At 43.0% G+C, this 140,345-nt stretch overlaps 3 protein-coding genes across 6 annotated transcripts; 2 read left to right on the top strand and 1 right to left on the bottom strand.

Annotated features, from left to right (window-relative positions):
• Positions 1–25,676: 25,676 nt before the first annotated feature.
• LOC106571234 (melanocortin-2 receptor accessory protein 2A) lies at positions 25,677–37,273 on the top strand. Its single transcript, XM_014144024.2, has 4 exons — positions 25,677–25,962; positions 26,134–26,293; positions 31,147–31,246; positions 35,813–37,273. The coding sequence occupies exons 2-4, from the start codon at positions 26,167–26,169 to the stop codon at positions 36,270–36,272; spliced, it is 687 nt and encodes a 228-aa protein (XP_013999499.1). The 5' UTR covers positions 25,677–25,962; positions 26,134–26,166; the 3' UTR covers positions 36,273–37,273.
• Positions 37,274–61,247: 23,974 nt separating this feature from the next.
• Positions 61,248–106,487, top strand: LOC106571166 (beta/gamma crystallin domain-containing protein 1). 3 transcript variants are annotated; one of them, XM_045695593.1, is made up of 24 exons: positions 62,317–62,582; positions 65,983–66,058; positions 66,675–68,170; positions 68,535–70,452; positions 70,627–72,585; positions 73,413–73,583; positions 74,123–74,161; positions 75,237–75,355; positions 81,150–81,309; positions 84,574–84,713; positions 87,885–88,011; positions 89,091–89,126; positions 89,534–89,685; positions 90,102–90,228; positions 90,984–91,129; positions 93,817–93,943; positions 94,308–94,337; positions 94,456–94,568; positions 94,802–94,934; positions 97,910–98,049; positions 102,832–102,955; positions 103,296–103,451; positions 105,074–105,233; positions 105,963–106,487. In XM_045695593.1, exons 2-24 carry the CDS (start codon positions 66,008–66,010, stop codon positions 106,049–106,051), a joined length of 7,713 nt encoding a protein of 2,570 aa, XP_045551549.1. In that variant the 5' UTR covers positions 62,317–62,582; positions 65,983–66,007; the 3' UTR covers positions 106,052–106,487. The 3 variants fall into 3 exon arrangements, with proteins under 3 accessions (XP_013999394.2, XP_045551549.1, XP_013999393.2); XM_014143918.2 differs by having other exon boundaries at positions 68,535–72,585; XM_014143919.2 differs by lacking the exons at positions 62,317–62,582; positions 65,983–66,058 and adding an exon at positions 61,248–61,551 and having other exon boundaries at positions 68,535–72,585.
• A 103-nt stretch (positions 106,488–106,590) lies between these two features.
• On the bottom strand, positions 106,591–119,578 carry LOC106571168 (reticulon-4-interacting protein 1 homolog, mitochondrial). 2 transcript variants are annotated; one of them, XM_014143920.2, is made up of 9 exons: positions 118,914–119,576; positions 118,596–118,747; positions 117,840–117,908; positions 116,812–116,936; positions 116,270–116,318; positions 115,963–116,099; positions 114,928–115,111; positions 108,295–108,387; positions 106,591–107,139 (listed from the first exon to the last, which is right to left on the bottom strand). In XM_014143920.2, exons 1-9 carry the CDS (start codon positions 119,209–119,211, stop codon positions 106,933–106,935), a joined length of 1,314 nt encoding a protein of 437 aa, XP_013999395.1. In that variant the 5' UTR covers positions 119,212–119,576; the 3' UTR covers positions 106,591–106,932. The 2 variants fall into 2 exon arrangements, with proteins under 2 accessions (XP_013999395.1, XP_045551550.1); XM_045695594.1 differs by lacking the exon at positions 108,295–108,387 and having other exon boundaries at positions 118,914–119,578.
• Between the last annotated feature and the right edge of the window lie 20,767 nt (positions 119,579–140,345).

Consider the following 140,345-nt stretch of genomic DNA (forward strand, 5'->3'; position numbering starts at 1 on the left):
TATTTGGAGAGGCATTTTATCTAGGGGTTGACTAGCTACTAAAACACAAATAAAACTCAACATAAGATAACTCAACATAGTAGGACAGGCTCACCAATGGCTCATATACAGTACGGCCACACAGAGATTTTTGTGCCTGAAATTTACGGATTGAACCATTGGTTTTTCAATGGGAGTCATTCGTTGCCGAGCGATGGACAATGATCTTCATTGTTCATCAGACAAATGCACATTGTCTGAAAAAAGGTTAAGATGAGCTGAACTTCTGTCGGACAAAAAAAATGAAATGAAGTGCATTTCATGTTTTCATACGTCCATCCATTCATCCATTCAACCGTCAGCATGCCTGTGTGTGTGTGTGTGTGTGTGTGCAATGATCCAACAGCTTGGCTGGCTGTTTGTTTTCACCCTCTCAGTATTCAGAGATGCTGGTGGGAGAGTGAACTCCATCTGTTTCCTTCAAACACACAGATAGACAGAGACAGGAGCAAAACCTCCTGCCAAGCACTCTCACACTTCAAATGCAGAAACCAAGGGAAAATATGGAAATGTAGGCTACAACACACTTATTCCATTGTATTTTATGATACATTTCATATTGATGTTGTCATTCACCGTGAGCTTGAGGCAATCCCTCCCCCTGCAAAGCATTCTCACTCTCAAATGTAAAAATGCTCCAATGAAGGTATATTTTCCTTTTACATTATTTTATGTTTCGGAAGAGTACATTGAAGCTACCGGTCTACCGCTGGTTAACCACGTAAAGCCCACGCTAAAGAGAGATGGACAGTTTTTCTATTCCTGCCGCCCTGTGAACACATGTACAGTAAGTCAGTACAAAGAGAAAGGCGTTGAACTGACCTAATTTCCATCCTAAGAACAAGGCTACACGACTAATGGGGCACACTACATTAATCAATTAGGCTGCAATGTTTCGCCGGTATTTTCTTCTCTTACCTCTAATGTATTCAGCGTCATCTCTCCCTTATCTCTCCACCTGGCCCTCTTCATTATATCCCCATTATCTCTCCACAGCTTCCCTCTGCATAATCTCTCCATTATTTGCCATTATCTCTCTGCGTCACTCTCTCCATAATCTCGCCAACCCGCCCCTCTGCATAATCTCTCCATTATCTCTCCACCCCATCCATCTCCATTATCTCTCCACCCCATCCATTATCTCTCCACACCACACCTCCTCATTATCTCTCTACCCCACAACTCCTCATTATCTCTTCACCCGTCCCTTCACCTAGTCCCTCCAGTAGCAAAAAATGGCGCCGATAGAGAGGGCAGCTGAACTTCTAGCCCATAGGCAACTTTGAAGTATTTTTTTTATCTTACATGATTAGGTCAGAATTGTTTTTGTGTTATGCAGACCGTATGCAGACCGTATTACCTCCCAAGAGAATTATCTTCGGTTATAGTTTCAGCCGTGTATATTCCCACTCAAGCTGATACCACGACTGTCCTCAAATAACTTCACTGAACTTAATGTTAAGTGGAAACCACATATCCGGAGGCTGCATTTATTGTAGCTGGGGATTTTAACAAAGCAAATTTGAGGAAAACTCTACTGAAGTTCTACTAACACATTGACTGAAGTACATGCGCTGCTAAAAACGACCACTGCTACTCCAACTTCCGGGATGCCTACAAGGCCCTCCCCTGCCCTCCCTTCAGCAAATCTGATCATTACATTTACATTTACGTAATTTAGCAGACACTCTAATCCAGAGCGACTTACAAATTGGTGCATTCACCTTATGATATCCAGTGGAACAACCACTTTACAATAGTGCATCTAAATCTTATTTTTTTGGGGGGGGGTTAGAAGGATTACTTTATCCTATCCCAGGTATTGACTCCATTTTGCTCCTCCCTTCCTATAGACAGAAACTCTAACAGGAAGTACCCCTGCTAAGGACTACTCAATGCTGGTCTGACCAATCGAAATCCACACTATGTTTTGATCACACGGACTGGGATATGTTCCAGGTAGCCTAAGAGAATAAAACTGACGAATAACCTGATACGTGACTGAGTTTATCAGGAAGTGTATAGGAGATGTTGTAGCTACTGTGACTATGAAAACCTACCCAAACTAGAAACCATGGATAAATGGCAGCAGTCAACAAAACTGAAAGTGCGAACCAGCCAATTTAAACATGGCAAGTTGACTGGGAATATGGCAGAATACAAACAGTGTAGTTATTCCCTCCGTAAGACAATCAAACAGGCAAAATGTCAGTATAGAGACAAAGTGGAGTCGCAATTCAACGCAATTCCCTAGCCACATCCTCAGGGCCAGACCAGCTGGCTGGTGTGTTTACGGACATATTCAATCTCTCTCTATCCCAGTCTGCTGTCCCCACATGCTTCAAGATGGCCAGCATTGTTCCTGTACCCAAGAAAGCAAAGGTAACTGAACTAAATTACTATCGCCCTGTAGCACTCACTTCTGTCATCATGAAGTGAGAGACTAGTCAAGGATCATTTGACCACTACCTAACCTGACACCTTAGACCCACTTCAATTTGCTTACTGCCCCAATAGATCCACAGACGATGCAATCGCCATCGCACTGCACACTGCCCTATCCCATCTGGACAAGAGGAATCCCTATGTAAGAATGCTGTTCATTGACTAAAGCTCAGGATTCAACACCAGAGTATGCGCCAAGCTTATCATTAAGCTTGAGGCCCTGGGTCTGAACTCCCCCCCATGCAACTGAGTCCTGGACTTCCTGACGGACCGCCCACCGATGGTTAAGGTAGGAAACAACACCTCCACTTCACTGATCCTCAACACCGGGGCCCCACAAGGGTGCATGCTCAGCTTCCTCCTGTACTCCCTGTTTACCCATGACTGTGTGGCCACGCACGCCTCCAACTCAATCATCAAGTTTGCAGACGACACAACAGTAGTAGGCTTGATTACCAACAATGATGAGACACCCTACAGGGAGGAGGTGAGGGATCTGGGAGTGTGGTGCCAGAAAAATAACCTCTCATTTAAAGTCAACAAAACAAAGGAGTTGATCGTGGACTTCAGGAAAAAGCAGAGGGAGCACCTCCCTATCTACATCGATGGGATCGCATTGGAGAAGGTGGAAAGCTTCAAGTTCCTCGGCGTAAACATCACTGACAAACTGAAATGGTCCTCCCACACAGACAGTGTGGTGAAGAAGGCGCAACATCGCCTTTTCAACCTCAGGAGGCTGAATAAATTTGTCTTGGCACCTAAGACACTCACAAACTTTTACAGATGCACAATTGAGAGCATCCTGTCCTGCTGTATCACCGCCTGGTATGGCAACTGCACCGCCTGCAACCGCAGGGCTCTCCAGAGGGTGGTGCAGTCTGCCCAGCGCATCACCGGGGGCAAACTACCTGCCCTCCAGGACACCTACAGCACCCAATGTCACAGGAAGGCCAAAAAGATCATGCAGGACAACATCCACCCGAGCCACTGCCTGTTCACCCCTCTATTATCCAGAAGGCGATGTCAGTACAGGTGCATCAAAGCTGGGACCAAGAGACTGAAAATCAGCTTCTATCCCAAGGCCATCAGACTGTTAAATAGCCATCACTAGCACATTAGAGGCTGCTGCCTATATACATAGACTTGAAATAATAATGTGTACATATTTTGCATTACTCATCTCATACAGTATGTATATACTATATTCTATTCTACTGTGCCTTAGTCTATGCCACTCTGACATTGCTCGTCCATATATTTATATATTCTTAATTTCATTCCTTTACTTAGATTCGTGTGTATTGTGTGTATTGTTGCGAAAAAAATTTTTATATTACTTATTAGATATTACTGCACTGTCGGAGCTAGAAACACAAGCATTTTGCTACACCCGCAATAACATCTGCTAAACACATGTATGTGACCAATAAAATTGTATTTTATTTGGTCTCTCCACACCTGCCCCTCTCCATTGTCCTTTCATTGTCTCTCCAGCCCACCCATCTCCATTATATCTCCATTATCTCTCCACCACGCCCTGCTACATCATCTCTCCATTATTGCTCCACCTCACCCCTCTGTATTTTCCCTTCATTATCTCTCCAGTCTGCCCTCCATTATCTCTCCACCTGCCAATCTGCATATTCGTCCCATTATCTCTCCACCTGCCCCTCTCTATTAACCCTCCATTATCTCTTCACTGTGTCCCTCTGCATAATATCCCCATTATCTCTCTGTTATATCTCCACCCTGACTCTCTCCATTATCGGTCAATTATGACTATATTATCTCTCCACCCCTCCCTCTACATAATATCCCATTATTAATCTATTATCGCAACACCCCACCCCTCTCAGTTAGATCTCCATTATCTCTCCACCCACCCTTCCTCATTATATCTCCAGTCATTCTCACAATTTCCTTTCATTTCCTCGACAAAAATACAATTATTAATTCATTCAATCAATAATTTGATCTTTAATTTATTCTCTCACTCCTTTTCCTCCACTTGGCTCTCATTTTCTAATCTCTCCTCCCTCTTTCTTCACAACCCTCCCTACTGTCCCTTTCTTCTCTAGATTAGGCATATCTCCTTCTCGCCTTCCCTCCCCCTCTCTCTCTCTCTCTCTTTCTCTCCCTGTTTCTCTCCCACCCCTCTCTCCCCTTCTCTCTCTCTATATATATACCGCTCAAAAAAATAAAGGGAACACTTAAACAACACAATGTAACTCCAAGTCAATCACACTTCTGTGAAATCAAACTGTCCACTTAGGATGCAACACTGATTGACAATAAATTTCACATGCTGTTGTGCAAATGGAATAGACAACAGGTGGAAATTATAGGCAATTAGCAAGACACACCCAATAAAGGAGTGGTTCTGCAGGTGGTGACCACAGACCACTTCTCAGTTCCTATGCTTCCTGGCTGATGTTTTGGTCCCTTTTGAATGCTGGCGGTGCTTTCACTCTAGTGGTAGCATGAGACGGAGTCTACAACCCACACAAGTGGCTCAGGTAGTGCAGCTCATCCAGGATGGCACATCAATGCGAGCTGTGGCAAGAAGGTTTGCTGTGTCTGTCAGCGTAGTGTCCAGAGCATGGAGGCGCTACCAGGAGACAGGCCAGTACATCAGGAGATGTGGAGGAGGCCGTAGGAGGGCAACAACCCAGCAGCAGGACCGCTACCTCCGCCTTTGTGCAAGGAGGAGCACTGCCAGAGCCCTGCAAAATGACCTCCAGCAGGCCACAAATGTGCATGTGTCTGCTCAAACGGTCAGAAACAGACTCCATGAGGGTGGTATGAGGGCCCGACGTCCACAGGTGGGGGTTGTGCATACAGCCCAACACCGTGCAGGACGTTTGGCATTTGCCAGAGAACACCAAGATTGGCAAATTCGCCACTGGTGCCCTGTGCTCTTCACAGATGAAAGCAGGTTCACACTGAGCACGTGACAGACGTGACAGAGTCTGGAGACGCCGTGGAGAACATTCTGCTGCCTGCAACATCCTCCAGCATGACCGGTTTGGCGGTGGGTCTGTCATGGTGTGGGGTGGCATTTCTTTGGGGGGCCGCACAGCCCTCCATGTGCTCGCCAGAGGTAGCCTGACTGCCATTAGGTACCGAGATAAGATCCTCAGACCCCTTGTGAGACCATATGCTGGTGCGGTTGGCCCTGGGTTCCTCCTAATGCAAGACAATGCTAGACCTCATGTGGCTGGAGTGTATCAGCAGTTCCTGCAAGAGGAAGGCATTGATGCTATGGACTGGCCCGCCCGTTCCCCAGACCTGAATCCAATTGAGCACATCTGGGACATCATGTCTCGCTCCATCCACCAACGCCACATTGCACCACAGACTGTCCAGGAGTTGGCGGATGCTTTAGTCCAGGTCTGGGAGGAGATCCCTCAGGAGACCATCCGCCACCTCATCAGGAGCATGCCCAGGCGTTGTAGTGAGGTCATACAGGCACGTGGAGGCCACACACACTACTGAGCCTCATTTTGACTTGTTTTAAGGACATTACATCAAAGTTGGATCAGCCTGTAGTGTGGTTTTCCACTTTAATTTTGAGTGTGACTCCAAATCCAGACCTCCATGGGTTGATAAATTGGATTTCCATAGATTATTTTTGTGTGATTTTGTTGTCAGCACATTCAACTATGTAAAGAAAAAAGTATTTAATAAGATTATTTCATTTATTCAGATCTAGGATGTGTTATTAAAGTGTTCCCTTTATTTTTGGAGCAGTGTATATATATCCCTTTTCCAGCTCTCTAATGAATAATGAATTTTTGGTGTATCTCATGTCCTGTACACCTCCCTCCCTGTCTCCTCTTTCTCTTTCCATTTCTTCTCTCTCTCCCTGTCTCCTCACTCTCTCTCCCTGTCTCCTCGCTCTCTCTCCCTGTCTCCTCGCTCTCTCTCCCCCTGTCTCCTCTCTCTCTCTCCCTGTCTCCTCTCTCTCTGCCACCCTCCATCCACCCTTTCTCCTTATCACCCATGTACAGGAAAAGGAGTAGTCCATCACTTTCTCCCTCTTTCTCCACCCTACCCTCTGTTTCCTCTCTCATGCTCTCCACCACCTGTCTGCCACCGTCCAGTCTCCTTTTGTCATGGGTGTTTTAGGGATTAGACCAAAACGCAGCAGGAACGTGTAAACTCATCTTCTTATTTTATTTAAAGAAGGAAAACAAAAGAAACACGTATACAAAAACAACAAACGACACTAAACAGTCCCGTCAGGTGCACGAACACAAAACAGGAAATAACTACCCACAAATCCCATAGAAAAACACCCCTCTTAAATAGGACCTTCAATTAGAAGCAGCGAGGAGCAGCTGCTTCCAATTGAAGGTCAACCCAATAAACACCACATAGAAATAGACATACTAGAACTAACATAGAAATAGACTAACATAGAACATAGCCCAACAAACCCCAAAACACTCTAAACAAACACCCCCTGCCAAGCCCTGACCAAACTACAATAACAAACAACCTCTTTTACTGGTCAGGACGTGACACCTTTTCTCCTTATCAACTGCGTAAAGGAAAAGGAGTCTCTTGCGCTCTCCCTCTTTCTCTCCCCTCCCCTCTGTCTCGTTTTCTCCCACTATCGGGTTGATTTGTTGTTCCATGTTTCCCCGGTCAAAGTCAGAAAAGTCATGGAGGAACACAGTATACAGTGGATGCATCCCAAAAAGGCACCTTATTCCCTGCGTAGTGCACTAATTTTGGCCAGAGCCATATGGTCCCTGGTCAAAAGTAGTGCACTATATCAGGAACAGGGCGCCATTTGGGATGCAGACAGCGTGTGTCTAAGTGAAGATCAGAGAGGGAGACCAAGAGCAGTCATAATGATGTCAGCCGTCATCAATAGCACAACAACAGTGTTACGGTGTGTTAAGGGGAAAAGGCTTGTTGTGACCTCCGATTCCATTTGTCCTCAGTTCGTTCCACCTATACGCTCAGTACACTGTACTCAGTAAAAAGGGGACTGATCACCCACCGTAGTTGTTCGTGGCAGGTAAATCAAATCAAACTTTATTTGTCACATGCGCCGAATAGTGTAGACCTTACCGTGAACTGCTTACTTACAAGCCCTTAACCAACAGTGCAGTTCAAGAAGAGTTAAGAAAATATTTACCAAATAAACTGAAGTAAAAAATAATAAAAAGTAACACAATAAAATAACAATAACGAGACTATATACAGGGAGTACCGGTACCGATTCAGTGTGCGGGGGTACAGGTTAGAGGTCATTTGTACATGTATGTAGGGGTGAAGTGACTATGCATAGATAATAAACAGCGAGTAGCAGCATTGTATAAAACAGATGGAGGTGGGGTGTCAATGTAAATAGTCCGGTAGCCAATTGATGAATTTTTCAGCAGTCTTACGGCATGGGGGTAGAAGCTGTTAAGGAGCCTTTTGGTCCTAGACTTGGCGCTCCGGGACCGCTTGCCATGCGGTAGCAGAGAAAACTGTCTATGACTTGGGTGACTGGAGTCTCTGACAATTTTATGGGCTTTCCTCTGACACCGCCTATTATATAAGTCCTCGATAGCAAGAAGCTTGGCCCCAGTGATGTACTGGGCTGTACGCACTACCCTCTGTAGCGCGTTACGGTCAGATGCCGAGCAGTTGCCATACCAGGCGGTGATGCAACAGGTCAGGATCCTCTCGATGGTGCAGCTGTAGATGTCACGCCCTGATCTGTTTCACCTGTCTTTGTGATTGTCTCCACCCACCTCCAGGTGTCTCCTGTTTTCCCCATTAGTCCCCGGTGTATTTATCCCTGTGTTTCCTGTCTCTCTGTGCCAGTTCGTCTTGTTTTGCCAAGTCAACCAGTGTTTCTCCTAGCTCCTATTTTTCTAAGTCTCTGTTTTTTTCCTAGCCGTCCTGGTTTTGACCCTTGCCTGTCCTGATGATGTATCCGCCTGCCTGACCACTCTGCCTGTCCTGACCTCGAGCCTGCCTATTGCCTGGTACTGTTTGGTCTCTGACCTGGTTTATGAACTCTCGCTTGTCCCCGACCTGCCTTTTGCCTACCTCTTTTGGTATTATAAATATCAGAGCTCAACCATCTGCCTGCGATGTCTGCATTTGGGTCTCGCCTTGTGCCCTTATAGTAGAACTTTTTGAGGATCTGGGGACCCATACCAAATCTTTTCAGTCACCTGAGGGGGAAAAGGTCTTGTCATACCCTCTTCACGACTGTCTTGGAGTGTTTGGACCATGATAGATCATTGGTGATGTGGACACCAAGGAACTTGAAACTCTCGACCCGCTCCACTACAGCCCCGTTGATGTTAATGGGGGCCTGTTCGGCCCACCTTTTCCTGTAGTCCACGATCAGCTCCTTTGTCTTGATCACATTGAGGGAGATGTGTTGTCCTAGCACCACACTGCCAGTTCTCTAACCTCCTATAGGCTGTCTCATCACTGTCGGTGATCAGGCCTACCACTGTTGTGTCGTCAGCAAACTTAATGATGGTGTTGGAGTCATGTTTGGCCATGCAGTCGTGGGTGAACAGGGAGTACAGGAGGGGACTAAGCACACACCCCTGAGGGGCCCCCGTGTTGAGGATCAGTGTGGCAGACGTGTTGTTGTTTTCTACCCTTACCACCTACGGGCGGCCCGTCAGGAAGTCCAGGATCTTGTTTAGTCCCAGGGTCCTTAGCTTAGTGATGAGCTTCGTGGGCACTGTGGTGTTGAACGCTGAGCTGTAGTCAATGAACAGCATTCTCACATAGGTGTTCCTTTTGTCCAGGTGGGATAGGGCAGTGTGGAGTGCGATTGAGATTGCATCATCTGTGGATCTGTTGGGGTGGTATGTGAATTGGAGTTTGTCTAGGGTATCCGGGAGGATGCTGTTGATGTGAGCCATGGCCAGCCTTTCAAAGCACTTCATGGCTACTGACATGAGTGCTACGGGGTGGTAAATCATTTAGGCAGGTTACCTTTGCTTCCTTGGGCACAGGGACTATGGTGGTCTGTTTGAAACATGTAGGTATTACAGACTCAGTCAGGGAGAGGTTGAAAATGTAAGTAAAGACACATCCTGGTAATCCATCTGGCCCCGCAGCTTTGTGAATGTTGACCTGTTTAAAGGTCTTGCTCACATCGGCTACTGAGAGCGTTATCACACAGTTATCCAGAACAGCTGGTGCTCTCGTGCATGCTTCAGTGTTGCTTGCCTCGATGCATGCATAAAAGGCATTTAGCTCGTCTGGTAGTGTCGCGTCACTGGGCAGCTCGCGTCTGGGTTTCCCTTTGTAGTCCGTAACAGTTTTTAAGCCCTGCCACATCCGACAAGCGTCAGAGCCGGTGTAGCAGGATTCAATATTAATCCTGTATTGACGCTTTGCTTGTTTTATGGTTCATCTGAGGGCATAGCAGGATTTCTTATAGGTGTCCAGATTAATGTCCCGCTCCTTGAAAGCAGCAGCTCTAGCCTTTAGCTCAATGCAGATGTTGCCTGTAATCCATGGCTTCTGGTTGGGATATGTACGTACGGTCACTGTGGAGACGACGTCGTCAATGTACTTATTGATGAAGCAGATGACTGATGTGGTATACTCCTCAATGCTATTGGATGAATCCAGGAACATATTCCAGTCTGTGCTAGCAAAACAGTCCTGTAGCGTAGCATCCGCTCCATCTGACTACTTCCGTATTGAGAGAGTCACTGGTACTTCCTGCTTTAGGTTTCTGCTCTTGTAAGCAGGAATCAGGAGGATAGAATTATGGTTAGATTTGCCAAATTGGGGGCGAGGGAGAGCTTTGTATGCATCTCTGTGTGTGGAGTAAAGGTGGTCTAGAGTTGTTTTTTCCTCTGGTTGCACATGTGACATGCTGGTAAAAATGTAGTAAAACTGATTTAAGTTTGCCTGAATTAAAGTCCCCAGCCACTAGGAGCGCCGCTTCTGGGTAAGCATTTTCTTGTTTGCTTATGGCCTTATAGAGTTGGTTGAGTGCGCTCTCAGTGCCAGCATCGGTCTGTGGTGGTAAATAGACGGCTACGAATAATATAGATGAGAACTCTCTTGGTAGATAGTGTGGTCTACAGCTTATCATAAGATACTCTAACTCAGGCGAGCAATACCTCAAGACTTCTTTAATATTAGGCATCGTGCACCAGCTGTTATTGACAAAAAGACACACACCCACACCCCTCGTCTTACCAGACGTAGCTTCTCTATTCTGCCAGTGCATTGAAAATCCCTCCAGCTCTATATAGGTCACCTAGCGGATAAGAGGGCTGGGCCAATAACAGAAAGGTTGCTCTCCTGCAACAAGGTGAAATTAAGATCCTACATCTGTAGGTGGCATTTTTATTTTTGTCACGACTTCGGCCGAAGTTGATGCCTCTCCTTGTTCGGGTGGTGTTCGGCGGTCGACGTCACCGGTCTTCTAGCCATCGTCGATCCATTTGTCATTTTCCATTTGTTTTGTCTTGTTTTCCCACACACCTGGTTTTCATTTCCCAATTACTGGTCATGTATTTAACCCTCTGATTCCCCCATGTCTTTGTGTGTGATTGTTATTTGTTCAGGTCGGTATGTTCCGGCTGGTTTGTACCGGGTGCTGTTTATCTCCCATGCTTTGTGGCAACCGTTCTTTTTGCACTTTGTAAATTGTTTACTTTGCTGTCGAGTAAAGTACGTTGTTTCACTCATCTCTGCTCTCCTGCGCCTGACTTTATACACCAGCTACACCCACCAACCTGACACTTTTATCCTCTGTAGATCTAGGATCAATCTGGTTAAAGCACGTCAGCTCTATTGAACAAGAGGCTCTGTCCTCACATGGTGCCCAATTATCTAATTTTACACAAGTCAGAGATGACTTCAATAGCAAGAAAGGTGTTCGGTGAATTACTCTGATACAGTGTGCGATTGGAGTGCGATGCTCATAAATTAAGAATAAAGATCACTGCAACTCAAACTAGACAAATGAAAGGGCTGTTAATCCAAAAGGAAAAACAAACACCTTTGATTCACTTGTTGAGCTGTCAAGGAGGAAATACCATCTCCAGTACAGAAAGAAAAATCGAATAATAATACAATTATAAATAAATTACGCAGGAGGCATCGGTGAATATAGCTAACAGAATCAATGAATAGCTCATTAGCCCTCTTTGGGTTACTTTGAGGCACAATAAAATGTTTCAGTCCCCCAGTTGTGTCGTGCCTAAGCCCAGAGCGACACAATAGGTGAACCACACTCTGAATTCTGAAATAGCCAGTAATGTTTAAAGGGGAAATCTGGGATTGTGGTAAACAGCTGAGGGATGGGGCCGGGGAAATGTAACCACTCTCAAATTCATAGACGGAGCTATACATCCATGAGATCAAAATGATCGTTTTAAGAATGTTTTGAACCTATACAGCGTTTATAAGGTTACCAACAATGGAGTAAAATATAGTTCTGATGGGGGGTTCTGATGGGTTAAGACAGTTGAAATTTGCTCATGAGGCATTTATAAGTTCTGTTCTTTAATAATCAATGGCTGCATGTCATTCATTTAGATCCCTGATTGCTCCTTTAAATATGCAGTACTTTCAAATAGGGTAGAACCAACAGGTCATATTATGCTAATTAGGTGTTTTGTACTGAACTACAGTTGCATCACTGAATTTTAATTGAAATGTGGTGTAACTCAGGATATGTGCCAAATGGCACCCTATTCCCTATTTAGTGCACCACATTTTAACGAGGAGCCAATAGAACTCTGGTTAAAAAGTAGTGCGCTATGTACAGAATAGGGTGCTATTTGGGACGAAGCCTATGTCGGTTCAGGCCAAATGTAAACCTAGTTCCTATCTGCATGGGTGAGTCACGAGAGTTCTGCTGCAGTAGCTAGAGCCCATTATGCCTTTCTGGGTGGTGGAGATGCATGAGTGGTAGCATGCCTGAGACTAAGGCTATATCTATGTAAATATATGGACACCGTAGCCTGGTTCCAGATCTGTTTGTGCAGTGTAGCCAAGTCCTATTTGGCCGGCGTCGTGCCAAACAGACCGTTGGCAAGACAGCACAAACAGGTCTAGGACAAGGTTATGTGAGTTGTTCTTTGTCTATGGAAAGGATTATAGATTCATATCTGGAGGTAAACTAGAAATAGTAAATTCTTAAATGTTGGGGATTTCATGTCTTCTTATGATCTTGACAATATTTTACACTACTCAAATTGTTAATAGAATACTTTTCAGTTAAACCATTACTCGCTCACAAGGCCACATCACAAGGCCACATCACAAGGCCACATGGGGATGGTGATGAGAAGAGACTGTATCCTTCTATTTGAAGGACTGTCAACTGCCTTTGAGCACTACAGAAGACAATGGCCTAGTTCTATAGCAGGCCTACAAAGCCTCAGTATAAAGATCACAGGCATGTCCTTTGTAAGTCATTGGTATTCCCTGTCTTTCGTACGAGGAGTGCACAGCATGTAAACTAGCGTACAACCGTTTACATGAGTATTTAGCTCTCTGAGTAAATCCACAGAATGAGAAAACTATGTGATAGTCATGATTCTGAGTTGGAACGAATGTGGGGGCTAATTCGTTCATATTTTTTTGTTACATAAAATAATGCACGTGCTGCAACACCGACAAGCCAACAGTGTTCATTCCCGACATGAGAAGGGCCAGAGGCATTTATGATCTGGACAAATATGCTTGTTGAGTGTAGCAACCTTTGATAATGCCTAAAATGCATTAGGAGACAGAACATTTTGTTAGGACCGGCTGGGTAGATGGATTGATGGGTAGATGGACGGATTAATTCATTTGTGAATGTTTATTCTCCTTCCAGAGCAAATTATTTCCAAAGTTCCCCTCACACATGTAGAGCATGGGGATGTATGAAACTGACTCCCCAGCCTGAAGTGTCCCCACTTCCATTGCCAAATTGCTAGCTTTTCGGTGGCACCGACACGTGTGCTAGCAAAGGCAGAGGTCCTGGGTTGGTGCCTCGGTAAGAGACAAATCAGGAGGAAGCAGTATTCGCTAAGCAAGCAGCATAACGTCCACTACACACACACATAGGCTACACTGTAAAACAAATTCTAGTTGTTTAAAATTATTTTTATTAAGTAACTGGTTCCACAGCCTCTTTTCAATTTACTCAACTTTTCAGTCAAAGTGTTACCTGAACTTAATATTTTTAGTTGTCCCAAACTTAGGTCCAACTTTAGAAAACGGGAAGAATTTGGCCTGCTCTAGCAACAACCCTAGCAACGATCCTAGCAACAGACACTAATAGCTTCTTGAATCTCATTGTGATGCAGGGAGGGACACTTTTAGGCAGGGGGACACTATTTGGCATGACATGTCCACACTTGGGAACATAAGCAACCATTTGAATTTAAACGGGTTCTCTGGCACAAAATGTGTATCAGCCAATTCAAATCATTGATTTACTTAAACGTGACAGAACACTAAATTGTAGCTGGTCGCGTCAGATAACATGATCTTATAATCTCCACCCGGCACAGCCAGAAGAGAACTGGCCACCCCTCATAGCCTGGTTCCTCTCTAGGTTTCTTCCTAGGTTCTGGCCTTTCTAGGGAGTTTTTCCTAGCCACCGTGCTTCTACACCTGCATTGCTTGCTGTTTGGGGTTTTAGGCTGGGTTTCTGTACAGAACTTTGAGATATCAGCTGATGTAAGAAGGGCATTATAAATAAATTTGATGACACACATTAGCCTTATGCTAACCTCAACAGGTGGCACTGATTATATCCTGGCACAAATTCTTCATCAGCCTATCAAAGATTGTTGACTTTAAATTCACAAATCAATGGCATTTCTAAAAATTGGTCAACCATGGCCACTAGAGGGATATTTTAAACCTACAAATTTGTTCCGTTGGTCTGTAACAAAAGGTTGCGCGCCAATATTGCACTGATGCATCCTTGACTAGGCTACCAGCTACTACTAACGTCAGACAAAGTTTTTACGTTTTCCCATATGTGACAAAAAAAGTTTTGGGTTTACATGTTTCACACACATTCATGAGATTTTATGGAAAAAATATATGTGGTCCTTACAACATGTACGTTTCTCGTACTTCATTAAAAAAAATCAATTTAGAGCTTTATCGATTTGTCAAAATGCAGTCGGGTAGGCTGTCGTTACCATCATCATCACGTCTAGGTGGTACACAATGCTAAAGCGGTTGAATTGAAATCGATAGTGCACTTTAACCAAGGGACTAAAATGTAATTGGTGTGTCATGAACCAAGCGATTTTGAGTTAAAATCCTAGGTAAGGACATGTTGAATAATATTTACAGTATAAATCAACATCCACATGTCAATGTATGCAGTGGCAATTTTAGCATGTAAATCTTGGTGGAGCAAAAAAAATTTAATGTGGGATGCATGCCAGCAAAGCCACTACACAAGTTACACAACACAACACTAAACAATACATGAATTGCACTATAACGGTAACAAACGGGGACCACAAACTGTTAGGACCTACATAAAGCTGTCCCAACAGCAGTCCCAATACCTTACCACTGCTACACCTGGCTATCAGCAGAGCCTTGTCTTTCAGCGAAACAGTTCATTCAGCCTCATTTACTGCCTTTTTAAAAAACATGGCTGATATGGCTGACTTGCTTAAACAAATGTGATTTCTACTGACAATTGAGATGTACAAACTATGGCATAAGGGGATGACAAGCGGATAAGAGACAATCCGGAATTTTGATTAAGACATTAATGAGCGAGCTAGGACGGACGTGGTCAATATAACTATTTGTTCAGCACTTTTGAAATGTACAGCAACAAAATTCAGAACATGGACCGTTCTTACAGTGTTCTCCCTGTACACCACGTCAGAACCGGAGCATAAATAAAGGGGGCATATAAGCAGACAATGAAAGCTCTTACAATATTCGATGACTACATTTCTCAAAAACAGGTTACAGGCTACATGTGCACCGCAAAGACAGAACAGTAGGCAAAATTTAGAGGTGAAAATAGACCAAATTATTACGGTGAGGCACATGGGCTACTAACAGCTTACGACACAACATACACTTAGTATTACTTTCTTAGCTACAGTATACATATCTCCCTGGCATATTACATCATTTATGCAGCAACATACAATACATTTTTGGACTCACCTTGTTGTGCTGTGCTCACTTGAACAGGAAGGTGGTGCGACGGTCCTTCATTGGCAAATTTTGTCATCAAACATTGTCATCAAAGTCTGGCATTCTCTGGATTTATGGTGCTTTCAAGACAACAGGGAACACTGAAAAAAAAGGTTGAATCATGATGACATCAGTGATCTTCAGGTCGTAGCTCTAGAAAGAGACTTGAGTTCCGAATTTACAATTCCGAGTTGGATGAAAGTTAAAAAAAAGTATTTTCCCGGTCGTAGCTCATTTTTCCCGAGTTCCCAGTTGTCTTGAACTCACTAAAGTCAGATTTTTCAGTTCCGAGTTAACAGTTGTTTTGAGCGCAGCATAAATCATGCTTCATTGACAGCATAGCCAATGTTGAATGTTTATCATTTTAAACTAAGAAAAGATACCCTTAATCTTAGACTTGGGACCACACAGCCACTCCACTGAATAGCAGGCTAGTGATTGCTTTGCAATGCTTGCAGTTAGCCTGATTCCGTCCATACCACTCATTGTGGAATTTGCAATTTCCAACTTGTGTAATGTTTACGTCCAATGGCCCATGAGCACCGATACATTTTATCTATAATTTCTCTTCATAGGATTAAAAATGATTTTCCAGTATATTGTCGACTTGATTCATGATGATGACTGCTTGCTAAGATTTTGAAAGTATGATGTTGACATTATCCATCCAATCAAAGCTACTGTGGTTATAATGTGATTTGACATAATTTTCTCTGTGGCCAATGACCTTGAGCCTTCATGGATGGGCACTTTTAATATAACTCCATGGCAGCACCCAAGGGGCTTGAATTTTCTAGCTCTACCCTTAGACTTGCCAATGACGTAGTGTCCCCATGTGTGACAGAACACTGAGCCAATCACAGCGCAACGCTCCGCATTTTCTGCTGGCTTGCCCCACCACCACAGAAAGCACTGAGCTAGGTTGAAACACCTGCATTTTGGAGCTGCCTTACTCAAGAAAACAAAAAAGAGACCATGTTTGTATGCAGTTTTATTAACTCAATGATATAAATATATAATATAAACTGATATGTGACATGTATTCATGCCAAAATAACAAGCAAAACAGGAAAGCCCCGCTCCAAAAATTATCTACAAATGTGGGGCTCAATACAGCCCCACCTGCCCTGAATGACAGGTCGCCACTGAATGCATGTCAAATATGTAAGTTGAAAACATTTAGTGAAGACGCCCAAATAATAATTTCTAGTTGAATGAACAAATGAGACAAATTGAGCAAACATAATTTTAAATTGACTGAATTTTTCTTAAGTTGGAGCAAAGTTTGTGCCAACTAAAACATTTAAGTTCAGTGAATACTTTCATCGAAAGTTTAGTAAACTAAAAAGGCAGTGGAACCAGTTACTTAATAATTAGTTGAAACAACTACAACATTTGAGAATATCTTGTTCATGGTGCTATAAATAAATGATTCCATAGATCAATGGAGCAGAAAATGAATAGTACAATTTAATCAAATGTCTCTTATGTTTTCATGTACCATAGACCACCTCTAGCGGTCCACATCAATGACCACTGATGCACTTCTGATAGACCATTGGATCTTGCCTTTAGAAGCAAGTAGGAATTTCATTGGATGGAGTACACCAATTGTTCCTTCATGAGGTAGGCTAGATAGGAACGATAAAAAAAAGAGGCTCCTTGATTGATTGTTGGCTGGAGGTTTTTGACGCAGCTGCGTCCGTCTGTAATCTTTCTCCTGACGAAATAAAGTGTGCGCCTGTTCACAATTCTCTGTTCTCCTGCATCTGACTTCACCACAAGTACGCACACGCCCGACACTTGCTCAGCTGTTTGACAGAAACAGTGGCGAGATGCCCACTTTGTTATTGTTTGAACTGCAGATTGCCCGAGTATAAATTTGTATAAATATTAGATGTGAAACCACTGATAGCCTTGCAATTTATATTTGACTTGGTTAGGGCTAATATATTTTTCGCTATATATTTTCATTATATATCATCTAATCTGCCTCCCCCATTATTTTAAAATCAATATGGCAAGTTGTTATTTCAACTTTTTACATCACTCACCAACAAGGAAAAGTGTAAAGTGCGCAAAAACAGCCACAAAACATCAATGTTTAACAATTCAAACAAGCTTCGTGAAAATAACACGGAAATAACGAACGCCAGCCTAGCGCGTTACAAAACACGTAACACACAAAGAGATGAGGGGAAACAGCGGAATAAATACATGCAGTGTGATTGGGAAACGTAAACCAGGTGTGTAAAACAAGACAATACAAATGGATAAATGAAAAATGGAGCGGCGATGGCTAGAAAGCCGGTGACGTCGACCGCCGAATGCCGCCCGAACAAGGAGAGGAGCCGACTTCGGCGGAAGTCGTGACAGCAAGGTTATGTATTATATATAGTCAACTAAAACTGAAACTAAAATAAAAACTAAAATTGAAAAAACAATTTAATAAACTGAAATAAAATAAATTTATTAAAAACTAAAACTATACTAAAATTATTACCTTTGACTGCAAAACTAATTAAAATAAAAACCATCATAAATTATGTTTATTTAAAAAATATATATTCTACTTTGGGCAAAAATCAATTGGGGTTTCAAAGCTTTTTTTCGAATGGGGTTTTCAAACTCTGGCGGGTAAATTCTGCCAGTAGATGGCGATGTTTCAAATAGTCCTAACTAGAGCATCACTATTGCTACCTATCATTAGCTAACAGGGAAGAAATCAGTTGGCGATGCTCGAGTAAGCGCCAGAGCCGGTCCTGACCTCCCTGGGGCCCTAAGAAAAATTCTGCTAAGCGGCCCTCCTACCTGACCCGTGAGCCATGTAAACCATGTGCCATTGCCACACAGTCACACCTGATACCCCAGTGCTCCCACTACAATCCTTTAAAACTGTTTGCTCCATCTGTCGGTCTAAGAATAAGTAGACCTATACAGAACAAAATGAGGTATAAAAAAAAACAATATTTATTGAATACAATATTTTCTATAAAATCTTAAGATAAGTGAATATTAACATGAACATAAATAAGAAATTGTAGAAAATACAAAATGTAGAAAATAATAAAATATAACACTGAGCTTTGGCTCTGCTGCCTGCTAATTAGTCCAGTCCTTACAATATTATACAATTAGCTTTGTCTATTCAATGTAAACATAAGCCTATAGGCTATGGCTGCAGCTATATGTCTCAAAATAGTCAAATATAACCTATACAGCTGTGTGATTAGCTTTGGCTATACAATGTAAACATACGCCTATAGACTATGGCTGTAGCTATATGTCTCAAAATAGTCAAATAAAACCTATACAGCTGTGTGATTAACTTTGGTTCTCTCTACAGCCTGGGCATTTTCAGCATCAGCATGGGCACCAGTCTATCTGGACTGTCTGGAAGAAATTGAGAAAGTATGTCACAGTTAGTTAAGCAGTCATTTACACAAATGCACTTCTGCCATACAATCTTAAATGTTACTAAGTGTGTAAACATTTGAATGTATGAATTAATATCTTACCGTCAAAATATTCGTCTTCTGCACTTTCTTGAGGAAAAATCATCACAATGATATCATCATAGGACGTGTTTCCCCACGTCATGATTTATACTCATCATGGCGAGACCACTCAAACATTCCTGTGACATGGACGACCTCAGGTAGCTTTTGATGAGCTTTCATTTTGAAAAGCTCATCTCTGCTGATGTTACTGGTAGGGTGACTACAATTCGGATAGAGTTCCTCCAAGTTTTTCTCACAGCGAAAGGAAAGCAGCTCAAAGGCAGTCATCTTATCTGATGGCAGATCAGGTAAATTCTGAATCTCGTGTACCAGATCCATTCCACTGACGCCACAGTCATCTCTGAAGGTTAGAGAGTGTTTTCAACTTCCATGCAGTGATCCTTTAAAGATTCACTGGACATCTGAGAGGCAGTGCTGAAGTTCAGCAGTACTCCATATTTCGTTTTCACCTGGTTGAGTGTTTCAAATCTCTCATCCATGGATGTCACAGCAGAGTCGACCACAATGTTGAAGTAGTTGACTTCAAGGTTTTTCAGTGCATCAGTCAATGGTTCATCAAGAACCTCATAGCTCAAAAGACTCTTGCTGTTTCTCAGTCTCTTCTCTTTCAGAACAGCCTCCACATTAATTTCTTTACAAATGCTTTTGGCTGTTGTCTGGGCCTCAAAGCATCCAGTTTCCCGGTGTGTAGTGAGGGAGGCCTTTGCATTTGAGATTAAATTCACTGTGATATCCAACTACATTGAGGCGGATTGGAGGAGCATGTTCACCTTGTTTGTCATTGTCAGGATCTCACACCATACGACACAGAAAATCAAGCAGCGTTAGGACCCAACTTCCTCTGCAAGTGCTTGTGCCTCTACTTTGGCCACAGGATCGTTGATTATCTGTCTGGCTTCCAGTAATGCCTCTCGGACCTCAGAAGCCTGATACCTGATTGCATGAACACTTTGGAGCCTACTCTCCCACCTTGTGTCACTCCATAACTTCACGGTTATGTTCACTTGTTTCTTCAAAACACTCCATCTTTGTATGCCAGCTGAAAATAAGGGGAAGAGCTTTTGCACATGCCCAAAAAACCCAACTGCATCTTTTGAAGATTTGGCAGCATCTGCAATGACAAGGTTTAGAGTATGTGCTCCACATGGGACGAACACAGCTCTGGGATTTTTTTTTAAGCAGTCTGGCTTGTACTCCTTGGTGCTTGCCCTTCATGTTGGCCCCATTGTCATATGCTTTCCCTCTGCAATCTTCAAATGGAATCTTCAGCTTGTTCAGCTTATCTAAGATGACAGTGGACAGATTCAAGGCTGCTGTAACCTCAACATTCACAAAGCCGAGGAAGTGCTCCTTGATCTCTGGCTTTCCCTTTAAAGCCACGCTTCTCAGAATAATGGACATTTGCTCCTGGTCCAAGATAATGGAGAAGAACTTTGAGTCTCTTACTTGAGTCACTATTGCTTCCAGAATCTTGTCACTCACAATCTGTATCAGCTCATTCTGTTTGCTCTTCCCAAGGTAATGAACATGTGTCTCTCCATCTTTAATTTTGCTGAGATGATTTTCCATAACGGGGTCAAATTCTGCCAGTAATTCAAACTCTTTTAAGAAGTTTCCATTATCTGGTTGGATGAGTTTGTCTGATGAACCCCTGAATGCTAGGTTTCTTTCAGCCAGAGACCGGGTAATACTTATTAAACGTGTAAGGACATCCCACCAACTCTTTCTTCAGCCTCCAAAATTGTCATTTGTATCTGGTCAAGAGTCTTTCCCCGACTTAGGCGCAGATCAAGTTCTCTCCACTTAATCATATTGTTTGTGTGTTCAGGACTACCCTCATGGTGTTTCAGAATGGCGGTGATATTTGACCAGTCATTCATGCCTTCCTTTATTATTTTGTAGTCTTTTGTAGAAAAGAGCTTACAGCAAAAACAATACACAGCGTTGTTTTTGATTGGATATGAAAGCCAGCTCCTGAAAGCCAGCTCCTGTCTCTATAATAAGCCTGAATGGAAACCTCTTCTAGACTTGTCTTTAGGGTAAGAAAAATCCAGTCCTAGTTTTAATGGACCTCTGCTCACTGACTCAGTCCTCATAAAGTCTGTTAAGACTGGGGGCCAATCTGCTGGGTCATTTGGTGGAGCAGCAACTGTTCTATTAGGGTCTGAGCTGCTTGTATCTGATGCTGGCTCTACACCTCTGGTTGTGCTAGTACTGGCTGAGGCTGCCTGTACTTCACCTGGGTCTGTGTTAGTACTTGCTGAAGACGGTTGTATTGGGTCTGTGTTAGTATTTGCTGAAGCCAGCTGTACTGGGTCTGTGTTAGTACTTGCTGAAGCTGGATGTGGATCAACTGAGTCTGTGCTTGTACTGGATGATGATCCAGCATCTCCTCTACTGAAGCATAGCACCTGTAAATTATAGATAACAATATTATTCTTAATTTGTTCAGCTGCATCAGGCCCATTCAAACTGGCTCCCCCAGGCATATGAACGCATGTTCACGCACGACGCGGTTATCTTTTCCAAGCTGCAGTTATAAACAAGGTTGCCTGTTGGCGTTTATCAAACGTAATAAATAGTTGTATTCACTCTCACTTTTGTCAGGCACAAAGTCACAGAACACAGCCCTGGAAATGGCTGGCAAGCAAGACACAGACAGACCAAGAGATGCACTGCCCAGCTAGGTTAGCAAAACAGACAGACTACAGAGAGATGCACTGCAAGCTAGCACATCAACTTAACGTTACTGTTATTTGCTGACATCGAACTTGGAGAGGAGAGAACACAAGTTTACCTGATCGCTGTTCCCACAATTTACTCTCATGTGTTTTTTTGGTTCTCTTTTCGTGACCAGAAGGATAGTTCCGCTTCATCCTCTCATCCAAGTTGTAAACACTGACACCCACTTTGACACGAGAGGGAGGCAGGGCCCTTGCGTAATTTGCGGGGCCGCCCAGCTCTGGTAAGCGTGAACTCAACCAACCTCAAAGTTAATCTGAACAGCACCCACAAAGAATCATACAAACAAATTTCAGTATAAAGACAAAGTAAGACAGCCACCAGCTATTAGTAACTGCACATCAACGGCAATGTTAGGACAACCAGCTTTATGCCTCGATCACACCGACAGTGTTTTTGAGCTAAATGGTACGCAGCATCATCTGAATAAACACAGCAAAAAAAGAAACGTCCTCTCACTGTCAACTGCATTTATTTTCAGCAAACTTAACATGTGTAAATATGTGTACCAACATAACAAGATTCAACAACTGAGACATAAACTGAACAAGTTCCACAGACATGTGACTAACAGAAATGGAATAATGTGTCCCTGAACAAAGGGGGGGGGGGGGGGGTCAAAATCAAAAGTAGCAGTCAGTATCTGGTGTGGCACCAGCTGCATTAAGTACTGCAGTGCATCTCCTCCTCATGGACTGCACCAGATTTGCCAGTTCTTGCTGTGAGATGTTACCACACTCTTCCACCAAGGTACCTGCAAGTTCCCGGACATTTCTGTGGGGAATGGCCCTAGCCCTCACCCTCCGATCCAACAGGTCCCAGCCGTGCTCAATGGGATTGAGATCCGGGCTCTTCGCTGGCCATGGCAGAACACTGACAATCCTGTCTTGCAGCAAATCACGCACAGAACGAGCAGTATGGCTGGTGGCATTGTCACGCTGCAGGCACTACGATACATTAAGGACAGGAATGTGATTCTCCAGTCAGGAAAAATCTCACTTGAAACATAGGCAGCCAATATCAGAGTCTTAAAGGATATGCAAATTGTGTTGCACCTCAATTTAGCAAGGAACACAGCCGCCAGAGGAAGAGATTCCATGATGAGACCTCTGAAGAGGCGACAACTCAGGACAGTGCAGCAACGGTGTTTCAGAACACAGTGTTTTTTACTGCTATGGACAACATCATAAGTGACTTGGACACTAGGTTCCACACCACTGCAAAAATTGAAGAATCATTTTCTGCTGTTCTGAAAGTTGGGCAGATTAGTGAGGATAAAGTCCCTTCTGTGTGCCAACCAGTGATCATGAAGTATTCCAGAGATCTTACACCTGAGTTTCAAAAGGAAGTAAGACACCTGAGTTTCACTGTATATGCTGCCACTTTCCCCCCCTAACTTGTCCCCTCTTGGTCTCCTGAATGCAATTTGTAAGATGCAGCTGCAAAGCATTTTTGGAAAAGTGTGCATTGCTTTACATATATTTTGCACACTGCCTGTGACTGTTGCTGGTGGCGAGAGAGCTTTCAGTAAGCTAAAACGGATAAAAAACTATTTGAGGTCCACTATGTCCCAGGACAGGCTTTGTAGTCTTGCCATGCTGCCCATTGAAAGTCAGTTAGCTAGAAAGCTGGACTTCAAAGACTTGATCAGTGACTTTGCTAGCAAGAAGGCTCGGCGCTAGGCTCTTGGTGAGTAAGGCTGAGCAAGGGCCAGTGATAACTGTTAAATGCCATGGCTATGGATATTGGATCACTACACACATGATGTCCACAGGCTGAGAACAAGACTGAGAACAGACTGAGAACAAGATATATCTCAAAGTAATGGCTGGATTGCCATAAAATGTGTTATGCACAATCAAGACCCCAAGTGGAAGAAACCTATTGATTTGATGACCACTTGACCTTTCCCCTAGCGCCACCATCAGGCCTTTTCATTTCCATGTTGTTTTCCATTTTCCATTTCCACTTTTCCAGCTGCTGATTTTCTAGTTGGTATGTATACTTAGTTCAAACATCTGCTGCTGATTTTATTATTTGGTTTGTTATATCATGCTATAGATGATAATGTTCATTTATTTTAATTGAAGAGGTTAATGTATATTTAAGTTATATTTATTTTAAGTTATTCATGAATGCTAAGAGAATTTTCCATTCAAGAATTGTACCATTAAAATTACATGTAGACTGTGAAAGATGGCCTTTAGCACATTTCTTATAGAGGGTATCATTCTTGCATTAAATAGTGAATTCCACTGTATGCAGAATGTTGCATGCATGTCTGCCCAGTGTTACATTTTCACAGCTCACTGTCAGTAAATATCGTACAGTAAATATTGGACTACAAGAGAGTTACAAGCCTGCAAAGATAGAGTTATTTAAAGCTTTGGATGGTCGATTGGGTTCTGGAGGTGTGTGGTTACAGCAATTGGGCAGGGTAGGTGTGGCCTGTGGTGGTGGGGCCCAATATGATATATTTTCATGGGGCCCAAAATCCCTGGAGTTGTCACGACTTCCGCCGAAGTCGGCTCCCCTCCTTGTTCGGGCGGCGTTCGGCGGTCGACATTACCGGCCTTCTAGCCATCGCCACTCCATTTTTCATTGTTCCATTTGTTTTGTCTTGTTCCCCGCATACCTGGTTTATATTCCCTAATCACACTGCATATATATATTCCTCTGTTCCCCCCATGTCTTTGTGTGGAATTGTTTTGTTTTGTGTTTGTTGTATCGCGCCAGTCTGGTTTTTCACCCTGGGCATTGCCTGTTCCCTATTTGGGGAATTACTGGTGAACCTTATTGTTATATTATTGATGTAATTTTGCGCTTGTCACTTTTGTTGGTTGGCTTGAGTTGTAGCTGTTTGCGCCCATCTGTTTGTTGCTCTTGGCTAATAAAGTTGCCTGATCACCTATTCTCTGCTCTCCTGCACTTGACTCGAATGACCAGCAGCGAAAACCCTGACAGGAGTGCCCCTGCCGACGATTATCCTTTTAAATCCAAGTCACATTAAGATTGATTTATAATTGGAACATAACCAAACCTCATCACCTTATATCTTACCCCCCTGTGGCAGGAAGTGACATCCCCAAAAACACCAACTATACGCCTAAAACACTTAAATGTCTCCTAGCCTCCCACACATAGGCTCCTGTCTGTCCCTAACACTACAACTACATCTGAATCTGAAACTAAATCATATAAAATTGGAATATAAATTATTTTATAAAACTCTAATAAATAAAAACTATTACAAAATCACAAAACTATAATAACCTTACAGCTGAAGGATGGGTCTGTAGAAATGTAAGCACTCTCAAGTTCATGATATGGTATCAACATTATAGTTTTAACCGTGTTGTGAGGCTATAGTGTTTGTTTACAACCATATTTTTTACAAACAAAGGAGTAAAACAAGCTTATATTTTGGGTTCTGGTGGTGTTAGACAGTTGAACCAATCTCATGAGGCATGTGTATGTTATATTCTTCAAGAATCAATGGCTATGTAAGGTTAATTTAATTTCAGTCCCAAAATTGATGTATCAATCACAGATTGCCCCTTTATGAGGCCTAACATATTTTTTACAATATTCCTACATTACTGCCTTTACCCATTCACTAGATTTTTGACGACAATGTCTCCCTTCGCTCATCCAATCCAATTCAATACCCAAAACAGACCAGTATGAATATATTATCTTAGGTTGCGTCAGACGGTATCCCACCCGCGCTGCTGCTTATCCAACCGCAGTGAACCCTCGTGCGGAGGCTACTTGATACTGCGCTTTGCAGGCTTCTATAGTAGCAGTGTGATGCATAGCCTAGGTGTGATGTCCAGTTGATGCACAGGCTTGAAAATAACGCAGCTGAGTTTGTGTCTATTTGTGGTGGTTTTTCTACTTTTCTCTTATCTTGAATTCGCTTTTGACGCTCCGTGTCTCGGAATTTGTTCACGACTGAATTACCGTTTCCAAGAGTGGATGCTGGATAAATGTGTTGGAGCATTTGTAGGATTTCTAAATTCGGAATGAAATGCAGGTAGGCTATTGTAAAAAAAAAAACGTGAACATTTTACTTCAATTGGAAACTTTTCATCTGTTCTTATATTTCTGGAAAATGTTTATGGTTCGGTTTTCATACAGATGCCCTGGTGTAAGTCGGTTGTTCAGCATGCCAATACTTTTGCTGTTATTTTTTATCTTCTCTTAGGTCTGGTAAACCCAGTGACACAGTCCATTTGAGATGTCCGAAATCCATAATTATAATCAAAGTCGACCCAGCAGCACACGTGGCAGTGATTATGTGTGGCAGTATGAATATTATGATGATGACGAGCCCGTGTCTTTCGAGGGTCTCAAGGCTCATCGATGTGAGTGACATCTTATTTTACTAAACGCCTGCCCTGGCCTCTTAATGAAACGCTAGACAAGTCAATTGATTGAGTGTGTGTGCGTGTGTACATGACATTTTGTCGGCGTGAATTTGTCGCTGTGCGTGTGTGTCTGCGCGCGTGCATGTTTGTTTACACTCCCACCACGTCTATCCTCTATTTTAATTGGGTTTCTATAATTGCATCAGGCAGCTGCTTCCCTGATTGTAATGCTCCTTTTTCCCCCCAAATCAGTGGGACCCCACTGGGCACAAACTGGTTCAATCAACCTTGTTTCAACATCATTTGTCAACATATTGTGATGTGGAATCTATGTGGAAAATACAGTGGATTTGCAAAAAGTCATCAACTGTTGTTTTGAGTGAAAATTCAACCACAGGATTATGTCATTATGGTAACCAATTTTCAACCAACCTCATAAAATATGTTGAATTTGTACCTTTGAAGCAACATCAGATACTCTATGCAATATCTGCTATAAGAAAAAATAATAAACTGGGTGGTTCGAGCCCTGAATGCTAATTGGCTGACAGCCGTGGTATATCAGACCGTATAACAAGGGTATGACAACATTTATTTTTACTGCTCTAATTACATTGGTAACCAGTTTATAATAGCAATAAGGCACCTCGGGGGTTTGTGGTATATGGCCAATATACCACGGCTAAGGGCAGTGTCCAGGCACTCCGCGATGCGTCGTGTATAAGAACAGCCCTTAGCCGTGGTATATTGGCCATATACCACAACCCCTCGTGCCTTATTGCTTAATTATAAGCTGGGCAGAACCTCCTACTGGAGAGTTGAGCCATCTACAGCTATCCCTTTGATCTTCCATCCAGGGTTTTAACCAAGCCCAGCTTAGATATTTTTCACTGAGTATTACCAATGTGAGAATGATTTGAGAAATCTACACCTAATAGATTCACTGTTGCGATCAAAGTCATTCCAAAGGGTAAGTTTAACAGAGCAAATTAAATGTTACAATACTTCAATCATATAAACTCAGCAAAAAAGGAAACGTCCCTTTTTCAGGACCCTGTCTTTCAAAGATAATTTGTTTCCCATGCTTGTTCAATGAACCATAAACAATTAATGAACATGCACCTGTGGAACGGTTGTTAAAACGCTTACAGACGGTAGCCAATTAAGGTCACAGTTATGAATACTTAGGACACTAAAGAGGCCTTTCTACTGACTCTGAAAAACACCAAAAGAAAGATGCCCAGGGTCCCTGCTCATCTGTGTGAACGTGCCTTAGGTATGCTGCAAGGAGGCATGAGGACTGCAGATGTGGCCAGGGCAATAAATTGCCATGTCCGTACTGTGAGACGCCTAAGACAGCGCTACAGGGAGACAGGACGGACAGCTGATCATGGCAGACCACGTGTCACAACACCTGCACAGGATTGGTACATCCGAACATCACACCTGCGGGACAGGTACAGGATGGCAACAACAACTGCCTGAGTTACACCAGGAACGCACAATCCCTCCATCAGTGCTCAGACTGTCCACAATAGGCTGAGAGAGGCTGGACTGAGGGCTTGTAGGCCTGTTGTAAGGCAGGTCCTCACCAGACATCACCGGCAACAACGTCACCTATGGGCACAAACCCACCGTCGCTGGACCAGACAGGACTGGCAAAAAGTGCTCTTCACTGATGAGTCGCGTTTTTGTCTCACCAGGGGTGATGTTCGGATTCGCATTTATCGTCAAAGAAATGAGCGTTACACCGAGGCCTGTACTCTGGAGCAGGATCGATTTGGAGGTGGAGGGTCCGTCATGGTCTGGGGCAGTATGTCACAGCATCATCGGACTGAGCTTGTTGTCATTGCAGGCAATCTCAACGCTGTGCGTTACAGGGAAGACATCTTCCTCCCTCATGTGGTACCCTTCCTGCAGGCTCATCCTGACATGACCCACCCAGCATGACATTGCCACCAGCCATACTGCTTGTTCTGTGCATGATTTCCTGCAAGACTGGAATGTCAGTGTTCTGCCATGGCCAGCGAAGAGCCCGGATCTCAATCCCATTGTGCACGTCTGGAACCTGTTGGATCGGAGGGTGAGGGCTAGGGCCATTCCCCCCAGAAATGTCCGAGAACATGCAAATGCCTGGGTGGAAGATTGGGGTAACATCTCACAGCAAGAACTGGCAAGTCTGGTGCCCATGAGGAGGAGATGCACTGCAGTACTTAATGCAGCTGGTGGCCACACCAGATACTGACTGTCACTTTGATTTTGACCCCCCCCCCTTTGTTCAGGGACACATTATTCTATTTTTGTTAGTCACATGTCTGTGGAACTTGTTCAGTTTGTTTCAGTTGTTGAATCTTGTTATGTTCATACAAATATTTACACATGTTAAGTTTGCTGAATATAAACGCAGTTGATAGTGAGAGGACGTTTCTTTTTTTGCTGAGTTTATATTCAATTCTGTTATTTAGGACTAAAGCATTTAGGAAGTCATCAACAGCTATTGTTTAAATTCATCCCGGGATAAAAAAAATATATAGCCAAACCCTATAGGCCTAGATTTACAGTGCCTTGCAAAAGTACTCACCCCCCCCTTGGCGTTTTAACTATTTTGTTGCATTACAACCTGTAATTGAAATGGATTTTTATTTGGATTTTATGTAATGGACATACACAAATAGTCCAAATTTGTGAAGCGAAAATAATTACTTGTTTCTAAAAATAACAAACGTGAAAGTGGTGCGTGCATGTTTATTCACCCCCTTTGCTGTGAAGCCCCTAAATAAGATCTGGTGCAACCAACTACCTTCAGAAGTCACATAATTAGTTAGATTGCACACTGGTAGACTTTATTTAAGTATCACATGATCTCAGTATATATAAACCTGTTCTGAAAGAGCCCAGAGTCTGCAACATCACTAAGCAAGGGGCACCACCAAGCAAGTGGCACTATGAAGACCAAGGAGCTCTCCAAACAGGTCAGGGACAAAGTTATGGAGAAGTACAGATCAGGGTTGAGTTATAAAAAATAAATCAGAAACTTTGAACATCCCACAGAGCACCATTAAATCCATTATAAAAAAAATGTGAACTAATATGACACCACAACTAACCTGCCAAGAGAGTGCCGCCCACTAAAACTTGCAGACCAGGCAAGGAGGGCATTAATGTCACGGTTGTCGTATGGATTGGACCAAAATGTAGTGGGAATATGTATACTCATCTTCTTTTTATTTGAAGAAGGAGAAACAACTAAATACGTATACAAACAATGACGAAACAGTCCTGTCAGGTGCAACAAACACTAAACAAGGAACAACTACCCACAAATCCCATAGAAAAACACCCCTCTTAAATAGGACCTTCAATTAGAAGCAACGAGGAGCAGCTGCTTCCAATTGAAGGGCCACCCAATAAACATCACATAGAAATGGACATACTAGAACTAACATAGAAAAAGACTAACAAAGAACATAGCCCAACAAACCCCAAAACACTAAACAAACACCCCTCTTAAATATGAACATAGCCCAACAAACCCCGAAACACTCTAAACAAACACCCCCTGCCACGTCCTGACCAAACTACAATAACAAATAACCCCTTATACTGGTCAGGACGTGACAATTAATCAGAGAGGCAACAAAGAGACCAAAGATAACCCTGAAGGAGCTGCAAAGCACAACCGCGAAGATTGGAGTATCTGTCCATAGGACCACTTTAAGCCATACACTCCACAGAGCTGGGAATTATGGAAGAGTGGCCGGAAAAAAATAAGCAAACATGTTTGGTGTTCTCCAAAAGGTATGTGGGAGACTGCCCAAACATATGGAGATGGTACTCTGGTCAGATGAGACAAAAATGTAGCTTTTTGGCCATCAAAGAAAACGCTATATCTGGCGCAAACCCAACACCTCTCATCACCCCGAGAATACCATCCCCACAGTGAAGCATGGTGGTGGCAGCATGCTGTGGGGATATTTTTCATCGGCAGGGACTGGGAAACTGGTCAGAATTGAAGGAATGATGGATGGTGCTAAATACAGGCAAATTCTTGAGGGGAAACCTGTTTCAGTCTTCCAGAGATTTGAGACTGGGACAGAGGTTCACCTTCCAGCAGGACAATGACCGTAAGCATACTGCTAAAGCAAAACTCGAGTGGTTTAAGGGGAAACATTTAAATGACTTGGAATGGCCTAGTCAAAGCCCAGACCTCAATCCAATTGAGAATCTGTGGTATGAATTAAAGATTGCAGTACATCAGCGGAACCCATCCAACTTGAAGGAGCTGGAGCAGTTTTGCCTTGAAGAATTGGCAAAAATCCCAGTGGCTAGATGTGCCAAGCTTATAGAGACATACCCCAAGAGACTTGCAGCTATAATTGCTGGAAAAATGTGGTGGGGGGGGTGAAAAGTTATGCACGCTCAAGTTTTCAGTTTTTTTGTCTTTATTCTTGTTTGTTTTACAAGAAAAAATATTTTGCATCTTCAAAGTGGTGGGCATGTTGTGTAAATCAAATGATACAAACCCCACAAAAATCAATTTTAATTCCAGGTTGTAAGGCAACAAAATAGGAAAAATGCCAAGGTGGGTGAATACTTTCGCAAGCCGCTGTATATAAAATGGAATCGGCAAGTTAATAATACATATGTTGCATTCACTTCTCCATCGTATCCAAAAATCTCACCAAAACAATCTTACTGTATTTAAAGAGAGGGAATAAGAGAAACCTGAAAGACAGAGGGAGAGATGGAGATGATGTAACGTCTTCCAACGCAGTGTGCTTGTTTTACAACTTAATGACTATTTACTGACCGGAACTGGACCATAATCCCTTGTTGATCTGATGTTGCAGACTCCATCGTCATCGGCTTCTGGGTGGGACTAGCCGTGTTCGTCGTCTTCATGTTCTTCGTCCTCACCCTGCTGACCAAGACAGGAGCCCCGCACCAAGAGTGAGTTGAAAACAGCCCCTCTTTCCCCCCCTAAACCGTGCAATCTGTCTACCCCATCTACGTTCTGCTTTTCCCCTGAAACCCTCTACCCCTTACCTCTCCCCCCTTTGCTGGGAGCCCTTCCAGCACCATGGACAGCCCCAGAAACTATCATTGCGGTTTCAAGGCCTTTTTCTCAATTGTCTCAGTCTGTCCCCTCCTTGCCACCTCTCCGTTATCTGCACTAATCTAAAATAATTGAGCAGGTGAAAGCCAGCCTAATGATGAGCTTCCACCATATTGTTTTCGCCTGCCAAGTCTTTTCTAATCAGTGCAAATGAAGGAGAAGACCCGAGGAGAGAACATATTTTTAGACAATTGAGACAGAGCCAAAGACCGATTCCCTCCTTGTTGATACCCAACCGTCTTACCTACCGCATTGCAGAACAACTGTGGATAACTTTTAGCTTTTTGGTTAATATGCCATCAGCAGGATTTCCATTAGTAGATAATAAATAAGAAAGAGAGGTATATGTCAAGGAGAAATAAGGAGCTTTATTTTCATCTGTTTATATTCATTTGTCTCTGCATCAATCCATTAAGTCTCACCTCTCGAGGCTGTTTCATGGCACTTTAGAGGCAGATGGCTTTGCTCTGGAGTGGAAACACACTAACACTAGAGCTTCCATTAACACAAAACGCTGGTGACACACTGGTGTGGAGGTAAGTCTCAATGGAAAAAGCACCAATTGTGTTGCTCACTCCCATATGGTTATTGGCAAGACAGCACAAACAGATCTGGGACCAGGTTAGGAAAGGCTACCTTTGGGAAAAAAAACATCCAGTAATCACCCAGTGAATATAATCTGTTCTCTCCGTAATGTGATAAATCATCAACCTGTTAAGATTATTTCTGAATCACACGATCTAATAAAGGATTCAATCAAATATTGGATTATAAGACATTCACAAGAGCTATATTGCTGTCCTTGAAAGTAATATAAATTCATTGACACGTATTGCTCCTTCTACTTTGTCCCTTCCCACTGGGCAACTGTTGAATCAACGTTGTTTCCACGTCATTGCAACCTCAAAAAATCTATGTGATGACGTTGAATCAATGTGGAAAAATGATTGGATTTGCAAAAAGTCTAAAAGTAAGGTCATTTTGTATTTTTTTTCACCCAACTTTTAACCTAAATACAACGACATGGTGACATTTTTGTTGTTGATTTCACGTTAAATTGACGTTAGTTGACAACTCAACCAAATGTAAATCTAGACTTGAACTGACGTCTGTGCCCAGTGGGTTCTCTCCTCTTCATCTTGCTCACATCCTCGCCACTTAACTTCTCTGCTCTTTCATCGACTTCTCTCTGCCCTTTCCTTTCCATCCATCCTCATAATCTTTCCTAAAGTCCTATTAAATTGAATTTCTCGCCACCCCTACCTTCTTCTACTAACCCTTCACCTCTTTAACTAACCTCCCCTCTTCTCTCTTATCCTCTCCTCTCTTTCTAACCCCCTCTTCTCTTCTCTCCTTTTATCCTCTCTCTTCCCTCCTCTCTAACCCCCCCCACTCTAACCGCCTCTGTGAGAGAGCTGGCCATTACTCTAACACTTAAAAGGCTTAAAATCGGACTGAGAATGCCCTGTTCAAAATTACTTTATTTATTTAAAACTGCAGTAGCAGAGCAAGTTAAACATACAAAACTGGCAGCTAAAACTGATATGGCTCACCGTAGTTAAAAGTAGTTCTGAATACACAGGACATGGTGTTATAAATCCTTTGTGCCAATAGTTGATTGTGAGCACTAACTTAACTTGCTTGATGTTGTTGAGATGGGGATAAGTGGGCACCTTCCATCTTAAATGTTTTGTTGATGAGTCCACAGCATTTCCAGAAGGCTCAACAGTGAATTCTGGTATCCCAGAACCAGCCCCCTCTATACCTGCTCAATCTCCCTCCCGCTCACTTTGAGGCCCATCTGGGTTATTTTCTCTTCAGCCAGAGCCACTGGCTACCCCTTTCAGCAGCCTCTGAAGTTGCCTTGATGGTTTCACATAAGGCTTGGCAGTGGATCCCAAGGTCCTTCAGCAACCTGGTAGTAGATGTTGCCACAAATCCACAACACCCAACGTCCACTGGGCAAACTTGCTTTCCAGCCTCCCTGCTCTGTATCCACTGCAAGTTCAGCCTCTTCCTCTCGTATGCCTCGTCCACCTTATCCTCCCAAGGCACTGTTAACTCCACAAAGTAGAGAGCGCACAAAGAGTTGGACCATAGTAGACCATAGTACCAGGTTTGGTCTTAGGTTGGTAACAGCTGTTGTATCTCAGATGGAACTGAGGCATTGGCCCACATCCGTCAGCATTTTCCATTCAAGGGCCGCATTCAGCTTTCCAGCCTCTGTCCTTGGAGAGAGATTTCTCTGTTTTTGTTCTCTGTGGACAAATGCTTTTTGTTGCGTAGGGTCAGGTGTTCTGGGAGGCAAGGCATTGATGGTTGTTCACTGGGGTTCAAAGCTTCAGCTTGGCAGGATGGATGGACGTGTCAATGCTCTTGAGGCCTCTGATGGTCTGCATTAGAACCTGGGCATGGTCTGTGTCCTTGAGACTTGCATCATACCATCTTCACCTGGGCTTGGTCTGTGTCCTTGAGGCTTGCATCATACCATCTTCACCTGGGCTCGGTCTGTGTCCTTGAGGCTTGCATCATACCGTCGTCACCTGGGCTTGGTCTGTGTCCTTGAGGCTTGCATCATACCGTCGTCACCTGGGCTTGGTCTGTGTCCTTGCGGCTTGCATCATACAATACTTCCAAGGGTTTTTATGGGCTGCTCTGTTGGTATTGGCTCATCATCGATGAAGAAACCTTTTGTCAGACAGTTTACCTTTGGTGATGTACATGCTTCTTGACGTTATCTTGAAGTTATCCAAGCAGGCACCTGGTGCATGCTGCAGTTGTGGTCATGGTTGTCATGTATGCTCAGATGGGTGGTAGACGCACTCCGGACTTCAATCGCTCACTACCCACTTTGATGTTTTCATTATCACCTCCATAGCCATGGTAAAAGCCAGTAGAGAGATGGTGCAACCTGCCAGTAAGCCAATTTCCATGCACTGCCATGTGTTGGTGAATTCTGGTGTTCTGAAGAGTCGCAGGTCTTGGAAGTATGCCTTGACAAGGGTTGTGATGGACTATGGAACCTTGAAGAAATCGAATGTTGCCCAGAGGAGATTGTGTGGAACTGAGCCGAATGCAGTGGTGAGGTCAAGAAATATGGTGTGGAGATCTCTCTTCTCTCTCATGGCAGACTGAATTTGCTTCCAGATCATGCATGCATGCTCCAGACATTCGGAGAACAAGCCTGGAATTCCTGCTTTTTTTCATTGGTTTGTATCAACCAGTTTGTTAAAATTATGCAGGTAATGTTATTTGATATAATTAAAGTCTATCTGCTAATTTCATAGCTGATCTATTCTTTCTTTCCAGATAGCTTGACATCCTTTGAGCTGTGGCGCAAAATAAGTTTTACCCTCTACATTTAGGAGGCAGAATTGGCTGATATCTGAGGACTCCTTTTCTTAAGGGATCAGTACTCCTGCTCTCTGCCAAGCGTTTGGTATGACTTGCATCTCCTATGCCACTCACATTAGCCTCCACAGACGTCAGGTGCACTCTTGTATAGCCTGTACGAGACCCCGTTAGGCCAGAGCATCATCAGCCTCAGGGCCAATCTTACTGCGTCCGCAACCTCGTTCCATTTCAGAGGCCATCCATCTGATGTTCCAGCTGTTCGATCGGATATCTGATGGAATAACAGTCTGCTCATGCGAATTCTCATCAGTGTGTTTTTTCCAGGTGACCCTCCAGCTCTTGCTTTTAGAGTTCTGCTTTTTTCCTTGGTGAAAAGCGCTTTGATGAATTTGAAAGGGATAATTAATTGAACCCACCTGGTGTCCCAGGTCTAAATCAGTCCCTGATTAGAGGGCAACAATGAATAAACGCAGTGGAACTGGCTTCGAGGTCCAGAGTTTAGTTTGAGGGCTCTAGGCAGCTTCACCTTAGGTTTAAACCCACTTTTTCTTTCTTGCTGGATGGGCTCAATACACTCCACATTTGATGTTTATGTGCATGAGTTAACCTGCTCAGAGACAGGGGTACTGATATTCTGAAAACTTTGGTTTTGCTCGAGTCACTGAACATTCGACTGACCTAAATGACTTCTCAAGAAGTACTGATCAATGCGAGGCCCCTGTTCTCCCTCCTCCAAGCACATTCTACTGACACAAACATTCTGGCACACCTACTTTAAGATGGCAGGTGACCCAATTACTGAGCTGAAACCCCTGTTTCAATTGCCGACTTCCATTAACTGGACCAATAGAAAGAGTTGACAATGAACACATGACTGCAATTGGTTGAATATTATGGGAAAGATCTAGTTATTGGAACGTTTGGCTCTATAAATACTTGGAATAAATACACTTTAAAATGAAGGTCTCTATTGAAGGCCTCTCTTTCACACTCTCCCTCTCTCCTCTCCTTGTAACATCTCGCTCTCTATTCTCCCTCCCCAACAGAAACCCGGAGCCGTGCGAGAAGCGCCACCGGCTGGGGAACTGCGTCGTGGACATCCGCTGCCCCCAGGGGGACTCCCTGGCCGACGAGGACAAGGCCTTCTCGCGCCCCCTTCTGGACGAATCACGCTCCCTCTTCTACATCAGCAAGGAGAAGCAGGGGAGAGGGGGAGCAGGGGGTGGATGTGGGCCACATAGGGTCCGCGGGAGGTTGGGAGGACGCAGCTCCTTCGGGTTGGAGGAGATGGGGGAGGCGGGGGATGCCAGCGAGCGGGGAGACGGCGGTATCGACCTCCAGGGACTTCCGGAGGAGGGAAAGTCACAGAGGGAACACAGCTTCCTGTCGCACCACTTCGACATTCCCAACTTTGTGAACTCGGAGCACAGCTCAATGATGGGAGAGGATGATCTGCTGCTCTGTGAGCCGCCCGTCCTCCTGGACAGCCACCACGTCATCAGCTGAGGCCCCACCCCTCCACATACATCTGTGACATCATTATTGGAGATATGTTACCGTAGCTGCAGATGAATGGCAATACTTGAGTTCCAAATGGCCTCTGCTCATTTCTTTTATAGGAGTGTGGACTAACAGTTACTGTAAAGTGACACTGACCACACCCATGACTACCAGGGTTGTGTTCATTAGGGCATGCAACCGAAAACACTTTGCAACATAAAAACGAACATTTGTGTTTCTTATTGGACAATTCCAGTTAGTCCCGCCCTGTTTCAGTCCGTTTTCCTGTGTTTGGTGCCTCATGAACATGACCTAGCTCTTTTCCATCTGGCTATTGGCTGAAAATATTCTCTACAAACCACCATCAGCCCCTGGTGAACCATACTTGTTAGTTTGTACTAATAGGTTGACAATGTTTTTTGCAAGGGAGAATATTCAGAAGTGGAAACTGCAGTCTCTTTTTTAAATTTTACCTTTATTTAAGTAGGCAAGTCAGTTAAGAACAAATTCTTATTTACAATGATTGCCTAGGAACAGTGGGCCTTGTTCAGGGGCAGAACAACAGATTTGTACATTGTCAGCTCGGGGATTCAATCTAGCAACCTTCAGGTTACTAGCCCAACACTCTGACCACTAGGCTACCCACCGCCCCGAACCATCATGAACCATTACTCTATCTTAATAGCTAACTCATGAATTCATTTTATAAGTATGGGCTGGATGACACTACACTGGAGAGATGAGATGCCTCTTTATGAGAAACCATCTCATAAAGATTGAATGAAAAAGCAGAGAGGGGGTTGGAGAAGAGGGAGCGAGAGAGAGAGAGAGAGAGACTGTGTGGAATACATATTGATGAACACTAGTCTTCCGTTGCCCTTGTCGTATCTCGACTGAGAAATTTTCCAGACAGAAACCTCATCAGACACTAAAGAAACAGGTTCTAAATGTATAAATGCATGTATAAATACTGTTAATGTATAGATGATTATACAGGTAATATAAACCTTCAGACATGAGTCTCTGAGTTTCTTTTGTTTACAGGTATATTACACTAGCATAGCATAAACAGCTAATAAAAGTCTTAGGCCAGCTTCAGAACCTGCAGCTGCATCTAATCTAATCTTTGTTTGCTTTAATTCATCTTTATGAAAGAACAGAAAAAACAAACCTTTCATAATACAAACACATTAGTCAATAACAAGATGACAATAAAATATACAAGGAGATTGTCTCATTGTGAGTTAGAGGAGATGACTCATCCTGCATTCATCTTGCAAAGACTAGCCTGCATCCCAAATGTCACCCTATTCTCTTTAGTGCACAACTTTTGACCAGGGCCCCATGGGCTCTGGTCAAACATTGCGCACTAAATAGTGATTGGTTGCAATTTGGGACACATACAAAGAGGTGTGTGGCGAATACAAGTGAGCCGATCAGCATTAGATGTCAATTAATGCATTCAAACTAGGAGACTTAATGCTGACAAACAAGGGAGGGAGGGAGGTAGGTACAAACACTAAACCTGCCATCTACACTCTTAGAAATAAAGGTGCTATCTAGAACCTTAAACGGTTCTTCGGCTCTCCCCATAAGAGAACCCATTGAAGAACCCTAGTTGGTTCCAGGTAGAACCCTTTTGGTTCTATATACACTACATGACCAAAAGTATGCTCATTGAACATCTGATTCCAAAATGATGTGCATTAATGTGCAGTTGGTCCCCGCCTTTGCTGCTATAACAGCCTCCACTCTTCTGGGAAGGCTTTCCACTAGATGTTGGAACATTGCTGTGGGGACTTGCTTCCATTCAGCCACAAGCATTAGTGAGGTCGGGCGCTGATGTTGGGTGATTAGGCCTGGCTCGCAGTCGTTGATCCAAATCATCCCAAAGGTGTTCGATGGGGTTGAGGTCAGGGCTCTGTGCAGGCCAGTCAAGCTTTATGCACATAGTTGGCACTATGCATTGAGGCAGGTAGCGTTCTCCTGGCATCTGCCAAACCCAGATTCGTCTGTCAGACTGTCAGATGGTAAAGCGTGATTCATCACTCCAGAGAACGCGTTTCCACTGCTCCAGAGTCCAATGGCGGCAAGCTTTACATCACTACAGCCGGCGTTTGGCATTGCGCATGGTGATCTTAGGCATGTGTGCGGCTGCTCGGCAAAGGAAACCCATTTCATGAAGCTCCCGACAAACAGTTCTTGTGCTGACGTTGCTTCCAGAGGCAGTTTGGAACTCAGTAGTAAGTGTTGCACCCGAGGACAGATGATTTTTACGCGCTACAAGCTTTAGCACTCGGCGTTCCCGTTCTGTAAGCTTGTGTGAACTACCACTTCGCGGTTGAGATGTTGTTGCTCCTAGCTGTTTCCACTTTACAATAACAGCACTTACGGTTGACCGGGACAGCTCAAGCAGGAAAGAAATTTGACGAACTGACTATGATGGTGCCACGTTGAAAGTCACTGAGCTCTTCAATACGGGCCATTCTACTGCCAATGTTTGTCTACGGAGATTGCATGGCTGTGTGCTCGATTTTATACACCTGTCAGCAACAGATGAGACTGAAATAACCAAATTCACTAATTTGAAGAGGTGTCCACATACTTACAGTTGAAGTCGGAAGTTTACATACTCCTTAGCCAAATACATTTTAAACTCAGTTTTTCACAATTCCTGACATTTAATCCTAGTAAAAATTCCCTCTTAGGTCAGTTAGGATCACCACTTCATTTTAAGAATTTGAAATGTCAGAATAATAGTAGAGAGAATTACTCATTTCAGCTTTGTTTTCTTTCATCACATTCCCAGTGAGTCAGAAGTTTACATACACTCAATTAGTATTTGGTAGCATTGCCTTTAAATTGTTTAACTTGGGTCAAATGTTTCGGGCAGCCTTCCACAAGCTTCCCACAATAAGTTTGGTGAATTTTGTTCCATTCCTCCTGACAGAGCTGGTATAACTGAGTCAGGTTTGTAGGCCTCCTTGCTCGCACACGCTTTTTCAGTTCTGCCCACACATTTTCTATAGGATTGACGTCAGCGCTTTGTGATGGCCTCTCCAATACCTTGACTTTGTTGTCCTTAAGCCATTTTGCCACAACTTTGGAAGTATGCTTAGGGTCATTGTCCATTTGGACAACAAACATAACGATGGTCATTATGGCCAAACAGTTCTATTTTTGTTTCATCAGACCAGAGGACATTTCTCCAAAAAGTACGATCTTTGTCCCCATGTGCAGTTGCAAACCGTAGTCTGGCTTTTATTTTTAATTTTTTTGAATATTTTATTTTTGCATTTTCCAATTAAGAACATTCAAAACAAAAGTGAAAATATGTTAGACAACAAAGGACAAAGTGACGGTAACAGACGAGCGTAATAAAAAATAAAAATTATATATACGGGCATACATAATACATAAAAAACATACATGATACATAAATCATAATAAAATAAATATTAATAATAATAATGAGACATTGATTAATATGGTCACCTGCTGTAAGCTACATATTATACATTACGTGTGAAACATTATATAAGAATTATATAGAGATTCAATCAATGTGGTGTGGGGGGAGATTCTCCATATAGTCAATAAAAGGTTGCCAAATTCTGTAAAATGTCTTTAACTTATTCCTCAAGCAGTAAGTGATTTTCTCCAGTGGGATACAACTATTAACTTCCGATAGCCACATTGCCACTGGTAGGGGGGAATCCGATTTCCATTTCAAGGCAATACATTTCTTGGCAATCGCTAGCAATATTTCTGTTAGCTTTATAGTATGACTTTGCCTAAGATTGGTGTTAGTATAGTTACCCAGTAGGCAGACCTCGGGGTCTAAAGGGAATGCAACCCCGTGGATTGAGGATATGGTATCGCATACCCCCTGCCAGAAACCATGTAGTTTTGAACACTGCCAAGTGGAATGGAGGAATGTTCCTTCATCTGAGCCACATCTAAAACATAGGGAGGAGATATCAGGATTGAACTTGTGCAGTCTAGATGGGGTGATATAGAGCTGATGGAGGAAATTAAACTGGATCAATCTGTATCTGGAGTTCAATGTGGATGTAACACCATCCCTGCATAGGTCACTCCATAGGCCCTCATCAAGATCAATACCCAGATCTTTTTCCCATCTAAGTCGGGGTTTATCTAGCTCAGGCAGTGTTAGTACTGACATTAGAGCATCGTAAACACGGGAAATGGTCTTGAGTAGTGGTTGGTCTGCATGGCAGAATTGTTCAATAGGTGACATCTTAGGTAGGTTCCATTGTCCCTTGAGAGTCACCCTAATAAAGTCTCGTAGTTGTAGGTAGCTAAAGAAGTCCCTGTTAGACAAGTGGTATTTCTGTTTCAGCTGTTCAAAAGACATAAGAACTCCCTCCTCATAACAGTGTTCCAGAAGAGTGATCCCCTTATCAGACCATGGTCTAAAGTTACTATTCTGGAAAAACATAGGGATCAATCTATTGTTCCATAAAGGGGTTTTAGGGGAGAGAAATCCCCCTCGTCCGAACAGCTCATGCAGTTTACACCATGCCAGGACAGAATGTATGATTAAAGGGTTGTCTGTGATGGTTTTTATAGATTTTCTGTCCCATTTGTAAAACAATTCTGCCCCCGTGTCATCATTCATCTCAAGCTTTTCAATGTTCAACCATGAGGGGGAGGGACCATTGTCAAACCTCTGAGCCAGAAACCTAGACTGAGCAGCCCAGTAGTACATTCTAAAATTGGGGAGGTTTAAGCCCCCTTGACCGTAATCCAGGGTCAGTTTGTCCAGGCTAACCCTCAGGGTTTTGCCATGCCAGATAAACCGTCTGGTCAGCTTGTCAAGAGAGGAAAAGAATGCTGCGGGCACAGGGATAGGGAGAGATTGAAACAAATATAGAAATCTGGGCAGGATATTCATTTTAATCACATTGATTCTACCCAGTAGGGTGAGAGGCAAGTCCATCCACCTACACAGGTCACCCTCCACCTTCTGCAACAAGCCGGCCAGATTGAGTTTATAGAGGTTGTTCAGGTTACCATCCACCATTATGCCCAAATATGTGAAGCCCAGAGGCGACCATCGAAAAGGAAACTTGTGCTTGATGGTATGATCGTCAAAGACAGACAGCGGTAAGATTTCGCTTTTATCGAAGTTAACCTTATATCCAGAGAAAGAGCTATAACACTGTAGTAGGATCTGCAAGTGAGAGAGGGAGTGTTCTGGGTTTGTTAGAAATAAGATAAGGTCGTCCGCAAAGAGTGATAGTTTATGGGTATGGGGGCCCACCTCAAAGCCATGTATGTCAGGGCACGATCTAATAGCCTCAGCCAACGGTTCGATGGCGAGGGCAAAGAGGTGGGGGCTAATTGGGCAACCTTGTCTGTTCCCCCTATAGAGAGGGAAAGAGGAGGAAGTAATCCCATTGGTAGCAATCCTAGCTTTAGGAGATTTGTAGAGTGATTTTATCAAATTTACAAAAACGGTACCTAAACCAAACTTTTCCAAGACGCGAAAGAGGTATGGCCATTCAACCCTATCAAAGGCCTTTTCAGCGTCGAGGGAGACTGCGACACTAGGTATTTTGTTTTTGTTAGCAAGGTGAATTATATCAAAGAACCTTCTGAGATTATTGGAGGACAGTCTATTAATTATGAAGCCAGTCTGATCTGGGTTGACCAACAGGGGAAGACATGACTCCAGTCTCTTAGATAGCATCTTGGTGACCAGTTTACAATCTGTGTTAAGGAGAGAGATTGGTCTATAGGAGGCGCACTTTAGCGGGTTTTTCCCTTTCTTGTGGATTACAGTAATCACTGCTTGAGAGAAAGACTCTGGAAAGCAGTTGTCTTCCCCGGCTTTTTAAGTACCTCCATGAGGTAGGGGACCAACAGCTCCCTAAATTCTTTATAGAACTCTGGAGGGAAGCCATCCTCCCCAGGAGATTTATTAGAAGGTAAGGATTTAATGGCTTCCACCAATTCAGGAACAGAGAAGTTTTCACTCAGGCGCTCTCTGTCTTCCTCTGACAGGCATGGGAGGTTGAGAGAGGAGAGAAAGGAGTCGATCTCCGACAGATCATCGCTTGATTGGGAAGTGTAGAGGTCTTCATAGTATTTCTTAAAGGTATTATTAATTTCGGTAGGGTTGAAAGATATCTCATTAGTAAGGGTTTCTATAGCATTAATTGTCCTCTTACTTTCCTCTGCTTTCAGTTGCCATGCCAGTACTTTGTGAGCTTTCTCTCCAAGCTCGTAATAACGCTGTTTTGATTTAGTGATGGCCCTCTCAGCTTGATATGTGTTCAGAATATTATATTTCAGTTTTTTATTTACCAAAAGCCTATATAGATCTTTAGTCGGGCCTCTTTGGTAGGTTTTCTCCAGCTCAGAGATTTCAGATTCAAGGACATTCAGTTCCGCACCGTATTTTCTCTTCAACCCTTTAGTATAGGAAATGATCTGTCCCCTCAGATAGGCTTTCAATGTGTCCCAAAGAATGAAACTGTCAGGAGCGGAGGGTTTGTTTGTCAAAGTAAAAATATTGATCTGCTCTTTGATAAATGCACAAAATTCTGGTTGCTTTAGGAGTGTAGGATTTAGTCTCCATCTATATGCTCCGTTTACCTTGTTAGGAATGGAGATTGATAATACCAGAGGAGAATGGTCGCTAAGCAATCTGGGGAGATACTCGATATCTAACACTCTATGAAACAGTTGGGTCGATAGTAAAAAGTTATCTATGCGTGTGTGTGTCTTGTGTGGGTGTGAATAAAAAGAGTAGTCCCTATCCTGTGGGTGCAATTGTCTCCAGATGTCTAGTAAATTAAGATCTTTCATGAATGACATGGTGAGCTTGGCGGCTTTGGTAAGAAGGGAGGGTTTATCCGAGGACCTATCAAGGACTGTATCTAAACAAAAATTTAGATCTCCTCCAACCAGTAGCCATCCTGGTGGTGCTTGAGCGACCTGAAGGAAGACATTCTGTATAAACATATGGTCATCGAAGTTAGGAGCATAAATATTCAGCAGGGTCCAAGACTCTGAAAACATATGCCCCTGCACCAAAACAAACCTGCCCGAGGGATCAGAGATGGTGTTGTTGACGCAGAAGGGGATGTGTCTACTTATCAAAATTGCAGTTCCTCTTGCTTTGGAGTTAAAAGAGGATGCAAAAACTTGTCCTACCCATTCCCTCTTCAATTTCTTGTGTTCGCTGGCTGTAAGATGTGTTTCTTGTAGAAACACAATATCGGCCTTTAATTTCTTAAGGTATGTATAGACTCTTTTCCTTTTAATCGGGCTGTTAAGGCCTTTTACGTTGAATGTGACATATTTTAGTGGATTAAGCATAGGTTGGGTTTGAAATATGTAACCGAATGGAAATCTCTCATATGTAAATAGTCAGGAAATGTTTCAACTTTGGTTTGAACACAGAAGTGACCTATGTGCCTCTTTAAGGAAGGAAACAACAATAAACATGGAAAAAAAGGGGAAAAAAAACCCACCCACCCCGATTGTCAGACTAAAACAACAATCCCAACAATCAAACATGAATACACTTGTAGAGATACGTTGCTGCTCGCTTTCCACCTTACTCTTACTAGCTAAACCTTGGCGTAAACTAAAACCTGCGAGCTCTCTAAATTGAAAACAAACGTTGTGAATAGGCATTTATGGCTGAATAATTACTGCCCACGGTAAGGGCTGCTTGAGTCTCTTTTCGGGAGAGGAGAAACATAAATGGGGGGGAAGCAGTGGGCCTAAACCCACTTATTGCTTCGTCCAGTGGATATTGACTAAACCAAAATATAGTCTCCTGTAAATGTAATAGAAATCACCCCGGGGAAAAACGTTTAGTTGAAAATGTACAAATCAATTATAGCGACCGGATAGCGGGGTAGACGGATCCGATATCAGCAGATCAGTCCAGATAAGAGAAAACAAACAGATTGGATCTTATCCCCCAGAGAGACCGTTTTTCAGTCGCGGTTCGGTTCTTTGAGAAAAGTGAATACTTCTCCCGGTGTGTTGAAGATATGGCATCGGCCTTTGTACTGAACTTTCATCCGCGCAGGGTGGATGAGGTAGCCGGTGATGTTCTTCTCCTTCAGTGCTTTGGCGGCAGGTCTGAACTGCTTGCGACGTCTGGCGAGATCGGCACTCATATCCGGGAAAAGGCTGACCCTCTTGCCATCGAAGGTGATGTCCCCTTTGGCTCTTGCGAGTTGCAGTATCTTCTCTCTGTCTTGGAAACGGAGGAACCTGACCAGAACGGCACGTGGGGGCTCCTCTGGCCGGGGTTTCGGCGCTGATGTTCTGTGGGCGCGTTCGATTTCCAGCGGCTTGGTGAAGTTTATTATGCCTAGGACATCCGGGATCCATTGAGTGAAGAAGCGGACCGGGTCACGGCCCTCGCTGTCCTCTTTCAATCCCACCACACGGATATTACTGCGTCTGCTCTGGTTCTCCATCTGGTCTACTTTGTTTTTGAGGTAGGCATTATCCTTCTGCAGTTCTATCAGAACCTGGTCATGTCGAGCGACGGTGTCCTCAACTGTGCTAATGCGCATCTCGGCCTCAGTCGTTCTCAGAAGGAGATCATTCATGGAGGATTTCAGGTCGTCGATGGAAGAATGGAGTTCAGCCGATTTCTTGTCAATTTTCATAGAAAGACCTTTGTTACCATCCTGAATTTCCCGGAGGAGAGTAGCCAGCATGTCTTGCGAGGCTGCCGAGAGCAATAGTCTGGAACCGTCGTCTGAGATATGAGGGCTAATGCTAAACTTGCTAGCTGTGGCGTTATCGTTGTCTTGGGATTCAACAACGTTTTGGTCGTCCTTCTTGCCTCTCGGTCGGAGGTCCATGGCTCTTTGGGAAGGTAAGTATTTGACAATTTATCAGCCGATGTTAGAATATTGTTTCAACGTTGTTATTTAGGTAATAATAGGATAAATTTCAAGAGCTCGGTTTGTCAACGTCTGTTCAGCTCCGCGGCATCACGTGTCTGTAGTCTGGCTTTTTATGGCGGTTTTGGAGCAGTGGTTTCTTCCTTGCTGAGCGGCCTTTTAGGTTATATCGATATAGGACTCGTTTTACTGTGGATATATAGATACTTTTGTACCTGTTTCCTCCAGCATCTTCACAAGGTCCTTTGCTGTTGTTCTGGGATTGATTTGCACTTTTTGCACCAAAGTACATTCATCTTTAGGAGACAGAACGCGTCTCCTTCCTGAGCGGTATGACGGTTGCGTGGTCCCATGGTGTTTATACTTGCGTACTATTGTTTGTACAGATGAACATGGTACCTTCAGGCGTTTGGAAATTGCTCCCAAGGATGAACCAGACTTGTGGAGGTCTACAATTTTTTTTCTGAGATCTTGGCTGACTTCTTTTGATTTTTCCATGATGTCAAGCAAAGAGGCACTGAGTTTGAAGGTAGGCCTTGAAATACATCCACAGGTACACCTCCAATTTACCCAAAATGATGTCAATTAGCCAAACAGAAGCTTCTAAAGCCATGACATCATTTTCTGGAATTTTACAGGCTGTTTAAAAGGCACCGTCAACTTACTGTATGGAAACTTCTGACCCAGGGGAATTGTGATACAGTGAATTTTAAGTGAAATAATCTGTAAACAATTGTTGGAAAAAGTACTTGTGTCATGCACAAAGTAGATGTCCTAACCAACTTGCCAAAACTATAGTTTGTTAACAAGAAATTTATGGGGTGGTTGAAAAACGAGTTTTAATGACTCCAACCTAAGTGTATGTAAACTTCCGACTTCAACTGTATGTAAATATATAGTGTACATGGAAGCAAAAGGGTTCTCCTATGGAAAATCATTTTGGAACCTTTTTTCTAAGAGTGGACCGTTGTCCCTTGACAAATTTAATGTTCGCAAAAACAGGACTCAGTTCTGCTTTATGGAGGACAGGTATCACTAGTTTTGAGGGAAATTTGTTTTCATCATTTTCTTTCTTTCTCTCGCTCTCTCTTTCTCACACACTCTGTAACACTCTCTCTCTCACACACACACTCTAAAACTCTCTTTCTCTAAGTCCTGTAGGGTGTTCTAGAGTAGCTAACATTTCTGAGACCATTGGTGATGCATCAGAGCCCCACCTGTTTTGAGCCTCATCTGTTATATTTTTTATTTGTTGACTGTTTTTGCTTTCTTGAGTAAGGCAGCTCCAAAATGCAGGTCTTTCAGCCTAGCTCAGTGCTTTTTGAGGTGGTAGGGCAGCCAGCGGAAAATACAGAGCATAGGGGTTGGTAATGTTCTCTAGTTGAGCTGTGATTGGCTCAGTGTTCCCATCACTCATGGGGACACTACGTTACCACAAATCTACTGGGAGATAATACATTTTTTCTCCTTGGGTGCTGCCATTGAGTTACATTAGAAGTGCCCATCCAAGAAGGCTCAAGGTCATTGGCCACAGATAAAATTACGTCAAATCACATATCTACTGTAGCTTTGATTGGACTGATCATGTCAATATCATAATTTCAAATCGTAGCTAGCAAGCAGTCATCATTATGAGTCAAGTCGACAATCTACTGGCAAATCCTTTTCAATCCTTGTCATATGAAGAGAAATGATAGATAAAATGTATCTGTGTGCCTCGGCAATTGGACATAAACATTACACAAGAAGTGGGAAATGCAAATTCAACAGTGAGTGCTGAGGCACAACTGCAGCCTCGGGTTCAATCCTAGGCTGTGTCACAGCCAGCTGTGACCGGGAGACCCATGGGGTGACGCACAATTGTCCCAGCTTCATCCGGGTTAGAGGAGGGTTTGGCCGGACTTGTCTGGTCGTGCTCTAGCAACTCCTTGTGGCGGGCCGGGCTCCTGCAAACTGACTTCGGTCATCTGTTCGACGGTGTTTCCTCTGACACATTGGTGCGACTGGCATCCGGGTTAAGCGGGCAATATGTCAAGAAGCAGTGCGGCTTGGCTCTCGACCTTCGCAGAGGCCGTAGGGGAGTTGCGGTGATGAGACAAGATCGTAACTTATGGCCAATGGCGTTGCACGTCAATGTTTATCCTTATTAATACATTTAAAAATTACCCCCTTTTTTCTCCGCAATTCGTGATATCTAATTGGTTATATTTGAATACATTGGCCATGTTATCAATCCAGCATGACTTATGCCGCGTTCAACACAACTGGAAACTCGGAACTGGGAAATCTCAGACTTCAGTGAGTTCAAGACAACTGGGAACTCTGAAAAAAACTAGCTCAGACTGGGAAAATACAGAAAATAATTTTGAACGGTCATCCAATTCGGAATTCCAAATCGCAAACTCTGGCCTCTTTTTAGAGCCCACAAGAAGGACCGCCGCGCCACCTTCCTGTTCAAGTGAGCACAGCACAACAAGGTGAGTCCAACAATGTCTTGTATACTGCTGCATAAATTATGTATTACGCCAGGGAGATATGTATACTGCAGCCAATAAAGTAATACTAAGTGTATGTTGTGTAGTAAGCTGTTAGTAGCCCATGTGCCTCACCCTAATAATTTGGTCCCTTTCCCCGTTCATAACTTAGCCTACTGTTCTGACTTGATGGTGCACATGTAGCCTATAGCCTATTTTAGAGAAATGTCATCATTGAATATTGTAAGAGCTTTCATTGTCTGCTTATATGCCCCCTTTATTTATCCTACGGTTCTGACTTGGTGTACAGGCAGAATACAGTAAGAACGGCCCATGTTCTGAATTCTTTCGCTGTACATTTCAAAAGTGTGTACATCTCAACTGTCAGTAGAAACCATTTTGTTTAAGCAAGTCAGCCATATCAGCTTTGTTTTTAAAAAAGGCAGTAAATGAGGCTGAATGAACTGTTTCACTGCCAGACAAGGCTCTGCTGATAGCCAGGTGTAGTGGTGGTAAACATTCACTCCATGGTGCTGAAAAGAAAGCTCTGCTGCTGGGACAGCTTTATGCAGGCCCTAACAGTTTGTGGGCACCATTTGTCACCATTATACTGCAATTAATGTATTGTTTAGTGTTGTGTTGTGTAGTTTAGTGGCTTTGCTGGCATGCATAGAAATACAAATAAACGTTGTTTTCCACACCAAGATTTACATGCTAAAATCGCCACTGGTTGAGACACTTAGCAAAATGCATTTGCCACTTGCAGTAAAGGAAAAAGTACCCAATTGTCATACTTGAGTAAAAGTAAAGATACCTTAATAGAAAATGTCTCAAGTAAAAGTCACCCAGTAAAATCCTACCTGAGTAAATGTCTAAAAGTATTTGGTTTAAAATGTTCTTAAGTATCAAAAGTAAAAGTATAAATACATTTAAATGTTCTTGTTTTTTATTTATGGGTAACCAGGGGCATACTCCAACACTCAGACATGCTTTACAAACGAGGCATGTGTTTAGTGAGCCCATCAGATCAGAGGCAGTAGGGATGACCAGGGACGTTCTCTTGATAAGTGTGGGAATTAACCAATTTTCCTGTCCTGCTAAGCATTCAAAATGTAACGAGTACTTTTGGGTGTCAGGGAAAATGTATGGAGTAAAAAGTACATAATTTCCTTTAGGAATGTAGTGAAGTAAAAGTAAAAGTTGTCAAAAATATAAATCGTAAAGTAAAAATACCCCAAAAAACGACTTTACTTAAGTGCTTTACATCACTTTCCCTTAGCATATTAGGTACTGAACAATTCATTGTAAATAATGCTTTTATATTGCTTTCAGTATACGTGTGCAATAATAAAATATCTACAATTTAGCAGATGCTTTTATTCAAAGCAACTTCCAGTCATGCGTGCATACACTTTACATATGGGTGGCGCTTGGAAATCGAACCCACAATCCTAGGGTTGCAAGCGCCAGGGTCTGCCAGGGTCTACCAGGGTCCGTATCCATAAAGCTTCTCAGAGTAGGAGGGCTGATATGTCAGTTCCCACCTGTTCATATAATCGTATTCATTGTGATCTAAAAGGCAAAACTGATCCCAGATCAGCTCTCATAGTCTTACATGTTTATGAATACAGGCTCTGGCTTCTCCAATTTTGTTACACACTCTTTGAGCTTTTTAAATTCAAACGTGATAACTACAGATTTTTATAACGTAAACACAAGCTAAGAGTCGGTTTACATATGCAACTTGATTTGAAAAGTTTCACAATAGGAACACAGTTGGTGTTGTGAATGATTTGTGTAAACTGAATACAGAGTATACTCTCTGTTGAATAAATGTAGAAGTTCAGAACTAGTCACTGTGTTTATTGTTCAAGAAGGAATGTTTCTATGGTGACCCGGGACTGAGTGGGAAGGGTGGAGTCAGGCGTTCTTACATTTTCCTCTGAATGAAGTGTTCCATCAGCCTTCGTGGCACCCTATTCTTCCATAGACAAAATGGGTCTGGTCAAAAGTAGTACACTATAAAGGGAATAGGGTGCCATTTGAGATGCAGACTTCATCCTCCCCCAAAGTAATGAGTTCTGTTTAGGTCAGCAAAGCAGAATCCAGAGTGGAAACACAATCAATTAATGGATGGAAGAGGGTGGGTGGTTACCGGTGACTGGTCCACTACGTCACATTTTACACACACACACACACACACACACACACACACACACACACACACACACACACACACACACACACACACACACACACACACACACACACACACACACACACACACACACCTTAAGGCTTTGTGTGTATCTTTGTCCTTTGAGTGAATCATTGTCCTTCTTGCAAAATACAGTATTCATAATCGTCCTTGAAAATAATTTCAGTACTCTGACACAGACAAGTTCCACATTAGAAATACTTTTTGTTATTATGACCATTTATTTCCACCCCACATGTTGACCATGAGCTTCCCTGAGCGTCCATGAGTAAAGTTGCCCCTAGGTACAGCTCTAGGATCAGCTTCTCCATTCCGCAATCTTATCCTCAACCAAGAGTGGGGAACATCCTAAACTGACTCAAGATCAGTGTCTAGAGGCAACTTCACCCTAACTACTGCTGCTTCTATTGAGAAGTCTGGTCCTTGAAGGTGTAATGACTGTTGTTGACCAGAGGGTGGGGCAGTGGAGTGGCACTGATGATGGTTCACAAAGTAGGGTGAAGTTTCCCCGAGTTTCTGATCTGAGGCAGTATCCACAAAGCGTCTCAGAAAAGTACCTAGGAATCCTGCTAAAACTTGTTTTAAGACAATAAAAAACTCCCAGCTCAGAGTAGGTTTTAGGGTGATATGATGCTGCCCAGGCAAAGTCTGAGCCAGGAGTAAAATAAACTCAGAAAAGTTTATCTCAGCTGGTAATCACGACAGTTTGAGGTACAACATTGAAATATAGTGATGACGCTCATTGACATTGTTGCAAATGATGGGGAATATATCATTGGGAATAACCAGTCGCGATGAGGCATCGCCAGCTGTGCTCGCTTCAGACAACCACGGTGAATGTGACTGTACATTAAATCTTTCAGGTCATTTTCTCCTACTTGTCTCCCAAGTGGGATAACATGTTCATTAATGTTTAAAGTAGCATAACTTTCCCATGCTTCCTCCAATCACAAAGTAAGATATACAATTTTGGAGCTCTGAAACTGAACTTTTGTAATCAGATTTTTCGACATAAGACAAAGTTAGGACAGGCCATCACAAATCGTTATGTTGGATTGACTTAAAAAGTTGAGATGAGACACATTAATTGTTTAGTTGAGCAAGAGTAATGGAAGCCAGGGAAAGGGTTGGTATTTTGTTGTTGTTGACAGTGATTTCTGGGAGAATTACAGGATAGGGAGGGGAGTGGGTTTACCCCCAAGACACCCTATGAGGCCTAGGCCTATGTGAAATCATTGGCAAAAGTGCAAGAGACACTGTTGCATGAATGTCTAGATTATTTATGGGTTGATCATATAAAAATATCAAACTATTATTGCAACAACTCCAAAGCATTTGCCTGTCTATGGTGCAGGAAACACTGACTCGCTGCCTTTTTCTATTACCAAGACACCTGCTGGTAACTCTTAACTAGTTAGGACAGCTCACGAGGTGTCCTAAATATCTATCGACTAGGTGGGACTCATGACTAAAGAGGCTTCATGCGTCGCTTTTATTTTTACCCATGAGAGCATGAGTAAAATGGCTCTATACGTGGTACTTACGACCAATTTTCTACTCTGTTACGCTTTGCCGATACGGACCCTGAGGCCCATTTTGTGTCCTCCACCCTAACTCGAATTCAGGGATGGTAGCCTGATCCTAGATCTGTGCATACTTCTACACAGAGTTCTTGTTTGCCAATATGGATGACTGTCTGTTGATTGAGTTAGCGCCTTGGTATGTCTCCAGCAGCGGCTCAGTGAGAGAGAATGAGACAAAAGGTGTGTTCGTAAATTCACTCTGGCTATCTACTCCGATTTCAGAGCACTCTCGTCTGAGTGTGCCAGTGCGCAGAAATACTGATGAATTTACGAAAGCACAAAACCCATTCAATATGACCGGTGTCAGTAAACATCAGCAAAAAAAACGTAATTAAATTGTTGCCAGCAGCACAGTTACAGTCACCAACGCTCTGGATTACATGAAAACAGCCTAACCAGCTCTGCTCTGTAAAATGGTCAGAGTGAGGCGTTCTCTCATTTGTGTCTGGATGTAGCTAGCAAGCTAGCCAACTTTAGCCAGTTAACTTGGGTGTTTGACTGCTGTTGTGAGGCCAGAAAGCCTACTCCTTGGTCAGAGTGTCCAGGTCAGTCCTGTGTACGCTCTGGATACTGACCAGATCAGAGTGTTCTGTGTGTACGCTCTGGATACGCAGAGAGCGAAAAGCGAAAAGAACAGAATTTACAAATAACCCAGAGCACACTCTGATATACTGGAGGCAAATTACGAACGCCCCCAAAGTGACAAGATTATGGCTATGAGATAACTAGGAATGCCAGTGGTGGGTTGGTCATTGTATTGTCAATCAAACAACACGAATAGTGTGACTTCGAGTGTGTAGAAAACTTGTTCAACAGCATACGCCAATGCTAGGTACAGTACCAGTCAAAAGTTTGGACACACCTACTCATTCAAGGGTTTTTCTTCATTTTTACTATTTTCTACATTGTAGAATAATAGTGAAGACATGAAAACTATGAAATAACACATATGGTGTCATGTATTAAGCAAAAAAGTGTTAAACACATCAAAATATATTTTATATTTGAGATTCTTCAAAGTAGCCACCCTTTGCCTTGATGACAGCTTGCACACTCTTATCATTCTCTCAACCAGCTTCATGAGGTAGTCACCTGGAATGCATTTCAATTAATAGGTGTGCTCTTGTTAAAAGTTCATTTGTGGAATTTCTTTCCTTCTTAAAATGCGTTTGAGCCCATCAGTTCTGTTGTGACAAGGTAGGGGTGGTATACAGAAGATAGCCCTATTTGGTAAAAGACCAAGTCCATATTATGGCAAGAACAGCTTAAATAAGCAAAGAGAAACGTCAGTCCGTCATTACTTTAAGACATGAAGGTCAGTCAATACGGAACATTTTCAAGAACTTCGAGAGTTTCTTCAAGTGCAGTTGCAAAAACCATTAAGTGCTATGATGAAACTGGCTCTCAGGAAAGGAAGTCCCAGAGTTTTTTTCATTTAACAAGGCAAGTCAGTTAAGAACAAATTCTTATTTGCAACGACGGCCTAGGAAGAGTGGGTTAACTGCCTTGTTCAGGGGACCGAACGACAGGTTTTTACCTTGCCAGCTCGGGGATTCAATCTGGCAACCTTTCGGTTACTGGCCCAACACTCTAACCACTAGGCTACCTGCCGTTACCTCTGCTATGTTCATTAGAATTACCAGCCTCAGGAATTGCTGCCCAAATAAATGCTTCAGAGAGTTCAAGTAACAGACACATCTTAACATCAATTGTTCAGAGGAGATTGTGTGAATCAGGCCTTCATGGTCAAATTGCTGCAAAGAAATCACTACTAAAGGACACCAATAATAAGAAGAGACTTGCTTGGGCCAAGAAACACGAACAAGTCCAAATTTGAGATTTTTGGTTCCAACCGCCGTGTCTTTGTGAGAAGCAGAGTAGGTGAATGGATGATCTCCACATGTGTGGTTCCCACCGTGAAAATTGGAGGTAGGAGGTGAGATGGTGTGGGGGTGCTTTACTGGTGACACTGTCTGTGATTTATTTAGAATTCGAGGCACACTTAACAGCATGGCTACCATAGCATTCTGCAGCAATACGCCATCCCATCTGGTTTGCCCTTAGTGGGACTATCATTTGTTTTTCAACAGGACAATGACCCAACACACCTCCAGGCTGTGTAAGGGCTATCTGACCAAGAAAGAGTGTGATAGAGTGCTGCATCAGATGACCTGGCCTTCACAATCACCCTGGACCGCAGAGTGAAGGTAAAGCAGCCAAAAAGTGCTCAGCATATGTGGGAAATCCTTCAAGACTGTTGGAAAAGCATTCCAGGTGAAGCTGGTTGAGAGAATGCCAAGCGTGTGCAAAGCTGTCTTCAAGGCAAAGCGTGGCTACTTTGAAGAATCTCAAATATAAAATATATTTTGATTTGTTTAACACTTTTTTGGTTACTACATGATTTCATATGTGTTATTTCATAGTTTTGACATCTTCACTATCATTCTATAATGTAGAAAATAGTAAAAATAAAGAAAAACCCTTGAATGAGTAGGTATGTCCAAACTTTTGACTGGTACTGTATGTTATATGGAAATTAGACGAGACAACTGTATTCATTAATTAAAGATGAACTAAGATGTGTCTGAAAAACATTGAGGAAGACAGCCTATTTAACCACATAGCTAACATTGTTGACATAGCTGGACCATTTGTTTTGGCTAGAAATTGTGTCTACTGAAACACGTTTAACAGGTCTGCCTAGGTACTGTAGCAGCTGGAAAGTGGCGGAAATTACGTGTTGTTGTCATCGTAACCATCCATTGTAAACATACACTGTCACTGCCCATCTCTGTCTTTTGTCTGTTGCTATCCTCACAAAAGGTGACATGTCCTTGAACAGGGGCATCTGGTATGTGTCACACCTGCACAGTGACTTGAATTGTCCCGCCAATACTCCCTTAAAGTGTATATAAGGCCAGTGTCTAGTTCAACGTGTGTGGGTCTGGATAACCTCTGATTGCAGATTTGCTACCAAAGGGACTCTCGTGACTGCAATATTCTCTGCTTTTCTGAAACATGGCTTTTGGACAAGATACCCCTCATGGCTATTCAACTGGATGGATTCTCTATCCACTGAGCCGACAGGACAGTGGAGTCAGGGAAATCGAGAGGGGGAAGGGTTTGTCTCTTCATTAACAACAAAAGGTTTGCTGACTCGAGTGCAGTGGAACTCTTTAACCATTGTTCACCCGTCTTGGAATACCTGATGCTCAAATGGCGACCATTCTACCTCCCGAAGGAGTTTCCAGATGTTATCGTGACTGTTGTATACATTCCACCTCAGGACAAGAAAAATAACAAGATGGCACTTAAAAACTGAACAAGGCTATTAACAAGCTGGAAAAGTTGAACCCAGAGGCTGCTTTACTTGTTGCCGGTGCTTTTAATTCCGCGTCATTAAGACACGTGATGCCCAAGTTGCATCAACACGTCTCCTTTGCCACTAGGGGCAATAAAGACCACTGTTACTTTACCCACAAACAAGCATACAAGGCCCTTCCTCATCGCCCATTCAGCTTGTTGTTTTCAAGCAGAACCTCAAACAGGAAGTACCCGTGACTCGCTCCATTGAGAAATGGTAATCAGAATCAGAGATTATGCTACATGACTGCTTTGCTAGCGCTGATTGGAATATGTTCCGAGACTCCGCCTTTAACATCGACAAGCTAACCACCTCCGTCACCGGCATCATTAGGAAATGCATCGGTGACGTTGTCCCCACAATGAAGGTTTGCTGCTTCCCCAATCAAAAGCCCTGGATTAACTATGAGGTTGGCGCTAAGATAAAGGACAGGGCTACCGCACACATTGCTATCGCAGACAATCCTGAAGCTACAGCTGAGGACAGGAACAAGTACAAGAAGTCCTGCTACGTCCCACGCAGAGTCATCAAACAAGCAAAAGGACAATATAGAAATAAGGTGGAATCATATTACACAGCCTCCGATGCACACCGCGTGTGGCAGGGGCTACAGTCGAGTATGGATTACAAAGGAAGACCCAGCCGTGATCTGCCCAATGATGCCTCTCTACCAGACAAACTCAATGTATTTTATGCACGCTTTGACAACAACAACAACACTGTGCTGTGCATGAGGGCACCCACCAACCCAGAGGACTGGGTGATCTCTCTCTCCAAGGCCACGTGAGTAAGGTCTTTAATCAGGTCAACACTCGCAAGGCCATAGGGCCGGACAGCATTCCAGGGCATGCTCTCAGAGCCCTCGCCCACCTAGATAAGAGGAATACCTATGTGAGAATGCTGTTCATTGACTACAGCTCAGCGTTCAACACCATTGTCCCCTCCAAGCTCATCACCAAGCTTAGGACCCTGGGCCCTGGGACTGAACACCTCCCTCTGCAACTGGATCCTGGACTTCCTGATGGGCCGACCCCAGGTGGTAAGCGTAGGCAGCATCACCTCTGCCACACTGACGCTCAACACGTGGGCCCCACAAGTTTGTGTGCTTAGTCCCCTTTCTGTACTCTCTATTCACTCACAACTGTATGGCCTCGCATGACTCAAACTCCATCATCAAGTTTGCTGAAGACAAAACGGTGGTAAGCCTGATCACATGCGACGATGAGACAGCCTACAGACAGGAGGTCAGTGACCTGGCAGTGTAGTGCCAGGCCAACAACCAATTGCTCAATGTCAGTAAGCCCAAGGAGCTGATCGTGGACTTCAGGAAAAGGGGGAGCACAGCCCCATCCACATCGACAGGACTGCAGTGGAGCAGGTCGAGAGTTACAAGTTCCTCATTGTCCACATCACTAAGGACTTAAAATGGTCCACACGTGCGAAGAGTCGTGAAGAAGTCGCGACAACGCCTCTTCTCCCTCAGGAGGTTGAAAAGGTTCGTCATTGGTTCTACAGCTACAAAGAGTTATACAGCTGCACTATTGAAAGCATCTTGACTCGCTGCATCACTGCTTGGTATGGCAACAGCACCTCCCTAGATCGCATGGCGCTACAGAAGGTGGTGCGGACAGCCCAGTACATCACTGGGGCCGAGCTCCCTGCCATCCAGAACCTCTATATCAGGTGAAAGGAAGGCCCGGAATATCGTTAAAGACTCCAACCACCCAAGCCATAGACTGTTCTCTCTGCTTCCGCACAGCTAGTGGTACCGGTGCATCAAGACACCAGCAGGCTCATGAACAGCTTCTATCCCCATGCCATAAGACTACCAAATAGCAAACAAAATGGCTACACAAATCTGAGTTGACCCTTGTATTTTATTTTTGGACTGTTTCAATGCACACTCACAGAACTCTACACACATACACACACACACTGACACTCAAACACACACACACTCACTTCATTTGCTCACACACACATAACATGCACATACATTTATACTGGCTCTACACACACACGCACACCCACTCATATACGATCATCATATACGCTGCTGCTACTCTGTTTACCATATATCCTGATGCCTAATCACCTTACCCCTATACCAGTGGAGGCTGCTAAGGTGAGGACGGCTCATAGTAATAGATGGAATGGAATCAATGGAATGATATCAACCACATGAGAAACACATGTTTTATACCATTCCATTGACTCCATTATAATGAGCCATCCTCCCCTCAGCAGCCTCCACTGCCCTATACATATCTACCTCTATCACTCCAGTATCCCTGCACATTGTAAATATGGTATTGGAACTAGGGTTGCAAAGGGTCAGAAGATTTCCATGCTTAAATTCATAAAAAAAAGTTAGCTTATAACAGTGAACACTTTTTGTGGGATACACATAAGGCAATTCTAGGTCTTGTGGCATATTTTGGTTAAACTATCCCCAATTCAATGGAATTGCAACCCTCTGCATGCACAGTGCATTCTTCCATCACATGTACAGCTGATTCTCAAGATCTTGCACACTAATGAGATGCTATTGAGCCCACACTACTACACTGTCTGAGCCAAGGACTACATGCTTTCTGGTAAGTTTTGATTACAATACTGGGTGGGGTGAATATATTTTATATGTTAACTAGTAAATAGTAGCCATCTGGCCAAGTTCCCTCAGCGCTCACAACAAGCAACCTCTGACAAAAGTCCCTCTACTTCTATTCGAGGTGAAAATGATGAATCCAACACCTTATTGATAGCAACAGCTCATGGTCCTCCTCGAATCAGAAGTTTTTGTTGACTCAATGGAGGAACGTAGTCAGAGAAATGCTGATGAATGTCTTGCTCGAGCTGTGTATGTAACTGGTTCACCTCTGATGCTCACAGTCAATGTGTATTGGAAGAGATTTCTGAATGTTCTTCGCCCAGCATACACCCCTCCAACCAGACATGCTTTATCTACTAATTTGCTGGATGCAGAGTTCAACAGAGTTCAAATGAAAGTCAAGCAAATCATAGAGAAAGCAGACTGTATTGCAATCATCTCTGATGGGTGGTCGACTGTTCGTGGGCAAGGAATAATTAACTACATCATCTCCACCCCTCAACCAGTATTCTACAAGAGCACAAACACCAGGGACAACAGACACACCGGTCTCTACATTGCAGATGAGCTGAAGGCAGTCATCAATGACCTTGGACCACAGAAGGTATTTGCACTGGTGACAGACAATGCTGCAAACATGAAGACTGCTTGGTCTAAAGTGGAGGAGTCCTACCTTCACATCACACCCATTGGCTGTGCTGCTCATGCATTGAATCTGCTCCTCAAGGACATCATGGCACTGACAACAATGGATACACTTTACAAGAGAGCCAAGGAAATGGTTAGGTATGTGAAGGGTCATCAAGATATAGCAACAATCTACCTCACCAAGCAAAGTGAGAAGAATAAGAGCACCACATTGAAGCAGCCCAGTAACACCTGTTGGGGTGGTGTTGTCATCATTTTTGAGAGTCTCCTGGAGGGGAAGGAGTCTCTGAAAAGGATTGGCCATATCACAGACTGCCGATATGGACAGCCCCATCAAGAGGATCCTCCTGGATGATGTATTTTGGGAGAGAGTGGTAAGCAGCCTGAAACTCCTGAAACCTATAGCAGTAGCCATTGCACGGATTGAGGGAGACAATGCCGTCCTGTCTGATGTTCAAACTCTGCTTGCAGATGTAGGAGAAGAAATATGTACTGCCCTGCCCACTTCACTGTTGCTCCAAGCAGAGGAAACTGCAGTTCTGAAATACATCAAAAAGCGTGAAGACTTCTGCCTGAAGCCCATACATGACACAGCGTACATGTTGGACCCCAAGTATGCTGGCAAGAGCATCCTGTCTGGTGCAGAGATCAACAAGGCCTATGGTGTCATCACTACCGTGTCTCGCCACCTTGGCCTGGATGAGAGTAAGGTTTTTGGCGGTCTGGCAAAGTACACTTCCAAGCAAGGGCTTTGGGATGGAGATGCAATATGGCAGTCGTGCCAACATATCTCATCAGCCACCTGGTGGAAGGGACTTTGTGGATCTGAGGCTCTTTCCCCTGTTGCCGCCATCATCCTCCAAATCCCACCAACATCAGCTGCCTCAGAGCACAACTGGTCCTTGTTTGGGAACACACACACCAAAGCACGCAACAGGCTGACCAATACAAGGGTTGAAAAATTGGTGGCCATCACGGCAAATTTGAAGCTTTGTGAGCCTGACAACAAGCCATCCTCAACAAGGTTGGAAAGTGACAGTGAAGATGAGGCCTGATGATGAGGTCTGATGTTCAAGAGGTGGGCATTGAGGAGGTCCAGGGAGAAGACATGGAAGCCTGAGAGGAAGACAATCAAAGCTTTAGTTTTTAGACTATCATTTTACAGATGTATGTTGAAAACGTTTTTGGGAGATGCGATGGATCATTGGGGATCATTCAATATTTATTTTCTTTTGTTGTTCATTGAAATCATCCCTTGTGAAGAGTCAACTCATTTAATTAAAGTTCAATTCGTAACTAAATTGTTTTTTAAAAATGTATATTGGAAGGATTGAATAATTTGTTATTATGTCTACTTATGATAAGGTAAAAGGTTTATGTTTCTGTCTCCGTATGATATGGTAAATATATCCAATGCAAAAAACATCTACATTTAAATGGTATTAATATTAATTTGCATATAGTTCCGTTAATTCCCATATATTCCCGTTAATTCCCATATATTTCCATTAATTCCCACGGAAAGTTTCCACCTCTGAATATTCCCCAAAATGTGCAACCCTAATTGGAACTGACCCTGTACACTGAACGTACAAAACATTAAGGACACCTTCCTAATATTGAGTTGCACCCTCAGAACAGCTTCAATTCGTCAGGGTATGGACTCTACAAGGTGTTAAAAGTGTTCCACAGGGATGCTGGCCCATGTTGACTCCAATGCTTCCCACAGTTGTGTCAAGTTGGCTGGATGTCCTTTGGGTGATGGACCATTCTTTATACACACGGGAAACTGTTGAGCATGAAAAACCCGGCAGCATTGCAGTTCTTGACACAAACATGTGCGCCGGGCACCTACTACCATACCCCATTCAAAGGCACTTCAATATTTGTCTTGCCCATTCACCCTCTGAATGGCAGACATACACAATCCATGTCTCGGTTGTCTCAAGGCTTAAAAATCCTTCTTTAACCTGTCTCCTCCCCTTCATCTACACTGATTGAAGTGGTTTTAACAAATTACATCAATAAGGGATCATAGCTTTCACCTGGATTCACCTGATTAGTCTATGTCATGGAATGAGCAGGTGTCCTTAATGTTTTGTACACTCAGTGTATAGAGTTTGCTTACTTCATGTTATTTTTAGTGCTACATTGATATTGGTTACTGCATTGTTGGGTTTAGATCTTGCAAGAAAGGCATTTCACTGTACTTGTGCATGTGACATTAAAACTTGAAATTTGAAGATAAAGCTTAGTCCTAGACTAAAAAGATATTTCAATGGAGATTATTTTTAATCCAAGACTAGGTTTAATCTGTGTGTGGGAAACCAGCCCTGACTGTCGGAACAACATTTTCTCCAGTCAGCCCAGTTCTTACTTAATTATTCTAACATAATATTCAAATATGCAATGTTTCATTAGTGCACCTAAAGTAGGCCGATGGTGCACTAAGATCCAGGTGAATGACAAACTGATGCCTGTTGGCTATCTTGGCGCAGGTGAAAAAGCAACAGTGGTGTCGTTTTACCTCAGGGTCAGTTGGCTTGGTGGAGTGTCAATGTAAGTGTGGTAGAGGGTCACAAAGGGATATCCGCGATGTATATTTTATAATATAGCACCATTATGTGATGGGGACGACTACCTATGGGGTCAGTCTAGCATAGACAACCTGGTTACCAGCCCAACCCCCAGGAGCAGTCTGGGCGTTAAGTGTCTTGCTCACAGGCACAAAGGCAGGTGATGGCATCTAGGATTTAATCCAATCCACCTCTTCTGGCCAGAAACATCTAGGCTATTCCTTGTTGGTTGGAAACAATGTGGATTCAACCAGTATGTGCTCAGAGGGCAGCTTTTCTGGTGTGTACAGGTATTTTATAATGAATTGTTGCATATGTAATAGGTCTATGTTCGATTTCCCACAAGTGTTGGTATAAGAACGTTGACTCAAAACAGTGTTTAAATGTTTAATAGGGTTGGAGAGGCGGGTTTCAACTGCAATAGATGAATAATTTATCAGTTGGGGGGTGTGTGTGTGTGTGTGTGTGTGTGTGTGTGTGTGTGTGTGTGTGTGTGTGTGTCTGAGAGTGCTTTACTTTTGTGTTGGACTGAAAGTGTTGCATAACATACTGCCATACCTGCTGTCACCAGTCTTTCTCCCTGGGGTGTGTTACCTGGGCTGGGCAGATTCCAGATGTAGCCTCAGCCCTCCTCTCAGAAAGTCACTCAAACGACATGGATAATGCATCGCTATTGGTTTAATTAAAAAATTGGACATTTGGACTCATATAATGATTTGTTTATGGTATTAGTTTGTAGGAAAAAGTCCTGGTGATGCAGCCATAGGTTACCTCACCTCAGAGAGACGGTGGCCGAGTGAGAGTGTTATTTTAACCGGGTCCTTGCTCAAAGTCGCCCAGGCAACTTCCATTTGACCGATTCCTGGGAGATTTGGAACGGATTCAATAACGGAGGCGTTATCATGGTAAGTACTCCGTCTCTCGCTAATGTATTTCTTTGACTATAATTAGTGTATGGCAGTAGGTTTGGCTGAACTTTGGGATTTGTCTAACAGATGAACTGGGCGTGTTAAATGAGGCGAAAAAGAAAGGAATGCCACACTGACATTTTCGTCGACTCTTTCAGAATTAGTTTACCTGTTGCGCGCCAAGGCTTTTACAAAGGGCACTGTATTTTATGTGAATATTTGATAAACAGCCTAGAGAATGTATCTGTGTGACTTGGGTTATATTTCTTGGTGATATATCAATTGTCTGTTCTATAAATGTTTATTTAGGCCTATATTCTATTATATGTTATTATATATTATTATTTTCTAATTACAGGTAGGCAATGTCTAGCCTATGATTAGGCTATTTCAATGATAAAAACACACATATTGCAAAGCAGCATAATGACAATCGCACTTTAGGCCTAATAGCTGACATTTAAGCGCATAAATAACTTCATTAAGTGGAAAGAAATAGGCTATGTGTACATATTTGTTAATTTGCCTTGTGGCTATGGTCATTCTATTGACAAATAGACAAAACAAACAACAACTACATGTTATCCTGAGGCAGACAGTTATTTGAAGGGTTAACTACAGTTCTCAACTGCTTATGGAAAGACTGACTTGAGCAGCCCGCCAACAGTGGCACACTTTGAAACCAAACGATTCAAAAAAGAAACAGGCAAGCCTACAAATCGAATGCGTCATCTCCCGAGGGAACGTTTGCCGGATATTTTACCACCAGGCTGCGTCTGCGCGCCGTTCCGCACAGAAATAATTATCCAACTTCAGCTCAGCCTGCACACATACCTTCGATTCCGCTTTCAAACCGTCTTCCTCTTGTTCTGCTTGCTTTTTCTGTTGGTCAGACATGGAAAATACTTTTACAAAGAAAACAAGAGAAAGACTATTATCATACTGACTATATTGTGAGACTGACTTATTCTGTACTTGACAGCTGTTCATTTTGGGTTTCAAATATTGGAATTTTCCTATAATTTAAGGTAAGTTGTTCTTTAGACTTCTCCGTCACTGGGGTATGGAAGCAGTTGAACATGCTGGAGGTGTTATCTATCATGTACTTATATTTAGATTGAAAAATACATTTTCATATATAGGGTAATGTGGGGTAACAAGCCCCCCTCCTAAGAACAATGTTCAATTTCTGACACAAAAAAGCTACGTTTGGTAAAACTTTGGTATGGGGATGATTGTCATGCTTAGGCAAGCAAACTATGAAGAGGAGTAAGTGGCTACAGTTTACACTTTTTGGGTTATTTAATGACATTTAGTTTTTAGAAAATTACAGTTTTTCCAAGTACAAGTGTAACCCCCCTGAAGATTACTGTGTTAAAATCTATTTAATACATTTTATTTTGATACTTTTGAATAATTAAAAGCTTTAGTCTAGGTATCTTATTTTAATTAAATACATCAAATATTGAAACAAAATGGCATTGCACATCTCACTATTAATATCCTCACTATGATGAAGTTTTGATGTAAGGCCTCTCTTTTCTTATCGCTCCAAATCATGTCCAAATCATTCTAAAGTGTCTAAAAATGACTGTGTAACTTAATTAAGTTACTTGTAGATGATTTGGACATTATTTGTAAAATACTAATTTAGGTAGAATAGACTTGCATTAGATTGCCGGGGGGGCAGTTGCCCCATTGGAGGGGGGACCAGTTTCCTCCAAAACCCTCAACTTAAATGTTACTGCTTTAATGAAAACTGATTCCTATTTTTCTTTCTAAACAAGTGGATGATTTACATTTAGGCTCCGCTACAGGTTACTACAAGCTTTACTCTGTTGAGTGGGATTGTTGGATTAGCGGACACCTTTTGGTAACATGATATCCTCGCCAGTCCCACGCCCATTCACAAGGGGGCGATAGCAAAGTTTTGATTTTTGTCTTTTCATTTTGTGAAAACAAGGAAGAATTGGTAACCCTTGCTAGTAGCAGCTATCTTTAGCTTGGTTAAAGAATTAGCAAGCTAGCTAGCCTTTTTAGCTTCCCACATATACACGAGAAAAAAATCTGATTTATAATTTAAAAAATATGCCCTAGCAAATATTCTTATATTTGCTGATGATTGAACTTAAAACATTATCGCAGTTTGATATGCTGCTTGTGTATTCATTCCCATATCAGCTAAAACATCACCGTGTTTTGGTCACAGAGTAAAAAGCACAAGGCTAGGTAGTTGGCTACAGCAGTTTCTACCATTTCACAATATCCTGTATTCACTAGTTATTACTTTTAAACAAAACACCTTTTGGGGTGGATTCTTGTTGTTTGAACAATGGCTGAGATTATATTTAGTTATCAATGCAAAATAGGCTACTTTGATGAATTGCCTATATGTAGCCCATAGATCAAATCAAGGAACCAAGCCACACTGCCCCCACGGCTGCAGAAGGAATGATACAGCGTGAAAATGTTCAGGTAGTAAAAAAGTATGTTGAATGCCAGAGCGTATTATAAGAAGCCGCCCCTTTTGTAACAAAAAATGTAATTGCAACACTCCAAATCTTGCGTCAGCGTAGAGCTTGCAGTAAGCTTAATGGTATATACATAAAACATTTATAGATGTAATACAATTATATTATATATATATAAATAAATAACTTTTTTATAAATGACGAAATATTAGATCAACTTAACTCAGAATCGTTTTGTTAGTGACTTACACTACCAGTCAAAAGTTTTATAACACCTTCTCATTCAAGGGTTTTTCTTTATTTTTACTATTTTCTACATTGTAGAATAATAGTGAAGATATCAAAACTATGAAATAACACATATGGAATTATGTAGTAACCAAAACAGTGTTAAACAAATTCTTCAAATAGCCACCCTTTGCCTTGATGACAGCTTTGCACATTCTTGGCATTCTCTCAACCAGCTTCACCTGGAATGCATTTCCAACAGTCTTGAAGGAGTTCCCACATATGCTGAGCACTTGTTGGCTGCTTTTCCTTCACTCTGCGCTCCAACTCATCCCAAACCTTCTGAATTGGGGTGAGGTTGGGTGATTGTGGAGGCCAGGTCATCTGATTCAGCACTCCATCACTGTCCTTCTTGTCCAAATAGCCCTTACACAGCCTGGAGGTGTCTTGGGTCATTGTCCTGTTGAAAAACAAATGATAGTCCCACTAAGCGCAAACCAGATGGGATGGTGTATCGCTGCAGAATGCTGTGGTAGCCATGCTGGTTAAGTGTGCATTGAATTCTAAATAAATCACTGACAGTGTAACCAGCAAAGCACCCCTACACCATCACACCTCCTCCTCCATGCTTTACGGAGGGAACCACACGTGTTGATTATCCATTCACCTACTATGCGTCTCACAAAGACACGGCGGTTGGAACCAAAAATGTCAAATTTGGACAAAGGACAGATTTCCACCGGTCTAATGTCTATTGCTCCTGTTTCTTGGCCCAAGCCAGTCTCTTCTTCTTATTGGTGTCCTTTAGTAGTGGTTTCTTTGCAGCAATCGACCATGAAGGCCTGTTTCACGCAGTCTCCTCTGAACAGTTGATGTTGGGATGTGTCTGTTACTTGAACTCTATGAAGCATTTATTTGGGCTGCAATTTCTGAGGCTGGTAACTCCTTTCCTGTGGCGGTCCTCATGAGAGCCAGTTTCATCATAAAACTTGATGGTTTTTGCGAATGCACTTTAAGAAACTTTTAAAGTTCTTGAAATTTTGCATATTGACTGACCTTCATGTCTTAAAGTAATAATGGACTGTCGTTTCTCTTTCTTTGAGCTGTTCTTTCCATAATATGCACTTGGTCTTTTACCAAATAGGGCTATATTCTATATACCACCCCAACCTTGTCACAACAGAACTGATTGTCTCAAATGCATTAATAAGGAAAGAAATTCCACAAATGAACTTTAGACAAAGGCACACCAGGTGACTACCTCATGAGGCTGATTGAGAGAATGCCAAGAGTGTGCAAAGCTGTCATCAAGGCAAAGGGTGGCTACTTTGAAGAATCTTGATTTTTTTAACACCTTTTTGGTCACTACATGATTCCATATGTGTTTTTCATAGTTTTGATGTTTTCACTATTATTCTACAATGTAGAAAATAGTAAAAAATAAAGGAAAACCCTTGAATGAGTAGGTTTTCTAAAACTTTTGACCGGTAGTGTACATTTTTTAGATGAGACAGATAAAAATTGTAGTCGAGGAAGAGTAGTGGCAGCTAGGGTGTTAAAAAATTGGTTACATAAAGTGGTTTCCGTTAGAATTACACAATTTGATTTTTTGGGGGGAAATGCTCTAAAATATGAATTATTTCCATAGATGCATGTTAATTTGCAACAGAGCTAAATAGTATGTATTTTAGGATGATTATATATTATATTTTTGTTTTATGGTCTATAGGTTTAAATGTTTTAAAGCCTAAAACATGTTCACAAGCGGCATAAAGACTCTGAATGATATGGTACTTGGCTCTTGGGTGAGTTGAGCTCCTATAACAAAGGTATTATTAGTACTGCTGTTGCATGCTTTCATTATGTTGAGAGCTGCACAAAATCTGACATTGACAAAGCAAATAACCCTTGGACTCTCTGACCCTTCCTTCCTTTCGCCTATCTGCAATATTCACTGTGCCGTCCACACGTAACTTACACTGTATACAGTAACACTTACTTAAACCCCGTAGGTACCTACACTGTAAGCAGTAACACTTTGTTTAAAGCCCTTAGGTATAATGCATTATAATGACGTTCTAATCCATTGTAAGACTATAGGCACAAATGAGCCTCTTTACTGTCTTGTTATCCTATTATAATCATCCTGACTAAAATAACAGCCTATTTGAGTCACTTGAAAATTTCCTACATACAGTAGAGAGGGACAAAGCATAGCCTCATAACAAGGCATTGTAAGGGCTCATACATGCTTACAACAAGTTATCATGCATTATACCTGCAGATTTTAAGTAAATGGTTACCACTTATGCTTATGCATGTGCAGCGTATGCATGTGTATTGGCACTGGCAGTCAGTGAGTATGTACTGGTACTGTAAAGACATGTCTAATTAGTTCTCTGTCTGCCTCTACGACTACAGTCTCAGACCCAAGAAGAGCACAGTACTGGTGTCTTGGGCCGGATCGGGAGCTGGTTCTCCCCCTGGAAAGAAAGAGGGAGCCCCAGGAGTCCAAGTGACGACGATGCCTCTCAGTCCCCGACGGAAGACCAGAGCCCCAGGCCAGAAGGAGAGGGGGCCCAGGAGGAACCTGTGAGGGGAGAAGAGGAGCAGCAAAAGGAGGGACAGAATTCCCAGCCTGCCCAGCGGCATCGCTCCAGGGTTTTTGAGGAGTGGAACGCGGCGGACGCCAGAGCGTCTACCCACAGGGACAGCCCCCTCTCTGCAGCCAGCAGCCACAGCGAGTGGGGAGAAAGAGGAGGTCCTAGGGAGGAGGAGTGGTGGATTGCCTCGCAGGGAGAGGAAACGGAGGAGGAGGGGGGAAGGAGCAGTGGAGCGAGCGGGAATCCTGCCCCGAAGAGGAATGCCAGCCATCTGACACGTGTGCTTTCATCTGCCCTTGAAGAGGGAGTGGCCTGGGAGGACTCTGACCGACAGGAACACACCCAGGCCCTGCCCCGAGCCCAAGTCCAGGCAGGCAAGAGGCTGCATGTGTACCTGGAGGAGACGAGCCTGAGCCTGAGCCAGAACAGAACGGACACCCACACAAAGCAGGAAGTGCCCCACGCCATCATCACCACCAAGGTGAAGAAAAGACTTCAGGTGGTTTCCAGAGCAAAATCATCCAAGAGTGTTGACTTGTCATCAGAGAACACCAATACAAAGGAGAGGACCGAGGAGCGCAAAAGGATTTGTCTCAAAGCTGCTATAGGGATCAAAGGTCATAGCAGTTACAGTGCCCTGGTGGGAGTGTCACTGAAGTCCCCTACAGAGACACAGACGAGCTCACAGACCATCCCTGAGCTCTCTGGTGAAGAGGAGTCAGACAGAGACACAGACACGATGGGCCGTAAGAACTCAGGCAGGAGGCGGTCCAGGAAGAACTCCTCCGGAGACGGAGGAGGAGCCAGTTCTCAGGAGAATACGCCCACCAAACCCCAGCCTGGAACCGAGAACTCACCTACATCATCAGAATATAACACACCTAAACCTGGAGACTCCACCCCCTCCTCTTCTAAAGACAAACATGCTTCAGTTCCAACAAAAACACGCAGAGGGAAGGAGAGGGAGGAAGCCCAGGAGGACCTAGACGCACCAGTACACGCCACCCTGGTGGCCGTGGTGGACGGGGAAGGGGACATGGGCGTAGACGTGGTCGACGACACTAGCCCATGCCGGGTGGAGAGGCGCACGGAGAGCGCAGAGTCCAAACGCCGGAGCATGAAGGTGTCACACAGCGAGGTGAAGTTCTTTGCGAAGAGAGTGATGGTGAACTCGGAGCAGCCACTGAGTCCAGAGGGTGATGGAGGACACGTTGCCGTGAGCTTTGAGAAAGGAGGGATGGCTACAGGAAAGGTCACGGAGGGTCATGATACAGCTAAGGGAAAGGGCAAGGTGGAACCGAAGGTGACCAAGAGGTGAGTTGTGTTTACCTGACTACTTGATTACTGTATTGTTGGATAACCTACTTCCTGACTACGCAGTTTAGGAATCAGATGTTATTTAAATACTTAAAAATATCTCTGTTTATAGCAAAAAAAGTTTTCCCTTTACAGGTAGAATATCTTTGTAGTGCATCAAAATATGTCCTACATTTGTTGGCATTTCAACCACTATCTCCACTTAGCTGATAAAGTATTTTCAAAACACTAAATCCATTGAGATAGATTTTGTGTGTGATATAGAACAAATGTAGTGTATTTACAGCTAGATCAATTGAATATCAGGGTTTTTGTTCAAATTGAGACAGAACACATGCTTCTTTGTTTTCATTGGTCACAGACCACCTGATCTAAAGAAAGTGGACGAGGAATCCAAGACTCCTCAGCCTATTGGGCGGATCGCAGATAGGATCAGCCTTTTCGAGGGGAGAGCGATGGGGGTTGCCAGTCCCAGTAAGACTTACCCCAGGAGTGCAGATGTTTCTCCCACCAGGAAAGTCACAGAGCAGCTAATAACAAATGTACACAGAGAGCTCGGGTTGCCAGATCAGCGGGAGAAATCGGTGGAACGTGGCGATGCCAGGTCCAGCTCGGCCCCCCCTGTTCGGGAGAAATTAAAAACGATACGGGAGCGGGTGAGGAACTTTGCAGAGGCTCAGAAGATGGATGATAAAACAATGGTACCCCAAAAGTCCTCTAGTATTGCAGGAATACCTGAAAATTCTACAGATTTCCCTGCTGTGTCAAAGACAACAAAACAGGACATTCAGGGAAAACTGGCCAGCAGGGAAAAGACTCCTACTCGGAGCACCCCGAAGGCAGAGATAACATTGAAACCAGCGGAGCCAGATACCACCCCAGTAGCGGTTATGCCAGTTCCTAAAGCAGATCAGACAGACTCCAAAACAAAGGACAAAGAGGCTACTGAAACAGTGGAGCTACCAAAGAGACCTACCAATATTGACCTAAATACTTCAGTTAAAGGGGGGAGTAGCTCAGACTCAAGCCAGCTGACACCTCAGGTGGACTCAACCAATGTGGTCAGCCCACAATCCAAAGCCAACAGCAGACAAAACTCCAGGTCAAAGAAACGGAAAAGCAAAGGAGGGGAGTCAGCCAATCACCCGAACCCGAGCTGTGACATCAAACAGGAAGTGACAAACACTGAGCAGGAAGTGGTCAACAGCAAACAGGAAGAGGCAGGCACCACAAAGAAAATGGCCACTGCGTTTGAGCAGGACGTTAATACAGTTACATCGCCACAATATAGTCAATCTGTAGACGTAAAATCAGATGTTAAAAAAGAGTCTGTTAGAGAAAACAGACAGCAAGTAGTCAATAAAAAGCCAGCACCCTCAGACAAGCAGAACGAGTCATTGTCAGACGAAAAAGAAAATTCTAACAAACCGTTAAAGGAAATGACGCAATCACCCACACCTCCAAACGTCATCAAAGACAATAAAATGGCTACCTCTGATCCTATCAGTGTAAGAAAGGGGCCCAATGATAAAACTGTAGACATTCTACCCTCACAGAGTTACAAGGGAGAGAAGGCAGAGGGGGGAAGCTCTGAGACGACCTCTACCATTAAGACAAATCAAAATGTTTCCAAGGACAACAGCGAAACATCCCTGCCTTCACATTTGCCTAAGAAAAAACAGACTCTTGTTCAAGACCCCTCTCGTGTGGAGCAAGGCTCACCTGTCCCACACGCTAAAGTCGACAACAGACCAATGCAGCCTGAAAAGAAAGTGGTGGATATGGTAAAACAGCCTGATAAAAATACAGATACAAAGTCAGAGAAGGATTTGCCTTCAGGCAGTAGACAAGACACCGCTGAGACAGCTGCTACTAAAGCTGTCCCACCCTCTGTAGCTCCTATTAAACCTCCAGCCTCACTGACTCCTACACAGCCTTCTCAGTCAGATAAAACTGCCAGTGTTGTCACTCAGATTGATGAGACAGCGATGGGAAAAGACAGTGATAAATGTGCAATCGAGCCTCCTAAGGAAAGGTCGTCTACACGTGTGCCTGAGCAGAAAACAAAATCTTATCGTCAGGACCCTGTATTAGAAAAGCAGCAAACCAAGGCCTCAAAGCAGACCCAGTCTGTAATGTCATCTGAGGCGAAGACAGATAAACCTAGCCACGACACACCGACACACAGAGTGAGGCCTACCCCAGAACCCACCCCCTCAATGCCTAGCACTACAGTGCCAGTAGTAGAGAAGGACACCTCTGTAAAAACGGAAAGCAAGGCCTCAAAAGCTACAGCGGTAGATTCTACTCAGAATCCTTCGGAGACCAAAGCCCCAGAAAAGACAATGGGTCAGGGGGAGAAAGAACTACCTGGGTTAAAGCCGAAGAGATGTGAGGAGCCAAGGCTGGATGTTGGGAAGGAGAACTCCACTGCTGTAAAAACAGAAAGCAAGGCCTCAAAAGCTACAGCGGTAGATTCTACTCAGAATCCTTCGGAGACCAAAGCCCTGGAAAAGACAAAAGGTCAGGGGGAGAAAGAACTACCTGGGCCAAAGCCGAAGAGCAGTGAGGGGTCAAGGCTGGATGTTGGGAAGGAGAACTCCACTGCTGTAAAAACAGAAAGCAAGGCCTCAAAACCTACAGCGGTAGATTCTACTCAGTATCGTTCGGAGACCAAAGCCCCAGAAAAGACAAAGGGTCAGGGGGAGAAAGAACTACCTGGGCCAAAGCCGAAGAGCAGTGAGGGGTCAAGGCTGGATGTTGGGAAGGAGAACTCCACTGCTGTAAAAACAGAAAGCAAGGCCTCAAAACCTACAGCGGTAGATTCTACTCAGAATCCGTTGGAGACCAAAGCCCTAGGAAAGACAAAGGGTCAGGGGGAGAAAGAACTACCTGGGCCAAAGCCAAAGAGTAGTGAGGGGCCAGGGCTGGATGTTGGAAAGGAGAACTCCACTGTAAAGACTATAGCCCCAGAGGTAAAAAAGTCAGAGGATGTGAAGGAGGGGAACACTCTACCAAGCCAATCACAGAGTGAGGACAGAGAAAAGACAGTGATGTTGCCCAATGGAAAGCTAGCAGAGGGAAAATGGGATGCACTTGAACAAAAGTCATCTACTAGTAGTTGTACTACTACTGTGCAAGAAAGGACAGCTGATGACAAGCAAGGAATTGTGGTAACAAATCCTACACCGGTTGTGAATGTCGAGATCCGCCCGGTAACACAACCCGAGACAACCAAAGAGAAATCAACCTTTTTCCCCAGTCCAGGCAAAGCTCAGAAGATACCCTCTTCTACTGAAACCACCAAAAAACAGAGCCCAGTCTCTCCCCAACATCCATCCCTGAATAAGCTCCCCTTACTGGGGGGCGGTGGCAGTGGCTTGCCCCTCCAACGAGACACCCCCTCCAGCTGGCTAGATGTGGACCATCACTTCCCCAAGCCGAAGCTCCTCCGCCCCGCTGAACCCAAGCTCAGCTCATCGGTCAGCGAGAGCAACCTCTTGGACACGTCCGGAGAACTGGACGACGATGACTTCATCGAGAACATAAAACGCCTTGGCGTGCCTTTCTCGTTGCCACCGCGGCAGAACCACCACCACCATCCTCCCAAGCCACCATTCGCAATGCCCGCCATCCGGGAGGACCGCTTCGAGAAGACCTTTGACCCAGAGGAGTTCCAGTTCGGCCTGAGGAAGAGGGAGTTTTCTGGGGAGACAACCCAGAGTCTTCTGCCTAAGCTCCAGAGGAACCAGGTCAAAGGGGAGCTGAAGCCGGCCAGGGCCAGCATCACAGACCGGGACAGGGGCAGCATCCTACTCAAGAGCCTCGACACCCATTCCAGACTCTTCTTGGAGAGGGAGAAGACCACCATAGAGGAGGGTGAGGAGAAGAGGAAGGAAGAGGGCGAGGGGGAGGAGAAGAAAGAGGAGGAGGCGAAGGTGGTGAAACCTCGTATGTCACGCTTGGAGAGGAGCTGTATCCTTAGTAGCCTGAACAGCTCCTCCACCCGGGGCAAGAGGCCCGGAGTTCAACCCCAGATGGACACCACTCCGGGTGGGGAGGTGTCTCCCACCGAGGCTCCTCACTTCCAGCCCAGCCCTTCACCAGTCACTAAGCCATCCCAGACTACCTCCACTTTCTCTGGGGAGCTCAGACAGGCATTGGCCAAACAGCCCAGCCCTCCACCACCAGTCCCCCAGACTTCCCCCACTTCCTCTGGGGAGGCTACCATCCAAAGTCGTAACCTGGGGAACAGGCCCACTGCCCAGACTGCTATGGTCAGTGACTCAGCTTCTCCGTTCCCGTCCTTTAACGACATCAAGCTGCCGGAGTATTTAGAGAAGTACCTTCCTCTCCGAGAGCCTGCTGGGAAACTAGAGCTGAGCACAGGGCAGGAACCGCTCAACTCAGAGGTAGGTTTTCGACAACTCTCAATTCTATTGAGTAGCGCTTGCATCCCACACCATATGTTGAATCTAGCACTTTTGAACATCTCAATGGCAGTGTTTCTCAAACCTCTCTTTGAGAATCCCAAGCCATGTTATGTATTTGTTCTATTCCAGTACCAACACACCTGATACTCTAATCCAATGCTTAACGATTAGTTGACCATTCAGATGTGCGGGTACTGGCAGGTGTTTTGGGGAACACTGCCGTTGAGATGTTTGATCACACACTCTATAGCTTTCAATCTTGATTGAATGGTGTGAAATGCAAGCAGTGTACTCCCGAGTGGAGGAAATACATACATTAGCAATCTAAGGCTCTGCATCTCAGTGCAAGAGGCGTCACTGCAGTCTCTGGTTCGAATCCAGGCTGCATCACATCCGGCTGTGCTTGGGAGTCCCATAGGGTGCCGCACAATTGGCCCAGTGTCATCCGGGTTTGGCTGGGGTAGGCCGTCATTGTAAATAAAAATTTGTTCTTAACTGACTTGCCTCATTAAATAAAGGTTAACTAGGCAAATAAATACTGTAGTTGATGTACAAGTTAATCTGACAAGCACTAACAATCAGCAAAGTTATTGGACAAAAGATTGCTAATGTATGTATTTCCTGTTGATGAGAATAACATTATCATAGAACGCAGACGCTCTGTTCCGTGTTTAAACATGTTATCCTATTTCAGTAATTGTTTTAGTATTTCCGTAGGTTTTTACGGGGAGGGAAGCATGTCTAACTGCCTCACACACTGATCCTTATGTGATGGGTATTTAATGGTTATTGTTTGGTTATAACAGGTTATTGGAGGGATGAAGCCACTTGAAGGAGGTGGTAGAGGAGATTTGAATTTCAGGCCTGGACTCCTAATGCTGGATGGAAGACCTCCGAGTCTTCCTCTGGTTCCTCCATCCTCCCTATTCGAGGCCATGACCCCTCTGGCTGGCCCACTAGGGACTCGTACTGACCATGTAAGTGTGTGTGGGAGAAGGGGATGGATGGATGGATGGGTGGGGGGTGGGTGGGTGGGTGGGTGGGTGTGGGGTTACACATGTGTAATATACATTAAGTTATATGTATAAAACAGTTATATTAATTGACTTAAACATGTCTCATAATAGTCAATAAAACAAACCAAAGTCAAACCATGAGTCCGAAAGGCCTGACCCACAAACAAGTACACAGTACGCAGTCTTAGAAAAGAAAGCTATCTAGAACCTATAAGGGTTCTTTGGCTGTCCCCATAGGAGAACCCTTTAAAGAATACTTTTGGGTTCCATGTAGAACCCTTTGTACTGGAAGCAAAAACAGTTCTACCTGGAAGCAAAAACGGTTCTACTATGGGGACAGCTGAAGAACCCTTTTGGAACCCTTTTTTCTAAGAGTGGACAGTACACAGCATTAACTTAAACACTGATAAGCAGCTCTGGAACCTGGATTTTATGACATTGAAGATAACCATCTAGAATGTCATGATAATTGCAGTATTCATGTGATTTTGGTGTTACAGAGAGAGGCTGTGAATGGATTCCATAGGCGACCAGGAAAGGTAGGCACAGCTTCAAACAGATATTTCCAAAGAACAAGGATAGAATTGAAAGAATTAGCATTAAAACTGGATGGAAGGACAAGCTATTATCTGTGTCCCAAATGGCACCCTATTCCCTACGTAGTGCACTACTTTTGACCAGGGCCCATAGGACTATACAGAATAGGGTGCCATTTGAGACTCTACCATTGTGTTATTGAAGACATCTGTTTCATATGGTTTCGCATCAAGGGAAAATGGGGTTGTTTGAGAAAGGAGCTATACAGATCTACAGCTGGATATGTTTAAGAACAAGCTATTCTGTACTGCCAAGAGCCATTTCAACTCTGTGGTAAAGCATTGCATTGTGGAATCTCAGGGGGTGGGGATGGAAGGCAGGCAGTTAAACATGTACTTTATTTTCTTTATGCTGTTTCAGTAACTGTAGGTTTGCATGCAAGAGTAATAAGGTGGCATCCCAAATGACACTTTGTTCCATATACAGTGCACTGCTTTTGACAAGAGCTCTATGGTCAAAAGTAGTCACTATAAAGGGAATAGGCTGCCTTTTGGGATGTTATATCGTGAGGTTATATAATACTCGAAGATGAGAATTAGAAGTGAATGGAATGAAACATCCTAACAAACTCTCATGGTAGCTCTACCAACTTAGTCACATGATGAGTCACCCGATGAGTCATACAATGTGATGGAATATCAACATCAGATTCAGAAAGGGAGAGATAATGTACTTCCTTTTCTTGATGTCTTGATTAAAAGACAGTTAGTTTTGGTAGTCAGATTAATGGAAGTTTGCTTCTTCAAAAACATATACATCATTTTTTTAAACCAACACGTTTCAACACATGACAGCATTTATTTTTCTGTTGGTATTTTGAAATGACACATGGTGTTTCCATGGTGATGTGTGAGCATTTCCTTCTCTCTTTATGCTTTCTTCAAGAAAATAAAACTCACAGTGCACCTTGCGAGTATCACTTTAGTTTATTAAGCTTACCTTCGTCAGAGCTGCTCATGACATCTTTTTCTCTTGATGTTTTGAAATGACAATGGCTTCCCTGTTCCTATGATTTAGATGGTGTTGTTTGAGCATGACCAGTTTAGCGGCCAGGCTTATGAAGTCTTCAGAGACGTGGTGGATGCCACCCAGCTCCAACTGTCTCCTAGGATTTCTGTGAAGGTGGTGAGAGGATGGTGAGTCACACAGCCAAACTTGCTCTTATTTCCTACAGAGTAAATGTTCTGTTTTCAAAGTTCGAGCAAGGTCTGGAATAGGAATATCCAGTTAACAGAAAAAACACACAGCTTTGTGTGGTCTGTCTGGCGTCTGTAGAAAGCATATTTACATAACATGTAGCGTAGTACTTTCTTGGCAGAGAATATCTGGAATGCCAAGCTGAGTAATTCGATGGTTTCAAATACCATCCCATCCTATGACTCATGTCAGGAAATACCAATGCGTGATAAATTATATTGGCTGTTTATCATTCATATTACTTCATTTCTATGAATCAACCACCCAAAGTTATTGTCCAACATGATAGTGGGACGTGCACAAACAATAAACTAGTCCAAAGTCAAGTAACCTGCGGACCAGTCTGTCCACTCCTTTCCACTCCTTGTCATGCGAAACACGGAGTACAAGGAGTGGAATGTTAGCCAAGCAGGTTCAGGATTTCAGGCTACAGAAAGAGTTAAACGTGAAGTGTAAAACAGAATTTCCAGGTGAAATAAAGACGAGCGGTCTCTGATAGTCAATAAAAAAATGCATCTGGATTAATTCAAGTTGCAACAGAAAGACATCCAGCAAGAGCACAGAAAAAGTCTAATGGCCTAAATCAAATAAATTGTATTTATTACATGCTCCAAATACAACTGGTGTAGACTTTACAGTGAAATGCTTGCTTACGAACCATTCCCAACAATGCAGAGTTTTTAAAAAATTATACAAAATAAAATATTTACTAACACGAGGAATAAAATAAAATTCACGAGAATGGAGTTATTTACATTTACATTTTAGTCATTTAGCAGACGCTCTTATCCAGAGCGACTTACAGTAGTTATATACAGGGAGTACCAGTACCAGATCAATGTGGAGTTATATACAGGGAGTACCAGTACCAGATCAATGTGGAGTTATATACAGGGAGTATCAGTACCAGATCAATGTGGAGCTATATACAGGGAGTACCAGTACCAGATCAATGTGGAGCTATATACAGGGAGTACCAGTACCAGATCAATGTGGAGTTATATACAGGGAGTAACAGTACCAGATCAATGTGGAGTTATATACAGGGAGTACCAGTACCAGATCAATATGGAGTTATATACAGGGAGTAACAGTACCAGATCAATGTGGAGCAGCTATATACAGGGAGTACCAGTACCAGATCAATGTGTAGTTATATACAGGGAGTAACAGTACCAGATCAATGTGGAGTTATATACAGGGAGTACCAGTACCAGATCAATGTGGAGATATATACAGGGAGTAACAGTACCAGATCAATGTGGAGATATATACAGGGAGTAACAGTACCAGATCAATGTGTAGTTATATACAGGGAGTACCAGTACCAGATCAATGTGGAGATATATACAGGGAGTAACAGTACCAGATCAATGTGTAGTTATATACAGGGAGTAACAGTACCAGATCAATGTGGAGTTATATACAGGGAGTACCAGTACCAGATCAATGTGGAGCTATATACAGGGAGTAACAGTACCAGATCAATGTGGAGTTATATACAGGGAGTAACAGTACCAGATCAATGTGTAGTTATATACAGGGAGTACCAGTACCAGATCAATGTGTAGAGGTACGAGGTACAGTGCCTTCGGGAATGTATTCAGACCCCATGATTTTTTCCACATTTTGTTAGGTTACAGCCTTATTCTAAAATTTATTAAATTGTTGTTGTTTTTCTCATCTATCTACTTTCCCATAATGACAAAGCAAAAACAAATTTTTTATATATATTTGCTAATTTATTTAAAATAAAGAACTGAAATATCACATTTACATAAGTATTCAGACACTTTACCCAGTACTTTGTTGAAGCACCTTTGACAGCGATTACAGCCTCGTGTCTTCTTGGGTATGACGCTACAAGCTTGGCACACCTGTATTTGGGGAGTTTCACCCATTATTCTCTGCAGATCCTCTCAAGCTCTGTCAGGTTGGATGGGGAGCGTCGCTGCACAGCTATTTTCAGGTCTCGCCAGACATGTTCAATCGCGTTCAAGTCTGGGCTCTGGTTGGGCCACTCAAGGACATTCAGAGACTTGTCCCGAAGCCACTCCTGTGTTATCTTGGCTGTGTGCTTAGGGTCGTTGTCCTGTTGGAAGGTCAACCTTCACCCCAGTCTGAGGTCCTGAGTGCTCTGGAGCAGGTTTTCATCAAGGATCTCTCTGTACTTTACGCCGTTCACCTTCGCCTCGGTCTTGACTAGTCTTACAGTCCCTGCCGCTGAAAAAAATCCTCACAGCATGATGCTGCCACCACCATGATTCACCGTAGGGATGGTGTCAGGTTTCCTCCAAACGTGACGCTTGGCATGCAGGCCAAAGAGTTCAATCTTGGTTTTATCAGACCAGAGAACCTTTTGGCAAACTCCAAGCGTGCTGTCATGTGCCTTTTACTGAGGAGTGGCTTCCGTCTGGCCACTCTACCATAAAGGTCTGACTGGTGGAGTGCTGCAGAAATGGTTGTCCTTCTGGAAGATTCTCCCATCTCCACAGAGGAACGCTAGAGCTCTGTCAGAGTGGCCGTCTGTTCTTGGTCACCTCCCTGACCAAGGCCCTTCTCCCCCGATTGCTCAGTTTGGCCAGGTGGACAGCTCTAGGAAGACTTTGTGGTTCCAAACTTCTTCCATTAAAATGATGGAGGCCATTGTGTTCTTGGGGACCTTCAATGCTGCAGAACTGTTTTGGTACCCTTCCCCAGATCTATGCCTCGACACAATCGTGTCTCTGAGCTCTACGGACAATTCTTTTGATCTCATGGCTTGGTTTTTGCTCTGACATGCACTGTCAAATGTGGGACCTTATATAGACAGGTGTGTGCCTTTGCAAATCATGTCCAATCAAATTAATTTACCACAGGTGGACTGCACTCAAGTTGTAGAAAAAAATTAAGGATGATCAATGGAAACAGGATGTACCTGAGCTCAATTTCGAGTCTCATAGCAAAGGGTCTGAAAACACATGTAAATAAGGTATTTCTGGTTTTTAGTTTGAATAAATTTGCAAACATTTCTGAAAACCTGTTTCCGCTTTGTCATTATGCGGTATTGTGTGTAGATTGCTGAGGATGTATTTATTTATTTAATCTATTTTAGAATAAGGCTGTAATGTAACAAAATGTGGAAAAAGTAAATGGGTCTGAATACTTTCCGAAGGCACTGTATGTGAGCTCCAGAGTGGCGCAGTGATCTAAGACACTGCATCTCAGTGCAAGAGAGTCACTGCAGTACCTGGTTTGAATCCAGGCTGCATCACATCCGGCTGTGATTGGGAGTCCCATAGGGTGGTGCACAATTAACCCAGCGTCATCCGGGGTAGGCCATCTTTGTAAATAACAATTTGTTCTTAACTGACTTGCCTAGTTAAATAAAGGTTAAAAAAACAAAAAAAAACTAAACAGGGCTGTTGTGGGGCAGGTCGAGAGCTTTAAGTTCCTTGACATCCACATCACTAAGGACTTAACATGGTCCACACACACCCGCACAGTCGTGAAGAGGACACGGCAGCGCCTCTTCCCCCTCAGGAGGCTGAAAAGATTTGGAATGGGCCCTCAGATCCTCAAAAGGTCCTACAGCTGCCCTATCGAGAGCATCTTGACTGGCTACGTCACCGGTTGGTATGGCAATTGCAACGCCCTTGACCGCAAAGCACTACAAAGGGTGGCGCGGACAGCCCAGTACATCACTGGGGCTGAGCTCCGTGCCGTCCAGGACCTTTATATCTGGCGGTGTTAGAGGAATGCCCGAAAAATTGCCAAATACTCCAGCCACCCAAGCCATAGACTGTTCACTCTGCTACCGTCCAGCAAATGGTACCAGAGCATCGGCTCTCGGACCAATAGGCTCAGAGACAGATTCTTCCCCTAAGCCACTGCTAAATACTAAACTAATGCGCTGATCCTACACACACTCACTAGACTATATATACACTCACTAGACTATATATACACGCCATATCATTCACACACACTACATTGGCACTCCCACACTTTGGCACTGCTACTCTGTTCTTTTCTAAATTTTACTCTTATTATTATTATCTATCCTGATATCTAGGTCACTTTACCCTGCCTTCATGTACATTTTTTTACATTTCTTTAACCTTTATTTAACTAGGCAAGTCAGTTAAGAACACATTCTTATTTACAATGACTGCCTATCAAAAAGCTAAATTGCCTAGCTGTGGATTGTGTGTAGCCCAATCACGAGGCATGCCTACAGTCAGGAACACGTTGCAAATCTGACAGTGAATAGCATGAAGCCAAAACAGGCCTTTCACAATATTTCAAATACAATCGCGGGAAAATACAGCTTGGAAAGCAAAGGGATCTCGCTGAAAAGAAGACTAATCTGTCTGTAGGCTACCAAGTTGTCAGCTTCCAAATAGGCCTATTGAGCGAACAGCATTGTTTTACCAAGTAAAATAAGAGAGAGATAAGCTTTTGGCACGAGCGTATCGGCCGTTGCCAGTGAGTGAGCTGAGCACCATTGGGTGAGTCATTGAAACTAGAAAACTTTTTTAGAACTAGAATTTCCTCCTTTCCTCCATCCATTTACACACACCTAGGCCTAGGCCAAGGCCAATGATGGATTGAAGTTAAGGTCGTTTTTATTCATCTCAGTTTGTCAGTGTCAAAGTAGCCTGTCATTTCGATCATTTGTGAGGTATTCTAAAATGAAATAGAATTGCATGAAATGCGTTTATAAGGGCCACATTTTTTTTCTGAGACTTAGGCTACAAAATATTTTCCCCATTGTGTGCAACTTCTGCAAGTGGCTCTACTGATCTATGCCAGGACACAAAAGCAAGATAATGCATGCAATGCAATGCATGAAAAAAACCTTCCTTTATATGAAAAAACCCTCCTTTATATGCTTTCTGGTACCTCAGATTACCCCGGGTCACCCCCCTCTCGGGCTCACTTTTTGTTCCGGCACCTCCAAATGTACAAATTAAGCACTGGTTAGGATTAATTCTTATAGTCACTGTGGGGACGACATTGTCTATGTACTTATTGATGAAGCCCGTGACTGTTGTGGTATCCTCAATGTTATCGGATGAATCCTGGAACATATCCCAGTCTGTACTAGTAAAACAGTCTTGTAGCCTCGCGTCTGCTTCGTCCGACCACTTTCGTAAGGGGCATATCGCTGGTACTTCCCATTTGAGCTTTCGTTTGTAAACAGGAAGCTGGAAAATTGAGTCATGGCCAGATTTGCCAAAGGGAGGACGAGGGAGTGCCTTGTATGCATTTCTGCAGTTAGAATAAAGAAGGTCTACATAGCCACTATCAGGAACAACTGTTCTGTCGACAATGTCAGTATATCTTGTAGGAACCTCCAAATAAGGCACAGTGGTCTTGGCAACTAGCCGTACAGATTACAAGTGTCACATGAGCACTTAAACAGGTCAAAGGTCTGCTTCAGAGGTACAAACATCATCAGCAATTACATTTAATTTCAGATGCAATTACAGACTTGATAACCAGACATGGATTTTAGACATGGAATACCTGTTTAGCTCCGGTTTCCCCTCTCCAGGGGAATCCCTCTGTCAGCGTCTCCCACTCACACGAATATGTTTAATACAAATCCATTATCAATACAACAGTAATCAAATACATGTAAAATAATACATCAATTAAGAGAAAGAGATAATCATATTGTTCCAATTAGTCTATTTCTGTTATTCATATTTTATGTGGTTGTTTACCTGCTTCTATCTGTCTTTGCAGCTGGGTGCTTTACGAGAGGCCTGGGTTCGTGGGGCGTTCCATTGCCCTAGAGGAGGGGCCGATTGAGCTGACCAATGTCTGGGCAGATGCAGGGCCACCAGGTTCACACCCCCATGTCGACATACCAATGGTCATCGGCTCCATCCGACTGGCTGTATGGGTGAGTGTCCCCTCTACTATAAATGTTGCTACATAGAGAGACACACCGTAACATATCATGAGCCTTATAATAAGACATAATAAAGGCTAATAATACATAAGGGATAATCAACAAGGGGCAGGGTTGCCATGTTTGCTGATTTCCAACAGGTTGGGTTACTTTGAAAACGTTGTCGCTGGTGAAAATGTATTGGTCGCGGGTGGCAGGTTTTTGGGCTACTTCTAATTGCACTGTGGCCGCCATGGCATTTCTCTCAAAAAATGTACAGTATATTTCACTGCAGTGAGCTGTTACTGAAGGCTGGAGGGATGTGTGTGTGTTGAGAGCACTGGTTGAGAGAGTGCTGCAGCTGGGCCACGGAGACAGAGCAGCACGCACGTCATGACATCTTTTTACCAGTTGTAGGTAGGCTATTTAGATTGGTCATTATGGAGACACCGTCTTTCCATAACACATATTAACGTGCTAGAACTAACAGAACGGCGACAAAGCATTGTCAAGCGACTTTAGGCGCACACTAGAACTCTTTAGATAAATTCGCTCAGAGATGGTTTAAAGTAAACTGCATTCAAATGTCGACTTTTCTTATGGATAAGCAAAGGGTTTTACTCATGCTCAGTTCTAGGGTCTGGAGCGCAGCGTGAGTGTACATTTGAAATGGAGGTTATGGAACTCCCTGGTGTGCTTCTGTTATGGGAAAACATGTGGAGAATGATAGGGTACACCTGCATCTGTTGGCCATCAAGTAGGCTATTCATTTCTATGCCATTCTAGGCTACTGTAGCCTACCATTTGATACAATAAATATGTTGAACTTACGGTATCGCTGGAGTCGTTGCAAATCAATTTGTGCCACTTGTGCAGCCTACCTGGAGCTGGCAAATAGATTTAATAAATAGCCTATAACTCTGTTGTTGTAGCCTTGTGTTATTATGAAATTATTAATGGCAATGTCAGTTAATTACATTTGAAGTCATCAATTGTGATCATGGTCACAGCTCTATAACAAATGTATCATTCTCCACATTTAATGTCAGCTTCATTGTGGACTTTTCCCTGAAATGAGATGTTGGCCTATCAGGGGCAATATATAGGCTACCTACATCTAGCTCAGCAAACCATGGTAATGTTGATATTTAATTATAAACACATAGCAGTTAATCATAGCAGTCAAAACAAGTTAAATCGACATCCATTGATGGAAAATGATCGGGATAGTTTGATACGGGCCATTTATATTTTCTCTTGCGACATATTCTTAAACTGGCAATAAGTAATATTTTGATGGAATCCGAATTTTGCTTCGTAGCCTACATCGTTAAAAATGACTTCTATATTCCTTCTTAATTCACTTGATAACGTTATGGGAAAAAGGTTTATTGGATAAATGTGGCAACTCCTCTCTTGCTGCACAAAAAAAAACTATTTTGGGCTAGTTTTCAGGCCTTGTGGACGGGTTTTCTGAGGTCATTGGTTAGAAATGTAGCTAGACTTGGCAACCCTGACGAGGGACTATGAGTTCTGTTGAAAATAATGCACGGTATGACAGGTGTCGCACAGCAGACTGCCACTGACCGTCGACTGAGTTGCATTATTTTCCATAGAACGCATAAAGGCCTGAGTTGATTATCCGGCTTATCCCATGGTTATAATATAACCCATTTGCTGCTAGAAATGTGTTCAGTTGCTTATAGAAATGTGTTCATTTGCTTATAGAAATATGTTAAACATCCATTGAAGTAGCTAGCAAGTTTAACTTTGCTAGATAGCTACATTAGTTGCTTTGATAACCAAACAAATAGACTTAGCTTAGCTAACCAAAACGTTAGTCCTCCTAGCTTGCTATTATGAAAATCGAATTCAACAATCCCAATAATGTTTAATTCACATTTTTATTTCAAAAGCAACTCAAACATAGAACATGTTAGAATGAACCTCATAGCTGTTGGTTATTGCCGTACATTACTTAAGTGATAATGCTGGAAAAGCCGGTGTTTGGAGGATATATTGGCACACCGGTGTTATTAAGTCGACTGCCGGCAAACTGTGCCAATATAACACCGGCTTAGAGGGCATTATCACTTTTATACAACGGGTTACCAACATATTCAAATAATGATTGATTCATTTATTCATACTATTTCATTCTTTCAAGAGATATAGTGCCGACACAAATATAAGGTTGCTACCAAAATCGGCTGATCAGAGACTTGACCCAGTCGTTAAGTCTTGCCATTTTCTTATCCCTTGCTTGCAAGCTAGCCAACTACGGCTAACTTACTGTCACGTCAAACAGTGCAGCCAGAATAACAGAAAAATAGCTGCATTTGCATTTGTTTAAGCTGTTTTCTAGTGACATTTATTTGGATACATCCATAACAATGAGATAATGATGCGCAATTTTGCCTGGCATAGAAAATGTGGTCTCTTGTCAGGACACTGCTGTTCAAGGGAGCTAGCCGTGTGGCTCAGTTGGTAGAGCATGGCACTTGCAACGCCAGCGGTGTGGGTTCGAGTCCAAAGGGGGAACAGTAGAAATAAAAATGTATGCACTCACTACTGTAAGTTGCGATAATCGCGTCTGCTGAAATGTAAACACAGCTAACACAATCACTTCAAACTGCAGCTGAAAAGACAGCAAACTAGCTGTGTTTAATTTGACCTGTTTTCTATTGACATTACTTTGTATATATCCATAAAAAGTATGCCAGTTGATTCATGATTTTGACTGGCTGAGAAAAGCTGCCTGCTGTCTGTCTCATCCCGACTCCCAACACGTTCATTATTATGGGACAGCTGGAGACCAAATTTCAATATTGAAACAATGTTGCAAATGTCAAAGAGACAGGCACCAAGGTTTATACAAATCTCCGCTGTTGAAAATCAAATGCTAGTCTAAAAGAAATGGGAGATAATGTCTAGATGCTTTTTATAGTGGAGATCAAGTTTATAAATTGCCTGACTGGGCTGAGTCTTAGCTTTTGCTGGTGGTAATTTGGGGAATAGACACCTTCTGGAATGCGGGTTTAAACCAATCAGTATCCAGGATTAGACCCACCCATGGTATAAAGAGAAACATAATGCACACCCTAGAATGGCCTTTAAAGGTCATCAGAAACGAGTATTCAACAATGCTGTGGTTTAAATGCTTATATAAAGCATTATATCTGTCATTTTTAAATAAAGTGTTAACACAATGCAATCAATCACAATTCTCCCTCCACAGTATGGTAACTGTTCCTGGGCTTGTGTTCCCCTCTGTAGGACTACAGCATTCCCCATATTGACTTGTTCACTGAGCCAGAGGGCCACGGCAGGCTAGCACCGTACCATGACGACACTGTAGAGATCAGCTCTTTCGGTATCCCACAGAACACAGCTTCCATCAAAGTCAACTCTGGAGTGTAAGTATATCTAATGGTTGTTGTATTTACATGGTACCTCTTCAGTCCACTCTAGGGCAGGGTATTCCAAACTCGTTCCTGTGGCCCGTCCTGGGTGCCTGTTTTGTTTTTTGCCCTAGCACTACACAAATAACCAAATCATCATCAAGCTTTGATTATTTGAATGGACTGTGTATTGCTAGGGCAAAAACCAAAACGTGGGGGCCTCAGGACCGAGTTTTGGAAACCCTGCTCTTGGGTGTAGGGCATCTATGCTCTTCCTAAAATGCTACATCTAAATGTCTATGGTGTAGTGGATCAGTCCACTCTGTGTAAGTGCATCTTTGCTCCTCATAAATCAGGGGTGGTCAAACTACGGCCCACGGGCCGGACAGTTTTTGGTCTAAAGCAGTGCACTTAATAGGGAATAGTGTGTCATTTGGTATGCTACCTTATTACTCTTGCATGCAGATATGTAGTTACTGAAACATCCGGCATACATTTTTTATTTATTTCTATTTATTATTTGAAGAAGAAAAAAAATCCAGGACACGCTTCAACGTCTGAAACTAGATTAAAAACGAAGTCGAAATTATAATGGACCTTTTATATTTTCAAACAACTGCCCTTTTCCCGGCCCCCAAATTGATTTTGATGAACAAATTGGTAAAAATAAATCTACGGCCCTGTTGATTTTCGAAATGCTGATGTGGCTCTCAAGACAAACAGTTAGCCCACCCCTGTCCTAAATGTCTATGGTAACTTTTTGATCCACTGTGGGTTGTCAGTGTGTGTAGTCCTCCTGAACGGTACCTCTAGATGTCTATGGTACCTCTTTAGTTTGTTTAGTATGCTGCTTGGCTCTTGTTGTAAACCTCCTCAGCAACAACGCATTCTCCTCATGGTACTTCTAATGAGATTGCTATCTGGGTAGGCAGCGGGAGATCAGCATTACATACTGCAGTGCAATACAACTCTTGCTATTGTAGAGAATTCAATTACTGTTTCAGTTGGAGATAATGACATTTCGGAGCCTTGAGCAACCAGGCAATCCTAATTCTCTACGTTGATTATTTCATGGCTTCTGGCTGCTACTGAACCAAACCTGGGTCATGTTCATTGGGTTCCAATGGGAATAAAACTGATTGAACAAGGGAGGGACAATAAGAAATGCTGATTTTTGTTTTCCTTTCTGGGGTGTGCCCTAACGAACCTGACCCTGAGTTCAAATATAATTTGTTTACTTTTAAAACTAAGCCTGCTCAGAGTGCCAGATCAGATAAGCTTTTTTTTTAAGTATTTGGAAAAGTATTTGGATTGAAGAAGAGTCAGGAAATTATTAAATCTGTGTTTCCCAAACCTGGTCCTGGGAACCCAAGGCGATACACATTTTTATTTTTGCCAGGCACTAACACACATGATTCTAATCCTGGACCGAAGGGAGTACACATTTTTATTTTTGCCAGGTACTAACACACATGATTCTAATCCTGGACCGAAGGGAGTACACATTTTTGTTTTTGCCAGGCACTAACACACATGATTCTAATCCTGGACCGAACGGAGTACACATTTTGGTTTTTGCCCCATCACTAACACACATGATTCTAATCCTGGACCGAAGGAGTACACATTTTTGTTTTTGCCCCAGCACTAACACACATGATTCTAATCCTGGAGCGAAGGAGTACACATTTTTGTTTTTGCCCCAGCACTAACACACATGATTCTAATCAAAGGCGTAATGGTAAGTTGATTAGTTGAATCATGTGTTTTAGTGCTTAGGCAAAAACCAAAATGTGCACCCCTTTCGGTCCAGGATTGGGAAATACTGGATTAAATAATGATGGGCATGTTGATGTTTTTGAATGAGGCGTTTGTTTTAATGTGGCTTGCATGTGGTATGCTGTCATGGTGTTGTTGTTGCAGATTCACATGCTCAAAGTGATTGCCCCTCAGGGATAAATAATGTTTTAATGGAATTGATTTGCAGGCTGAGGAGAGAGAATGAATCCATGATTTCACTGACAGATAATGATTACTGCCCCCCCCCCCGAATGTCCCATATGCAACCTGCCCCTGCATGTTATAGAGGAGAGAAAGGTAAAAGTGGGGAGGGAGAGAGAGAGAGAGGGAGAGAGAGGGGTGGGGTAGGAGACTAGTAAAGGTGGGGGACATACAGAGGTAGAGAAAGAGGGGGGGGGACTGGTAAAAGCAGAGAGAGAAAGACAGAGGTAGAGAGAGAAAAAAGGAAAGAAAGAATCTGGCAAAGATTTCAAAGGTTATTTTTCCCACGTGAGAGGCACGTTTCAGAACATTGTGTGCCCTGGCTCTTAGCTGAAGTACACCACAATAGACCATTTCCCTCTTCATTGCCAAACTGCTACTAAAGACAGTTTACTTAGGCACGTGTGATCGAAAAGTCCCCATTCAGGAATCATTTATGTTCTGTGCCCGACCATCCCGGAAATTCTTACTGGAGGCAGTTAAAGTTAGAGTTGAATACTTGTGGCTGTCAAAGAAGTGATCATCTAGCCTGGTTACACCAGACCAATGATACAGTACATCATGGCACCAGACTGAATGGTGAGCACAGCGTTCAGTCTAGTTGAACCAGGCTAGTAATCAACTCAACACCAATGTTATTCCCTGAATACTTTGGCCTGTGTTTCCTTAGCAACTCTCCCTGTGGTTCTTTTTCTGACTCACATGGAATGTCTGAGTACTGTACAGTCTTTCTTTCCTTAGTCTCACTCAAGGTAATCTAGCATTGTACAGTACTGGGGGTAAAAGAACCTGGCACAGCATTGGATGGAGAATAGAGTTTGACTGTAAATCTATCACTGATGTTTTATGTGTGATACACAGACATAATATGAACCAGGATTGGCATCAATAACTTAACATTTCAGTTTAATCAATTCAGGCGATGAATGGAAATTGAATCCATGATTTCAAAATTGCCCATTATTTGAATCTAATCTCAGTTCACCTGCGGACCGATTTAAAGTTAAGACAAGTTGGGCATTCATGTAAATCATTAATTGATGTAAACACTCTGATCTCAAGTCTGGATTAGCCCGCTGCTGAATTGACTGAATTGGAATGGGAGGTACCCTGCTTAGAAGAACAGATGACTGACCCATTGGTGTGTACATAATGTTTAGGTATTCCTGTTCCTCCCCAACACAGGTGGTTGGTGTTCAGTGACCCAGGGTTCCAGGGCCTCCTGGCGGTGTTGGAGAAAGGGGAGTACCCCTGTCCCGAGGCCTGGGGGTTCAACACACCCTTCATCGGATCCCTCAGACCCCTCAAAATGGTGGGTGCTACAGTATCTCGCAATAACAGATGTAGGATCTTAATTTGATCACTCTTTTGTTGCCGAAAATGCTGGAGGAAATGCAAACTCGTAGTGTATTCAAGGTTTCAAAAGGCTTCTAAAGTTTGTAATTTGATTTTCTCTAACGAAAAAGGTATCAACCCCTACAACAAATGGCCATGAATTATAATCCACATATCATTTTACTGCAGGATTAATTTCCTGCTGTGGCAAACTGGCTCAAATTAATATCCTACACATGTACTGCACATTAAATACATGGATTAAACTACATGTCCATAAAATACAATGGAAGCACGAAGGATGATGAACAACAAACAAGGCTTGTGTTCATTTACAATTTATCTTTGTTTTATTCTTTCTCCAAACCTTTGTTTTACCTTTTTCTCTGTTTTCAATGTTTAATTACCTTTTGAAAATACAGGTGCCAATGTTTAGCAAATCATTTCCAAGGCAGAAGAACAGTACATGCAAAGGATGAACTAAACCATAAAAGTTTATCTTTATTTTTGGAATAATCTTCTCGTTTAGCCACATTTTTGCTTTTATTGAATTGTGGAAATTTGTCTAAAGCTACAGTATATATCTTTATGAACATGTATCTTCATGGACATGTAGTTTAATCCATGTATTTTATGGACATGTGATAAGATTCATGTGCAAATAGTCATGACTGACTAGTGAGTGAGCTGTTGGCCAACACAAGCGTGCAAAATTGGATAGTGACTAGTGAGCAATTGTCAATTGTTCTAATGACATTTTGCCTTGTCTTTTTATGTCCTATACCACTCTACATGAAGGTTATTAAGTTCACTGTCGTACCAAATTACTGAAATTACTCAGACGCAGAGACAGCATGCACTCATTCAATCTGAATGAGGCTTGTCCAGTCTCTGGGCGGTGCAATCTCTCATCTGTCTCCAGCAGCGTAGCAGTTCATGATGCTATGTTCGTAAATGGCAGAATTTGCATACTGCTGACTCCCACCTCGATGTTGTGTGCTTTTTTAATTAGTGGACTATAGTGCTGTTGTGATTGATTATCTCTGTTTGTTGCAGGGTGCCTTCAAGGTGGAGAATCCTAATGAAGTCAAGGTACGCCATTACTTTACCATTACATTCTGCTTTACTGTCGTCCTCAAGTTGTCCCGGGTTCAAATAGTATTTGTGTTCTTTCAAATACTTTAGCTTCGCTTGATTGAGTTTTCCTGGCACAATGGAGCCAATAGAAAAGTCCCAAAAGGACAAACCCTTCTGGCACCCCAGACAGGCTCAATCAAATGTTTAAAACATTTAAAAGAAAGCAAATGCTATCTAATCCTGTCTGGTTTATAAATTCACATACTATTTTAGCATGTTGTCAGCTAATGTATTGTTGGTCTGACTATGGAAACACATTGAAAAACAACAACCAATCACAAATCATTACGATCAGGTCTTGGGGTCAAACACCCTTTGAACCGCTCCCTCCTACCTTTGACCTTTGGCCTTGGTCTCCTCAGGCTGTGGTGTATGAGCGGCCTGGCTTTGAGGGATCCTGTCTGGAGATCGATGGGGACGTGTTCGGTTTTGGAGATGAAGGAGATGAAGAGGCATCAAACCTGGAGTCAAACAGACTGAAGTCAGTGGGCTCTGTGAAGATCCTCAGAGGACTGTAAGTTCATATAGCTCTTTAAACGTTCATATGTATTTATGTGGGAGAGAATACTTTATTACTGGTTATTAAGAAACACAATACACAATCAAGGTGTCGTGTTGTGATAGAGTGTTACAAAATGGTACTGTCAGTGATCCTCAAACCTGCTCCTGGAGAGCCACAGTACTGTAGACTATTGTCCCTGGTTTGAACCATCACACTCGATTCAACTTATCATCTGATTTTCAATACCTTGATAATGTGAATCAGTTGTCTCACTTCTGAGCTGCAACAAAAACCTGCAGTACTGCAGCTCTCCAGAAGCACGAGTTTAGGATCATGTGTTACAGTAATGCAACATACATATGAAGTAATATACTGTACAGTGCGTACAATGTAGCCATTGTCTAATTCCCTTTTATTTACTGTCCCAGCTGGGTGGGGTATGACCAACTAGGGTTTGAGGGTCACCAGCATGTCCTGGAGGAAGGAGAGTACCTGGACTGGAGGGACTGGGGAGGAATGACTGATCAGCTGCTGTCTATACGACCTGTACTGGCAGTAGGTATCATGCTATGACCTAGAACTGAATGGTGGACGATTTGGTTTGAAATTATGAATTACAGTATGGATGAACCCCTGCTATAAATGAGCATCAACCCTCCTCTTGGAGAGGTTTTGCTCTACACTCTTATTTTGTGCTCTACAGTCTTTCCAAAAGGGTTCTTCGGCTGTCCCCGTAGGAGAACCCATTTTAGTTCTCGGTAGAACACTTTTTTGTTTCAGGTAGAACCCTTTTGGGTTCCATGTAGAACCCTCTGTGGAAAGGGTTCTTCATGGAACCCAAAAGGGTTCTACCTGGAACCAAAAAGGGTTCTTCAAAGGGTTCTCATATGGGGACAGCCGGGCACCTTTTTCTTCTAAGAGTGTAATGTAGCCCCACACAAACACACCTGATTCAGCTAATCAATAGAGTCAGGTGAGTTGGAACAAAAGCATGCAGGGGAGCTCTCGCCAATGAGGAGGGTTGGGCACCTCTGATCTTGTTTGGTATGGTATGCCAATGGTGTAAAGGTAAGTCATGATAGGGTATTGTTTCTTATGGTATGCCATGACCATACAATTAGTTATGCAGTACTAAAACAGACTTTCCCCATTCAAGTCAATGTTCTGTGATTGATGGACCAGCGGTCATATTGGGTGTTCCTATGAGTGTACCAGTCAAATTGCTGTGGACTGAGGGTTTTGTACATTCTAGTAGTTCTACTTCTATGGGCAGGACCAAGGATGTTCTTTGTTTCATTTCCCCATGACAGGATTTCATGTCACCACACCTCAAGATGTTCAGTGAGAGAGACTTTGGCGAGCTGGGCGCCAACATCGACATCTTAGAGCCAATAATCAATATAGAGGACACCGGCTATGGGCTGAAAACGCAGTCTGTCGACGTTATGGGCGGAGTGTAAGTCTGAGATCTCTTTCTTTCTCTGTTTCCACCTCTGATGTGCACAGTTAAAGCTACAATCTGCCATTTCAACAGCCTGACCCTGTCACTTTGTTTGGTAAGCTTTGCGATGGGGCTGGGGAAATGTAACCACTTTCAAATTCATACAGACCTATGGAACCATGGATAATTAATTGAAATGACCTTTGAACAACAGGAAATGTTACAAATTGTGGCTTTAAATCTACCTTGCCCAGTCTTGTGTGTCTTATAGGAAAATGACCAGTTAGTCGATTACAGGAAGTCCGGGCTGTGCTCTGCTCTGCTATTCAGTGTGAATGTAATGAGACGTCTACATACTGTTAACCACTAATTTACTGTCCTGATTTAAATACTCCAGTGATCTGTAGTAGCTCAGGTCAGGTGTCTTCTAAGTTTCATTATTATCACTGTGTCCTGTGGCCTGGCGGACTACATAGTTCAAAATGAACACTACAAAGCTGTAAATGTAGTGTTCTAATAAACAGAAGCAAAGTTACAATGCAACTTCTAAAAGCATATTTGATCCTGTATAGTTCAAGGTAGACTCAGCGAGATGAAGTTGCAACGAGCAGCACCGCAGATAGTGAGATGACCGTGATGCAAGAATTTGCTCTCACACGGTCACACAGAGGATCTACACCAGTGGAGGCTGGTGGGAGGAGCTATAGGAGGACAGGCTCATTGTAATGGCTGGAATGGAATCAATGGAACGGTATCAAACACATTAAACATATGGAAACTACATGTATGACTCCGTTCCATTAATTCCATTCCAGCCATTGCAATGAGCCTGTTCTCCTATAGCTCCTCCCACCGGCCTCCACTGATCTGCACATGTGCACGTGTGTGCTTCACGCTGCTACAACGTGTTAGCTACGGGGCCAAAACAGCAGAGAAGTTGTTGCAGAAATGAACCCATTATGTGTAGACGTGCATTCAACTTCCCCTCGCTGAGTCTACCTTGAGAGTTTCAGCGAAGCACCAAGTAAACAGCAATATTGGGCCGATTTCCGCAGCAACTAAGAGCGTTGAAGCGCGTGTTTAAACTTCTCTGCTGTTTTAGTCCCGCGTGTTGTAGCTATTGAAACGTGCACATGTGCAGATACCCTGCGCTACTCTGTGAGTGCATCTTCTGGCATCGCACTCATCTGCAACATCTGTTGTGCTGCTCGTGGCAACATCATATCTCAAAGTCTCAGATGTTTAACTTATAAGTGAACCTTGACACATACTATCCTACAGCATGTGCAGCCCTCTAGACTTAATCGTTGTTACTAATGTGTCTGTGCTAGCTAATTGTTTCTCACTTTGGCTGAAATATCTTCCTGTGTTGCCTGCAGAGCTAGGTCTAACGCGTGTTCATTCATGTACAGTATGTTATCTTAAGTTCCTTCTCTCCGGATAAGGGTCGTGTTCATTAGGGCACACCATACCAAAACATTTAAAAACGGAATACAAAAACAAGCATTTCAAGATCAGGTTGTTCATACACGTTTCACTTCGTTTTTGGAACCTAATGAACAGTTGTAGGGCTGACTAGGCTGGCTGCCTCTCCCCGGTTGGCACGTTCAGACAGGGGACCAAAATTCCTCCGAGACGTTCAGTTCAGTCCACGCCTCATTTCCTGGGTATCTCTGTCAGTTGGGAACAGGGTGGAGTACACTATGTGCAGCAGAGCACTTCCACTTGCTTTTGCAGGAACGTCTGTGGTTCTGTTACAGTGTTGTGAACCCTTATTATAGTGTACTACATAGCCTCACCCTGTCGTCCCGCTCCCCCCGTCGTCCCGCACCCCCGTCGTGCTTCTCCCTTGTCGTGCTGACTAAACGCTGTTATCCAACCTGTTGACTCAACCCAGCAGACTCTCGCTCTCTCTCCCTTATCTCTCTCTCTCTCCTCCTACCTATCTCTCATATCATTCTATCTTTCTCTCTTTCTTTCCTCCTACCTATCTCTCATATCATTCTATCTTTCTCTCTCTCTCTCCTACTTATCTCTCAAATCATATCTTTCTCTCTCTCGTCAGCTTCTGCTGTGGTCTTTTCTATGATACACACACACAGGCAGTCATCAGATACACACTAATCAAAGACAATATTGAGTAGGAGCGTAGGAGGTAATTAACCACTATCTGTATCTTATCTACATGTTTGATCTGAAATGTCAACGTTTAATATTAACCTTGGTTTTAATGACTTTGATTCCGTCTATCTATTCGTTGTTATAGACTTTGTCTTTTGCGTCATCCATCATAAGAGCACAAAAAAATACCGTAAAACCCGTTATAATGTGCAGCGCAGTTTAATTTCCCGTTCTCTAATGATGTGCATTTAGGGTTGCCAAATTACAGTATCTTTCCCTAAATTCCCACAGAGTATTACACATTTCCTGCTTACTCCATCCTGATTCCGGGAAATCTCCAACCGGGATTTCTGGAATACCTGAGAATTCTGGAAAGTTACTCGAATTTTTTCAACCTTAACCTTTAACCTGAGTTTAGTCAAGTGTGGATGCATGTGATGCAACTGCGAGTTGCAGTCTTTGACACTTCTGTTTGAACTGTTCACGCAAAATGTTGGCCCTCAGACTGAAACATCAAGGCACTACCTGACCTTGAGCAATAAGAAACGGTACTGAATACGGTCCTCGTGTGTCCCTCCTAGATGGGTGGCATTTGAGGAGGCAGGGTTCTCTGGAAAGGCGTATGTGTTGGAGAAAGGCCTCTACGGAAGCCCAGAGGACTGGGGGGCCCTCAGCTCCAAGATCACATCCGTCATGCCTGTCATTATGGTAAGATCAACACAATATTAAATGACAAATTATTATATTATAATGATAAACTAATCATATAATATAGTATTAATGTTGCAACAATAAATGATTAACATGATAAAATATTAAATCATTGAAATATTCTGTAATCAGTTACATCCGTTTGGAAAGGGGGCAAGGTCGGGGGAATGACATGAGCCATACAGTATGGGATAATGCTGATCTACAGAGGTGATAGTACACTATATAGGGAAGAGGGTGCCAATTTGGGATGCATCCAATGATAATAACAAAGTCATCAATGACCAATACACTGATCCAAGTATTGTTGAATTATTTCCTCAGTTCTCTCAATAATGCCCTCATTTGTGGTCTCTTCTAGGATAATCTGGGAAATTCCTCCAAGTTTAAGGTATGTCAACCAAAAGCAACAGGACCAACCTAGATTTCTTTGTCATAGATTTTGTAAATCACTCCATGACAGCCCCATATTTGCCAGAATCTGACAGTGTATCTGCTGTGTGTCTCAGATGCAGTTGTTCTCGGAGCCGGGCTTCCAGGGTTCTGTCCACGTTGTGGAGGACAGTGTTTCTGCCCTGCCACACGGCTTTTCCCTGGGTTCCTGCAAGGTGCTGGCTGGCAGGTGAGTGTCGTACTTGTTATTCATCCAACGTAATCTGCAGATTGTAACATGTACAGTATCTTTCCCGTACCATTAGCTACATCATTTGCCAGACGAAGTTACTGTTGGCCACAGTCATTTATATCTACAGTTGTAGATGATGCCTATACTTTTATACATTTGCTGTTGGAACATTATGATGGTGGAGAAAAATAATGATAATCTCCATGTCTGTGCGTGTCTGTGTGTTCCAGCTGGCTGGCGTTTGAGGGCCAGGGCTTCACTGAGAGGATGTATGTGTTAGAGGAGGGGGACTACCCTGATCTGAGGGCCATGGGGTGTGTGGAGCCCAACTCCTCTGTCCTGTCCCTGCAAACTACTGGCTTTGTGAGTACCCCATCGATTAGCTCTCTTTCTGTGTTGTAAATGGCACCCTATTCCCTACATAGTGCACTACTTTTGACCAGGACCATAGGATATATAGTAGTGCACTATATAGGGAATAGGATGCCATTTGAGATGCACAAAATGTCTATGTCAGGGATGGGCATAGACATCCCAAACATTCCCACACTGTCCCTGCAACTCCATCTCTCTGCTGGAGGTGAATGCATTGGAAGATGACGTTTTCTGATGTTGTGAATAGTAGGATACACAAGGTGCAATTTGGAAATGTGGTTGTGCATCAGCAGATTTACTCTTGTTATGTCAGTCACTGATAGTCAGTCAATTAGCCCATGTCTGCTAACATTTTTCAGAATGCTAAATTAGTTTAGCGGCCAGCTATCTAAACTTGTTATCTTGGTCAAATTACCAGCCGGGTGTCCCCCATTGATTTTTTTAGTCAGTGTCACTTAGATATATTAAAAACTGCAAACATTTCTCTCCTCCCGCATGGCAAAATGTGTAGAATTGCAAGAAATGAACTCTAAAACATAAACAACTTCTCTCTGCTGACAAGAGGTAGGCCACTAAGATGTTTTGCTCACAACACATCAAAGTTGCCCATCCCTGGTCTATGTCAACCTTCTATGGCCCAAAGAAAAACCTATTTCATCCAATACTGTAATGTGTGTGTGTAGCTGGTGTAGATGAGTCAGGCGCAGGACAGCAGATATGAGTAACGTACGCAATTTTACTCAACAATAATCACAATACACATCAATAAATCCAAGGCCACAATACAATAAACAATCACTCAAACAAACATGGGGAAACAGAGGGTTAAATAATTAACAAGTAATTGGGGGATTGAAACCAGGTGTGTAAGACAAGGACAAAACAAATGGAAAATGAAAAGTGGATCGGCGATGGCTAGAAGGCCGGTGACGTCGACCGCCGAACGCTGCCCGAACAAGGAGAGGGACCGCCTTCGGCGGAAGTCGTGACAAATATATTGGATCCACATAATTACATGATTTCATCCAATACAATAATTGTTTTTGGACAATTGTTTGGTATAAAGGGTTACAATAGGAATAGTGGCAATCTATATACAGTACAGTCGTGGCCAAAGGTTTTGAGAATGACACAAATATTAATTTTCAAAGTCTGCTGCCTCAGTTTGTATGATGTCAATTTTCATATACTCCAGAATGTTATGAAGAGTGATCAGATGGATTGCAATTAATTGCAAAGTCCCTCTTTGCCATGCAAATGAACTGAATCCCCCAAAAACATTTCCACTGCATTTCAGCCCTGCCACAAAAGGACCAGCTGACATCATGTCAGTGATTCTCTCTTTAACACAGGTGTGAGTGTTGACGAGGACAAGGCTGGAGATCACTCTGTTATGCTGATTGAGTTCGAATAACAGACTGGAAGCTTCAAAAGGAGGGTGGTGCTTGGAATCATTGTTCTTCCTCTCAACCATGGTTACCTGCAAGGAAACACTTGCCGTCATCATTGCTTTGCACAAAAATGGCTTCACAGGCAAGGATATTGCTGCCAGTAAGATTGCACCTAAATCAACCTTTTATCGGATCATCAAGAACTTCAAGGAGAGCGGTTCAAATGTTGTGAACAAGGCTTCAGGGTGCCCAAGAAAGTCCAGCAAGCGCCAGGATCGTCTCCTAAAGTTGATTCAGCTGCGGGCTCGGGGCACCACCAGTACAGAGCTTGCTCAGGAATGGCAGCAGGCAGGTGTGAGTGCATCTGCACGCACAGTGAGGCAAAGACTTTTGGAGGATGTCCTGGTGTTAAGAAGGGCAGCAAAGAAGCCACTTCTCTCCAGAAAAAAACATCAGGGACAGACTGATATTCTGCAAAAGGTACAGGGATTGGACTGCTGAGGACTGGGGTAAAGTAATTTTCTCTGATGAATCCCCTTTCTGATTGTTTCGGGCATCCGGAAAAAAGAAGACAAGGTGAGCGCTACCATCAGTCCTGTGTCATGCCAACAGTAAAGCATCCTGAGACCATTCATGTGTGGGGTTGCTTCTCAGCCAAGGGAGTGGGCTCACTCACAATTTTGCCTAGGAACACAGCCATAAATAAAGAATGGTACCAACACATCCTCCGAGAGCAACTTCTCCCAACCATCCAGGAACAGTTTGGTGACGAACAATGCCTTTTCCAGCATGATGGAGCACCTTGCCATAAGGCAAAAGTGATAACTAAATGGCTCGGGGAACAAAACATCGATATTTTGGGTCCATGGCCAGGAAACTCCCCAGACCTTAATCCCATTGAGAACTTGTGGTCAATCCTCAAGAGGCGGGTGGACAAACAAAACCCACAAATTCTGACAAACTCCAAGCATTGATTATGCAAGAATGGGCTGCCATCAGTCAGGATGTGGCCCAGAAGTTAATTGACAGCATGCCAGGGCGGATTGCAGAGGTCTTGAAAAAGAAGCGTCAACACTGCAAATATTGACTCTTTGCATCAACTTCATGTAATTGTCAATAAAAGCCTTTGACACTTATGAAATGTTTGTAATTATACTTCAGTTTTCCATAGTAACATCTGACAAAAATATCTAAAGACACTGAAGCAGCAAACTTTGTGGAAATTAATATTTGTGTCATTAAGTAGCTTGAAGGTTTAAGGTCGGTATCAAACAAAGAAGGTCACTATTTAAATGTATGAACATGTTTAGTCATTCAAACAATAAAACGGTCACCAGTAATGGTAAGAGTTGGTGTTCTCATACCATTGTCAGGCGTATAAATAACCTCTCTCTATCCCTCTCTTCCTCTCTCCCCCTCCCTCTCTCTCTCTCCATCCTTCTCTTCCTTTCTCCCCCTATCCCCTCTCTCTTCCTCTCCATCCCCCTCCCTCTCGTTCTTCCTCTCTCCATCCCCCTCCTATTCTCTCTCCCTCCCTCTCTTCCTCTATATCCTCTCCCTCACTCCTCATAGGAGTTCTCGCTGCCCTCTGTCACCCTGTTTGAGAGGTCAGGTCTGCGGGGGAAGAGGGTGGTTCTGACCGACAGCTCGGTTAACCTGCAACTTGCGGGAGGCTGCAGCCTGGTCCAGTCTGTCCTGGTGGAGGGAGGCATGTGAGTACATACAGCACAGCCTGTCTGTCCTCATGTCTCTGTCTGTTGTCTGCCTGCCTACCTGCTTGTCTCTCTGTCAAAGGTCATATATTTGTATGCATGGGCCTCCTAGTCTCACGCACCAGATAGTCCTCCCCAGATTGTGCACAATAGCCTGTGGACAAGGTTTTGGGGCCCTTCCTATCCACAGAAAGAGCTCTGTGTTCTTCGTGTGTGTGTGTGTTAGCGCATTTGTCTAAGAGAACCCTACTGACGGTTCCCCAGGAAGCTAGCTGTTACGTTTATATCCTTACAGTGCATACTATATAAAGGAACACCAAACTGGAAAGATCATTTTTCTTTGGAGCGGTTAGAAACAACACCGTCGTGTGACACAAAAGCACATCCTTTATCCACTGACACAGCCATTTGTAGTCCTTTATCCACTGACACAGCTATTTGTAGTCCTTTATCCACTCACACAGCCATTTGTAGCCCTTTATCCACTGACACAGCCATTTTTAGTCCTTTATCCACAGACACAGCCATTTGTAGCCGTTTATCCACTGACACAGCCATTTGTAGCCCTTTATCTGCTGACACAACCCATGTGTAGTCCTTAATCCAACTGACAAAGCCATTTGTAGTCATATCCACTGACAGCCATTTGTAGTCTTTCTTTCAACACTTAATACAAGCAGTTCATACACCGTGAGCCAATGAATCACTGTATTTAACAATGCCAAAAGGTTTCTCATGAGTCATAGCACTACTTCACTTCACACCCCCAGACCAGTTCATCAACCTTTTGTAAACACAGCGTGAAGTACACTTCACACAAGTCGCCTGCGTGGGTAGTAGATCAGGTGACTATAGTTGGAGCCATTATTGCACAGTTGACAGTTGTGGAAATGTTGCATTGAGTTTAGTCTATTGTAGAACATACTGTCAGCAGGAAGTAGGAGTTATGGTCAGCAGGAAGTAGGAGTTTAATCTAGTGTAGAAAAGACTAGATCAGGTGACTATAGTTGGAGCTATTATTGCACAGTTCACAGTTTTGGAAATGTTTAGTCTAGTGTGGAACGTTCGGTCAGCAGGAAGTAGGAGTTCAGTCTAGCTTAGAACATACGGTCAGCAGGAAGTAGGAGTTCAGTCTAGTTTAGAACATACGGTCAGCAGGAAGTAGGAGTTTTGTCTAGTGTAGAACGCACAGTCAGCAGGAAGTAGGAGTTCAGTCTAGTTTAGAACATACGGTCAGCAGGAAGTAGGAGTTTTGTCTAGTGTAGAACGCACAGTCAGCAGGAAGTAGGAGTTCAGTCTAGTTTAGAACGCACGGTCAGCAGTAGTTCAGTGTCGTCTAGTGTAGAACGCATAGTCAGCAAGAAGTAGGAGTTTAGTCTGGTGTAGAACGCACAGTCAGCAAGTAGGAGTTTAGTCTAGTGTAGAACACGGTCAGCAGGAAGTTGGAGTCTCATCCAGGCAATGGGGGACTGTGTATTTTTTACGACCATGTTGCCCATAGCACAGGGTAATACTGAACGCATTAAGAAACGCTATCTTACCTCTGAAGTTGCTACAGATTTTATTGAGTGTATGACCAATACTCCACCACCTATTCTGCCTTCCTCTCGTGGTGATTTAGTTGATCGTTTTTATTGCAATTTAAGGGCAACTGTTGATGCCATAGCTCAAGTTGAAAAGGCCATGAGAAACAACATTCTCTGATCTGATGAAAACAAGATTGAACTCTTTGGCCTGAATGTCAAGTGTCACGCCTGGAGGAAACCTGGCACCATCCCTACGGTGAAGCATGGTGGTGGCAGCATGCTGTGGGGATGTTTTTCAGTGGATGGGGCTGGGAGACTAGTCAGGATTGAGGGAAAGATGAACGGAGCAAAGTACAGAGAGATCCTTCATGAAAACCTGCTCCAGAGTGCTCAGGACCTCAAACTGGGGCGAAGGTTCACCTTCCAACAGGACAACGACCCTAAGCACACAGCCAAGACAACGCAGGAGTGGCTTCAGGACAAGTCTCTGAATGTTCTTGAGGTTCCTAACCAGAGCCCGAACTTAAACCCGATCGAACATCTCTGGAGAGACTTGAAAATAGATATGCAGCGACGCTCCCCATCCAACCTGAGAGAGCTTGAGAAGATCTGCAGAGAAGAATGGGAGAAACTCCCCAAATACAGGTGTGCCAAGCTTGTAGCATCATATCCAAGAAGACTCAAGGCTGTAATCGCTGCCAAAGGTGCTTCAACAAAGTACTGAATAAAGGGTCTGAAAACTTGTGATATTTCCGTTTTTTTATTTTAATACATTTGCAAAAATTTCTACAAACCTGGTTTTGCTTTGTCATTATGGGGTATTGTGTGTGAATTGATGAGGGGGGAAAAAACGATTTAATACATTTTTGATTAAGGCTGTAACGTAACAAAATGTGGAAAGTCAAGGGGTCTGAATACTTTCCGAATGACTGAATAACAAGGCAATTAGAAATGCCAGATGGGCAAATTTTTCTAACTTGGATCACTAACAATCTCAATAATTTGAGAGTGCTCTTCTCGGCCATTGATGGCCTGATAAATCCTACCCCCCCAGACCTATGTGAACTTTCCTCCACATCTAAATGTGATGAGTTCGCGGCATATTTCAGAGATAAGATAACCAACATTAGGCTGGGTATCAGTCAAGATCTGATGTGAAGTTTGGTGATATGTCTCCTAACCTAGCACACAAAGGCACTATGGATTTATTTACCCTGGTTGACACAGACATGCTCAGGAAAGGGATATCACAACTTAAGTCTTCTACCTGCCTTCTCGATCCTATCCCCACCAGCTTCGTCAAAACTGTTTTTAATTGCATTTCTGAAGAAATTGTTTTTCAAACAGCAAAATATTTTTTTTATGTGCCAACTGTATTTAAAAAAAAATCCAATCAGTTTTTTTGTGCCCACCACAGCACAGAGCCAGCTTAGTTAAAATGGTAAATGATCTACGAGTGAACACGTGCCAAACAGCTCTTTGTACTCTTGGATTTATGTGCTGCATTTGACAATGTTGACCATGATGTCCTTCTGGATGGACTGGAGAGGTGGGTTGGTCTCTCCGGTCCAGTTCTAAATTGGTTTAGGACCTATTTAACAGGTCAAGAGTTTTTGTCACCCTTGTTGAAGATAACTCAGTAAAAATACATGTCACGTGGCATTCCACAAGGTTCGATTTTGGGTCCGGTACTGTTCAGTTTATAGGTGTTACCCCTTGGCAGCGTTATCAGAAAGCACAGCACAGATTTTTTTCTCCTACGCAGACGATACACAACTTTACATTTCTGTGTCACCAGAGGATTTTAGCTCCACGGATAAATTATTAGACTGTATTAGTGATTTAAATACTTGGATGGCTGACAACTTCCTATAGCTAAATCAAGACCGAGGTAATTATTGTTGGAGCCAAAGCACAGAGAGAGAATCTGGCCACAAATGTTAATTCACAGGCAATAAAGATAAAATACCAACTAAAAAACCTAGGTGTTATTTTAGATTCTGAACTCCATTTTGAATCACACATTAGAAATGTGACCAAAATAGGTTTTTTTTACCACCTGAGGAACATTGCCAAGGTGTGGCTGTTTCGCTCGCAGGCTTTACTACTCTAATGCTCTCCTGTCTGGTCTACCCAAGAAAGCCAACTGCAAAACATACAGAATGCTGCAGCATGGGTACTGACCAAGACCAGACGAACAGCACACATTACACTGGTTTTAAGTTCTCTGCACTGGCTGCCTGTGAGTTTCAGAATTTATTTGAAGATTATTTGATTGGTTTTTAAATCAATCCACGACTGTGCACCACAATACATGTCAGACATGCTTTTAAGTTGTACCCAGTAGGTCCATCAGGTCCTCTGACACTGGCCTTTTAACTATCCCAAAGCCTAGGACCAAGAAGCATGGAGAGACAGCCTTTAGTTATTATGCCCCCAGCCTCTGGAATAGCCTGCCAGAGAACCTGAGGGGGACCAAGAGGCATGGAGAGACAGCCTTTAGTTATTATGCCCCCAGCCTCTGGAATAGCCTGCCAGAGAACCCAAGGGGGCTGAAACTGTGGACATATTTAAATGAGATCTTAAAACACACCTTTCTAGCTTTGCTTTTCTTAAGGGTGCTTTTCAGTTTTTATTGTAATTCTTTAGTTTTTTTATCCTCTTATGTTTGTTGTGTAGTAAATATTAAAGTTTTTTTTAAGCGCATTACGTTGCATTCCATGTCTGAAATGTGCTGTATAAATAAAGCTTGATTTGATTTGGAAGGGAAGGGTCTTGGAATCGTGGGATACTATGAGGTAGTGAGGCTTGGTCCAGACCAGTGGAAAGATCCCAATGGTGTGTGACATTCAGACTGGAGATGTGGACTCACCTCTGGAACACACAGAAACACAAGGCGACCCGGCAGGGTCAGACTTATAACTCATGAGTGGGACTTTCTTGCAGGGAGAGAAATGGGATGAGGCCAAATTAATGGAGCTTTTGATTCCAGATAAAGCGATGACATCAGCACAGACAGAAAGTTCCTGTGTTGTGTTCTAGTTTCTTTGGGGGTTGAGTGGGTGAAAAGGCAAAGCAATCATTCCCCACTAATTGATATGTGAGACTCTTAGTTTGGTAACTGTGTTTTGACCTTGTCTTTGATTGACACTGAGTGAAAAGTTCAAGGAATCATTTGTCTGATATGTGAGACAATAAGCTTTGCTAGTGTGTATTGATACTTTTTGATTGACACTTGCTTACTTCTGATTGACAGGTGGGTGCTGTATGAGGGGATCAACTACCGCGGAGCTCAGATTCTGCTGAAGCCCGGCAAGGTGCTCGATTGGCGAACATTCAGTAGCTGGCAGCGAATCGGATCCCTGCGCCCACTGATCCAGGTAAGAAGCCATCTTAAATGTGATAACATGATTATATGGGCACACAGAGATTAAGGCCAGGATTCAATCCTAGTTTCGTTATAGAGCTACGCACTACAACAGATTTTTAAAGGTAATTTACACTTGAGCCAACATCGGCAGTGTTTACCGTTAATGTGATCTCTGCCAAAGTCAGGGAAAATACCTTTTAAAGGTGCGCTGTTGGCTTCTATAGTATTCTGTGTGAGCACAGGGGCTGCATGGCAGACAGGAATACATTGACAGCATGTTGAACTGAGAAATACTTGTGGTTCAAAGACAGTGAACCCTAATCCAGTGTGTGTGTGTGTTACCTGAGCAGCGACAGGTGCACTTCCGGTTGAGGAGCCAGGAGGGCCTTCTAATGTCTGTCACTGGGGAGATGGATGACATCAAGCTGATGCGTATCCAGGCAACGGAGGAGATGGGCGGAGTCGAACAGATCTGGTTCTATCGGGACGGACATCTCCACTGCAAGGTAGCATCGTCATGGCAACAGGGTGTTTAGAGTAAAGCCCTGCAGGGGCATGAATTTTTAAGCCTTGCCCATGCCCGTGACGTTCAGACCCTACCCAGGCCCAATTGCTTCTGACAAATTTAAGGCCCTGCCCGAAATCAGAAGTAATTTCCTCCATTAGTAAATCCATTAGCTGCTCCTCTCTGTCACTCTTATCAATCCCTGCGTGCAGGCAGCTCACTTTACCTGCACTCTACTCATGGCGACTCTGAGTCTGTGAATCCATAGCAACGGGCAATGAATGGAGGAACGTATAACGCCCCACCCAGCAGACTGTCAACCAATCGCGTTCTCATGCTGCGTCACGTGGTTGCTAAGCTAATCGTCACACAATCCCTTCTCAAAATCAGGGTGTGAGTCGAGAAACGTGCCTATTTTCCTCAACAAGTACATAATGTCACAATTCCAAAGCTATACAGATAGCAAGTTAATTATCACACATCTCCGAAGATTTGTAATGTTGTACTTCTTGTTGACAAAATTCATGCTAATGTTGGGTTTTTGAGCTACCACCCAATTGATTCCCATTCACGCCTTAAGAGAGAGCTCTCCTTGTCCCAGAATCACCCAGAATGGACCATGTGTCCCATTGATGTAGAATGGGCAATGTACACAATGGCCGTTAATAGGATTCCAATGGAGTTTTCCATCTCCTTAAAAGTGTCTCTGGCTCTGCTCAACAAACGAAGAGACATGAGAGAGCAGTTAGCTGTTAGCTACTTTTGGTCACTCTAAACTCAAGGAACATTATACGTTTTTTTAAATAATCTTAGTTTTATATTTCACGAGGTTGAAGCACTTCTGACACCATGTTATGATCTTAGTCAGATATGACTGTACTGTGCAGCACAAGCAAATGGCTCAACTTCAATATGTTAGTGATGTAGTGATACCCGAGCCCATATGTAATTGATGAGAAAACAGGCCTTACCCGGCACTAACCCGATGGATAATGTCGGGGCCCGTCGGGCTCGGGTCAGGTAGCAGAGCTCCAGTTTAGAGAAGGTGGACAGGCCAGGAAAACTGTGACTTAACAAGCACTAGAGCCTGGGGTATTTAAATCAGAGCCTGGAGTACTGCTGCTTCTTGGGTAATCTAACCCTTGGGGATTTGTTAAGTATTCTATGTCTTGGTCGTGGGCTACACCTATTGTACAGTTCTTATAGTTTATGCTTCCAGAGAAGCACTCTGAACATGTCCTTGTAACTTCACATAAATTGAATGCCATCCATTTCATTGTTCATGGATTATCGACGAGGATCCTGCAACTATTTTTGGGAGTAGAACTTTAGAGTAAGCACGTTGATTATTATTTCATGAACTTATTAACATTTCTGACCCATGACTTCAATTAGTGAGTTTATAACAGCCTTTGTACTCCAGCTCTGGACTCCCTGCCACGTCTCACATAATCATGCTCTATATTGCATTTATATGGTTTATTACAATACTCAACTAGTTTTTATGCTTGATGCAGGCCCATTCTTTATTTAAAGTGTGTGATTGAATGTCGGTACAAATGATTTCCTCTTTAGAGGATAATAAAGTTTTTCAAGCTAAAGTTTTCTACTCTGTCTGTCCAGGTGCAGGAGGATTGCTGTGTGGCCCCGTGCAGCGTGGCCATGACAGGCAGTCGTATGGGCCTCTCACCTGAGCCTGGCAAACAACCCTCCTGCTGGAGCATCACGCCTGATGGCCTCATCCGCTACACCGCCAGCCCCGACCTGCTCCTGGAGGTCAAAGGTGAGGCAAAAACTACAACAAACATGGGATACCAGGTTCATATTCACTAGGCTACACTAATGAATATGACTCCAATTCCCCAGCCACTCCTGTAGATCTGAGAGGATTTGATAGGTAGGAGCAATATGACGACATTCCCACCCAGCCAATCAGAAGGCAAGACAAACCTATTGCAATAATGCTTCTACCTCTCAGAGCTACATGAACTAGTCTGTGTATTGTATTGTTCACTGGTTTCACTTCATTCAGTTCTGGGGTTTTACTTAGATTAGGTAACTTGACTAGAATAATTGTGAATTAGCGACACCTTGTGGATGGACAGAGACGTGACAATGGGCTGCCGCTGGATTCAGTATCAAGTAGGCTTGTGACAAGTTTAGAGACAGACAGGCTGAATCTCAAATCACTGCCTTCTCCTCACCCCTCCATTTGCTCGCACCTCCGCCATATGCACAAGTGTCCCAAGGAAGGGCCTTCCAAGCGAGTTGGTAGGGACCAGGGGGTGTTTTGGGATTCACCGATAGGCTATGAAAACCCCCCTCATACTTTCCCCTCCTTTTCCCCTTCTTTGAGGTATTCACTAATCAGTAAGTTATTAGATAAGTTAAGGCAACGTTTCCATTGTGCTTTCACTGATCCAACCTTGGCAGATCAGTGATTGGCCCAAAGAAGGAAGGGACATTGTATTTAAACAAGGCACAACTCAAATCATTTTGTCTGTCCTTGCAGGTGGTCAACACTATGACAGAAACCAGGTGATTCTCAACGCGTTTGATCCAAACAAACCCAACCAAAGATGGACAGTGGAGATTCTCTGAGGTCTTGTTTTGAGAGGGAAGAACTAGGTGTAGTCTGAGGTGCAGTATGATGAGGGGCCTCAGTGCTCTGTGGCGCAGCTGCAGTGTGGGCCCCATACAAGCCTCAAGGACAAGATGCCTCAGGAACAGAACATTTGCTGCTGGAAGAGAAGCTTATATACAGTATAATCTTTCCTCTGAGGTCAACATCACATTTCCTGGATAATCTATAATATCGCATTACTTCTTCACGAACAAAACAAAACAATAGTATTCATTACTATATTATGGGAAAATGGACTCAGACTAAACTTGAAATACTTTACCTACCCTTTAATGTTGTATCTGATAATATACGAGTTTGACATTGTTACATTTTTGATGAATATGTATTTCGACATTTTATTCCCTTCTGCCATTAATGTCTTTATGTAAATAAATATGTGATGTGATTATATTTTGTTATCTACAATAGTTGGAATAACATCTAGAATATTTGGAATAACAAATTGCCTAACAAAACATGTCATAAAAGTATGAATCAATTGCGCAGGCCAAAATGTAAATATATATTTTACTTTTCCGTAATGAATTCTCAACACACAAGACAAACCATAAGATAAATAAATGTTGCCTTACTCGAACAAGCAGTTTATCTGCAAAAGCGCAAACAATGCATACCAAACAGTGTCTTGCAGTAGAGCTCAGCGTTCTACAGGACGGACATGGAGAAACCATATCCAGGGTCATGTCCATTAGGCAAATGTAAGAAAACTGAAACGGGGTGGGCCTAACTGGACCAAAAAACTAAAATGATTTAAGTTGTCCGTTGCAAAGCGTTAAAAAAAAAAAACTGTTGCGTGCCTTAATGACCCAATGCTTAGTGTTGACATCACAGCGGTTTAGCTCTTTGGCGCTGCTTGCCTGACTTCCTCCCTGACTTGCTCTGAGGTGTCACTAGTCTCCCCCTCCTCTTCAGTCACTCCGGTCCCCTCCTCCTCTTGGGCCACGGTGACCACAGTCTTCCCCCTGGCGTGACCTCCCTCTACTTTCTGGAAGGCCAGGGGCACCTGGGAGAACAGGAACGTGGCCTCCACCACTGGAAGGATCTAAGGAATGACAACACCGAGTGTCTGTACACACATGAACAGTAAAAACACAAACCACCAATGAACAACCACCACAAGGAAATGCCCTAGGACTAAATGTGTAACTAAAACCAATGAAATGACTTGCTTGTTTTTGCAGCGAGCTGTGTGTATGGACCTCAACCAACCAAACTAATACATACTGCAGGAGAACCCTAAACACATTAGTAATCTATGAATACATTCAACCACCCATGCGCAAATCATCTCCAAATGAATGCACAAACGTCAACAACAAAAACAACGAGGGAGGGCTAGTGTTAAAAATGTGATGAGGAAGGACAATCCTGTGCCCCCGTCCCACCACCCAACATGTTATTCTCGTCTGCGTCTCGTCATTAACAATGAATGGACCGGCTACTGCCGTCACAGTGAGAGACTGTGGAGACATATATTTTTTACCTTTTATTAGAAAACGAAGTAGTGAGTCACAAATATGTAAAATGGAGGTCACAAATGTTGTCAAATGTCACATTCACAAAAGCATATATTTGATCACTTGTGTTTGCAAAGAAAGAAATATGTTTGTAAAATGTTGTTTTAACCAGAAAAAACCTGTCTTGCATTTATTTGTTATTTATTTTTGTTAATGATGACTCATTTGCTTTTGGATCATAACATATGTTGGTGAAACTATATGGGCATATTTATAGTCTGATATTTAAAAGTTGCATCTTCTGTTTGTGACTCACAACTAATATATTTTAAACATTTTGATAGATTTCTATCTCCATACTGACAGGGATTGGGGTGTGTGTGAGGTATGTCTGTGTGAATGGATTCCTGCCACCAGCACGGCACGCCCGCTCCCCAAAATGCCATGCTGTCCGTATAATCCCTGGGACAAAGGGGTATGGATTACACCCGTGACTGGGGGGGCACTTTAGCGAATGGCTGCTCAGCACTGTCGGAAACCCATTCACTGTTCAAATCTGACTCATAGCCAACCACGCACCGACACAGGGGAACGCCCACACACAAAGACAGAGGGGGACTCTGAATATAGGACAATGCTTGGAATCTGTGGCATGTATAGACCCACCTACCTGGCTAATTTCCATCTGTAGAAATGAATTACTGTAGGATGTTATAGACTAGAGAATGCAGTGGCAGTACCTTTCCGGCATCCACCAGCTGGCTGACCTCGTCCAGCGCCGGGCCGTCTGGAGCATAGAACCCCCAGCGGTAGAACACTCCGTTACACATGTTCTGAGAGGGAAAAATCTGAACGTCAAGATACTATCCAACTTCAATTCTATATTGTCCCCAAAGGCCATAAACATACAGAAAACCGACCAGGGACTAAATATGAACAGCAAGCACAAACGCTGATGAAATGACCTTGATAATGACTGTTTGGTAGCACCATGTACTGTATTGGACACATCCTATACAACACTGCATAGTCACATAATAATGCTAAGTTAACACGTGGTGGCATTATACTATGTGTCTCCAGAAATAAGTGAATGTGCTAGCCTGGTCCCAGGTCTGTACTATTATCTCAACACCTTGTTATGCCCAACATGTCAAGTCATTGTCATGACAAGGATATGACATGATGATGGCACAAACAGATCTCGGAACAGGCTATGAAAGTGCCACTTGTGCTCCTGACTAGTAAGGCTACGTTTGCCCACTAGAGGTCCCCATTTGGCTGTACTCTCAGGTACTGTGTCCAGCTCCAGCCCTAGTCCCAGTCTCCGTCCGTCAGTCCGTCCGTCCGTCTAGTGTGACTCATGCTTCAGCCCTGCAGTCGCCCGATATGGCCAGCCAGCTGCTCACCCAGACAATAGGGCCCTGAGCCAGAGGCTTGGCAGGAAACATATACACATACAGGCATTTAGTGATTTGAGTGCCTAAAAACTGCCGTTTCAGCAGCCCCCCACCCCAGTGTGTGTAACTCACAGACAGACAGTCTAGTGACTATTGTAACTCACTGCCAGAGTCATTGTCCTTGCCTACCAGGCTTGTGCTATGTAGTCCTCCCGAACAGCAAAGTCCCCTAAACTGTAATCTGTCGTGGGCAGACTACTTAAACCTGAATGGTGCTATAGATCAGTCTTTATACTATGGGCACTGATAGCCAACAAACAGCAATAGTTCCAGTGCTTAAGCTTATTTGGACCAACCACGATTTCACAGCTGTTCGTATCTTTCGAATTTCGGAAGGGGATATTCGGCCCATAGACTTGCCCGCAAAGAGAGAGGGTGGAGCTCCTCGTTCTAACATCTCTTCTCTTAACATGTCGGGACACTGAACTTAATCTAGCAGCTGACCAATTACGCAAAACTTTAGTTCTGGGTTAACCAAGATTACCTAAGAATTAGCTCCACCCTGTTCCAGACCATCCATCCATTTAGTTCAGCTCCGCCCTGTTCCAGACCATCCATCCATTTAGTTCAGCTCCACCCTGTTCCAGACCATCCATCCATTTAGTTCAGCTCCACCCTGTTCCTAACCATTCATCCATTTAGTTCAGCTCCGCCCTGTTCCTAACCATCCATCCATTTAGTTCAGCCCCACCCTGTTCCTAACCATCCATCCATTTAGTTCAGCTCCACCCTGTTCCTAACCATCCATCCATTTAGTTCAGCTCCACCCTGTTCCAGACCATCCATCCATTTAGTTCAGCTCCACCCTGTTCCTAACCATCCATCCATTTAGTTCAGCTCCACCCTGTTCCTAAGCATCCATCCATTTAGTTCAGCTCCACCCTGTTCCTAACCATCCATCCATTTAGTTCAGCTCCACCCTGTTCCTAAGCATCCATCCATTTAGTTCAGCTCCACCCTGTTCCTAACCATCCATCCATTTAGTTCAGCCTCACCCTGTTCCTAACCATCCATCCATTTAGTTCAGCTCCACCCTGTTCCTAACCCTCCATCCATCCATTTAGTTCAGCTCCACCCTGTTCCTAACCATCCATCCATTTAGTTCAGCTCCACCCTGTTCCTAACCATCCATCCATTTAGTTCAGCTCCACCCTGTTCCTAAGCATCCATCCATTTAGTTCAGCTCCACCCTGTTCCAGACCATCCATCCATTTAGTTCAGCTCCACCCTGTTCCAGACCATCCATCCATTTAGTTAGCTCCACCCTGTTCCTAACCCTCCATCCATCCATTTAGTTCAGCTCCACCCTGTTCCTAACCATCCATCCATTTAGTTCAGCTCCACCCTGTTCCTAACCATCCATCCATTTAGTTCAGCTCCACCCTGTTCCTAACCATCCATCCATTTAGTTCAGCTCCACCCTGTTCCTAACCATCCATCCATTTAGTTCAGCTCCACCCTGTTCCAGACCATCCATCCATTTAGTTCAGCTCCACCCTGTTCCAGACCATCCATCCATTTAGTTAGCTCCACCCTGTTCCTAACCCTCCATCCATCCATTTAGTTCAGCTCCACCCTGTTCCTAACCATCCATCCATTTAGTTCAGCTCCACCCTGTTCCTAACCATCCATCCATTTAGTTCAGCTCCACCCTGTTCCTAACCATCCATCCATTTAGTTCAGCTCCACCCTGTTCCTAACCATCCATCCATTTAGTTCAGCTCCACCCTGTTCCTAACCCTCCATCCATTTAGTTCAGCTCCACCCTGTTCCTAACCCTCCATCCATCCATTTAGTTCAGCTCCACCCTGTTCCTAACCATCCATCCATCCATTTAGTTCAGCTCCACCCTGTTCCTAACCATCCATCCATTTAGTTCAGCTCCACCCTGTTCCTGACCATCCATCCATTTAGTTCAGCTCCACCCTGTTCCAGACCATCCATCCATTTAGTTCAGCTCCACCCTGTTCCTAACCATCCATCCATTTAGTTCAGCTCCACCCTGTTCCAGACCATCCATCCATTTAGTTCAGCTCCACCCTGTTCCAGACCATCCATCCATTTAGTTCAGCTCCACCCTGTTCCAGACCATCCATCCATTTAGTTCAGCTCCACCCTGTTCCTAACCATCGATCCATTTAGTTCAGCTCCACCCTGTTCCTAACCATCCATCCATTTAGTTCAGCTCCACCCTGTTCCTAACCCTCCATCCATCCATTTAGTTCAGCTCCACCCTGTTCCTAACCATCCATCCATCCATTTAGTTCAGCTCCACCCTGTTCCTAACCCTCCATCCATCCATTTAGTTCAGCTCCACCCTGTTCCTAACCCTCCATCCATCCATTTAGTTCAGCTCCACCCTGTTCCTAACCATCCATCCATTTAGTTCAGCTCCACCCTGTTCCTAACCATCCATCCATTTAGTTCAGCTCCACCCTGTTCCTAACCATCCATCCATTTAGTTCAGCTCCACCCTGTTCCTAACCATCCATCCATTTAGTTCAGCTCCACCCTGTTCCTAACCATTCATCCATTTAGTTCAGCTCTACCCTGTTCCTAACCATCCATCCATTTAGTTCAGCTCCACCACACCCAGGCTATTACACATGAACTCCAAACAGCCCAGCTGCATGTAATACACACACACAAAGACAAACACACAAAGACAAACACACACTCACAGAGAGAGACACACACTCACAGAGAGAGAGACACACACTCACAGAGAGAGAGACACACACTCACAGAGAGAGAGACACACACTCACAGAGAGAGAGACACACACTCACAGAGAGAGAGAGACACCTGCACACAGAAAGAGAGAGAGAGACACACACACATATACACAAACGGGTGAATTCCTCCAGTGTAATTTCTTCTTCATGAAATCGTTTAGAACAGTGACACCCTGCAGGGTTATTTGCACTGATTAAGCACAAACCATATTGAAGTTATGAGTTTTAGGCCATATGGCCTGGACCTATCTCTATTTGTTTTCTAACTTATGGACGAATCACAATATACAGTACCAGTCAAAAGTTTGGACACACCTACTCATTCAAGGGTTTTTCTTTATTTTACTATTTTCTACATTGTAGAATGATAGAGAAGACATCAAAACTATATGGAATAATGTAGTAACCAAAAGAAAAGTGTTCAACAAATCAAAATACATTTTATATTTGAGGTTCTTCAAAGTAGCCACCCTTTGCCTTGATGACAGCTTTGCACACTCTTGGTATTCTCTCTACCAGCTTCAACTGGATTGCTTTTCCAACGGTCTTGAAGGAGTTCCCACATATGCTGAGCACTTGTGGGCTGCTTTTCCTTCACTCTGCGGTCCAACTCATCCCAAACCATCTCAATTGGGTTGAGGTCGGGTGATTGTGGAGGCTAGGTCATCTGATGCAGCACTCCAATACTCTCCTTGTCCAAATAGCCCTTACACAGCCTGGAGGTGTGTTGGGTCATTGTCCTGTTGAAAAACAAATGATAGTCCCACTAAGCACAAACCAGATGGGATGGCGTATCGCTGCAGAATGCTGTGGTAGCCATGCTGTTAAGTGTGCCTTGAATTCTAAATAAATCACAGACAGCGTCACCAGCAAAGCACCCCCACACCATAACACCTCCTCCTCCATGCTTCACAGTGGGAACCACACATGCAGAGATCCTCCATTCACGTACTCTGCGTCTCATAAAGACACAGCGGTCGGGTCCAAAAGTTTCTCATTTGGACTCATCAGACCAAAAGGACAGATTTCCACTGGTCTAATGTCCATTGCTTGTGTTTCTTGGCCCAAGCAAGTCTCTTCTTATTATTGGTGTCCTTTAGTAGTGGTTTCTTTGTAGCAATTCAACCATGAAGGCCTGATTCACGCAGTCTCCTCTGAACAGTTGATGTTGAGATGTGTCTGTTACTTGATGGTTTTTGCGACTGCACTTGAAATGTTCCATATTGACTGACCTTCATGTCTTTAAGTAATGATGGACTGTTGTTTCCCTTTGCTTATTTGAGCTGTTCTTGCCATAATATGGACTTGGTCTTTCACCAAATAGGGCTATCTTCTGTATACCACCCCTACCTTGTCACAACACAACTGATTGGCTCAAACACATTAAGAAGGAAAGAAATTCCACAAATTAACTTTTAACAAGGCACACCTGTTAATTGAAATGCATTCCAAGTGACTACCTCATGAAGTTGGTTGAGAGAATGCCAAGAGTGTGCAAAGTTGTCATCAAGGAAATGGGTGGCTACTTTGAAGAATCTAAAATCTAAAATATATTTATTTAGTAGTTTTGATGTCTTCACTATTATTCTGAAATGTAGAAAATAGTAAAAATAAAGAAAAACCCTGGAATGAGTCGGTGTGTCCAAACTTTTGACTGGTACTGTATATCTCAATTTTTTTAAATGTTTTTTCTAAATAAGCTTTGTTATACAATTAAAGGTCAAATCCACTGCATTTAAAACAGTCAACTTATTTAATGAATTCAGAGCTTGTGTAATTATACTGAGGCTGAACATATGCCTTCCACAACCATAAGACCCACTTGTAATTTAATTATTTTATCAAAATAGTTGTACCTGCTTTATTTTCTTCTATAATCACTAATCTGGCATTCAGGTCTGTTTTTATAAAAATGTACTTTTTGTTACAAATGTAACCAGAACCATGCATAATGCACATTCACTAATAATGTAGCAGCCATTCTAGAAAATGATCACTGGTCTCAAACAATCTCTCAAGCACAAGCCCACGTGCTAGTTAGTAGCCAGCTAACATTTATATTTCTAGTTTAGCCAACTTGGATCTAGGTATAATTTCATTAGCTCTGAATTCAGCTAACAAGATAGAACAGTTGAATTGTTATGAACACACTCTTCTGTCCATCTCCAACTGTTTGAACAGCATGCTAGCCTGTCCACTTCGTTCAGATGTTGAAATCAAGTGGCCTACCTTATTTCTGAGCAGATGAAACATAAACAGGGTTTCATTAGAAAGGTTCATTTCTCCTCTATTACAGTAAAATCATTTCTCCATGTGTTGTGGTGTCCACATGACCCATTCCTTTGGACCAAACCTCAAATGCAAATAGAGAGTTGAAACCGTTTGTCAGAGAGGAAGAAGAGATCTCTCATCTTTGTTGTGTGTGGCAGGGTTAGGGGCTTGGGAGAAAGAGGCGAAGCGAGAGGTGCCACTCTCGCCAAAATCTGTCCAAAATAAGCCCAATGCGATTTTATGAAGTTAAGCTTTTCGTCTGCCTTGCCACCTTTGGGACAACGACTCCCATTGTTAGGGCGGAGACATGAGCATCTAGTCATTATATACAGATCTCTGGTGTAAATGTACACAGCACAGAAGGAGTGAATGAGACCAAAAAGACATGAGAACAAGATGACAAACGCTCATAAAAACAAAAATATAAGTCACAGGCCATGGTTGAATCAGTCACATGGTGCCAACGGCCCCACCGTGGCCAAACTAAGGGCTTTCACTTATCCATTTTTCACACTATTGTAAAGCATTGGCACAGATTTTATTTTTTACATTGTCTTTTCCAGCATGGTTCTAGCAACTATGTTTAATGTGTAAGCTGGCCAGCACAGCTCAGTGGTGTGAAAAGGCCCCTGTAACCCCCACCCTGACAGAGGGGCGGGGTCGGTTGGTTTAGTCAAGTTACAATAAAGGCTTTTTAAAACTTTGACATGAGAGTGCATTGATATTTTAGGAAGTTTTGCCACGCGTATGTAACGGAGGTGAATCGGTCTCAAGCTCTCGTGATGAGGTAGCCCTACCAGCGACTTGGTCGAATGGTTAAGACGTTTGTTTCGTTTGACGTTTGACCTCATCCGTGACACGTATACATTGTTCACACTGCCGGCATCAACTTGTTTCGCTAGCTTACCGTGATGGCCTTCTGGTGCAGGTTGAGTCCTGAGTAGACGGCTCCCTCCAGCAAGCCCATGGAGTCGATGTTAAGCAGGAAGGGGGTGACCAGGGTCACGTATTTGGCCCCTGACCAGGGCTTTAGCAGGCCCAGGGCCCACTGCTCCGTTTCCCCACCCACATTGTCCAGGATCACGTCGAACCTGAGGGGGAACACAGGGACAGGGGTTATAATGAAAAGGTCTAACACAGTATCATGCCAACCTGAGACATTGTATTGACTCGGGTACTTTCTTTCACTGTGTTCAGTCCAGCACGGTTCCAACTAAGATGGAGGATGTGTAACCAGGTCAGCGCAGTACAGTTCTGCTTGATTCACTAGTGTAAACATGGTAAGAGAGAGCATGAGAGAGAGAGAGCGAGACAGAAAGAGAACGGGAGAGAATCCGATCCACAACACTCAAGATGGTCTATACCTTCATGCTATTCAATAGACAAATATAGAAGTCAACCTGAAGATAAACTGAGATGTCTAGCCAAGCCTAAGGGATTGAAGTGTGTCTTCACTCAACCACTGAGACAAGGTTAACAGGGTTTATTCTGATCAACCCCCCCCCAATGGAGAGCATTTAGTCTCCCACTCTAGTACTTGAGCCATGTTGCCATGGAAACCAGGAATTGAATCAGTGAGCAGGTATGCCAAATCAACCTTGCACAGCTGCGTGGGTGGGTAATGTTGTTTATGACGTTGGCCAGGGAGAGGGGTCGGTGGGGAAAGTGGTATTCGAGTGGGAACGTGATTGTATGTCATTAGATTGGACCTTGGCAGCTAGCTACTCTCATGATGTCTCAGAAATATGTTAACAAATCAGATCTAGAGGAGAATCTCAATGGATAAAATAGGGTTTATTTAAGATACATGATCTCTTTGAGGCACTCATTATCTTCTAGTGTTGTGGCCCTGTCTCAGTGGACACATCACGGGGTTGTAAAAAGTGTTTTAAACATTCCTTGATACACACACTTTTACATTATTCCAACTAATAAAACCCACTTTTCCAGCAGTCCCAGCTCCGTGGCCATGTCTCCCGCCGTGTAGTCCACCACTTCATCCGCCCCCAGACCCCTCACCAGTCCCTCGGCATTGTGGGAGCAGGTCACTGTCACGTGGGCGCCCCAGGCCTTCAGCAGCTACAGAGGAAACAGACACTTAGTGAGAGAGACACCTCTCTGTGTGGGTGTGTGTTGATGTGTGTATACTCTTTATCACTGCACAAGGTCAACCAACCACTGGTGCTGGTGTGAGGTGAGTCTTCAGTGTTGGTGCTATGAGCTGCTGGTCATCCCTGAAAGGTCCTTACCTGGATGGAGAACGTTCCAACACCACCTGAGGCTCCGGTGATAAGAACTCTGCGAGAGAGAGAGACAGGGTGGGGGAGAGAGAGAGAGACAGGGTGGGGGGCAGAGGGAGCGAGAGAGGGGGAGAGAGAGAGAGACAGGGTGGGGGAGAGAGAGAGAGACAGGGTGGGGCAGAGAGAGAGAGACAGGGTGGGGGAGAGAGATTAGACATGAGGTCAGGATTCAAAGAGAGAAGATGATCAATTTATGTTCAGTGTAGCACATATAGCAGACATAGTATCGCTGGCTGCTTAGCCGAGCGCCAGAGTGAGCATCATGCAGCAGTGACGTCATCCTGCGTGACACTTAAAGTAAAGTCACTCTTGCTCAAACCAAGACCATGGTTTTTGGTATAGTGATTGGTTAGAATGCTGCTTCAGAAGTGCGAAGTGTTGGTCTAGGGTTTGTGGCCAAAGTGGAACAGGGTGGGGACCTACCGTCACAGAGCAGGAGCGATGTCTGGGAGAGAGTGAATTTGGTTATGTATGGATGAGTGTGTACTTGCCGTTTGTTAGTGCAGTTGTTTCTGCACAGGCCGCCCGCGTTGACCAGGGCAGACAGGGCCGTGGCAGCCACGTACGGGATGGACGCCGCCTCCTTGTGACTCAGCGACCTTGGCTTGTGGGAGACCTGAGGTGGGAGGGCACACAAATACCATTTTTTTTTATTCATACAAGGACACACACACACACACTAGAAGGACATACAGTAGGCACAAACTCTCACACACATCTGTCCGTGCTTAACTGTTACTCTTCCCTCCCTTTACCCTTTCTTTTGTTTCAGGCAACGATGGGAAAGCCAAACGACTGGAGTTGCTGCGAGGACAGGACAGCAGGACAACAGGATAGCAGGACACCAGGATAGCATGCTGAGAAGTGCCAAACTAATGATGCACCCCCCCCTGGCTAGCCTAACTGCTGCTTTCACTGGCTCATGGAACCAGTTGTACTGTGAGTCTTAATTAATTATGCACACTTTGCAATATGATTATATGATTACATAATAATAGACTTGCACCTCATCCAAGTTCATTTTACACGTTTTCTCAGTTGAAGCAAGGGTTCGTAGAAAGCGATGCCCCCTGGTACTTTCATTTGTTAGAAAACAGAGCCATTAAAATAAGCTAATATTCTCCTCTATAACAGAGCCATTCAAATCTGAAAGAAGCCCATGTTCTTTTCTATTCAGCAGACGACTGAACACCAAGAGGGTGGTCTGTCTTACAAAGACTAAGATATTTCATGAAACAATTCAGTTTCTACATGTATAATGGGATAACACAATGAATGAAAACCTGTTTGGAAAACAATTCATAATAACAACAATAAATGCCATTTAGTAGGCGCTTTTATCCAAAGCGACTTAGTGTCACGCGTGCATTCATTTTCTGTACGGTTGGTCCCGGGAATCAAACCCACTATCCTGGCGTCGGAGGGGACATGCTCTACTAGCTGAGAACCACCCTATGCCATTGCATTAATAAAATGTACATGTAGCATACACAGTAATACACAGTCATAGTAGAATTACCTCATACTCTGTCAGATTCACCATCTCTGCCAGGCTGCCCTGCTTCCATGGAGGGATGGCCGCCCACACCTGCGAAGAAAAAAAAACACACAAAATAATATATATATATATATATATATATATTTCAAACATTATATATTTTTAACACATTAGTTATTTACAATAACATCATAATGCATACAAAAAACAACACCGAAGTCCTCTAAAAACAAAATCAAACTTGTTACAATAAGCAGACAGGCAACCACCAGACAGTTGGAACGTTTGGACTAGACAAGTTTCTGCACACCACCTGCAGCCCGGCGGAGACTCAGCAGAGGAGGTAGCCGGCCAAGCCACAACCACTAGGGATGGAAAAATACATTCTAAGGGTATCTCTATGTAATCCTACTTGATAAACAAGGTATCAGATAATGAGTGTGACAAGTGTGGAAGAAAAAACAACAACACCCGTTTCATTCCTGCCAACAATGCAAATAATTTACCAGTAGGTAAAAAGTATGGCCAGGTGCGTTTTCATTCGATCAGCAAAATGGCTGTTCTCTTAAATGTCACAGGAAGGCACTGTGCATGCCATCCCGACCCAGCATGGTTGTGTTCAGTAAACACCAAATGAAGGAACCCGAGTAAAAACTGGAGACAACTTGGACTTGTTCAATAACAAATGTCCATTTTCATTTTCCGTTGCAAAACGTTTTGCTACGGTCGGCACTAATGACTGTTACTAGGCCACATTAGAGCTGCTCAACTACGTACCTCATCTCCTGGTTTGAAATGGGTCACTCCCGACCCACAATCCACCACCACGCCAGAGACATCCCGACCCAGTATGATGGGAAACTCGCCGCCATTCTGACCCAAAGACACCGGGTCCCGTCTCAGCTTCAGAAGATTTGACCCATACCCACCTGAGAAATATAAACAGACAGACAGATTAGTAAAACAATTGTGATATAGATTCAAAATTACTCCCATGACAGCTAATGCATTACAACTGACTGAAGTCCCATAATCTTGGTTTATAAGGAAATATGACCATGAGCATATTGACATTACAGACTTATAGATACGTACTCCTCATGGATATGTCGAGAGGGTTGAGGCTTGCGGCTTGGACCTGAATTAAGACCTCACTTGCTGAGTTGACACTGGGAGCTGTGGCATCTTCAGTGAACCTCAGTACCCCATTGTTGCCATACTCGTCAATCACCCAAGCTGGCATGCTGGACCGCAATCTCGAAGAGGAGCTGAGATTTCTTCCGATGCAGCATATGATGTTCACAGAACTAGCCATCTTTGTAGTTAAAGCAAGTGCTCTTGCATGGGGCAAAAATAGCTGCCGGCAGCACGCCATGACTTTGACAGAGCCCATATCAAATGTTATTATCCACCTCCTGAAATGTCTATCAAATCAACTGTGTAGAAAAGTATAAATGGCTTCATGCACTGTCTAATGTTAGGGCTACATGTCAATAGTACGATAATTATGAATGTCAGCGTTGAGGTGACATGTAGTTATTTATTAAACTTACACGCTCATAGAAATACCTTAAAGCTTTAATGAATTATCATGAATATACGAGAGTATTACCCGAAATTATGCACGAACGAAAATCCCAAAATATCTTTATCTTGATAACTAAAATCAATAAGTTACATGACGTGCCCCTGGTACAAAACTTACACAACATTCGCTTCCTACTCTGTGCTCTCAGTTACCGCTGACCTCATTCTTCTTCGTGTAGTTTTCCGGCAGCCTATATCCTTTGTTGTGTATTGCTGCCGTTAACAGGTCGGAGTGTGAATTGCACATTTCCTTCACAGAGCCGAAAAGTAACAAAACATTTAGTATGCAAAGAGAGAAAAAGGAAGAAGAAAAAGAAGTGAGGCTCCACTCCCAACCTCCCACTCCCTTCCCAACCTACCTAACATGTCTCCCTCCAGCCACCACTGAACTAGGCTAATAGAACTCGCCAGCTTGTAGTCCTAAAACCCGCAAATTAGTTACCTCTGGTTCCTTCAGCAATCCCTATGGGGAAAATAAATGGGGAAAGATGAGGGTTTTGGGAAAAACACAGAAAAAAATGTCCAATGTCATCACAGGTTTAGGATAACTTCTATGTTTTGTTCTATGATAGTATCAGTCAGTTAACATGACCTTTAGGAATTATGACCTTAATGTGATTTTTGTGCTTTTTATTACATAAAAAAGGTGACGTTAGCTGATGAAGATTATGTCATAAAACAAAACGTATCTCCTAAACCTGTGTTTACCACAGACCCTATTTTCAGCAGTTATCCAAAAAACCCTACAAAAACTATTATTTCCCTATAGGCTTAGTCCACCGAATCAATGCTGGAGTTATTGCCTACAAAAAGGCTGCATTACTGTTTCTCTCTAGTGTGCCAAATCTTTGTGTCAGCCAGGAATAATCTGCTTGATAAAATGGTGTGAGGGACAGATCAGTAACTTTGGCTTGCTGTGTTGATTTGTTTGTAGTGTTTGTTTCTCTTAGCATATGTTTGCATAATCGATCACCTGAGTCTTTGGAGCTTTATACCAGGGTTAGGGTCAATTCTAAATTGAGTTGAGAAATTGCTCTTTAATTCCAATTCAATTCTTGAATTTGAATTTAATAAAAATTGGCCACAGAATTTGAATTGAATTTGAGTTAAAGGAAGTAGAATTTAATCCAATGAAAGTCAAATGGCTTATTTATTCTACACATCACCATAATAATGTTTATTTGACCATCCTGTATGGTTAACACTACTATCTAGTTCAGTTTTAAAACTCATTCTCCTAAAACCATTTTAAATAATTACAGTGGTCTGGAAATATTCTAAGATTATGTTGTGGGTTGTCTATAATAATTCATAATCCTCTTAATGTTTTTTAACATCAGAAAAATACATTTCCGATAATGCATTAGATTCATTGTTTGAATTGAATTACATTCTGAAATTCTGAATTGACCCCAACCCTACTTTATACAGTACAGTATGTGTTCAGTGAAAGAACAACGGGGGTTTATTTACTCTGGGAACCAAACGGAAGCAAACAGGACAAAAAGGGGAGGCACTAACTGAATTTGTCCAATAAGAAACCCTTGTTTCAGTTGCAAAACATTTTTCTACGGTGTGCATTAATGAATATACTCCTGCTGTTGGTTCCTTAGGATTGACCTCCGGCCACACCATAGATTCTAATGTAGGTTCATTTATTTGATAGTGTGCACAGACATGGTGACATGCAATTCCAGGATCTCAGGACCAAATGATATGAATAAAGGTGCCTGGGGTCCCCTGAGGCCAGAGAGGACAGTACAACAGAGATTGGCTCACATTCATTTGGAATAGTTTGTGTCAAATCAAATCAAATCAAATTGTATTTGTCACATCCGCTGAATACAACAGGTGTAGAACTTACAGTGAAATGCTTACTTACAAGCCCTTAACCAATAATGCAGTTTTAAGAAAAATACCCCCCCAAAAAGATTTGTTTTATTTTTTTATTTATTAAAGAGCAGCAGTAAAATAACAGTAGCGAGGCTATATACAGGGGGTACCGGTACAGGTTAGTCGACGTAATTGAGGTCATATGTACATGTACAGTAGGTTCTAAAAAAGCTTAAATGAATCAGTTGATGGTTAGGGTTTTCGGATGATAATGACATGGTGATCATTTGAATTAGCTTAGCCTATCCTGGTTTATCTTGATTGCGTTATCTCTGCCTTGATTCTACTACAGTTATACTACATGTGCAACCTATTTCACTACTGCTTCCCTGTTTGGAATGAAAAGACACTAGTCAGAAATATACAGTAGCCCAACTTGTATCACTTTATTATTTTTTTCCCTTTAGTTTATTGAGTAAATATTTTCTTAACTCTATTTTCTTAAAACTGCTTTGTTGGTTAAGGGTTTGTAAGTAAGAATTTCACCAGAAGGTCTACACCTGTTAATATTCAGCGCATGTGACAAATAACATTTGATTTAATTTGATTAATGAGCTCACCAGCAGTAGTCTACAGAACATTGGTTCAACTTCAAACAGTAGAAGATGAACCCATAGAGTTTCACAGAAATACTCTGCCTCAAATGAGTGCTAGTTGAGATTGGAGCAAAAGATTGTGCCCAGAGCCTCTGAAGCGGAATAACCATGGGCCTCGTCCAAATGGCACCATATTGCCTATAAAGTGCACTACTTTTGACCAGATCCCTATGGACCCTGTTCCATATGTAGTGCACTACATATGGAATAAGGTGCCATTTGGGACATAGCCCATGACTCAGCATGCCAATAAACTGAGCTGGTATTAAAATCACACAGATCTCTTGGGGGATAGGAAGGAGGACGCACATATTGGGTAGTTTTGTTTCAGACCACCTCATTACAGTAGAGGCTGCCTAATGAAGTGTGAGGGGCCATTCTCATTATAACAAGGAGTGAGTCCCAATTATCGCTCCTTTCTCCCAAAGTGTGCAGCTGTTCGCGTCCCTTCACTGATTTGAAAGAAAATGACTGGTATAATTAATATGGTGGAAATTCCCCTAGCCAGCACCTTACCTAAACAGGTGTGTGTTTCCAATGCTTTTGGATTTGTGGGGAACAAGTAAACAAGTGCAAACTTTGGGAGAAAGGAGATATTATTGCAGGGATCATCAACTAGATTAAGCCGCGGGCCGATTTCTTCTTGAGCCGACGGTCGGGGGGCCAGAACGTAATTACAAGTAATTTGTAGACTGTAAATTGACTGCAAGAAGCCCAAACAGATGTAATATTTGACTAAAACATAATAATTTCAAACCTTGCTTACATTTGTATATAATCATGTGTCTCTCTATTATGGAAATACTTAGAAACAGATTTAGCAAATTAAAATTACTTGGAGCTGATTTCCTGGTGTTTTTACAGTTTTTTATGTCCAACAATGAATTATTATTTTTTTGCTCAGAAAACTTGGGGGCCAAATAAAACCACCCGCGGGCCAAATTTGGGGAGCCCTGTATTATTGGGACACACGCTGAGGAACCTGTCTGCAGTTCTGTGTTGTTCTGAGTGTCCTTACTATTTAACGCTGTATGAAAAGGTTAAAAGATGGCTAGAGCTTTCCGTCAGAGACTTATGAGGACACAAATGGATCAGATTCTCACTAGTGTCCCTTTTAAAATGTGTTTGTGTGTGTGGCTGTGGAAGGGCGTCCTGATTCTCAGTCTTATAACAGCCTGGTATAGCTTCTTATCTGGGTCTCCTTAGCCATCCTGGGACTGAAAGCCGACATCACATGGTCGAGTCAGACCTCAGTCTAAATAGACATGCGTTTAATTGATCACATTTAGTGTGTTATTTTTGTAATAAAAAATATAATAAAAATAGGGGGTAGATCAGCTTCAATATTGCAGATAGAATCTGGCTTCCATCAATGTAATTGTCTGCATCATTTCCAATGCCCATATATATATTTGCCAATATATATGTATCATATATACACTAACGTTCAAAAGTTTGGGGTCACTTAGAAATGTCCTTGTTTTTGAAAGAAAAGCACATTGTTTTGTCCATTAAAATAACATCAAATTGATCAGAAATACAGTGTCGACATTGTTAGTGTTGTAAATGACTATTGTAGCTGGAAATGGCAGATTTGTTATGGAGTATCTACATAGGCGTACAGAAGCCCATTTTCCGCAGCCATCACTCCTGTGTTCCAATGGCACGTTGTGTTAGCTAATCCAAGTTTATAATTTTAAAAGGCTAATTGATCATTAGAAAACCCTTTTGCAATTATGTTAGCATAGTTGAAAACTGTTGTTCTGATTAAAGAAGCAATAAAACTGGCCTTCTTTAGACTAGTTGAGTATCTGGAACATCAGCATTTGGGGGTTTGATTACAGGCTCAAAATGGCCAGAAACAAAGAACTTTCTTCTGAAACTTGTCAGTCTATTCTTGTGTTCAGAAATGAAGGCTATTCCATGCGAGAAATTGCCAAGAAACTGAAGATCTTGTACAACACTGTGTATTACTCCCTTCCCAGAACAGCGCAAACTGGCTCTAACCAGAATAGAGAGAGGAGTGGGAGGCCCCGGTGCACAACTGAGCAAGAGGACAAGTACATTAGAGTGTCTAGTTTGAGAAACAGATGCCTTACAAGTCCTCAACTGACAGCTTCATTAAATAGTACCCGCAAAACACCAGTCTCAACGTCAACAGTGAAGAGGCGACTCCGGGATGCTGGCCTTCTAGGAGGAGCTGCAAAGAAAAAGCCATATCTCAGACTGGCCAATAAAAATAAAAGATTAAGATGGGAAAAAGAACACAGACACTGGACAGAGGAACTCTGTCTAGAATGCCAGCATCCCGGAGTCGCCTCTTCACTGTTAACATTGAGACTGGTGTTTTGCGGGTACTATTTGGTTATTTACGTTGTACACGGAGGATATTTTTGCAGAATTCTGCATGCAGAGTCTCAATTTGGTGTTTGTCCCATTTTGTGAATTCTTGGTTGGTGAGCGGACCCCAGACCTCACTACCATATCGGGCAATGTGCTCTATAAATGATTCAAGTATTTTTATCCAGATCCTAATTGATATGTCAAATTTTATGTTCCTATTGATGGCATAGAATGCCCTTCTTGCCTTGTCTCTCAGATTGTTCACAGCTTTTTGGAAGTTACCTGTGGTCTTATTGAGATTTACTGTCAGGGCCCAGGTCTGGCAGAATCTGTGCAGAAGATCTAGGTGCTGCTGTCGGCCCTCCTTGGTTGGTGACAGAAGCACTAGATCATCAGCAAACAGTAGACATTTGACTTCAGATTCTACTAGGGTGAGGCCGGGTGCTGCAGACTGTTCTAGTGCCCTCACCAATTTGTTGATATATACAGTGAGGGAAAAAAGTATTTGATCCCCTGCTGATTTTGTATGTTTGCCCACTGACAAAGAAATGATCAGTCTATAATTTTAATGGTAGGTTTATTTGAACAGTGAGAGACAGAATAACAACAAAAGAATCCATAAAAACGCATGTCAAAAATGTTATAAATTGATTTGCATTTTAATGAGGGAAATAAGTATTTGACCCCCTCTCAATCAGAAAGATTTCTGGCTCACAGGTGTCTTTTACACAGGTAACGAGCTGAGATTAGGAGCACACTCTTAAAGGGAGTGCTCCTAATCTCAGTTTGTTACCTGTATAAAAGACACCTGTCCACAGAAGCAATCAATCAGATTCCAAACTCTCCACCATGGCCAAGACCAAAGAGCTCTCCAAGGATGTCAGGGACAAGATTGTAGACCTACACAAGGCTGGAATGGGCTATAAGACCATCGGCAAGCAGCTTGGTGAGAAGGTGACAACAGTTGGTGCGATTATTCGCAAATGGAAGAAACACAAAAGAACTGTCAATCTCCCTCGGCCTGGGGCTCCATGCAAGATCTCACCTCGTGGAGTTGCAATGATCATGAGAACAGTGAGAAATCAGCCCAGAACTACACAGGAGGATCTTGTCAATGATCTCAAGGCAGCTGGGACCATAGTCACCAAGAAAACAATTGGTAACACACTACACCGTGAAGGACTAAAATCCTGCAGCGCCTGCAAGGTCCCCCTGCTCAAGAAAGCACATATACATGCCCATCTGAAGTTTGCCAATGAACATCTGAATGATTCAGAGGACAACTGGGTGAAAGTGTTGTGGTCAGATGAGACCAAAATGGAGCTCTTTGGCATCAACTCAACTCGCCGTGTTTGGAGGAGGAGGAATGCTGCCTATGACCCCAAGAACACCATCCCCACCGTCAAACATGGAGGTGGAAACATTATGCTTTTGGGGTGTTTTTCTGCTAAGGGGACAGGACAACTTCACCACATCAAAGGGACGATGGACGGGGCCATGTACAGTCAAATATTGGGTGAGAACCTCCTTCCCTCAGCCAGGGCATTGAAAATGGGTCGTGGATGGGTATTCCAGCATGACAATGACCCAAAACACATGGCCAAGGCAACAAAGGAGTGGCTGAAGAAGAAGCACATTAAAAAAGGCCCTAATGATTTATGCTATACAACGTTTGACATGTTTGAACGAACGTAAATATATTTTTTCCCCTCGTTCATGACGAGAAGTCCGGCTGGCTTAGATCATGTGCTAACAAGACGGCGATTTTTGGACATAAATGATGAGCTTTTTTGAACAAAACTACATTCGTTATGGACCTGTGATACCTGGAAGTGACATCTGATGAAGAGAATCAAAGGTAATGGATTATTTACATAGTATTTTCGATTTTAGATCTCCCCAACATGATTTTTAAGGTTTTGAAAATCGCGCCACAGGCTTCAAGTGGCTGTTACGTAGGTGGGACGAATTCGTCCCGCCTAGCCCATAGAGGTTAACCTGTTAGGGCTAGGGGGCAGTATTGACACGGCCGGATAAAAAACGTACCCGATTTAATCTGGTTACTACTCCTGACCAGTAACTAGAATATGCATATAATTATTGGCTTTGGATAGAAAACACCCTAAAGTTTCTAAAACTGTTTGAATGGTGTCTGTGAGTATAACAGAACTCATATGGCAGGCCAAAACCTGAGAAGATTCCATGCAGGAAGTGGCCTGTCTGACAAGTTGTTCTTCATCTTGGCTCTTTTTATTGAAGACTGAGGATCTTTGCTATAACGTGACACTTCCTACGGCTCCCATAGGCTCTCAGAGCCAGGGAAAAAGCTGAATGATATCGAGGCAGCCTCTGGCTGAAACACATTATCGCGTTTGGCAAGTGGCCGATACTATGGGCTTAGGCGCGTGCACGAGTCGACCCCGTGCTTTATTTTCTTTCCTCTTTTTACCTAAACGCAGATTCCCGGTCGGAATATTATCGTTTTTTTACGAGACAAATGGCATAAAAATTTATTTTAAACAGCGGTTGACATGCTTCGAAGTACGGTAATGGAATATTTAGATTTTTTTGTCACGAAATGCGCCATGCTCGTCACCCTTATTTACCCTTTCGGATAGTGTCTTGAACGCACGAACAAAACGCCGCTATTTGGATATAACAATGGATTATTTGGGACCAAACCAACATTTGTTATTAAAGTAGAAGTCCTGGGAGTGCATTCTGACGAAGAACAGCAAAGGTAATAACATTTTTCTTATAGTAAATCTGACTTTGGTGAGTGCTAAACTTGCTGGGTGTCTAAATAGCTAGCCCTGTGATGCCGGGCTATCTACTGAGAATATTGCAAAATGTGCTTTCACCAAAAAGCTATTTTAAAATCAGACATATCGAGTGCATAGAGGAGTTCTGTATCTATAATTCTTAAAATAATTGTTATGTTTTTTGTGAACGTTTATCGTGAGTAATTTAGTAAATTCACCGGCAGTGTTCGGTGGGAATGCTAGTCACATGCTAGTCACATGCTAATGTAAAAAGCTGGTTTTTGATATAAATATGAACTTGATTGAACAAAACATGCATGTATTGTATAACATAATGTCCTAGGGTTGTCATCTGATGAAGATCATCAAAGGTTAGTGCTGCATTTAGCTGTGGTTTGGGTTTATGTGACATTATATGCTAGCTTGAAAAATGGGTGTCTGATTATTTCTGGCTGGGTACTCTGCTGACATAATGTAATGTTTTGCTTTCGTTGTAAAGCCTTTTTGAAATCGGACAGTGTGGTTAGATTAACGAGAGTCTTGTCTTTAAAATGGTGTAAAATAGTCATATGTTTGAAAAATTGAAGTTTTTGCATTTTTGAGGTATCACGCCACGGGATTACACTGGCTGTTGAGTAGGCGTCCCACCTAGCCCATCGATGTTTAGGTTCTGGAGTGGCCTAGCCAGTTTCCAGACCTTAATCCCATAGAAAATCTGTGGAGGGAGCTGAAGGTTCGAGTTGCCAAACGTCAGCCTCAAAACCTTAATGACTTGGAGAAAATCTGCAAAGGAGTGGGACAAAATCCCTCCTGAGATGTATGCAAACCTGGTGGCCAACTACAAGAAACGTCTGACCTCTGTGATTGCCAACAAGGGTTTTGCCACCAAGTACTAAGTCATGTTTTGCAGAGGGGTCAAATACTTATTTCCTTCATTAAAATGCAAATCATTTTATAACATTTTTGACATGCGTTTTTCTGGATTTTTGTTGTTGTTATTCTGTCTCTCACTGTTCAAATAAACCTACCATTAAAATTATAGACTGATCATTTCTTTGTCAGTGGGCAAACGTACAAAATCAGCAGGGGATCTGATACTTTTTTCCCTTACTGTATGTTGAAGAGGGTGGGGCTTAAGCTGCACCCCTATCTCACCCCACAACCCTGTAGCAAGAAATGTGTGTGTTTTTGCCTATTTTAACCGCACACTTGTTGTTTGTATATATGGATTTTGTAATGTTGTATGTTTTTCCCCCAACACCACTTTCCATCAATTTGTATAGCAGACCCTCATGCCAAATTGTGTCAAAGGTCTTTTTAAATCAACAAAGCATGAGAAGACTTTGCCTTTGTTTTGGTTTGTTTGTTTGTCAATTAGTGAATACGTGGTCTGTTGTACGATTATTTGGTAAAAAGCCAGTTTGACATTTGCTTAGTACATTATTTTCATTGAGGAAATGTACGAGTCTGCTGTTAACAATAATGCAGAGGATTTTCTCAAGGTTGCTGTTGACGCATATCCCACGGTAGTTATTGGGGTCAAGTTTGTCTCCACTTTTGTGGATTGGGGTGATCAGTCCTTGGTTCCAAATATTGGGGAAGATGCCAGAGCTAAGGATGATGTTAAAGAGTTTTACTACAGCTAATTGGAATTTGTTGTCTGTATATTTTATCATTTCATTGAGGATACCAACACCACAGGACTTTTTGGGTTCGAGGGTTTGTATTTTGTCCTGTAGTTCATTCAAGGTAATTGGAGAATCCAGTGGGTTCTGGTAGTCTTTAATAGTTGATTCTAAGATTTGTATTTGTATTTGATCATGTATGTTCTTTGTTATAGAGCCAAACATTTTGGAGAAGTGGTTTCCCATACATCTCCAATTTGGATAGATAATTCTTTGTGTTGTAGTGATTTCCAATTTTCCCAGAAGTGGTTCGAGTCTATGGATTCTTCAATTACATTGAGCTGATTTCTGACGTGCTGTTCCTTCTTTTTCTGCTGTGCATTTCTGTATTGTTTTAGTCTCTCCCTCTCTCTCTCTCTCTCTCTCTTTCTCTCTCCCTTCCTTTCTCTCTTTCCCCATCTATCACCTTCTTTCTCTCTTGTTCATTTCTCCCTGTCTTTTGCTCTCCTCCCACCTTCCTGTCGTGTCCCTCTCATAATTCAAACCAATGACTAAAAATATGATCCTACTTCTAACAGACCACAGATACATTGAATGTGTGGTAAATTTGGACATTTGATAGACACAGTGACTAGCACCCCTGTTTACAGTGCCTTGCAAAAGTATTCATCCCCCTTGGTCTTTTCCTATTTTGTTGCACCTGTAACCTGTAATTTATATTTGGATTTCATGTAATGGACATACACAAAACATTCCAAATTGGTGAAGTGAAATGAAAAAAATAACTTGTTTAAAGAAATTCTAAAAATAAAAAAACTCAAAAGTGGTGCGTGCATATGTATGTCCCTTTGCAATGAAGCCCCTAAATAAGATATGGTGCAACCAATTACCTTCAGAAGTCACATCATTAGTTAAATAAAGTCTTCCTGTGTGCAATCTATTTGTCACATGATCTCAGTATATATACCCACCTGTTCTGAAAGGCCCCGGAGTCTGCAACACCACTAAGCAAGGGGCACCACCAAGCAAAAGGCACTATGAAGACTAGGGAGCTCTCCAAACAGGTCAGGGACAATGTTGTGGAGAATTACAGATCAGGGTTGGGTTATAAAAAAATATCCCAAACTTTGAACATCCCACGGAGCACCATTAAATCCATTATTAAAAAATGGAAAGAATATGGCACCACAACAAACCTGCCAAGTGAGGGCCGCCCACCAAAACTCACAGACTTGGCAAGGAGGGCATTAATCAGAGAGGCAACAAAGAGACCAAAGATAACCCTGAAGGAGCTACAAAGCTCCATAACGGAGATTGGACTATCTGTCCATAGGACCACTTTAAGCCGTACACTCCACAGAGCTGGGCTTTACGGAAGAGTGGCCAGAAAAAAGCCATTGCTTAAAGAAAATAATAAGCAAACACGTTTGATGTTCACCAAAAGACATGTGGGAAACTCCCCAAACATATGGAAGAAGGTACTCTGGTCAGATGAGACTAAAATTGAGCTTTTTGGCTGAGAAAACCTGAGAAAAAGATTTGTAGAATGGTTTGGCCATAATGACATTCGTTATGTTTGGAGGGAAAAGGCGGAGGCTTGCAAGCCCGAAGAACACCATCCCAAACGTGAAGCACAGGGGTGGCAGCATCATATTGTGGGGATGCTTTGCTGCAGGAGGGACTGGTGCACTTCACAAAATAGATGGCATCAAGAGGATGGAAAATTATGTGGATATATTGAAGCAACATCTCAAGACATCAGTCAGGAAGTTAAAGCTTGGTCGCAAATGGGTCTTCCAAATGGACAATTACCCCAAGCATACTTTTGTGACAAAATGGCTTAAGAACAACAAAGTCAAGGTCTTGGAGTGGCCATCACAAAGCCCTGACCTCAATCCTGTAGAAAGTTTGTGGGCAGAACTGAAAAAGCATGTGCGAGCAAGGAGGCCTACAAACCTGATTCAGTTACACCAGCTCTGTCAGGAGGAATGGGCCAAAATTCACTCAACTTATTGTGGGAAGCTTGTGGTAGGCTACCTGAAACATTTGACCCAAGTTAAACAATTTATAGGCAATGCTACCAAATACTAACTGAGTGTATGTAAACTTCTGACCCACTGGGAATGTGATGAAAGAAATAAAAGCTGAAATAAATCATTCTCTCTACTATTATTCTGACATTTCACATTCTTAAAATAAAGTGGTGATCCTAACTGACCTAAGACAGGGAATTTCTTACTAGGATTAAATGTCAGGAATTATGAAAAACTGAGTTTAAATGTATTTGGCTAAGGTGTATGTAAACTTCTGACTTCAACTGTATCTACCTCAAATACCTTATTAGTATCTATCCAGATACCTAGTCACTTTACCCTGCCTTCATGTACATATCTACCTCAAATACCTTATATGTATCTATCCTGATACCTAGTCACTTTACCCTGCCTTCATGTACATATCTACCTCAAATACCTTATTATTATTGATGCTGATACCTAGTCACTTTACCCTGCCTTCATGTACATATCTACCTCAAATACCTTATTATTATTGATGCTGATGCCTAGTCACTTTACCCTGCCTTCATGTACATATCTACCTCAAATACTTTATTATTATCTATCCTGATGCCTAGTCACTTTACCCTGCCTTCATGTACATATCTACCTCAAATACCTTATTATTATTGATGCTGATGCCTAGTCACTTTACCCTGCCTTCATGTACATATCTACCTCAAATACTTTATTATTATCTATCCTGATGCCTAGTCACTTTACCCTGCCTTCATGTACATATCTACCTCAAATACCTTATTATTATTGATGCTGATGCCTAGTCACTTTACCCTGCCTTCATGTACATATCTACCTCAAATACTTTATTATTATCTATCCTGATGCCTAGTCACTTTATCCTGCCTTCATGTACATATCTACCTCAAATACCTTATTATTATCTATCCTGATACCTAGTCACTTTACCCTGCCTTCATGTACATATCTACCTCAAATACCTTATTATTATTGATGCTGATGCCTAGTCACTTTACCCTGCCTTCATGTACATATCTACCTCAAATACTTTATTATTATCTATCCTGATGCCTAGTCACTTTACCCTGCCTTCATGTACATATCTACCTCAAATACCTTATTATTATTGATGCTGATGCCTAGTCACTTTACCCTGCCTTCATGTACATATCTACCTCAAATACTTTATTATTATCTATCCTGATGCCTAGTCACTTTACCCTGCCTTCATGTACATACCTACCTCAAATACCTTATTATTATTGATGCTGATGCCTAGTCACTTTACCCTGCCTTCATGTACATATCTACCTCAAATACCTTATTATTATTGATGCTGATGCCTAGTCACTTTACCCTGCCTTCATGTACATATCTACCTCAAATACCTTATTATTATCTATCCTGATACCTAGTCACTTTACCCTGCCTTCATGTACATATCTACCTCAAATACCTTATTATTATCTATCCTGATGCCTAGTCACTTTACCCTGCCTTCATGTACATATCTACCTCAAATACTTTATTATTATCTATCCTGATGCCTAGTCACTTTATCCTGCCTTCATGTACATATCTACCTCAAATACCTTATTATTATCTATCCTGATACCTAGTCACTTTACCCTGCCTTCATGTACATATCTACCTCAAATACCTTATTATTATTGATGCTGATACCTAGTCACTTTACCCTGCCTTCATGTACATATCTACCTCAAATACCTTATTATTATTGATGCTGATGCCTAGTCACTTTACCCTGCCTTCATGTACATATCTACCTCAAATACCGTATTATTATCTATCCTGATACCTAGTCACTTTACCCTGCCTTCATGTACATATCTACCTCAAATACCTCGTACCTGGATCTGGTACTGGCACTCCCTGTATATAGCTCCACATTGATCTGGTACTGGTACTCCCTGTATATAGCTCCACATTGATCTGGTACTGGTACTCCCTGTATATAACTACACATTGATCTGGTACTGTTACTCCCTGTATATAACTCCACATTGATCTGGTGCTGGTACTCCCTGTATATAGCTCCACATTGATCTGGTACTGGTACTTCCTGTATATAGCTCCATTCTTGCGTATTTTATTTTATTTGTTGTGCTACTATTTCATTTGTATTATTATTTTGAAAATCTGCGTTGTTGGGAAGGACTAGTAAGCAAGCATTTCACAGTAAAGTCTACACCAGCTGTATTCGGCACGTGACAAATAACATGTGGTTTGATTTGATTTGATATTGAATGGATGCCTTGATGCGGATGCGTTAATAAAGACTGAGAGGTGCACAGGTTCCACGACAACCCATATGAAAGGGGCTGCGCTGAAGGAGGATATTTTTAGAACGGTCAAGTGGTTTGTTCTCCCTGGAAACCAGCCTGCTGCTGCTTCAGTGATTGGGTACTTGACGTCAGCCAAGCCAAGCCGTGGACCAAGGCATAGAGGCCTAACTAGCTCCTGGAAGGCTTATCACTATGGATGGGCTGGAACCCAAAGGTTTTTTTCAAGGCAGAGGTGTTGTACGTAGTAAATGCCCCTTCTGTTTCAGAGTAACCTGGGTTTGGTTCATTAAGCACCAAACAGAAGAAAACGGACTGAAACACGGAGGTTTTAGCTGGGCTTGTCGAATGAGAAATGCTTGTTTTCATTTTATTTATTTTTTGTATTTTTTTGTGCCGCAATGAACACAACCCAGGATGATGTTGTTAATCACAGCACAATCAACTCAGCATTATCCTAGTGTGTGGGGATGATTCACACTCATGAGACTTGGAAATCCCTTTGGTTGCATCCCAATAATCTCTTCTTCCTCCTGAAGTGTGCACTCGTTCACTACTCCCCACAAGGCTAAAAGCATTGGACCGACGAAGGCACGGGCTAGAAAGAAGGCCTTTTCATATACCGGTCAAGTGAACAAGTGCATACGTCGGGAGAATGGAGAGGTTATTGGTATGCAACCAGTGCTTCCCCTACCCCTCTGCTTCAAGCACAGCGGTTGACAGACCATATTCAGTACAGTTTATCATGTGATGCTCTTGGCTCTCACAGAGGATATAAAACAACACCAATTACACATCTGTATGAGAACTTACACTACCACTACACTATTTGGGGTCACTTAGAAATGTCCTTGTGTTTGAAAGAAAAGCACATTTTTTGTCCATTAAAATAACATCAAATTCATCAGAAATACAGTGTAAACATTGTTAATGTTGTAAATGACTATTGTAGCTGGAAATGGCTGATTTTTTTAATGGAATATCTACATATGTGTACAGAGGCCGATTATCAGCAATCATCACTCCTGTGTTCCAGTGGCACGTTGTTAGCTAATCCAAGTTTATTATTTTAAAAGGCTAATTGATCATTAGAAAACCCTTTTGCAATTATGTTAGCACAGCTGAAAACTGTTGTTCTAATTAAAGAAGCAATAAAACTGGCCTTCTTTAGACTAGTTGAGTATCTGGAGTATCAGCATTTGTGGGTTCAATTACAGGCTCAAAATGGCCAGAAACAAAGAACTTTCTTCTGAAACTCGTCAGTCTATTCTTGTTCTGAGAAAGGAAGGCTATTCCAATGCAAGAAATTGCCAAGTCATTTACAACATTAACAATGTATACACTGTATTCTGATCAATTTGATGTTATTTTAATTGACAAAAAATGTCCTTGTCTTTCATAAACAAGGACATTTCTAAGCGACCCCAAACTTTTGAACACGAGTGTACATTTCAACAAGGTTACTCGTAAATTTGATTTGAGACCTTACTTGTTGTAGTCTCAGTTGATTCAATCCAATACATTTACAGTAGAGTAGGCTATATGACATTGAATATCAGACAGATCCATTTAATATCAGACAGATCCATTTAACATCAGACAGACCCATTTGATATCAGCCAGACACATTTAATATCAGACAGACCCATTTAATATCAGACAGACCCATTTAATATCAGCCAGACCCGTTTAATATCAGCCATACCCGTTTAATATCAGACATACCTGTTTAATATCAGAAAGACCCAAGGTCGAAGTCACTTTGCCTGAGGAAAGAGAGAAAGAGAGAGAAAGAAATAGGTGAATCAACATGGATGTCCCTATCTAATAAAATGTGAAAAATGTGTCACTACATTTCCCTGATACAACCACCCCCCTCCCAAACACACACAAAACATCAGGTCTCTCGCATCATTGGTCACTGTCCCTCAGAAAGGAGGCTCTAGCATATAGGAAACACAATGCAGTATGTCATTCATCGGAGGACAGATAGCATCTTATCTGCAGGCTTCCTCCACAGTGCAAGGACAGCATAGGAAATATAATACAGGCTCCGGCCTCTGTTTATCCTGCAGATTAGCGGGCTTTTTATGCTGGTGGGGGAGTTATTGCCCTCTGTATTGGAAAAGTAGCCTACAGAGAGAAGCCCTTCGGTCGGCACAGTGATTTTAGAACAGACAGTACTAGCCGACCCACACACCACCAAACCTGGGTTCGAGTAGTGTTTGTTGTCGATCAAATACCCTGCTCAAAAAAATAAAGGGAACACTTAAACAACACAATGTAACTCCAAGTCAATCACACTTCTGTGAAATCAAACTGTCCACTTAGGAAGCAAAACTGATTGACAATAAATTTCACATGCTGTTGTGCAAATGGAATAGACAACAGGTGGAAATTATAGGCAATTAGCAAGACACCCCCAATAAAGGAGTGGTTCTGCAGGTGGGGACCACAGACCACTTCTCAGTTCCTATGCTTCCTGGCTGATGTTTTGGTCACTTTTGAATGCTGGCGGTGCTTTCACTCTAGTGGTAGCATGAGACGGAGTCTACAACCCACACAAGTGGCTCAGGTAGTGCAGCTCATCCAGGATGGCACATCAATGCGAGCTGTGGTAAGAAGGTTTGCTGTGTCTGTCAGCGTAGTGTCCAGAGCATGGAGGCGCTACCAGGAGACAGGCCAGTACATCGGGAGACGTGGAGGAGGACGTAGGAGGGCAACAACCCAGCAGCAGGACCGCTACCTCCGCCTTTGTGCAAGGAGGAGCAGGAGAAGCACTGCCAGAGCCCTGCAAAATGACCTCCAGCAGGCCACAAATGTGCATGTGTCTGCTCCAACGGTCAGAAACAGACTCCATGAGGGTGGTATGAGGGCCCGACGTCCACAGGTGGGGGTTGTGCTTACAGCCCAACACCGTGCAGGACGTTTGGCATTTGCCAGAGAACACCAAGATTGGCAAATTCGCCACTGGCGCCCTGTGCTCTTCACAGATGAAAGCAGGTTCACACTGAGCACATGTGACAGACGTGACAGAGTCTGGAGACGCCATGGAGAACGTTCTGCTGCCTGCAACATCCTCCAGCATGACCGGTTTGGCGGTGGGTCAGTCATGGTGTGGGGTAGCATTTCTTTGGGGGGCCGCACAGCCCTCCATGTGCTCGCCAGAGGTAGCCTGACTGCCATTAGGTACCGAGATGAGATCCTCAGACCCCTTGTGAGACCATATGCTGGTGCGGTTGGCCCTGGGTTCCTCCTAATGCAAGACAATGCTAGACCTCATGTGGCTGGAGTGTGTCAGCAGTTCCTGCAAGAGGAAGGCATTGATGCTATGGACTGGCCCGCCCGTTCCCCAGACCTGAATCCAATTGAGCACATCTGGGACATCATGTCTCGCTCCATCCACCAACGCCACGTTGCACCACAGACTGTCCAGGAGTTGGCGGATGCTTTAGTCCAGGTCTGGGAGGAGATCCCTCAGGAGACCATCCGCCACCTCATCAGGAGCATGCCCAGGCATTGTAGGGAGGTCATACAGGCACGTGGAGGCCACACACACTACTGAGCCTCATTTTGACTTGTTTTAAGGACATTACATCAAAGTTGGATCAGCCTGTAGTGTGGTTTTCCAATTTAATTTTGAGTGTGACTCCAAATCCAGACCTCCATGGGTTGATAAATTGGATTTCCATTGATTATTTTTGTGTGATTTTGTTGTCAGCACATTCAACTATGTAAAGAAAAAAGTATTTAATAAGATTATTTCTTTCATTCAGATCTAGGATGTGTTGTTTAAGTGTTCCCTTTATTTTTTTGAGCAGTATAGTTTAGCTGCTCTCAATTAAGCTTGCCTGGCTGGCCGAGCAGCTCCAAATGTGCAAATCGGCTAAATGGAACCAATAGAGTAGTCCCAAAGTGGCAAACCCCACCCATCTGGCATCACTCCAGACATATTTTATTAAACACTTAAAGTATTTGGAAGACAACAAATACTACTTGAACCCAGGTCTGGAACACTTACGTCACCCTGAGTTTGAGTTTCTATGAGAGTTGGAGGGTGTGTTTTGGCTATGTTTTGGTTGTGGAGCTCAGTGCTCATTCCTGCTCTGCCCTTGCCTGACGATTCAAACTGAATTCTTCCCCTGCTCTATGTTCGCTACATACTTCAGTCTGAGACTGCCATCATTGAAGTAATTTGTGGTGACGTCAAAATGAGGGATATTGTACAAAACAAAGTCATCAGCGATAGTATCATCTCTAACCAATCACAGTATCAAAGCCAATGACGAATTTGCTAGCTACAGTATATCACACACACACACACACACACACACACACACACACACACACACACACACACACACACACACACACACACACACACACACACACACACACACACACACACACACACACACACACACACACTCTCCAGAGAAAATTGGCTTGTATATTCCAGTCCAACACGCATCATAACATCTGTCACCGGCAATGGCGTCTGCCACTTAATTGGGCACACATTCGAAAATGCACCAAGTTCATTATACAAATGTCAGTGCCGTGCTGCCAGGGGATGGAGGGAGGGTGGAATGGAGGAGTGGGAGAGTGGAGCTGCTGGACTCTTACAGTTTTTTTACAATCACTTTGGCACTAATTTCGGAACCTTGATGTCATTTTTCAAAACTCTAGACACATAACTCACAACCAATGGTCAAAATGCAAATTTTTCAAAACTCTAACACTTTTTCCAATTGCTTGGATACAATACGCATAAAGCAAAGATAATTTGTTCATTGAACTAAAATCACCTGTTCAAAATGACACAACTTAACATCAAAGTATTACCATTTCAAAATGCAATTCACACATTACATCTGAGATGACTGTCTATTCATTTCATTACAATGATCTAACTATCAATTGATACAACTGCTCAAAATTATAATTAACGTTGCATTACTCTTAATGATAGTTTTATGGAAACTGACAAAGAATATTCCATGTTTAGATCATGAAAGTTTCAGGATAACGAGATCCATTGACACCAATTACCGTGGAACATGAACCAATTGGACTACATTATCTATGGATGTAATATTTCATCATCATTCTTTATCAGACACTGTTTCTATGGTCCCATGTACCACTTTTCCAGACCATGTTTTCAGATTTGACATTACTGTACACTCACCGGCCACTTATCTAGTACTGGGTAGGACCCCCTTTTGCCTCCACAACAGCCTGAATTATTCACGGTGTTGTACGTTAAGAGATGCCCTTCTGCACACCACTGTTTTAAATAGCTGTTATTTGAGCATTTGTGGCCTTTCTGTTAGTTTGAATGAGTCTGGACATTCTCCTCTGACCTCTCTCATTAACAAGGTGTTTTGCCCACAGAACTGCCGCTCACTGAATGTGTTTTGTTTATCGCGCCATTCTCTGTAAACTCTAGAGACTGTAGTGCGTAAAAATCCCAGGAAGGCAGCTGTTTCTGAGATGCTGGAATCACCATGTGTGGCATCAACAATCATACCACGGTCAGTTGCTTAGATTACGCATCTTGTCCGTTCTAATGTTTGGTCGAACAACATCTAAAGCTCTCTACTCTATATACTCTATATATTGAGTTGCAGGCAGCCACATGATTCGCTGTTCGAATGTAACCTTCCTTGATGAGCTAAATCAGGTCTGTAGAGCTGATGGCATGACCTATGTCATTGTGTGGGATAATGTCAGGTTCTACCATGCACAAATGGTGCCAGGCCCATCCACAATTTACCACCCTGTACTCACCCCCGTACTCTCCTTTCCTTAACCCGATTGAGGAATTTTTCTCCACATGGAGGTGGAAGGTATATGATAGGCGCCCTCACGAACAAGCCACCCTTCTCCAGGCCATGGATGACGCATGCAATGACATCACGGCAGACCAGTGTCAGGCCTGGATTCGCACGAAGATTCTTCCCAAGATGTTTGGCTAATGAAAACATCCATTGTGATGTGGATGAGAACCTGTGGCCAAATCCACAAGACAGGGTTGATGGAAATATAGAAGTACAGTAATCAATCTATTGTTTTGCTTTTTACAGTAAGCCAGGTGAGGAACACTGCAGTTGACCTTTAAATGTTTTTAATTTTTTGTAGCTAATTATTTTTGCTTTGATTCAAAGAAACCTATGTTGTAATTTTATTGTATTTCATCAATAAATTTCATATTTTGTTCAATGATTCCACTGTGTCTGTAGTATTCTCTCTACTAGTCCTTTGACAGTGATATATTTACGTGTAATAGCATAATGAAACATGTATCACATATTTTGAACTACAATATTTAATGATTGTACAAACAACTACACAGTGAAACTATCAGTATCTTGTGTGTGGGTGATCTAAATGAATTTTCCTACGGTATTTCATGATAAATTAGTTATTTGAACATATGATTCTGCAAGTGCAAGGTTTCTTTAAAGATATGAATGCACAATGCAATGTTTTGAGCATTGGACAGCCTGTGCTTCAAGTGAGGACCGTTATGAGTTTTGTGTCTAGGGTTTTGAAAAATGACCACAAGGTTCTGAAATTAGTGCCAAAGGAATTGTTAAAAACTGTAATGGAGGAGTGGGAGAGTGGAGCTGCTGGACTCTTAATGGAGGAGTGGGAGAGTGGAGCTGCTGGACTCTTAATGGAGGAGTGGGAGAGTGGAGCTGCTGGACTCTTAATGGAGGAGTGGGAGAGTGGAGCTGCTGGACTCTTAATGGAGGAGTGGGAGAGTGGAGCTGCTGGACTCTTAATGGAGGAGTGGGAGAGTGGAGCTGCTGGACTCTTAATGGAGGAGTGGGAGAGTGGAGCTGCTGGACTCTTAATGGAGGAGTGGGAGAGTGGAGCTGCTGGACTCTTAATGGAGGAGTGGGAGAGTGGAGCTGCTGGACTCTTAATGGAGGAGTGGGAGGGTGGAGCTGCTAATAGGATTTCATCCAGCCGAAAGGCTTCTCAGTCAGACCTCACGTCCAGTGTGTGTGGTGTGTGTGTGTGTGTGTGTGTGTGTGTGTGTGTGTGTGTGTGTGTGTGTGTGTGTGTGTGTGTGTGCGTGTGCGTGCGCGTGCGCGTGCGCATGTGCGTGTGCGTGTGTGTGAGCGCAGTGGTGGATTTAGGTATAGGTGACATGGGGCATGGGGGGTGGGGGTGGTTGAAGGGGGGGGGGTTCGCCCAGGGAGCCATACAAGCTAGAACTGTCACGACTTCTACGGAAGTTGATGCCCCTCCTTGTTCGGGCGGTGCTCGGCGATCGACGTCACCGGTCATCTAGCCACCATTGATCAGTTTTTCATTTTCCATTGGTTTTGTCTGGTCTCCTTACACACCTGTTTCTTATCCCAGTAATT

This window comes from Salmo salar, chromosome ssa15 (genome assembly GCF_905237065.1).
Source record: "Salmo salar chromosome ssa15, Ssal_v3.1, whole genome shotgun sequence".
Classification (NCBI taxonomy): Eukaryota; Metazoa; Chordata; class Actinopteri; order Salmoniformes; family Salmonidae; genus Salmo; species Salmo salar.

Excerpts from the sequence above, each read along its gene's own strand:
- LOC106571234 (XM_014144024.2), top strand. The coding sequence starts at position 26,167 with ATGTCCGAAATCCATAATTATAATCAAAGTCGACCCAGCAGCACACGT. Across the intron at positions 26,294-31,146 it reads GGGTCTCAAGGCTCATCGAT|ACTCCATCGTCATCGGCTTC; the intron begins GTGAGTGACATC and ends CTGATGTTGCAG. Across the intron at positions 31,247-35,812 it reads ACAGGAGCCCCGCACCAAGA|AAACCCGGAGCCGTGCGAGA; the intron begins GTGAGTTGAAAA and ends CCTCCCCAACAG.
- LOC106571166 (XM_014143918.2), top strand. The coding sequence starts at position 66,008 with ATGTTCACAAGCGGCATAAAGACTCTGAATGATATGGTACTTGGCTCT. Across the intron at positions 88,012-89,090 it reads CCCTCAGACCCCTCAAAATG|GGTGCCTTCAAGGTGGAGAA; the intron begins GTGGGTGCTACA and ends TGTTTGTTGCAG. Across the intron at positions 94,338-94,455 it reads GAAATTCCTCCAAGTTTAAG|ATGCAGTTGTTCTCGGAGCC; the intron begins GTATGTCAACCA and ends TGTGTGTCTCAG.
- LOC106571168 (XM_014143920.2), bottom strand. The coding sequence starts at position 119,211 with ATGGGCTCTGTCAAAGTCATGGCGTGCTGCCGGCAGCTATTTTTGCCC. Across the intron at positions 117,909-118,595 it reads ATTTCAAACCAGGAGATGAG|GTGTGGGCGGCCATCCCTCC; the intron begins GTACGTAGTTGA and ends TTTTCTTCGCAG. Across the intron at positions 116,937-117,839 it reads TGAATCTGACAGAGTATGAG|GTCTCCCACAAGCCAAGGTC; the intron begins GTAATTCTACTA and ends CTCCCACCTCAG.